This window comes from Netta rufina (genome assembly GCF_964035555.1).
Source record: "Netta rufina genome assembly, chromosome: 1".
Taxonomy (NCBI): Eukaryota; Metazoa; Chordata; class Aves; order Anseriformes; family Anatidae; genus Netta; species Netta rufina.
In genome coordinates this window covers 94,701,397-94,823,292 of record NC_140123.1, presented here as the reverse complement: position 1 = coordinate 94,823,292, position 121,896 = coordinate 94,701,397, and the positions used below count along the sequence as shown (strand labels likewise).

Below are 121,896 nucleotides of genomic sequence, written 5' to 3'. Positions count from 1 at the left end.
TGTATTTTTTGTTGCTTATTTTGAAATGATATTTTGAATGTATTTCAATGCTGGTAAGATGGTATTTATTGCTAAATATTAAGATGGAACTTGAAGTACTCTCTGAAGGTCAAATTCTCACCCAATATAAATTTCCATTGCCCTGTGAAAAGCAATATATTTGTATCTGTTATCACCACCTGAAAGATATGGTTTGGAAACGTGAGGGAAAAAAAAATAGTGTGTTGTAATAAAAAAACAAACTCAAAACCCTCTAAAACCAAACCAAAACAAAAGATAAATGCCAAAACCAGAAACAAAATAAAAAAAAAAAAAAAGAGAGAGAGTGAGAAAGAGCCAGAGTTGACAGTACAACACTATGCATGTGTTTGTATGAAGAATCTCTGCAGCATTTCTGTTCATTGAAGAAGGAACTGAGTGCCGCAGTAGATGACTGCAAACTCACATTTATCTCTGGAATTTCTTTTGCTTCTGGAAATCACAAGATAAGCTGAGAAAAAGACATCAAAATGTATTAATGAAATATATAGGTATGTAATGGATCTTGATTAATGATATATCTAATCAAATAAAACATTACATGATTCATGATTCTTAAATGTGATTTGCCAACAATATTTCATTTGGGCACTGTTTTCAAAGGATATTGTTAAGGTTTAGGAGATGAAGTTTTCAGGTTAAGTTGTTATAATGAAAACACCACTCAATATGTACGGCTTGAAAATCCATTGTTAATTAACAGCATTCAATTCTTAATTGTCTTTTTACCAGTTCAGTTGAAATCATTGACACAAAATACATTGTTAAACTGCTTAATCAATCATTGTAGAAAAATAGAGGTGTTTGATAGGGACATTCTAGTACAAAGTTTACGTGAAGCTTCCCCATTGAAAGCTTTGGAGGCTTCTATTTTTTTTAAGCTTATGTTACAAAAATGAGATTTCATAAACTTTACAGTCCATACTACATGAATACCAAAGACAATAAAATACAGGGGGAGAGAGAGAGAAAGAGACAAACACACACACCTTAAGCTTTAAGTGCCCTATTCACAAAAATATAGCTTACACATGCGCATGCCCCAGTGGCGTAAAGTCTATTTTTTTTGTGCTTGAGGACACAAAAAAAGGTTCTGTTAGGGCCCTGAGCTGCTGTTCTAATCAACATAAACTTTTCTTAAACTGCAGCAATGAATTATAGAGTGGCCCAGTAAATTCCAAGAGCAAAAAGCAGGTTTATCCTCAGAGGAATTGTTTGCCTTCAGATCATGCACCTTTTGCTAGGACTGCAGACTGACACAGGCTCTTCCCTACCCACGTGTTACCCCTGGGTCTTCTGCTGTAAGGCTTCTGTCTTCCAGCAGAGCTTTGGAGTGACCCTGCCTTAAAAGTTCTGGGTGCCCCTCGTGGGTGGCCTTACAGATGGGCTGTGATGTGTCAGTGGGAGTGCTGGGCTGGTTCTGGTACCAGGACAGAAGACCAAGCTTTAAGAGGTCTATAGCAAAAGGAGCTGTATCTCAGAAAACTTCAGCATAAATAACCTTTACCTGGTTGACAAAATCATCCATCCCAACTGGAGGGAACAAAAAACCAAAACCATATTCTGAACCATTACTTAAATCACGCTGCTCTGTGAAAGCCTTTCAGGAAAGATGCTCAGAGATGAAACAAAAGACTTCCCATCCAGCCTGACCTGCCCATCCCTGGTGGCAAACCTTTCTCCCACACCCTGCTCTTCCTGCCTTGGTATTAAGCACAGCTGGAGAACCTGCAAAACCCTGTGGATTAGCCACACTAGGTGAAAACTGGCGAGGGGCAGTTGTTTCAGCAAAAAACAGAGAATGTGTATGGACTTGGAGTGAAAGCTATATCACAGTGCAAAATTTCTACCTGCCCACTGAGATTCTCCTGAGTTGTTTTTTTTTTTTTTTTTTTCCTTCCCATTTTAATGTAAATGTTTCTGTACTAAAATGCTTCAGACTCCTTTCAATATATTTCTCCGTTCTGCAGTGGGCAGGTATTAAAAGAAAACAACACAAACAAACCAAAACCAAGCAAATTAAGGCTGCAGCTTCCTTTCCTTCATTGACAGGAATGTTGTTGTGGATGGGCCAGAGCGAAAACCCACCAAAAGCATCACAACCTGCATTGAAGAGGCAGCATTTAACACATGCTGGGCAGAGTCCTTGGTGCTGGGCACTGCTGTGCTGCGGGAGCAGCATCCATCACACAGTGTGTCCATGAGCAGAGGGCCGTTTGGATCAGCTCCCCTGCTGGTGCAGGTGTTGTGGCGTGAGCTATGCAACTGGTAATGTTAAAGTTGTTAAGCTAGGATGTACAGGATTTACAGTGGTTTACAGCAGCCAAGGAGCTAATCTAGGGACCCCTGCTTCTGAACACGGGTGGCAGAATCTATGCATTTTGCTGAGAAGCCCTATTGAAACCTGTTACCCAGGGATGGCACGTGTTTTGTGACTTGTTTTGGGACTGACAAAGCACCGATGCTGTTGGCAAGAGAATTTCTTCCATTATGGCTTCAGCTGAAATTCAGCTGTTTTCCAGCTAGGTGGTTATGATCTGCTCGCTACAGGACCACACTTGGTTTTCAGTGGCCTGTGCTGCTCGTGCAGCAACTTGCTCCATTTAAATCCCATGGTTTGGGTGGGGAGAAAGGAGTTGTTTCCCTGGATATTGCACATAAAGGCTAATACCTCTGCATGGAACATGCTTGCTAGACTAGGAGTACGCAGGAAATTCTTGTTTGCCACAGTCTAAATTTAGATTGAACTGCCAAGAAAATACCCAGGAATAGTTTGCCTTATTTGTAAACATTTTCACAGTATATCAGTAATTATGTTACAATTTTTCTACCCTGCCCTCTCCCAGACTTATGGCTTTTTAGAGTGAGAAAAATGACCTGTTTGGGAAACAGTGAGGTACTCTAAATAGCTGCCAGTCTGGTACACTGAAGATGTCATGCACTATAAGAGCCATAAATATAAGGGGAGAAATCAGTATGAGACTCCAAATGTTAGAAGAGAAGTGCTTATTTCATGGGTAGTTTGTTTTTGCATCCCGATATTTCTAGAACTCGTTTTCTAAACCTACATTAATTACACAACTATGTACATTATTTAGAAGACCTTTACTACAGTACTTTTGTACATGCGTTGTTTATTACTAAATGTAAAGAGAAATTAATTACATAAGGCATATGTACAGTATCGTGTTGGGTTGCAGAGCCCTCTGCTCACCTTCCTCTTAAAGCTGCAAGGCCCATTTCATAAAGGCTTGCTGACCAGTTTACAAAACTGTCCTGAAATATATATAAAAAAAATGGAGTCAAGGCCCATTGCTTTGATGAACATCAATTAGCCTTGCCTTTTTATATACCTTGATTATATTCCGGTGGCTTTTTTTGGTCAGTTTTAGTAAACCTGGAGGTCTGAAGTCGGTGAGGTGCAGAGGAAACTGTCGGTTGTTTGCAGGGTGGGGATGGAGATTCCACTGGAAGTAATGGGTATTGCAGCTTTAACCTATGCCTTTGCTTAGTCTGTGAATCTCTTGAGTTTAAATTGGGCAGGTAGATATTTCACATCTCAAATATTTATTTTCCCAGAATTAAGAATGACAGGGAAGAAAATAAAAGTGTGTGGAAGAAAGGAAAGGGGAACAAAAAGGGAGAAGATAAAGAAGGTCGTGTGGTTCTTACACCTCTGGTGGTTCTACAGTTTGGACTCGTTCTCTAGGTTTGCCACATCACCATTTCTTTCATTTTGGTCTTCTTGATTTTTCTCTTCCTCTTCAGTTTCCAGCTCAGCATGCTGGTCCAGCTTGCTGGAAACAGACCAAGTCAGGGGCAGTTCTGCTCGGCTGGCCATCTCTGCCAGCTCTTTGGCACTGTAAACTGGTGTGTTGGTCTCATATGTTTCATGAAAACTATTGTAGTCAACTTCATAAAATCCATCCTCCAGAGTGAGGACAGGGGTGAAACGATAACCCCACAGGATCTCACTCGTAATGTATGAACTTCGAGCTTGGCATGTCATTCCTGTAACAGAGAAAGAAGAAGTGTTTTAATAAGGACCCTCTGCTTTCCCAAATCCTTTTTTTTTTTTCTTTTTTTTTTTTCTTTTTTCTTTTTTTCTTTCAAATAGGCAGAGAAGAGTATGTAAAAAAACACATACCAGCAAGATAATAGGCTTGACCTCATATGAGGTTGAGTTTAGAAAGCAATGTTATGGTGTGTAACCTATTTGATGCCTTTTCCTTCTCAAGTACATATATAATAACATGCATTGAGTCTGTGAGCAAAGTCTTAACATTTCTTCATTAAATGCAGCTCTTCTTTCTGTATTTCATCAGTGAGTTACTTGCCTGCTGCTGAGTCTAAGATTGCTTGTTGCGAATGCGCGTGACTTGCTTTGTGACATCCTTTTGATCCCTGGCAGGTGATTTTTGTAACAAACCTACATCGCCACATTCAGCACTTGCCTAGGCTAACTGAGAAACTCTGGTAAAAGCTTTTTCTGTGTTGGAGCTAACTCCTGAGCCTGTAATCCACAGGCTGACTTGGCTCCCCCAAGGGCTGAAGATACCTTTTAGTCACGTTTGAGGTTTGGATTGGTGGCCAATGCACAAACATCAGCAAAGCTCCTGGGGAACACTGTCATGGTCTGTGGTGTTGAATTCAGATGACTGGGACTAACTGTGAGCTTTGTTACCTTCCTTTCACAGCTCTGCTGGACCTCACTCTCTGAGCTGCTGTAGAGAAATAAATCTGTAAGATAACATATCATGTTAAGAGATATGGAGATAGGCAACCATTCCAAGTTCAAAGTCTGATTCAGGGTGTCCTCTGGCTGAAGAAAATCCTGGTTGTGTTGCAGAGCTGTGACTTGGAGAACCCATCCCATCTCAGGCAGAAAATAAAATCTTATTGCTCAGCGGTGGAAGGGATAACTCAGCAGATCAGGAAAAATATCAGCAAAAAGGAATTTATAAGGCAAATGAATATTCCCAACAAATTGGGTTTACATAGAGAGGATGTGATGGTTTTCCTTTAATTATTTGCACATTATTAACTACATGTTACTAATCAAACCTCAGCTAAACGGTATACATCAAATAATAAATACCAATATATATCCTCTGAACAAGTCTGCCACACATCAGTTATTTAGAAGATAATCAAAAGCAATAAAAAAAAATCTTTCATTCTGGGGGCACAAATGGCAGTCCATAGAAATGCACATCATTTCTCTTCCCTGTGAAGTCACACAGAGAGTTTCAGGTAGAGCAAACATGGGTAGTTTAGTTTCTGATCTTTTTCAGGACTGCAATAACTACTCTAGATGATTCTGCTTTCATTCTATTAAATCTTCTCTTCAAACTCAGGTAATTCAGGGTGTTCTTGGTACTCTACCTTTTACATTTATAATGCTATGTTTAGAAAGCCACTTGCCAGCTGTTACCACACTGTGTTACCATGCTTCTCCAGTAGTAATTTCCAGTTATTGCCACACATCAGACACTGAGGAGTGGTGACTGTCAAGGGAAGCTTTAGCATGAAGACTGATGCACTTTTTCTACCTGTTAGAACCAGGCAGAAAAGTGAACATACTTCTACTGTGTTTACTAATCTTAATTTCTCTTTCTTTTTCCCTTACTGAACTACTAGGACCTTCATTTTTTATTTTATTTTAATTTTTATCATTATTATATTTTTTGGTATTGCAGTGCAGGTCATGTTTACATTTCACTTCTCACGTAATGCACAAACAGAACTGTAAAGATCTTACCATTTTAGTGTTCATTTCACAGGTGTGAAGGAAGAACACTGGAAATCAAATGACAAAATCATCCTTTTTGAGATTTCCTGTGCAATTTTTTTAGTCTAAAGAAGATCTTCCATGCCAAATGATGGAGGAACTCAGCAGCAATATACAAGAGACAAATGCAGAAGTGCAGCACCTTCCGAAAAGGCTATTTCTTTTGCAGAGCTCTGGCAGAGCCAGAAGAGCAGGTATAGTATTTCATAGAACCTCCCTGCCCCAGAGATGGTGGCATCACTGAACTGGAGGCAGAGAGGGCCAGAAGCAGCCAGGGGTGGTCTTGATGTCTTCCTTGTTATCTCAGACACCACTCTGGACTGGCTTCCTACCTGTTCTTTGCTGCTTCATGGTGGCTTGCTGAGACCAGTGACCCCTGGATGGGCTGTCCTGAAGGAGTGTGTCACTCCTAACACTCACATGTCTCTAATCTATTTGCTGGAGAAATTTAACTTTGAAGTGAGCAGGAAATCTAGAGTCTTCATTAAAAAGGTGATGAGATTAAATTAAAAAATATTGAAGTGCCTTTGAAACAGTGTTGCCTTCCTGTGCTCTGACCAAATACCCACTGTTCCTGCTGCAGTTAGGAAAAATTCATTTAACCATTCGAAAAGAGGAAGGTAATTTTCTGCAGAAGTCAAGAAGATTAATTGAATTAGGCTTGAGTTACAGCTCATTAAAAACTAACCCTAATCTGAAATTTTGACCCATCTCTGTTTTTAATTTAGTCTCCCATTCTACAATGATTTAATACCTGTTCATTTTCCATTGACAGACAAAATAATTTCAGACCTAGAATGAGAGTTAGGATTTTTGAAATAAGTACATTGAAATCAAGAAAAAGACTATATCTAGTGAGGGCTGTGTGTATGAGAAAGGCCTTATAATGCTTTCCAAATATTTGTGATAGCTGATACAGAAAAAGTCTGTAAGTGGATCACAAGGATTCCAGATTAAAATGTCCCATGCTTGCAGAGGCCCTTGAAGTGATTGCCAGTGATCCTCTATGGATCTGAAAGCAGAACAGAGAGATTTCTGCAAGTCTGCATTGCATGGGTTTACCTTGCTTGTTCCTTTTCTTCCTACTTTTTCTGCATTTACACCTTTATCATACACTATTGTCTAATTTGCACACATTTTATTATACACCGTGGTTTTAATTGTCTTTCATTACTTGCTGTAAGTTCTGAACATGTTCTTGGTTAATGGAATAAGCTGCATCTTGAGGGAGGGAGTTTTAGGCTTTAGGTTTACAAGTATTGCCTGATTTATTCAGTATACATGTTGTTTATATGTAGCTATAGATCTGTTGTACAATGGCTTTAAAAATAGCTGTGGTTTGACATTTTGACTAGTGTCTCACTTTAATTGGATCCCTTCAGGGCAGATGAGAGCTGGGGAGCCTGTTGAGCTTCTTAGTTCAGCACTAATTGGACTTCTTCAAAATAAACAGGAAAATTGTGAGACCAAAATAATTCATTTAAAATTAATTAAAGCTATAACTAGAGTGATCTATTTAAACAGGAACCTTACAGTCCAGTGAAGACCTTGAGGCTGGATGCTCAGGCCCTGCTAAGTTGCCATGGCTGATGGGTGTCCAGTGAAATCAGGGTGGCTGGTGGTGACTGAAGGACAATCCTGGCTGTGTGGGGCAGCTGCCAGCCCCTGTAAACCCTTGTGAGGCAGCTCCACAGCTTCCTGCTCCATCTGTCCCTGCTCCCTGGTGCAGGAGAAAGGCAGAGGGAGGATTAGGTTGCACTGCTGTGGGCTTTATCTGACACCTGTTCATCTCACTGCATGCTGGACTTTCAACACGCTGTGAGCTGGTGAGACCTCTGATGATTCCCCTTGGCTGCTGTCTCACTCCTCTAAACTCAAAGCATTTTGAATGAGTGGTAATCAGCCCCTATACATTGTAGCTTTCACTTAGGTCTTAACCTTAAATTAATAGCAGTTTTGGTCTGTTTGTTTTATGTTTGCACAGGCTAGGGAATCACGAGTGAGCACTGCCTAAGAAATTGATTGTTGGGCAAGTTACCTATGAAGTAAAATTAATAGCTGTATTACTTTCCTTCTTCTTCTTCTTCTTCTTCTTCTTCTTCTTCTTCTTCTTCTTCTTCTTCTTCTTCTTCTTCTTCTTCTTCTTCTTCTTCTTCTTCTTCTTCTTCTTTCCTTCTTTTTCTTTTTCTAATTATACTTAATGTGCAGTTACAGCTTGATAGGCTGTAGCCAGGGTCATAAAAGTCTTCCTGAATGGCACTGTTGTGGATACCATTCCTATTGCTTTCTTGTCCCCCTTCCAGGGTTGGCACTATGCAGAGAGAGTCACAAGCTGAATTTTGGTCCTTGTTACAACATAGGAAGCAAAATAAATTACAGGTTTTGGTGAAGGAGACTTTTTTTAAAAAAACAAAAAACAAAAAAACAAAAAAAAAAAACAGCTAAGGTAATATTGCAGCATTTTTATAGTTTTGCTTTTGAATGGGAACAAAAAGGTCCTGCTGACAGTGCTGGGATTAGTTCCATGTATCTGAAATCAGCCATTAGTTACTGTTTTGGATAATCCCATTACTATACAACCAATGTACCTAAAAATCTTATTTATTCTCTACATGGTTATTATTCCTGTTCAACAGGTAAGAATCAACAAGACCTGAGCAGCACTGTGAAGATTGGCTTGTGAACTGAAGTCAGCCTGTTAAATTTCTGTCTGCTTTAAAGTTGACATAGAGCTGGGCTCCTGCTGCAAGGTATCTGTGCTGGGGTGGGGATGCTATTTGCCCACAGGTTAGGCTGTAGAGGACTTGGTCACATCTGTGACACTATGTTCAGACTGCTTTGACAAGAAGTTGGGACCGTGCTCTGGCTCCTGATACGTGTGGGGTGTTTCTCTCCAGAGAGCCTAGGAGCATGAACTAAGGTGACTCCCTCCCACAGGGTCTGTGCACCCCATCAGCAATTTTTCTTGCTGCTAGAGTGAAAGGCTTTTGATGTGCTTAATATTTGCACAGTGCGGTCTATGAAAATGACAAAATAATCCCCTCCAGTCATTGCTGATATGAGGGTAAGGTTACAACCCCACCTTTGACTGATTAGAATTAATAACAAAGTTGATGACACCTCCACATTCATCACTTTTGAAAAGTAGCCCAGTACAGTTATTTTGAGGTTACAGATTGTTCACGCTGTCTACTACTATTTAGGCTTATGCTTACCACTGTCTGACAGTGGTATAAGGGCTTGGTGTGGTGACCCAGAATGACTTGATGCACTTCTTCACAGCACACTTAATTTAAGGTTTCTCTGTTAGCTTACACAATAATATGTTGTGTCACATACCCTTACCATGTATTATTTCACTTTCTGATGGTAGACTTCAAAAAGAAAACACTAAAAGAAAGTTAGGGGAAAAAAAATCATGGAGTCAAATATATATTTGGGCTGAAACACAGTGATTTGCAGCTCTGAGTCAGCCTATTGCAGGTTGTGTGTAAGGACAGACCCACTCAGCTTTTGTTTTACTTGGGGCAGTCTATGACAACAAGAGATTTTTATTTTAAAATTTCAATCCTATGAAAAAAAGGGATTAAAAGCTATGTGATAAATTGAAATGAGGGGGGCAAGTATTGCAGGCTATTCCTGACTGCATGATTTTGGCTGATGGCCATGATGTCAAGAGGATTTTGAGGTTCCATTTACTGTGGATATCCTCTGAGACAGACTTTCTGTTGAACAAGACTGAACCAGCTAGCCCATAAGAACCACCTGCTTTCAGTCTTCTCTTAGGAAGGTTGCTTCACTGTTCAGCTTGGAGTAAGATCTCAGCAGTGGAAGACAGGAGTGTACACAGAAAAATACAGTGCCCATATTTCTGGGGCAAGAGGAGTTTTGCACATCTACAGGACTATAAAATTTGGTGTGGGGTTTCCAGCTGAGAGCTGAGACATCCAGGTGCATGTGTAATATTCCTATTATACTACTTTCACCCTGTCTTTATTCATAATATACTCTTCTAAGGTATCACTGTAGAGATTTCAATCTTTGTCCAAAATTTCATTTGTACAATAAGAACCTTTTAAAACCAAAACCAAACATATGGAATTCTCTACCCCTACAGCCTCTATATCAGGGCTCATGATGCAACTATTTTGCTGTAGGAGTTATGAAAATAAGGTGGTGCTGACCTGTAGCATTAAAGCCAGATTTGCACCTTACTTGAGGCACAGGTGAAAAGACGGGGGAATTTAACTTAAACACTGTGATGATAGAACTAATACAGAGGTAATTAGATGAACATGCACTTTACCTCTTAAACTCCGGTATGGCACACACAAAAGCTACAGTGACTTTCTGGGTTTACATCTGAGCATTGCTCCTCTATTCATTAAGTACCACCAAGCAGTATGTACAGAGAGATGGTCTCTGCCTGGATGATCTTTCAGTCTCAAATGTATTTTGTGCAAGATTTGATTTGTGAGTCTGCTATTTTTAGACATTAAGGACAATGAAAGATCAATATGTGCTATTAAAAACAAGCAAAAGGCTAGGAGTCAAGAACATCAGATTTATATCTTGGTTCGCTTGCAGATGTACTGTGTGGGCTTTGGTAAATTACTTAGCTCTGCCAGGTCTGTTTTATTTGTCTGCCTCAAGGGATGTGCTGAGAAGATTTAAATGTAGTAGATGTGTTTGCGATATATTATCCTTCTCATCTAGACTACCACTGTCTAATTTGTACTAAAGAATTCTCCCTGGTGTGAAAATAATTGCCTGAAAAAAGGACATAGGTTTAAAATAAAATTTCCATAGTGCCACCAAGCTATTGTCAGAAATATTCTGTTAGTCAATTTGTTCTCTTTTATCAATCTAAAAAGAAAAAGAGCAAAAACTTGTCTTGTATCTTAAATTCATTACTTTTTCTAAAGCCTGAAACCATCACATGTCATTACCAGAAAATGTTGCAGATAGCATGCTCTTGTGCTCTGATAAGACATTTTCCCTTTCCTTTTTGTATGTGTTTACTTTGACAAGAAACTTTTTTTTTAATATAATTTTATTTGAGTTAAAAAAATATACATAGCCTTTCATTCAGAGCTAGCAATGGGAAATTCCCAGTGGGTCTGGTAACTTGACTCAAAACACACCTGGGAATTGGATACTTATCTAGTTCTGAACGATGCCTAATGCTCTTGAAAGTAATAAAAACCAGACAGGTGCCTGACAGTCTTTCAATGCATCTTTGCTTCAGCAGGTCTGGGAATTTGTGCATGACATCCTTGTGTTGTGGGTTAGGGATGGTGTGCTTGTCTTCTCCACCTCCCAGCTACATTGCAGCATGGCCACTGCTGGCTCACTGTGTGTGAGCATGTGTGTGAGTGGGAGAGGAAGGGAGGAAGAAGAGATTATTTTTCCCTACAGAAATATAAGGGATTAACTTTATTCTTTATTATTTATTTATTTTCTCCCCCTCATCCCATTTTTAATAAACTAGTGCTTATTTTTTTTTCTTCTGTAATTTATTTGAGTAATATGGTAGTTATATTTTCATATTTCTTATTTAATCAGACTCAGAGGCTGATCTTCCTATTTACATTTTTATACCTTTATCTAATTCTATATGTGAATAATGATCACAGATCTTTTTGGTAGCTTTTGTCTAAATCTCACAGATGGAGTTGAGACCATGGACAAACTCTACATCAGAAACTGCAAGTCTCCCTGGAACAAGCTGGTCTGACTGGTGAGGATGGCAGTCAAATCACATCCCCATGGGAGAAAGGATATGTTAGTAGGTCATGTTTGCAAAAGAGGTGAATATGTGTAGGAAATTAAGCAGATGACAAACCATAATTACAATTCAGTGGGACTTCCCGACATTCAAAGTCTATTTTTTTTTCCTAAACAAACTGAAACCAAAAAACAAGTATGAAAAATGGAGTTAATATTGAATTATATTCTACATAAAGTCCATCTTGGGTCAGTCAAAGCATTCTGTTTTCATTCTGGCTTTTTTGATGTATTAGTATAATCTGAACTAGAATAAGACAATCATATTTTAGTAAAAAAGCACATTGTTTTTATCCCCAGGGGAGATTTCAGTGTCAGTGAAATGATAATTTCCAATGGGAAAATGATGGGTTAGGAATGTTTAACTTATTCAGTTATTATTTCTCCTTTCAGGAATTATAGAATCATAGAATAACCTGATTTGGAAGGGACCCACAAGGATCACTGAGTACATGAAATGTCCTTCACTGGATATTTTGTGTCTAATTTCTTGCCTTGTGACTGCATGTAGGTTAGTCTGAGAAATGGTACACGCAGAAAGCAGAAAAGCTTATCTGATTCAATCTCCATATGTGCTGCCACTTTTAGCTACAGTGCCATATACATTCTCAATAAACAGCTTCTCATAGAGACAGTACAATTACTAGTCAGCCAATATTTAACCTTCATTTAGCCTTATATTCAGGCCATGCCCAGCAAATCAAGCTGCCTGATGCGTATGAATTTTAATCATTTTTTCAGCTGCGCCTCTTCAAATGGATGATGATTGCATTTTTCCGTCGACTAAATCTGTGAAATTCAATATATCAAACAATGCAGAGTCTGACCAGAGGGAGAAGCGCTTTGCAAAGTTGGCTCTCAGAGTCCTTGGGAACAGGAGACTTGGTTAGGTGGAGCTGGAACAAGAAGAATTGGGATTTTGTACTCTACTCTGTGTTTGAGTGTTGGGATACATTGATAGTTTCAATGGTGTTTCAGACATCATCTCATCAGCATGCTTTAGTTCTCCTAACAGATATCTGCAGGAGAAGGATATAAGAGAATCAAGTTTGTAAGAAGCTGCAGTGCATAGCTATATCTTCAGTGACTGCTTGCAAAATGTGAAGTGCTGATGAAACAGAAGATCTGTCCTGACCTTTTAAGAATGCATTACCATTGACCTGTGGGCTTCCTCTTGAATTCTGGCCTGCAGATGGGACTGTCTCTTCCACCACGGTGCGCGGGCAGCTTGCTTTGCAATTTCCTGACAAAACAGGAGGGAGCGGGCAGTGAAGGCAGCAGGCTCCAGCTGAGCCACCTGCTGCTGCTTCCATCCTGGCAAGGCTGTTTGTGAAGTGGTGCAATCTGACCCATCAGGGCAGAGGATCCTAGGTAGCAGGGAGTGTGGGGAAGACCCCTGGGGGTTCACTTAGGCTAATAACTCAACTCTGTTTATGGTTTCCAGCCTAGCCAGCTGCCCTTCTAGGTTGCTTCAATAACAGAGGCAGCAAGGCAGCAAGAATCATTGCCTTTGCATGAGTTCATAGAATCATAGAATCATAGAATCATAGAATATCCTGAGTTGGAAGGGACCCTTAAGGATCATCAAGTCCAACTCCTGACACCGCACAGGTCTACCCAAAAGTTCAGACCATGTGACTAAGTGCACAGTCCAATCTCTTCTTAAATTCAGACAGGCTCGGTGCAGTGACCACTTCCCTGGGGAGCCTGTTCCAGTGTGCAACCACCCTCTCTGTGAAGAACCCCCTCCTGATGTCAAGCCTAAATTTCCCCTGCCTCAGCTTAACCCCGTTCCCGTGGGTCCTGTCACTGGTGTTAATGGAGAAAAGGTCTCCTGCCTCTCGACACCCCCTTACGAGGAAGTTCCTCTTGCCTTCCTATTTCTTTTCCATAGGCTGAAGCAACATCTTTAATTCTCATACCAGAGAACCTCAGAAAATAAACAGTTCAGACAAATATTCCAGTTTGGTTACCTCGGTATTTGAAAGCACTTTGGGCTTGGTCTATTTTATGGTCAATCTAGTAACTATATTCAGAGCTGCTGGGGAAAAGCATCTCAGACAAGTGACAAGAGAGGAGCAGATGCAGTTGCCCAGCTGAGATGCTGTGCCACACCTGGCTTCCCATGACCTGACCTCAGGCTGGGAAAGGCTAAAGGGATTCACTCGTCCTCCAGGGTCTCTGAGTCCCCTGCCCTTTCTCTCACCTCATGATGGGCTGGAGAACCATAGGAAAAACCGGTTTTGGATGACAGAAGGGTGAAGAAGGAGCATTGCTCATCTTGGGGAAGAAAGCAGTAGAACAGCTCCTGTTATTCACAGCTCTGCATAGACCCCAAAATTGAATGAGATCAGCACCTCAGCAGCTTATTCCTTTCTCTCCATCCCTTGCTGGGGAGGCAGAAGATGGGAATGGAACAGATATGAATCCCGGGTAGCAAATGAAGGAAAGAAAAATGCACCCTCTAATACTTCAAAATTCATAGTTTGATTAAACCCCATGACTTGTTGAAAACTAGCTTTTCTGTGCAATTTGTCAGGATCTGTTTCTTATCCAACACGTTCAGGCTAACACTGCAAGATGCAATAGCTCAGACACACCTGTAGCAACTGTCCCTGGGGCAGTGCCTATGTGTGGCATAAGGCAGAGCTGAATGCTCTACAGGCTGCCTGCTTAAATGCTGAGAATATAAACTCTAAAAGTAATTGGCCTCATAAAAGGAGAAAAGCATTGATTATGTAAGAGCTATTCTAAGATGGCATCCTTTAAGACATATGCACAGAGTCCATCTATTACAGGGAAACATAGCTGGCAGCTATATTGGCTCTATGCTACATAATGCATAGCATACATATCTCCCTTGAGGAACATGCATTAAACACACAATAGTAACTGTGACTGCCAATAGACCAAGACGTGTCTGGGCATTGGTGAAATCCCACATCACCATGATGCCAAGGGATGTCTGGGAAAAAAACAACACAACACCTTTCGTCAGAATGACACTTGTAATAAAACCAACATTTTCTATAACAGCGCGTACCTGCTACACACTTGTGCTGCCATGACTGTGAGATAAACATTTCATTAAAATACATGTGTGATCTTTTTCACCTCTTGCTGTGTAGACATCTTAAATGCATAAATTGAGTCTGCACATTTGGATGGCTTTTGTTTCTCTTCTTAAAATGCTACTTAAAAAAAAAGAACGGAATATTTAAGGTTTGCTCTGCAGTAAGTTTACTGACATAGCTTTTTATAAAAAATGTCACATTTTACTGTGAAAATGTTTGTGAACCCAAGATTAAAGACAAAACAGTGTGAACATGTAGCTTAGTATGCTGTAAAATTTAGGAAATAAGAAAGATCACTAGCTTTTTGACAACAAAATCTGTGAATCACCCACAAAGTATTCTGGTGGCTGTTTGTGGTTAATGGCATTGCTAAAGCCTGGTTTAGCTGTTGTGAAATAGGAGGAGGAGATGAAAGAGAGTTTGGGGTAAAGCACTTGCTTCTGCCAGGCAGATGCTGGTGTGATGTGATGTTTGGAAAAGCGTCATTAAAAATAATAATAAAAAAGGCTGACGCTCTATCCAAAATCTCTTGGATTTTTTGGTAAGCAATACAATTTGTTGGTAGGGTTAGCTGGTGGTTTTATAACACTGCATCCTTTTAGGTGGGCTGGAAAACAAGCTAAACATGGGTAGGTGGTACTTGCTTTTAGGAGAGACAACTTGAAGAAATCAGTTTTCTAAAAATATCTTAGTTTCAGAGATGGTAATTTTGACTTATATTTCACTGGAAAGAGTCCCAAGAGGACTTGTGTAGATTCAGAGTTGCTCAGTGGTATTCAGAAGAAAGCTCTAAATCCTGACAGTATCGCTGATACTGTCATATCTGCTGTCTGAGAAGGCCAGCCATTATCACACATCAGCCTATGAAAAGGGGATGGAAAGGGGGGTATGTGAGAATTGGATTAGTCCAGCTCTGGCTAATAACAGCAAAACTGTATTTATTTATATATATTTTTTTAAACAAGCAACCAAGCAAGCCCCTCACTGGTCCCTGAACCTGTGCTTACTTCATTCAGCCAACACCTCCTCCTCTCTTCTCTCTGGTGGCTTTTGCATGGATCTGCCTCTAGCTCTATTATCCTGCCTGTGACCTGTAGGCAGTGAAGCCCCTGGTATGTGGAGAAATTTTGCTTAGAGACTTTGAAAAATAGTTTTACTTTCTTCACTGTAAGACCCAAATGGCCTCAAGGCTGAGGTCCTGTCTGAAGGCCCCCCACACTCTACATGGCCCAAAGCTAATGTATCTGCTCTGGGATGAGGAGGAGGAGAAGGGGGAAGAGTAAAAAGAGGAGGAAAAGGAGGAGGATGAATATTTGGGTTAATATTCTTAGAGTTTCTAATGATAGTTTTAGGTAGTAGAGTTAAGTACTTTCATTTTCTTTATAGGAGAGAGTTTAAGCAACCACACTTTTTGTTTGTGCTATTATTTAGAGAGTCTGGTTGAATCCTTTATGAAAATCCTTTAAAGGGAAACTGTTAAACACATTGAGCTTAAAAATTCATCTGCCATAATGACAATCTCTAATTAAAATTTAAATTAGGTTTATTGAATCATCTGTTGTTATCGTTATCGTAACAAAAGTATCAGCCAATCCCAAAGTTAATGTAGCCCAGATTTTTGATGAACTTTTGCAGGCCTTCTAGCTGTTATGCAAAGAAAATCATCTGCGCTGTTAAAATCCTCCCACTGAATAACAAGTGCATTTTGATTTTTTTTTTTTCCCAGTTCATAGGATGAGACTTAAGATAAGTTGATGCTTTCAGGTTAATAATATTGTCTATCTGTCAACTTTAGCAGCATATTTTGAAGTGCAGGCCCGAGCAAAAACTGCTTGCCTCAGGGAATGAGATGCAAAATCTTTCACTTCTGAAGCAGTGTTTAATATTCCAGTTATGTCAAAATCGGTATCCATATTTTAGCTGTGTGGCATCCTGTCTGATAATAGGTGCTATTAATGTACCTCCTAGTAGATCAATAACCATTTTAGAAAAAAAAAAAACACACTTGGTTTTAATTGATTTTGGTTTTATTTGAAATGGCAAAAATGAAGCTGATTTGGATCTTTAATTACTGCCTAGAATTTAGCAATGAGTCTAATAAAGGAGAATAGCAGCAGTAGAGCTGGGATTTTAGGAAATCTTTGGTACTACTCTCCTGATATTTCTATTCTGGGAAAAAAACAGGAACAACACACTTCAAACTCTAGGGTTTTCAATCTAGCACTTTCCTCAATGCCTGAATTCACTTAGAAGGAAAAAATAAAGAAGAAGCAAAAGCAGCAAAAGGGTATTTTGCTCCTTTCCTTGTTCATGTCTATTAAATATTTAAACTATCTGTTCCTGAGCAAGGGATAGACAAATCAATCTGTGACTATGTGCTGTCTGATTTTGGAACAAATATTTCAAACTGCTGACGGAGCATGAGAAATTCAGAGTTTCTTTGGATTGTATACCTCATTTATAGAAGCAACAAGGAGTTAATATGACTCCATAACACCCCAAAATTCCCTATAATTTAAACAATATTTATCTGAGCTGGTGAGAAAAGTTAGTTGCATTAGTACAGAAAAAGTAATCAACCTGAAGAGAGGTGGCTAGGCTTGGGGTGGGCTGTGTGAAGAAGCAAGGAGAAATGGGCACTCACCCCAAATTGCACAGTCCCCAGAGGAGAGGTACTTGAAATACTGCAGAGGGGCCTTCAATCAAAATGAATGGGCATTTGAAGCAAGAAGCTCCTTGTGTAACAGCCTGCATAATTTTGTCTAGCTTTACTGGGGAATTATTTTTTGTTTATCATTGAGGCTGGGCTTGGTGTTAACCAAAAAAGCTGAGTTTTTTCTCAGGGAACAATGATCACAAAGTACATTGGCAAAGAATTGTTTATCTCAGGGTGTTGTGATGCTAGATGAAAGCTGGTGGGTACACAGGGCATGTTCTGTTCCAGCCCTTCCTGGCCATGGGCGCTTGAGTGCTTTCAGCTTTACCTTTGTGGGTTGTTTCATTCCTCTCTAGCAGTCATGAGGTGGCACTCTTCTACCAGAAGAGATAGCTCACAAAGACTTTGAAGTGTGCATATATCTAAACTAAGAAAAAAAAAAAAGCAATGCCTTGAAAATATTATCAAGAGATTATTGTAGAAGTTCCTTTTGAAATATTTGGACAGGGACATAACATGCCACCAGGATGGTGCGTGTTTGTGACAGGAATATAGTATTGCAGGAGGAGGTATCTTGCTGGGTTCTGGTTGAACTAAAGGTTAGTAGCCTACTTGGTTTTCTTCTGACTCCCATATAGATTTGAAACATTTCTGTGCACCAGCTGCAGACTATATTCTTCTTCATGACAAGCACAATTACACAGTCTCTTTCTTGCAGCTTTTATTACTGCTGCCAGACCACTGCTAATTTGGAGCACTTCATTGATATATGCTTTGTATAATGAGCACTTGGCTAAAACTGGACATCCTTCACTCTGATGATGTCCTGCCTCTCAGAGAATAAACTAGAACAGGCTCTGAGTTTCAGAGGCAAAAGGGAGAAAGATTAAACCCAGGCACTGCTGACTAAAGAGCTCTGCCGCTAATGTTGTGTATGAGTGTTTAACAGGAGTGTTTAAAAAATGTATGCCACAGCAAATGGAAAACACAAATCCAGATTTTAGTCTAAGTTAACAGCAGTTCAAGTTAGGAACATCTTCCACCAGGACACAGATGTTCCGTACTATGAACCTGAGCCACATCTCCACAGGTATACACATCCATGAGATCCTCGCTAAGTCCCAAGCCAGACAGCAGATGCCTGTTTGTAAGCCAACAACCTCCAGCTCCTTCTGAGTTCCAAAGGCACACTTAACCTCGAGGATGGGAAAGAGAAATAGCATTTGGCATGCTCCCTTTGGAAGGTTACTGACTCCTCTCCTTCATGCTTCCAGTTAACAAGGCTTGGGTGACAAGGGAACACAGGGATGGCTTGAAAGCCAGTTGTGCTTCTTTCAAACCATGTAAATCACAAAGCCCAGGAGGAAAAATGCAAGAGTCTGGAGATGAGGCAGGCTAGCAAAGAAGACGTGTTTGGGAATTCAAGAAAGCATTGGAGGAATGCTGGGTCTAACCAGCCATGTGCCATGCAGTCAGCCTGTCTTTCTTCTCCCTCCATGATAAAAGTTTTCCCTGGATGCCAAATGAAGCACACCACCAGTGTTTTCACTTCATACTCACTCCAGGCAGAGTTTTTATTTATTTATTTGTTCATTTATTTTTAACAGAGAGATAACAGAAAGAAAATCTCTGCACGAGGCACTTTATTATCTAGCTCAGCCTGGGACAGGTGGCAGGTGCCACCTTGGCTTCTTCCCCTTGCCTCTTTGAGTACTGCTGAAGATCTGGGCCCTGATGTGAGTGGGTGCTCCTCATCTCCTGAGGCTGAACCCCAGTCTGGTAAATCTGAGATCGACATCTTTTTGGGCAGAACCCCCTGAACCCAAACCCTGATGTTACACACTGCCTTAAGAAGTGACTACAGAACTGCCACATGCTATGTGCCTATGAGTATAGAACATTATCTTCTATTTGTTTGGTACAAACAAGATTATTAGCTTCCTGTGTTTCCTATCAATTTTTAAATTACATTTTACTCTTATTTTACTGGAAATGGAGGTCAATGCAAATACAATAATACACGAAAAGAATGTATTATACCAATCAGTTTACTTCAGAATCCAGAGGCCCAGCAGGGAATGAATTACTGAGGCTCAGAAATGATAATAGTAGTAACGTTTGGCTCTTATTTCTCATGGCTTTTTATCTGAAAGTCTCAAAGGCAGGGAAAGATTACTGCTTTTTTTTTTTTTTTTTTTTTTTTTTTAATAAACAATGGGGAAACTGAGGCAGAGAACAGTGGTGACTTGCCACAAGGCCTCATAGAAGGTGTGTAGCAAAGAAATACTACACACATTTTGACTGCCATCTGGGTGCATGAAGGCTATCTCTTGTCCTTTTGATGTGAGCCAGGAGGATTCTTTTGGCCTGAAGTACTGATGCAGTTTTTATGGAGAGTTAATGTTTTGAAACAGCTTTTTTTTATTTTTATTTTTTTTAAATCCTGTTATTTCAAGACAAAGCAAACTTCTGCTCATTTCCAGAGTCTCATCAGAACTCAAAATCTTTCCTAAGACCATTTCTTCCTTTTGCTTTAAACAGAGAAGGTTATAGATGACAAACCTGGGGAGCCTGTTCTGGGAACACAAGGCTAATGGGATGGGTCAAGGCAGAGAACATGAATTCTGGACTCATGATTTTGCTTCCTTGGCCTTTTTCTTTTGTATGTGCAGTGGAATCCTCCATTTCTTTTAATCATGATGTAAAAACTGTGACTATCAGAATAATGGAGAATTTGCCTGTGGGTGCTGTGATAACATGAGGCTGTGACACTCATGCACACACATACAGATGTACAGAGATGCAAGGCGCCACCAGGTTCAGTAGTTTTGGAGTTCCTGCATACCCAAAATAACAAATCCTTGATGTGTGAAATCAAGGAAATCCTTGGAAATCCTCAGTCCCTTCAAATGCTTAATGAGATAGGTTGATTGTCATCAAATGAAAATTACTCCTGTCATATGAGGGGAGGAGAATTTGACTGTCAGCAGTGAGAAGACAATTAACAGACTCCAGAGAGGCACTGGGATGGTTAAAACATAGTTACAAGAAAATAACCGGGAAATGATGGATAGATCTGGCTATTATAAGCATATGGTGAAAATGAAAAACAAATCACCACAAAAATACTGGTGTGTTATGATGGGTTTAAATCAGCCAACACAGTGAGCAAAACTGTTATGCCATCATGGCACAGAAATGTTTGGGTTTTACATATTTTGAGAAGTTTAATGGTATTTCCTCCCTCTCCCCACACTTGTTCCCCGCACACAAAAACATTTGTAGTGCAGAAAGCTTCACTTGATTTCTAATTTAGGAAAATGCTGTAGCACAACTCATAATTCTTTTTCTGCACAGTTTACCAGGGTTGTATTACACATTTTGGCTGCAAGAATGCACTGTAATAAATGATAGCTCTTTCAGCCTGTTGGCAGTACATGGTCCAACCATCAGTCTTGTAAATGTTCCCATAACCATTGAAAAGTTGAAATAATTTGGAACCTTGGCTTAACACATTATTAATCACAGAGCAAAAGGGTTGCTCTGATTTCACCAGGCATACTAATGTTAAAAAAAATATCTATGATAATCTCAGATGCCAGTACAGAGATAAAAGCACAGCTAATTGTATGCTGCTCCCGTGACTGAATACAGGTTTCAAGCCCAATATTTCAGGGAGCATTCCTCAAAGTTTGGTTAAGTAAGTATGAAGGTTTTCATTTAACAAATCCCTTTGTGAAATTGGCCAGATTGTTTGTGTGTCTATGTGCGTCCCTGAGGGAAGGAGAGGCCAATTAATATCTCATTCACATTCCTAACTGATAATGAGAAAGAGAAATATGATACAGTCCTCTCTAGCTGTAATATGCCTTTTGGGCTAATCAGAAGTCCCATTTCTAGAGGCTTTCAACCACAAACTGATGTGTCCAAAGCCAACAAAAATATGAAGGTCCAATCCAAGCTTCACAAAAATCAAAAGTAACTTCTTGCTATATTTCTTGGCTTTTAGAATGGAGTGGATTAAGGTCTGCATGGCAATGGACATTAAAGGTCTCTGTAGGAATGGCATTGCGATTCAGGAACCTTGGTCTTGGGGAATTTCTCAATTTTTTCATGTGACTGCTGAATCACATGAATGCTTCTGAATCCAAGTGTGGTAATACATTTGAAGGGACAACAAAAGAACTCTTTCAAAGGAAATCAGCCCAAGGTAATAAGGATGTAATAATTTGGATTATTCATGTCACAGAATGGTAGAATCATCTAGGTTTGGAAAAGACCTTCAAGATCCAACCACCAACCTCGCCCACCAAGTCCCATCACTAAACCATGTCCCAAAGCACCACTGAAAGGCATAATTCCACTTTGTGAGCTCTTGCGATACCTAGCAAAAATATCACAACAACTTTCTACTATCTACAGTGCCACAGATCAGGCTGGCCTGCTGCTGTTTGGGTTATTGTTGTACCTTGAACTAAATTGCTGTGAGCAAACATCTCAAAAGAGGGTGCAGAGCCCTGACTCTGCACAACTCCTGAATAATGCTGTAGCTTGCAGCTCTGTTGCTAACAGGAGAAAGATGGAGATTAAGATGGCAGCTGCAAAGAGAAATTCACTTTGCAGCCTTTCCAAATTATCATACTTAAGAGATAAAGCTACAGATATAACTGCTGAGATATGATGCTTTCTTTACAGGAGGACGGTTTGTATTTGCAAGGAGCTTTAAATGTCTTGTTTTCTCACAACTGTTTCCATCTCCCTTGGTAAGCTAATTTTGAAAGTTAATGGACTAGATCCTTCAACGTGTTAATGCTGCATTGTACTGCTTCAGTGGTGCGAAAGGGCACTATAACAGTCTTCTTCTGCTACTGGAGGTTCTCTGGGAACTGCTGAGTGATATGGGTCAGTCAGAAAGGATCTTCCTTGGGCCCTGGTACATCAAGAACAAACACTTCTGGGGAAGAAGTGGAATAAGAGAGGTAACTGACCTTGAGTGACTACTGCCTTGGGGCTGTAGGCTGACTGCAAAAAATGATTTTAGAGGCTACTGATAGAGCATAGTCCCAAGATTGGAAGCCATGATGCTGCTCCTCCAACCGAACAGTAGACATGTGTCCATGCCACTTTTGACTGCTTATTTGGAAGAAAATAGGAAAAACATCAAGGAATAAATGATTTATTATTATTATTTTTTTTCAATTCTAATTCTTTCTCTTAGTTGTGCTGACAAAACATATACACACACACACACACACACACACACACATATATATGTATATATTTTTATGAGGTACACCTACAGGCACATGGCTGTTTGGTGCACACTGTACTGAGTTAGGCACCAGCTGCTCTGAGAGGTGATGCTGACTGGGGTGGGGTGTGTGTGTGCACCAACACATCCACCGCGCAGTCACAGGGGAGTCTAAAGGATAGTGCTGTGGGTTGCACCACCTACCCAGATCCTGCAATGCACCTACTTACTAACTCTGTGCTTACATGATTCAAGCCAGGGTTTTTGGAAGGTTTTTGTAAAGACCCTTGAAAACCACAGGGTGCAGCAGTGATGGTGTCCATTAAAACAGCCCCAACTGTGATAATGTTTGTCAGAAAGAAGAGGAGGCTGGCAGGGAGCAGTAATAACTCTATCTGGCCAGTTTTAATCTGCTCTCTTAAGTCAGTCTGACTCCAAGCCAGGAATAGACACAGAAACAAAGACTGACTCCATGGAGAGAGCTGCTGTCTGCCTCAGTCTTCTGATGAGAATACAAGCCCGTGGTAAACCAACATGAACACAGCATCTACAAAAGGAAACAGCACTGTACAGGCAACATAACGGGTCACTGTTACAACTTGGTGTCATCATATAGCCACAGTTTAAACTTCCTGCAACTTAATTCTGACTGCATACAGGAGACTAGACAAGCACTTGTCTGTGTGCTTCCCACACATAAGAAAGTTGCTGTTTCAGATTTTTCATGAATAGAATAGAATAGAATAGAATAGAATAGAACAGAACAGAACAGAACAGAATAGAATAGAATAGTTCAGTTGGAAGACACCTACAAAGATCCAGCTTGGATGATCTCATTGAAATTAGTCCAGTGCTAGAGATGTGAACAGGTCTAAAGCATGACTGTTCTCCTCCACTTCAGGTAAATGCAGCAGAGACTAAGGCAGGCATTATGAAGCCTAATATCCTCGCCTGTCCTCATACATATTTCTGAGGCAATCAACAGCCTGAAGCTTATGATGAACAGGAATAGCATTTTCTCCTCTAAAATGACCATGAGCCCTCCAATGGTTCTCTTTGTCCTACAAATGCTGTCTGCATGTCATCTGATACATCTGCCTGGGCCTTGCACATTGTGTACTTACTGAACATAACTGTGTGGACACCAGATGAGTCTTTCATGTTGTGTTTGTCCTGCAGACAGCAGAATATGCCACAAAGAAATCAATTTGTGCACTGTCCCTTCCTGTTAAACATCATGCTGTTGGTTCTGCACCACCCTCCAGACTTGACTTTAGGCCTGTATAGCCCTTCTTCATCTCCTGCCTGAGCAATTCAAGGCTATCTAGCAAGGCATAAAAGCATGGGGTCCGATGCATGCAGAATGCTGATCTTAACTGTCATTTGGTCTGTACAGCAAGAATAAAAATTAGATTTTATGTTCATGATGCTCTTTACCACAGACCAGAATAACTGTGGACTGTTTCCAAGGTGAGTTAGGGTGGTCAAAGTAGAACTTTTCTGTTTTAACAGAAGCAAATGACTAGGGAATAAACTGCAACAACAACTAAATACATTTCTAAAACTCAGTAGTTTTTATCTGAAATGCGAGACTAACATTTTGGACTTTATCTTTTTAATACAAATTCAGAATAGCAGCCATCACATCTGACATACTTCTTTTGATGCAGGGATGGGAATGACCAGTTCTGATACATTTCAGTAGTGCTGTACAACATCTGCAGCATAGACATCACAGCAACAGGGATCTGTCTGAGAATGGGACAAAAATGAGCTCCCTGGGTAGAGAGTAATGAGATCGTCAGGGAACACTTCTTCCTGGGAAAAGCATCACTTACAAAAGGGCTGTTGTTTCTCAGGGTAGTCAGGAAAGGACTGTGGGAAAGGAGACAACACTGGGATATCTGAAGGAGAGAATAACAACTTAAGTGGTCAAGAACATTTTTTTTTCAAGGTACATGCATTGCTGGGGACAGAATGAAAAGGCAGGTCTGAATTTGCCTTTTCTCTTCCTATTTTAACACATGTGAAGAAGCAGAGTGTCAATCAGTTGGGCCACCTGTGAACAAAGTGGGTGGATCAGTGGGACAGGCCCTCAGGGGTTATGACCATCTAAGCAGGTGAGGTTGTGGGCTGATCCTTTTTTTTTTTTTTTTCATAAGGCTTTGGTGCTCTGGAAGGGACTAAATCTCTAGGCTAACACAAGGAATGCTGCTATGCTGCACTTTTCTGAAGGACTGCCATGCAGAAGCACTGTAGAATGCATTCAGACTGAACAAAAAATGCTGTGCGATGGAAAACTGAAGCTGTATAGAAGTGCCAGGCATGGGAGCAGGCATGTCCCTTTCTACCTTGTGGATAAGTACAGCTTCTCAATATACCATGGAGAACTTGAGAAAGTAGATTTGATTCCAGAACATGTAAGTCTAAAACTCATTGCTTTTGGCAGCATGGAGAGATGTGATTTTCAGGATGTATCTTTAGGCTGTCAGCACCAGAACACAACTTAAAATGTGCATAACAGTAGCTGGAGAAGGTTTGAACTGTTCACATCAGTGTGAGCAGAGCACTTTTGACATGTTCCGGCAAGATGCTTATGCATTATCTGTGTCCTAAGCCATTGTGGTCCTGGTGTTGGTAACTTTCCTGCTACCAATTGTATGATTCAGCATTCTGAGCTGATCAGCTCAGGTAATCCTGAGGTGAATGTGTATCTGTGCTTTGTGAGGTGAATCTGCCCTAAGGGAGGACAGTGGGGGAGAAAAGAAAACTTACTTTATTTTTTTCTGTTGTCTATTCTTTTCTTTTTGTCTCCTTGTTAGAGAATGACAGATGCCTGCCTGTCAAACTGGCACATTGTCATGTGTAATCTTGAGATAAATGAAAGCTGTAATTTGACTAAGGGTCTCTGACAGGTTTTGAAACAAAGAAGTTTTAATAGCAAACCTGGAAGATTTCATTCATTAATTGTATAGGTGCTGCATAATCCAGTTTTCATAAACCTTTCTTATTGTAGGAGCTGGAATGTCCCTCGGTCTTCTCATCTTGCTGAATTCAGAGGGACTGAGCAGAGGTGAAAGATCTGGTGGAACAGGCAGCTAATGAAGTGAAACTTCAGGAAGGTCGGATTCAGCAAATGAAGATCTTGGGTGATTTGATGGCTGCTGAAAGAGCTGTGTGGAAAAGAAGCCGAAACTCTTGCAAAACACATAATTGGTCTGAGATTAATTTCCCAGCTCTCAGTTCAGATCAGTGTCACAAAATTAATAAATTGGTGTCTTTTGATGAAGTCTGTACTTACACACGGGGGCGGGTATAAAACTAGTTATGATTCAGTAAAGTGGATTGAAGTCCACGATGCTGTCAGCACAGATACAAAGCCTGAGGTGAAAAGCTGTAGGTCAGAACTGAAGAGATTTTTCACTTGTGCTTCCTCAGACCTTTATTCTAAAATAAATTTCCTGTGCCCCATATGAATAACATAGTAGCTGGGTGGGAATCAAGCATGTGGGTCAGACCTAATTGCTCTTAGCTTTGACAGATTAGGCTCACTTGGACTCTGGTTTGCATACAGGCAGAAGGGATAGTCTTATGGAGCCTCCAGAAGAAAGCTGGGCTTGTGCTTTGCCCAACATCTTCAATGTTTAGGCTGGAAGAATTCGGAGGTAAGTAAGCTGGTTAAAACAATGCATTATTTTTCTGTTCTTCATCCTCAGAGGAAAAGGCTTCTGTTTCTTTCTGCTGTAACCAGGACTAGGTCACTGGGCTGACAATGGGATGCAGATTTCTCTTCTTTGGAGACAGCCAAAACATCATAATAAAAGACAGCTTCTTTTCTCCTAGCAAGACTCAACCCTCTGTTAGAAAGGAGGGAATCTCTTTTTCTTTGCTAAAAGTCTACTTTAGTAGCACCCACACATTGATCCTTGTATTGGAAACTTAATAACTTCACTTGAAAATCATGCCTTTTTGATGGCAGTGGAAATAACATGACTTTTAAATAAGTAGAGGAGACTGTCATTGAAGTGGAGCCAGTTATGTGGGAGTCAGATGATTAAGGTAGATAGGACGTAGGAGGGAAGAAATACTATCATTTGGAAAAAAATACTGTATTTTGTACAGGTTTAATGTTCTCTTCCAGGAAAGTGGGGCTGTTATTATTAAGTGCATTATCAACATTTAGATGCAGGGCTTGGTTCTTTGTTGATGTGCCTTCTCTGTAATTGTTCACAGCCATGCAAATAGCTTAGAAAATGAGTCTAAGTTGTTAGAGTTGCACAGTTGTAGTCTAGGGGAATTGTGTGCTCAGTTTTTCAGATGTAGAGACAAAGAGACAGAGGGTGAGGTGAGAGGGGGTTACTCTCTCATCCAGGTCTTGCCAGCGTCTGCCTGTCTGTCTGTAATGCAGCAGCCAGGGATCTATTCTCCAATCTGTTCATAAGTTCTGTTTCATTCTTGTTTCTTCTTTTTAACGTTGATGTCTGGCCTGACCTGAGTCCTAGCTTAAGGCTGCCTGACACTATTGCTTTTTTTTTTTTTTTTTTTTCCTTTTTTTTCTTTCAATGCTACTCCAGCATGGAGAGCTTGCCCCTTCCAGGATTCCCAGTTTATGTGTGCAAACAGTCCCTTAATTCATGCCTTAGCTTAAAGCATGAGCTTATCACCTTGACATGCAGCAGTGCCCAAGGCTGGCACCACTGCAAGCAGCCCAGTGCAGTGACAGCAGCTTGGGGAACAGAGACAGTACTGTGGAGTGAGCATGGTCCTGGATGTCAGCCCCAGCAGCTGGGCACTGGCTGATGCTGAAAAGTCTATGCTTGTCTCACTCTGGGAGTTTTGTGTCTGTCTTTGCCTGACATCTTTGTCTTTACCAGACATCTCTGAAGATGTCTGGTTTTTGCAGCTTGGCTTCTTCACTGGGTCTGTTCCTGCTTTCTCTCTGTGAGACCCACCCAAAGCCAAATGAGGCAAAAAGACTTGGATCTGAGCATTTTTTTTTTTTTTTTTTTTTTTTTTAATCTCTTATTCCAGCATGGAAGCAAAGAGCATTGTGCCCAATTTGGGAGTTCAAATTTAAAGATAGGGGTTGAAGCATTGCTCACCTGGTACTTTTGTTCCCCTTGGACTTGCATTCAGTTACTCTAAGATGGAGAAGAGGGAGGGAGAGAGAGAAAGGGATGCAGAAAATCTACATTGAAAACCTAATAAATCTGAGATGGATTTAGTGTACTGTCTTGTGGTCTGGATGCAAAAAAATCTCAGTGTAGCGATTATGCAAATGTAATAAGTCCTTGTGATGATACAATTAGACTTCACTCAAAGCCACAGGAAACTTTCTGTTCATTTTGGTGGACTTATGGTGTTCTCACACTCACTGGTTAGTTACTTCATCCTGGGGTCTCATCATTTTAATATAAACATATAACCCTGGGTAGCAGTTCATAGTAATGCCTTTCTGTACCATGTTTGTGCTGTAAAACAAAACTTCTCCAAAAAAAAAAAAAATCCTTTTTTTCTACTTGATAAACTTGGGCAACTTTCAAGCTGATAGAAAAATAAGGTAAAATGTTATCTCTGCTCTAGATGCTTTATGCCAGATTTTAGAGTGCAGCTATGTTCTTTCTTAGCACAATTTCTGCTCTCTGAGTTTGCAGAGGAGGAGCTCATTGACCCTGAACTCTAACCAGAATGACACCTACTGCTGTATAACTTAGCCTCTGAGCCTGCAAGATGTTCTGCTTTAGCAAGTATGCTTTGATTTGCATTAATTCCTCCACTTTTCTCTAGCTTTCCTTCCCACGTATGTAAACACCATATCCACAAATGAGTTAGAAAACAGAAAAGTAAAAACCCTGTTACTCACTTGTTACTTTGCTTGGGATTTGAGTGACCATGTATATTTGAGTGGCCTCCTCCCAAACACCTTCACTCCTATGTATTGTAATGTAAAGCTCAGTGCTTTTTGCAATTTGTGGTTAAAAATCATTGAGAATATTATTATTATTATTTTTCTTGTCATATTACAACAGTTTTCAGGGTCCCTTTAGCACCAGGCCTTCAGACTCATAGTAATGAAGTTCAAGCTCATAAAGTTTGGAGTACAGAAAGCCAGTATTCCAGCACAAATTTTACTTTTACAAGATTCTCTAGCATAAACTTACTGCAATTACATGAAGTATATGGAAAATACAGTTGCTGTATATTATCACCACCTACGTGGAGTATCCTCCTTTAATCAGCACGGTTCATCATTCAGTTGTGTGATACTATGGGGTTTCATGATAGATATTATATTACATGATAATGTATTGAATTGTATTATAAATGCTGGTATGTATTTATGTGCTAACCTGCAATTTTTGATTTCACAGCATCAGTTATACACTGAATACTAATCTTCTGTCAATAAACCAGTTGGTGCTCAGTACTTCCCCAAGTGTTTATACAACATACAGGTGCGTTATGTATTTTGCCCATTTAAGTAACTTATGTTCATCTTCAAATTAAATATTAAATTGCTTTAAAATTGATTTTTTTTTCTTCTTATCTTCTCAAGTTCTGCCTAGCAGGAATAGTGGAGATAAGGCATTCTGTACAATGAATTGCTGTTTTTACCTGGAAGGTATCTGTCTGAAGTGGCCAGTGGTAGCTCAGAGCAGGCTTTTCAGGGGGAAAATGAAGCTGTTCCTTGTTCAATAGTTTAAATAGAAGCAACCTGAGGATTACACACTGTGGCACTCAGAGATACCCCAAGGAATTGATCCAGGTCATGCCTTAGTGGATGGTGGCACTCTGACCAGACTCCCTTCCCCATAATCCTTTCCTTGCTGTCTCTGGAGTGGGATAGATGAGAAACTTTATCTTGTCCTGTCTCTGTCCTGACATCACCAGAGTCCCTATGGAAGTAGCCCTAGTGAGCTGCAAAAAACCTTGGGCCTACTTGAACTTCCATGGGGTCCCAGATGTGTGATGCCTCCTGCATCCCTGTGGGACAAACATTTCTTGTCATCCTCACTAATGCCTGGGGAGACATGCAGTGTGCTACCATGGATCTGGGCTGAGAGGAGGGAGTGAAGTTCTGAACAGAGAAGGTATCCATAAATGTTTGTTAGTCTTGCTCTCAGTATCTGTTAAATATTTGTTAGTCTCGCTCTCAGTATCTGTTAAATACACTGCCGAGAGGCAAACCAGAACTAGAAACCTTGACAAGCTGAGCCTTTATTCTCACACTGGTACTGCTGCATTCTGCCTTGCTCAGCTCCCCAGGCTCCCTCCCCTCAGGTCCCAAGACTTCGACCTTTGTGTAAGCATGGCATGGCAAGGAATCCCTCTTAACTGTGTATTTTCTGACACTAATGCACTGAACAATATCTCTCATGCATCAATCACAGCTCAAAGTGGTGGTTTGTATTTGGCCCAAAGAAGACTGGATATTTATTTGTTTGGTTTTTAGACATGAATTTTTGATTTTGTCTTCATTTTTCCAAAGTTCAGGGGCTTGGCATAAATAGATACTGAGATGGCAGAAGAAACAACACATAGCAGAAGCCAGTTTAGCTGAGCTTTAGCTGATTTAGCTCTGGACAGACCTTACAAAATAAGCTAAGTATTTTGTTTATACTTTCATCCAGCTGTTTTATATGTAATACTTTACCCATACTAGTGGATAAGATGTGGCTTTGCCATATTAAGTTAAAGATGTCAGTTCTAATTGGTGCTTAAGTGCCTGTCAAGTGCCAAGAGCAATTCCTTCAGTTTGTTATAATTCCTCACCAACCTCACGCCTGTCTTCCTCAGTCACACAAATCCCCTTTCAGCTTAGTATGACTCAGCCAATACTTGTTCACATCTATCCTAGCTGTTGATATTGCATCACTGGATGTTTTTGTTATTATTTTGGGCCCTGGAAGATGTGTGATTATTCTGTGTAACCTCCATTTGGGTTTCTATGTCACAGTGATGCACTACATAAAGCCAGAAGTCAGAACTAGCTGAAGAACATGGGAATAGGAGACCACACCACTAGCCTATCATCCTCCTGCCATTCTGCAGTCTTTGGATGGAAGGCCCTGTATAAGTTGCTCTTATAGAAATGGCTATGATTATTTGTTGTTTTCTGTGTATATATTTTTTTTTTGGTTGCTTTGCAGTCATCAGGAAAACTTGTCTACTGTTTTTTCAGCATCACAGATTGTGCTGTTGAGCTCCAAGGATCACATTATCTAGAAGAATACTTGGATATGCAGAGATTATTTGGCTTATTGGGTCCTCAAAAAAAGATACATAAGATATGTCAAGATATAAAAAAAGAGGAGGAGTATGTCAATACAAGAACACTGACGTCTAAGACCTCATGTCATCAACAGGTTTTCATGATCAAAAATGTCCTTGTTGCTGAAGTGAGAGGGGCTTAATTTGAAAAAAAAAAAAAAAAAAAAAATCCAGGAGAACTCATGGATGATTTTTTTTTACTGTCATTGTTATTCCGACCTGCTTGATTCACCTAGTGTAATGAAAAGAGTTTCAAAAGGGATCTGTTCTCTGTCTTGGCTGCCATAAGGAGGATCAGCCTTGAGATCTGTGTATGTTTACAAGAATATCTAGCTCTTTATTCTAGTTCTGTTATGATTTAAATGAAGTAATTAGCACATATTTGTAATGGACCTGCAATACCTGGTGAGGATTTGGCTCTTGGTTCCTTTCTGTGTAGCAGATGATGTACTAAACTGCATATGGCAGATGGAAAGGTTGGTAGGAGGTAGTGAATTGGATACGTAAGAAAGGGAGATATGCTGAGGTGTATTTTCCTGGACCAAGCATTGGTCCGAGTAGTGTTTGTATTTACCCTGAAGAGTTTGTATGATAAAATATTCAATATTTGTTTGGGCTGTCTGTAGAACAACTTACTTCATACATATACAGAAAGGAAAGTTACTGTGGAGAACAGAGTGACTGAAGGACTGCTGCAGTACAGCATGCACAGGGGAAAGATCCCGCCTGATAGCACCATTCATCCCATAGGTATGGAGTCTTTGCAAATGTCATGAAGTCCCCTTTTAATAGGCAAAAGTTCCCATATGGGTACTTCATCTAGATTATAAACATTTATCTGCTTCTAATCTTCCATTTGTCTTTTAATTAGAGTCTTAATTGCTTCTTCTTTGAGGCCATTAGAGAACTGACAGGCATTGCACAGCTCAATTTATTCCTTTGGGGTCCTCATTCAAAGGCCACCAGAGACTGAGACCTACTCTATGGATTTGGGAGAGCTTTGGATCAGGCTCAAAATTTTATAATAAGCATTTGTACACATTAGTAGGGGATGTTTCTGGACTGAATTTCTGTCACTGATGGCTTTTGAATACTCTGAGAGCATTTTATAGGGTAAGAGAAGGTAAATGTGGCAAGGTTAAGGTTCATGTTGTGTGTTGTTCCAGATCTTGAGTAATTTAACAGGGTTTTAAAACCCTGTTGTAGCTGTGTTCCAGCCCTGAGGGGAGAATCTGAAAGTGAAGTTTAAGCGCTGTGGTAGAATAAGCTGTCCCAGAGCACAGACAGGCAACTTCCATTCAGCTGTTTCTAATTCATCTGCAAGTTGAAAATGACTCCTGGATCTATTTTGGAATATTTGTCTTTTGAAATAAGTTAGATCTTTGCCTCATCATTCCTTGCTATGGAAAAATAAATAAATAATAATAATAAAAAAAATCATTGCAAAATTTGGATGGGGAAACAGAACAATTATTGTTCTCCAGGGGAAAAGCTGGAGGAGGCCAACTGTGAATGGTGGGCTTGTGCTCGTCCAGCTCTAACAGCTCCGATGCCTCCCCTAGAGAAGTCAACCCCCTAGTCAACCTCTCTGTCTTGGTTCTGGCTCACCTTCCTGCCCTGTCCCACTCTGCAAATCATGGTAGAAGTGCTGCAAATGACTATTTTGCTGTGGTCTTGACACACAACTTAATGCTACTTACAGCCTTCATCTCTAAAAGGCTCTGCAGAAAGGTCTGGAAACGCTTGAGTTGCTGCAATACAGCTGCACACCATGGGCCAGATCCATGGCTGCCACCTGAAAAGCACTGAACTTGATTAGTCTTGTGCTGGCGAACTGCATGGCTGTTGTGATGTACAGGCAGCTGCTGGCCTCTTTCTTCCCAAGAGAGCCTGCTTTTGATTTGTAGTAGGAGAAATACATGTACATCTTCCTCAGACTGCAAAGCTGAACCCTTTCCACTTCACAGCCATGTAGATCACAGAATCACACACAGAATCATAGAATGTTAGGGATTGGAAAGGACCTTGAAGAATCATCTAGTACAATCCCATACACAAGTTTGTTAGATTATGTTTGTTAGATATGGCTACTGACCTCAAAGCAGATTTTTGGCTGGACAAGAATTCTTGACTGACTCAAAACCTTTGGCTTTGGATTCATCTACTTTTTTTCACAGCATCTGTTATAACCCTACTGATAGTTAGAAACTCTCATTGCTGTACTTATTGTCTAAAACCAAAACAAAAGCCAAAAGCTCCCACTGTAATAAAGGACTAATGGAAAAAGAAGCTGAAAATTACAAAAAGGGGAGGACTTTTCCCATCTTGGTGATCTAAGTGTAGTAAGCTAATATTTTTTTATGCAGGAGTGAAAAATCTGAACCTAATGTCTAGTTAAAAAAGTGCCAGCACAGTTTAATTGGTCTGGCCGAGTCTTTTTTTGTTTGGTTGTTTGTTTTGTTATGGTGGTGCCTGGCAGCTCAGCCATAGTCAGACTGATTTTTCTCCTTTAGTGCTAAGTCCCTGTCTCTTCAATTCATATTAGTCTGTGTTAGTCAGAAAGGTGGAATAAAAGTTTTCAGCCCTGATGTACCTTAGGGTTCCCACCAAGGACAAATCTTAAACTTGACACTGTTGCTGGATACAAGGCTGTCTGCTGTGATGATGATAATGTTAATAATAATAACTAAGCAATTGCTTCTAGTTTGTTTTGTAGTTAGATGGAGAGAGAAGCAGGAAAATGCAGCAATCTCCAATGCCCATCCCAACCTCTCTCAATGTCTAGAAGGACAGAAAGGTGAAAAAGGGTGACTACAGCCAGGGGAATGGAACAAAATCCAGGATAAGCAGGGAACACTGTGACTTAGTGCAATCTTTGGATCACTTTTCAAAGTTCAGTTTTCTGGTGAAGCAGTGCCTTACAAGTTTAAGATATTCTCTTGTAGCAGACCTCCTGGAGGAGCTTGGTTGCACTGCCTGCCTGCCTGCCTGCTTGCCTACAGCAATGAACTCATACTCCTTACCCAGCTCTGCCTCTCATCTCTGAGGCACAACTGTCTCCAGTGGTTCAGTGGTTGCCACAGAGCAGCCTTCAGGTATATAAAACACAATGTCTTAAATAGTGACATGGGAGAACAATGTGAGCTGTTAGCTGGGCTATTCGTTTTTCAGAGTCATTCAGTTCTTGACAGCTATAACATACTACAAGAAGCTGGTTTAGATTTTTATAATCGCAGAATAATTTAGGCTGGAAGGGATCTATGCAGTCATCTGGTTTTATGCACTGCACAATGCACAGCTAAATAACTCAAGTTACTCAGGGCTTATCCATTGTGTGGGCACCTCAAATGATGGCAGTTCTCTTCTCATCCTGGACCCCTGTTTCAGGGTCTGATCAGCCATATGGTAAGAAAGTTTTTCCTAGTGTCTTATCATGTACTTGTTGCCTCTTGTCCCATCACCCTGGACCTTTGAGACATGTCTGCCTGTCCTTTCTTTAACATCTCATTAGGCCAGTCCAGACAGCAATAACATTCCCCTTAATCTTAAGTCTCTTGTCCAGACTGAACAGCCCCTGTTTCCTCTGCCTTTCCTCACACTTGTGTCCTGTGCTCCATCCCCCAGATATCTTGGTGTCCCTGGGATGGGCTTGTTCTAGTAAGTCCATGTCTTTCTTGTCCTGGGGCATCTTAAACTGGACACAGCACACTAGGGGTGGTCTCTCAAGTGGTAAATAGAGAGGAGCAGTCACTTTCCTCAAGATGCTTTGTATACTTTCACTAACACAGCTCAGGAGGCAGTGGGCATGGTTTGTCAAAATAACTTATTTGGGTGTGTACTATTCACTCTATTAACAGCCTGTGATAAGATCTGTAGTTTAATGAATTGCTTGGGACTGTATCTGCAGAGACTTTTACTCATTTTCGTCCAATGAGTTTAGTGTGGGCTGCAACATTCATTGTATGTGTGAACCTGAGCCCATTCACCTCTTTGGAAAGCCTGAACCTCAGGGTTGAGGTAGGCACTGGTGCTTGTCAGCTTCCTTCCTCATAGTGTCTTGTTTCTCTTTTATTCTCACCATCACGTTTGTGACATCAGGGACATGCAGGCTTCTTCCAGCTCCTTTTACTAACAGGTATAAATTCAATGACAAATCCCTGGGGCTTTTGCTCCCTTATCAATGTGCCAATCATGGCACAGTGAGCAGTCCTGAAACAGATAAAATGTTTGCACTGTCCCCTTCCCTTGCTGTGACAATGGCCTGCTTTCACACTGTCATAACAGCATGTCATTTCCCTCCTCTAGTGCTCAGGGTGTGAGATAAAGTGCTGACCAGTACTGTTTGGGAAGTTATTTGTACAGTTCCTGCCTTTGTAATATTAAACTGCTGAGAGGAGTCTGGGAAGCTACAGCCTGGCATCCTTTGCATGACAGGAAGTCCCCTGGAGTGTGCATTACCCTTCCCACTATTTATTTCTGAGAAGTTGGCAGAGCTGATCCAAACTTTCCCTCTGAATATTGCCTCTAACTACAATTTTGGCATTTCTCAGAAATCTCAAAAAGGTTTCTGATAACCACTGAAAACTTGTTAACGATCACTTTCATTTTTGCTTTCTTTTCATGTTTTGAATACTTCTTTAATTCAAGTTTCTTTATTTGGATTAGTTGTAAGAATTTAATAATCTTATTTTTATTTAAACCCTATATTTTTAAACAAAAGTCTTGTTCCATTCCACAGAAATCCCAAGAAATGAAAATTGTCAAAATGAGGAAGAACAGAAATCTTTATATACATATATATATATATAAGTCTTTATATATATATATATTTTTTTTTTTTTTTCTCTCTAATTCTCTTGGGAGTGGTTGGAAAGAGGGTGAGAGTGAGCAAGCAAGAGCACAAACCTGATTACATAAGCTCTTTCTGCCTTTCACATTCATTGTCACGGTGGCTGCCATCATTCCCAGAAGATGTTCTCTCTCTTTCCATCCTTTTGTCAATACAGTATTTCTGGAGAAGGGAGGAGTGGAGTATGACCAGAATTGGTGGGTTGCTTAGCAGCCATATACATTGTCAAAGGACAATATTTTTTTTCTTTTAATGTCAAAATCAACCCAATTGTACTAAATCATAGATGTTCATCATCACTTCTGGGACTTCGGCATCTAACATTAAATGACTTGTTAAAGTAATCTGCTGCAAGCTGATAGCATGCTGCATTGGGATATGACTATTTGGTAACAAGTCCTTGGGTTGAAGCTGTGAACTATCCTTCTCGATCAGTGAAAAAAGCAAGCTAGGTGTGCAGCAGAGATGGATTGTTCTGCTATGAATGGCAGGCATGAATCCTGGAAATGTGTGGCTGCTCAGTGTAAACAGTCTATTTCTATACTCTGAAATCAGTGTCTACACTGCTGTTTGGACCAGCTGCTTTGGTTTGAGACTCACTAGCATGGTGCTAGTTTGTGTATTGGATTTGTGTGGCAAGGTTTTGGTAGCAGGGGACTGCAGAGGTGGCCTCTCTGAGAAGAATTCAGAAGCTGCCCCATGTTAGATAAAAGCCAGTTTCAGCCAGCTCCAAAGGGAACAGCTGTTGGCCAGAGCCAAGCCAATAAGTGATGTCGTTTGTGCCTCTGTGAGAAAAGATTTAAGAAAGTGAAAAAAACTGCTGTGCAGCTGGGAGACTGAGGAGTGAGAACAAGCTCTGCAGCCCCCAAGGTCAGTGCGGCAGGAGGGCAGGAGGTGCCCCAGGTGCTGGAGCAGCAGTTCCCCTGCAGCCTGTGGAGAGGTCCCTGGTGGAGCAGGCTGTCCCCCTGCAGCCCATGGGTCTCACATGGAGCAGACCTTCACGCTGCAGCCCGTGGAGAGGAGCCCACGCAGGAGCAGAGGGTCTGGGGGGAGCTGCCACCCACCCGTGGGGGACCCGTGCTGGAGCAGTTTGCTCCTGGGGGATGGATGGACCCCAAGGTACGGAACTGTGTGGGAGCAGTGCTTGAAGAGCTGCTGCCTGTGGGCAGTCCCCGCAGGCTCAGCTGGGGAAGGATGCCATCCCAAGGGAGGGACCCCACGGGGAGCAGGGGCAGAGAGTGACCATGAAGGAGTGGCAGAGACAAAGTGTCAGGGACTGACTGCAGCCCTCATTTCCTGTTCCTCTGTGCCACTTCGGGAGGAGGAGGCGGGAGAGTGTGGATGGGGGGAAGGTGTTTTAGCTTGTTTTCTTTGTTTCTCACTTCTCTAGCTTGTTAGTAATACATAATAAATTTCTCTAAACTCTGTACGCCCATGACAATAATTGGTGAGTGATCTCCCTGTTCTTATCTCAATCTTTGATCCCTTTTAATCATATTTTCTCCCCCTTTCCCTTTGAGGAAGGGAAGTGAGAGAGTGGTTGTGGTGGAGCTCACCTTCCCAGCTGGGTAAAATCACCATAGTTTTCTCCTCTTCTGTGACACAGACAGGCAGATCTCTGACCCCATTTTGGATGTGTGCTTAAACTGGAGCTTGTCTGCTTTGTAGTGAAAGTGTAGTGGTGAAAAACAGCCAGAGCACTTCAGTGCATCCACACATGTGCTTAATTCTTCTTGAAATGCCATAGTTGAGACCTCTGAGATCACCTGAGATTCTGCATGATTTGTTTTCCTCCCTTGTGGACTTTTATATTGTGGCCTCAGGATATGCAGAAACTATGCCATAAATGGAGTTTTTAGTCATGGCAACAGCTTTCTAGGGTATAAAGCATATATTCATAAGTCTTCCGTGACTTTTTTTGTGCACTTTATGTAGCCATTGGGGTTAACTGCAATCCATAGACTTGTTCTTTTTAATGTCAAATATCGATTGGGAATTTTGGAAAAAAAGCCTTCCTTGCTCACTCTTCAATCTTTTAGGTCACTTTTGACTTTATAGTTACTGCTCTGTTCAATTTTGTGAAAACTTTCTGTTGAAGGTGAATAACCTATCTGCTCACATTCATCAGAAATTGATATAAATATATGTAAATTTCAAAAGTCTTACTGCTATCAAGAAGTGTAATGTAGCATGTTTATCCTTTGTTACAATTCATTGAGATAGAACAGGAGGAAACAATATTATACGTGTAGAAGTAAATAGGCACCGAAGAGAAATGTGAAAAGATCTTTTAGAGACATGGGCAAGAACAGATTTTGCCAAAAATATTTCTCAAGGTTTTGAACTGCAGACTGCTTAAGTATGCTTCATATCTGGAGATCAAACACAAGAGAACAAGGTAATCAACATGAAAGAATGAATTCATTCCAGCAAAAGTTCCAGGGGTGAGATGCTGCACTGACTCAAATCAGTGTGTGCCTGGGAATTCATCATGGTGCTCAGCAGCCTTCCTCTCCAGGTTGATAACTGCCTGAGATGATCAAAAATAAAACTCCCAAATTATAGAAATGGTTGTTTCACTTTTTCTTTCCAAATCAGCTGCTTTGTGATGACCCTTCATTTACACCGTTCCAAGACCAAGTAGAGACTATGAACCAGCACAGATTAATAGCCTCTATATTTAAATGCACTCAGAAATGCAAAAGGCTCTTCATTGTCCTGAAGCACTTCCCAGGAGTGCTCAGAAATCATGTCTCCACTTTAGAAACAAGGAAAAAATGCTCAGTGAACTAATTCAGCCTTGGGAGTCCTCTAACCTGGATAAATGGCCACTGTGCCTTTTGTCTAGCATCATCCTTTTTGGTTTGCAAATTGGATATCTTTGTGGTGGAGATTGTGTGGACTCAGGGGACAACCAACCACCTTGAAGTGCAGTACGTCTTCTTCTTTTTTGGTCCCTCAGGTAATACACAATCATTTCTTGGTACCTGAGTTGGGTCTGGAGACCCAAAGACATCTACAGCACCTTCTTTGCAGGTGCCTTGCTTCTCAAATAAACAGTTGGAAAACACTGTGGCTTGAAGCTTTGCTGGAAGCTGCAGTGTGAAGTGCCCTACTGCTAGGGATGCAATAACAGACAAGTGTTACACCACAGCTTTGTGTTCCGGCATCTATCTCTGCTTGACACTGTGCTAGGAAAGGTGCAATGCTGATTGTGGAGGTCTATGTGAGCATGCACAGAACTTGGAAGTGCCATTTCTGTGTCCAGATTGACCTAACACAGTTTGTAAGGGCACAATGTGCAAAACAAAACTCTTTGGCTGAAAGTTTGATTTGCATTCAAAACAGATTTTTTTTTTTTTTTTTTAAATATCCAATTGGCTACAAGGAATTATCATCATCATCATCATCAAGAATGGTCTCAGACTCATCTTTTAGGGATCTTATTTGTCAGCAGATAATTTACTGCTTGAATCTGAATACTATATCTAAAGGTTTAGGGGTGATGAAGTAACTGCTGTTGTGAAGAGCTGAGCAACTAATTGTTGAGAAAGGAATGAAGGATGGATAATAGGCTATTATCAAACACTGTGTAAAATGTTTGTGTGGTGCAACATTATTCAGAGGATAAAGCTGTTAAACAAAATGTATAATTCCTTTTCTCTGCCTTCCTTGAAAGTGGTATAGACACTCCAAAATTGTAGCTGAAATGCTCATAATTAGCACATCTCTTTTCTCATGAACTTAACTCCCCAACTTCTTACCACGTTGCATTTTTTGTTTTTTTTACTAGTACTGTGCAATTGTAACTGCTCCATTTAGGTTTTGTGGTCTCCTTCAACAAAGAGTTTATTTTTTTCCATCTTTAGAGGAAGCTTCCTGAAAAAAAACACACTTCACAATGAAATTGGAATGGTTTTCTTTGCAGACATTTGGAATTCCAACTAATGACAATTTATGCTAACAACCTCATTTTCTGTGTTAAAATTAATTACAATGAACTGTTGTTAGAATAAAAAAGTAAAAATTAAACAAACAAACAAAAAAGCAGAGGAGAGCAAAGACTGTAAGAGAAAAAGATTGCTGGCAAATACTAAGGAAATGGGATATAAGATGAGCTGAACCTAGATGTCTAAGCCTAGCACCTAGCACCAAGAAATGTAAAGATAGGAGGAAAAAAACCCTAAGAACTGGAGAGCTATTGTATTCTGACCATTCCTGAGATGGTGATGATCCAGCTTAGAACAGAAGTCATTTATTCCTAACCCTGTTTAAATTACATTTCAGTCAATGTACATTTGTCACATCTGGAGCACAATGATCTAATCTACTTTCACCAGTTGCCTTGCAGAAACACTTGGATGTGAGAAATACTGGTTCCTTTTCTACTTTCATCTACATACCCTTAAGAAATAATTTTAGAGTGTAAACATCTCTTCTTTGAAGAGAAATAAAAAATTCTGGTGAAAAACTGTATCCCGAGCAAGGCGTATTTGGAGAGAGCAAAGTCTGCTGAGATGTTTTGAAAGGCTGGAACTGCTAACATACTGCTAACAAAGGGAGGTATTTGTTAAGATTGGGCAAGGATAAGGGATAAATATGGCAATTCATTAAGGTGAAAGCAAAAAGACAATAAATCAGTCAGTCAAAGGGACTGTAATGAAGAGCAGGAACAGCTTTATACAATGTTTTTCTAGTAGATAGTATCATTTACTATATAAATAACCATCTATTGCTTTCCACACACATTTTCCACAGCTGGCAAGTGTGTTTGTTTACGTATCTATAAGCCATTCTGCAGATACTGCTCTCAAGCTGCCTATGTGTCAGAATTATAAATGCACCATATTGTAAGTTTATTTGTAGAATTATCCATAAAAACCTAAAGTTATATGCCCAGTTTTGTAGCTTATTTTTTTTGACAGTTATAAATATGTTGATTTTTTTTCTTTCTCAGGTACTGTTTCATTTTTCATGTTTTTATTTTTAGTCAGAGAGAATCCCCGGAGTGTCATCTAGTGCACCCTACTGGCCAGACAAAACTTCACCAAGTTTGAGGATCTTGCTGGTTAGAGTAGCTTGTTACTTTCCTGGTGTTACTTTTCTGAGTTGAAAAAGGTTCTTTTCTGTAAATTAGTGCAGCTTTAGAGAAGAGATTTGGACCATGTTGTTTACAATTCAGGAACTGCATTACCAGCAAGGGTACTGACTTTGAGATTCTCTCTCCTCTCTCTCTCTCTCTTTTTTTTTTTTTAAATGTTCATAAGACCTCCCTCAAAAATAGATTTCAGCTGTTAAAACATGTTAAAACATAACATCATAAAACATGTTATTTGTAGATTTCTTTTTAAAATTTGAGACAAATAAATAAATTCTTCAAATCCAAGCTTTTGTGCATGCTGCTTAGGGGTGACAGGTTTCAGTATCTTTGAGCCTTTTTTTTTTTTTTTTTTTTTTTTTTTTTGTGGATCTGACAAGAAAAATAATTTACTCAAATACCTTTACAATAAACCTACATAGTCTAACAAATCTGTTACTTTATCTCTAGAAAATAACATGAAAGCAGTAGTGATACTTACATATAAACCAAATATTTTGAATGGTAAATTTCCAGTGCTGCTGTACTGAGATTGGTGTTTCAGTCATATTGTTTCCTGTTAGTATATTTGTATTTTGTGTTGCAGCTCTGCAATAAGAAGGGTAGGGATGCCAGAATCTTGTTTCAGTGCCACAGCTGTATTCTGACACTAAAAGAAGCAAAATTGCCTCAGAAACCACTTCCCTATTAAAGCTAGATCTTATTTTAGTTCTTGCAGAGTTAGTATTGATTCTTGCATCTCACTTGCACTATACCTGCTGTTAGCATAGTAGGAAATGGAACAGGGGCTGTAAAAGATGGAAATAACAGATATGTCCTTTAGATATGGTGACATTTGGTTGTAACTTTGTCCCCAAGTCCTGAAAGCTTGTCATTTTCTTCACAGCTATCTGATGTACTTCACAATGCTGGGCTGTGCAGAGCTGAAGAGCTGACCTCATCTCATAAAGTAGCATGGCCCTCCAAAATGAGAAGTGTGAGGTGCTGCATCTTCAGCTGAGCCACCAATACTCAGTGGTGCGGGCTGCAATAACGTGTTAGCTGTGAGAACTACAGAACAAGACCAGAAACACTCACCCATTGTTGTATTTTTTTTTTTTTTTTTGTGCATTTGAGAGATGCGTGCCAGTATCAGAAAAGCCACAGGAGTAAATATTTGCAACAGCATTATCCTCTGAACCCAGAGGGATGTTTTTGAAAGTTGTAAACAAATAAGGAAAACTGCATATTGAAAGGACCCATAATATGTTTTTAAAAGCAGTGTTATTTTGAGTTCTTGTAGATATGGTATGAAGGAGTCAGACTGACATCATGTCTTGCTGGAAGTACCTTGGTGAAGCTTCTGCCCTCAAAGGAATCTTCATGGTACATCGAATGTCAATAGCGAAGGTGTATTTTCCCTGGGCTTATATTTTGATATCTGCCTTGGTAGAGACATATCTACTCCATTTCTCAGAACATCTCAGAAAGTGTGGTGATGCTTCCAAGGGAAATTAAGGAGTCCTTGATTTGATCTTTCTTCTAAATTTCGGTTTGGTTAATTATTTCAATTTCCTTTCATAAGATGCATTATTCTTCATTTCCTGTCATAACACGTAGTGGAGAGTTTACATGACACTACATGAGCACTTTTGTTTTATACTAGATGTAGCTGTGCTTTTGGATCCCTTAAGGTGAAAACTATTGTATAAGGATAAAATGATATCAATTGTTCAGTAAAACTTTAAACATAATAATAACAATAATTAATAAAAATAACAGCAAATATTTATACTTATCATTTTGCACTATGTTACTTCATTACTCATTAAAGAGATAATTGTTGCCAGAGTGGGGAAACTCTGAAAACTGAGAAAGGGTTATTTTCACTTGATCAGAATTGGTCACTGACCAAATGAAAAAAAAAGAAAAGTGACTTTTCTGATGAATAGTGTAAGATAATGATATCCAGCTGTGTTTGTCCCATGTAAAACAATATTGAATGATATTGCTATAGCTAATGTTGCAGATTCTTAGCTTTAGCTTTAATGTTTCTATATCCTATGGCTTTGATCAGTATTGGAAGGTGTGATGCGTAGTATGTTGCTTGCTCTACAGGGTTGGAGATTGCTGCAATAAGCAACATCTCTTGCTGCTCTTTCTCTACATTTGGTGTAAGAAGGAAAAGTGAATATATGATGGCCAAAGTTTGCTTTCACTATTTGCATATGTAAATGGAAAATATTTGTAAAGTTAAAAAATGGAAGTCTTTAGTTTTGGTAGAATGTTGACCTGGTTGCACCTTCAGCAAAAGTAACACAATGCATGTGGAAAAACACAAGTAACTACCACACAAACATGTTTTAGAAAATGTACTAGTAATTATGACATTAGTCTTCATGATGCCACAGTTAAGGGGCATTATACAGCACCCTTCCCTCATATTTCGTGTTATATGCATGCTAGAGAGATGACCCAAACAGAACAAAATGCGGCAGCTGAAAATGGGAAATGTAGCTGCCTATCCAGCTGCAGAGTAACACTTTTACCCTGGTGTTTCTGAAACCTGTTTTCAACAGGTTTTCAAACCATTGTGTCCAGTCTCTTTGTTGCTATGGACTTCCAGACTTCTTCTAGAATTTTCTCATAGCTTTGCCAGCTCAAGCGATCTGAGAGGTAACCTTTTTCAGTGAAAACTGATAATGACTGAGTGGAAGATTGGCGTCAGTATCAGAGCATCAAAGGAGGGCATAGAGGTCTGTGTGATTATGCAGGGGTCAATAGGAGGTAGGGGTGGGAGGGTGAAATAGCGAAAAACTCCAAGGCTTAAGAGAGTATGGCTACATTGGATTCACTGCAGAAGTATACTGTCTTTTTATCTTACATGTATTTTCAGTGAGATGCCTTTTATACTTCTACTACTTGACAATCATTTTGCTGGAAAACATTGTTCAGTAAACCTGGAAATATCTACCATTCTTTGGGATGTCAAGTTTGTTTGACTGTAGTACAGAAATTTCAGAATATTTCAGCTAAAAACCAGCAATTTTCTCATCTTCTCATCCAAAGGTGATGCAGATGTTTGAAACCTTTGTGCCTACTGCATGTATCAGTAACAGTAAACATTTCATCTCTTTGATTTCTCTTCAGTGCCACCTATTTCCTGGAAAATGTGGAAGCTTTACATTTACTGCTTCAGATTCTCTGCCAAGTTCCTTTCATTTTTATTTTTTTTCTCCATTTTTGTCTCACACGTTTATTATATGGTGACAAATGCAGTTTTCTTCTGACACCACATAATAGATGTGTGAAACACACACACATGTTCTGGTAAGAGACTGCTCTTTATTTCCTGTCTCCAGTTGCAAAACATGAGTCAGGGTTAGGAAGGTCATACTTCTGTCAGAGAAGTGTAATCTGCATCCTTAAACTTTCCTAGCTTTTGTTACAGTAGTGGAGGAAAATGGCAAATCTAGATCTTCTATTTCTCTACTCAGTATTTCCTCCCCAAGCACATTATTTCTTCATTTCCTAATCACCATTCCCTTGTATTGTTTATGTTTACTCAATTCAGAGATTGATGCTGTCATTAACAGGAAAAACATCTCTGCAGCTCCTAAACTAAGTATATCAGTACTCTGACTGCAGTAGGTACAGCAGTTTGAGAGAAAGCATCCGCCTACTATTCTGGCTTTAATGCAAAGAAGAAACATTGCTAGTCCATTACTGTGAATTCCAAGCATTATTTTCTCTGCATAGACTGACACCTGATGTTCTGCTGTATAATTGTAGTTAATGACCAAACAGCCTCTCTACAAGACTTTGGTGACATAATATGCCTTATTTATGTGTACCAGCTTTAAGTGTTCTGTACACTTCTGCAGTGTGTAGGGGGCCTCAGTGAAATACAAAATCAGACAGATCTTTTGTGAACTAAAGTGAAACAAGCCCCAAGTTACAAGTTAAAACAAAAACAAGCAAACAAACAAGCAAAAAGAGAAAGCTGAACACATTATCACTTCTGACTGGATCCAAATAAACTAGGAATTTCATGTGGCAGGCAGTTATTCTGCAGTTACCCATGGGTGATTGGAAGCAGCAGGAACTATGGTACTTCCATGTTAATCATAAACAGAGCTTTGTAATGATTTTTTTTTTTTTTTCTAAAGCATTTTATCCCACACGGTCCTAGTGGTTGAGTTGCTCCTGCAATCAAATGACAAATAACTGGGTGACATGCTGTGAAAAATTTAGAAAATGAGAAATGTTATCCCATTTTCCAAACAGAGCAGAAACAACACTAATTTCATTAGGCAAGATGGAACAGACAATTAAACTGGGCATGCTTTTAATTTTGAAGCTAACCAGATAACTGATGCCTTTTGCAAGTGTAATGACTGTAGGAGTGATTCTGTTAAAGAGAAGTAAAACCACTGGTTTTCCTTTCTAAAATTAAAGCATTTACCTTACACAAAGTATAAGAAATGTTACCTGTTGCCTCCACCATTCCTTCTAGGATTACAACAATTTCTAGCTCCTCTTTGGGCAACTGGGCTTTGGAAATCTCCCAGAAAGGACTCTGCTGGTTAATTTCATGGCTGATGATCAGTGGTGAAACCAAAAAGAGACGATCATCCCCTGTGTAATAACCTACGTTGATATCTGTCTGGTTGAGTGGTATAAATTCCCCCTCCTTTGTCTGTTTGGATTTGATCAACTTGGCTCGTATTGATGCCTCTACAATGTGTGAATTCCTAAGGTCTCCTACTCGGAACATCAGACACAGCTTTCCATCCCGCATGGAAATAACTGCATTTGTAGAAAAAACCAAGGTTTCTGCCCTCTTCTTGGGTTGGGATATTTTCACAAACATGCAGCCAACCATGAAAGCGTTGACGATAGAACCTAAAACGGACTGAACTAAAAGCAGAATAATTCCCTCGGGACACTTGTCCGTGATGACCCGGTAACCATACCCAATGGTGGTTTCTGTCTCGATTGAGAATAAAAAGGCTGAGACAAACCCATTGAGGTTGCTGACACAGGGGGTCCACGTGCTGTCCCCTATATGATCCATATCTCCTCGCATGTAGGCAATTAGCCACCAGATCATTCCAAAGAAGAGCCAAGTCACTGTGTAAACCATGACAAAAATCAATAGGTTGAACCTCCACTTCAGATCGACTAAAGTAGTGAAGATGTCAGTCAAGTAACGGTAAGTCTCTCTGACATTCCCATGGTGGACGTTGCATTTCCCATCTTTCCTAACATACCTCTGGATTTTTCTCTTGGCACATTCTTTGTTTAGATTTTTTGGCAGATCCTCTCTAGCTTGTTTGGGTAACTTTGGCTGATGAATAGTGACAGGGCTCTCTATGTCCTGCTCCATTGAGTCTTCTTCCAGTACGTTAGCTGCCATTAAAAACAAACAAACAAGAAAAAGGCAGACATTATTTTTCTTATTATTTCTCTAAGTTAACAAACAACTTATTTCTGTATTACCAACACGATATCACTATGAATAAATAAAATTATCATCCTAGTTCTTTGCTCACCTATTAGATGCAAAATGCGTAAGTCAAATGATGTCAAGCATCCTCAATTTATTGCTAAATAGAAATACTCTGAAGGAATGTGCTCTTCTGTCCTGTCTATCAGGTCCTACAACCTACAGTGTGTATATCTACACACATATTTAAATTATGCAAGATGTGTTCTAATAAATCTTTCTTCCCTTTATCCCCCTTATAGAGTAATAAATGAGCTTTTTTATGCACCAAGAAATATCTGGGAGACAGTAGATATAAATGAGGAAATGGATTTGCTTGAGGGTTTCAGTCAAGATGAGCAGAGCAAATGAGCAACTGTTGAGGTATTTTTTCTATCAATTGCATTGCTGTGGGGAAAGTATTAAATAAGTTTAAATAAAACAAAAAATCAAACAGACAACAACAACAACAACAAAACAACAACCAAACAAACCAACCAACCAAAAAAAAAAAAACCAAAAAACAGCAACCACAAACATTTTTGTTCAGCAAGAGCTAGTGCTATTCCTGTTGAAGGAAAGATGGGCTTTAGTGTAATATATACCAAGACCAATTCAAGCACATTTCTACAGAAAATCAATGTCTCACTGATACTGAGACAGAGAACTGTGTGTCCTTCTGCCAGTAATGTAAAACGTTCAGTACTTCAGAACATGATTTTATTTGAATTCAGTATGCCTGTGGCCTTTAATTCAAGTGTACCTTTTTCTCTAATGACATGGGTCTACAGAGTGCTCCCCAGTATGTCTTACAAGAATATAAAACACAGAAACAACAGTAACTGCCTTTTTTCTTTTTGCTTCCCAGTATTTTGAGATAAATGTCTTCATTAATATATGAAGTTATGTTTATGTACAAGAAAGAAGAGTTTACTGAGAAGGAAAGTGGTCTAATCAAATGCATTTTGCTTGAAGACGAGGACCTGGTGAGGTCTTGGGTAATTGTTGTCCTTTCACTATAAAGCCTTCTGCACTCTGGGGCTTGTTTCAGTGGGAATTTCTGCTCTTGTACTCTTAATTTTCTCCCTTCTGGATAGCTATTGTTCTATTGTCAGGCTGGGAAGGGAAAAGGCTCCTCCTTACTCTGCCTGGATGCCTAGCTCTGAACAAAATGACATTGATGTGATAACGTACCACTGGTTTACAGAGATGCCCTTGCTCAACAATCAGGGTGTTGACATGCATGTTGTCAGTGCACCCTGCAATAGCCACCGTTTACAGTTATATCCTCTGCTAACTTCTGAGCAGGCTCTGCAGTGGGCTGCCCAGTCCTGCTACAGGTAGTGACCCTCAAGCAGAGAGCCAGGCACAAACATCTTGGGTTTGAGAAGTGCCTCATCTCCCTGAGCTCCTGTTGGCTCTGACCACCTTTGGCCCTTCTGGGAAATCAGTGCATAAATCCATCAAAGCTCCGTCCTGACTCTGTGGTCATGCTCCTGGCACCCCATGGGCTTGGGTGTTCCCAGTTTGCACTGTCCCGGGCAGTAGACCCAAACTCTTTCATGTGAAGGAGCTACTGGGGAAGGCCTGGACTCTTATCTAAAGAGGGGATTTGCATGTGGGGGTGCTCTTGGTGAGTCAGTGTGACTCGAATATTGTTTTGTTCTCTCACTCTTCACCGCAAGTATTATGTAGCAGGCTGTGGAGTCTCATAGTACCTGTAGCTTTTTCAAAATGTGCAGATTCATCCGTATGGAGATAGATCACAGGCTCTTGTAAAGTTTTAGGGGTGACTGAAGCACACAGGTTAAAAAAAAAAAAAAAAAAAAAAAAAGCTGTAGACTGGTTGTATTTTCTCCTGGCCTGCACCAGTGACAGCCAAGCCTCTGTTCAGCCCCATAGCTTGTGTTAAAAGAGAGGCATAGAGGCTGAGAGTAGCATGGAACCTGGTAGCAATTTTGTGTTTTAGGACTGTATACTCCATCCTGTGCCACTTGTGCAGTTTGCCACTGTGTCTTAAGATAGCATTATTTTGTCTGACTGTAGTGGCAGCACTTGAAATCATGTCCCAAACCAGTCAGTTATGGATGAACTTATCCCAGTTGGTGACAGTGTGCCTGCTTGGATTATCACTAATGCTGTATAATGTATGACGAAATAAACACAATGAAAAGGCATTAAAGGAACCTTGTGAGGCAGACTTAAGCCAAAGCCAGAAAATTTGAAGTTAGGGCTTCACACTTTATACTTAACTCTATTGTGCCTAAGGAAATTTCAGTCCACAGGAGCTATCACATCGCTGCAGTAACAGACTCCTGAAATACTCATGAACAGCCTACAAAGGCTCTGGCTTTTGAAGCTTTAATGCTATGTATGTTAGATGAGTAAAGCTGGTTTAATGTGTTCCATTATGGTTCAGGCATTGTGAATATTTTGCTTTCCCCTCCCTGTTAGAGGCTGGCATGGGCAGAGACAAGGTGCAGGTGTCACCCGTTGTCTTTGAGACTACTTGCTACTAAAGGCAAATATACACTAGACCTAAGTGTATTAAAAACCTTAACAGGCGTGGGAGGTGAAACAGGTGCTTTTTATCAGTGGCATCAGGAGAAATCTGAAGGGATGTACCCATCCCAGGGATGCCTTCCAGTCATATGCTGCACCCATCTAACCTACTTTGCATAACGTGTTTATTTCTTACAGAAGTACTTCCTAGCAAAGAAGCATGTTTTATTCACACAACAAAATTTTTCTCATGCTTTCAAAATGCTCTGTGCTTATGAAACCCTTGTGCATCACAACCAGCATTACCTGCCTTTTATGGTGCATGAGATGAGTGACAAACAGAGCTAAGAGCCATGTTTTCTCAAGCAGCCATAGGTTTTGTAGCTGAAGCATGGAGCTGCTGTGCTCATAGCACACGTTGGTGGGCTGCCACTGTCACTATAAGGGGGTCTCATAAAATGTGAGAATTTTCCTTAAACTTGAGAAGTAGCACCAGAGCCGGATCCTGCCTGCATACATAAAAGGACAGCTTCTAACAACCAAACCCACTGACTTCATTTAACCTAAGTCTCTCTCAGTATATCATCTACCTAACAGTCTTGCAGTCATTATAATCTCCCTGGAGGCATTTGGCCATTTTGTAAATTCTTAAGGCTCTTTCCAGTGCTGCCATTTCTCAACTCACAGGCTGCCTCTGAGAGGAAAAATTAAGACCAATTTTTTAATTCCTTTTTTTTCTTTTTTCTTTTTCCTTATGCCTTTTTACTCTTTCACTTGACCAAATGTCTCTGCAATGAGACCCCAAAAACACCTGTATGGGGAGATTTCTAGGGCAGAACTACAGCCCATCATGGGGTGATCAGAGTTCTCATTCCAGAGTGAACCACGGGAGCAGCAGTTCCTGAAGTAAGTGATCCAAGGACTGTGCATCTCTATGTTTCCATGGAAATGCTTGATGAATAAGTTTTAATCACATGGCACGATCCCTGTTCACCAGTGAGGCTGAGGAACTGCCACATATTGAGGGAGACTTTGCCACAAAATGCTTTGACTAATTATATTTTTACTTGATATAAACCCAATTAGCTTATGCTGTTTATTTCGTTTAATTTTCTTTTTGGTTATATAATGGCTGTCACGGTTCCAGGAACAGGGGAGTGAATAGCAGCTATCTCACTTGAGAGCTATTTTTACTCTCTCCATTTTTCTTCTTGACAAAAATATATACACATTATTAATCTGCACAGAAAAAAAAAGGGTACTTTTGAACACTTCCCCCTCTGACAGTAAACGTTATGTTTGTTTGAACACCACAATGGCCAGGTGTCAATGCCATGCTAATTTAGAGTAGACTCTGTTCAAAATATTTGTTCCAGTGAGACTCTCAGGCAAATACATAAAACACGTATGAGATTTCAGCGATTTGTTTCATTTTCCAGCAAATAACAAGAAGGACTTCTCTGAATATGTCCCTGAATAGTTCACTTGTGTTTCATCATAGCAGTACATACTGGCTGTGTCTATATCACTTAATTAAATGTGCCCAGGCTTATTCTTTAACATGAAGGTTAAGTGGGGTAGTACAGCCCAAGTTTGTAATATTTCTCTCCCATTGTTTTCAGTGTAGGGTAGGCTTATTTAGTCTGCTCATTGTGAATGGTCCATGTCCCATGCTAATACCTGAAATGCAGCAAGGAACTGTGTGTACTCAGTACACAAAAACACAGCAGGGGTTTTCCTAGGAATTTTACCATACAAGCAGTGCTCAGGAGTGTTTTATTTTCTAGTAAAAATGCAACCAGTGATAGTGTTCCAGCCTTGTCTATTCTATGACAGCCTTGGAAAGGCACAATCCAATGTTTCTAAGCACATATTTTTATTTAGAGTCCGTGGAAGGACATGAATCTGGTGTCAACAAAAAACTTTGAGCTGTACTTATGCTTTCATAACCTTCATGGCTGTGAACACAACATATTACTATAATTGTTAAGTGATTGTTTTATAATCAGCAATGTAACTTTTTGTATTTTGGTAGTCCTTCAGAGATCTTGTCATGATGTTGTATAAGCGCAAACCAAAAGGAGTCATGCAAAGGGCATACTTGTCTAAATTTAATGCTCATAGCTTATTTTGACTGTAGGATGTCCTACAAAATAATTAGATGTTTCAACAGAGAACATTACAAATTGTAACTGACCATTTTGCAATAGAAGCTGATATAGGCAGTTCAGTGACAGTTTCACTGCAATTGAGTAGACTAATTTTATTTCTTCTAGCATAGTTGTAAACTGTGTGCAAATTTATTAAAAAATCTCTAATGAAAAAAAAAAATAAAACATTTACAACCTACAAACTACTCCCATGGACTTTATCACACAGATACAAATGTTGTGCAGATGTAGTTTTCACTGTGATTTCTTTCTGCAAGTCATTCCTCACTTTTCTGATTGGACAAGTGCAAATTTTAAATTAAGCAGATGTTTGCATTGATAGGGTCCAAGCTTGCCTTTTGTGAATAGTAATCAGTATTCACCTCTCATTTGCTGTGACCACAAGATTTCCTGATGCTGAGCTCACCTATGGAATATTTGACAGTACCAGGTGGATATTACTGTTCCCTACTGTCTCTGGAAGACCATTAGTCTTTGGTATCAAGAGAAGTCATACATAGTATTGTACACTACAAGAGATTTTCCACTATGTTCAATACTCTGGTCTAAGCCTAGGTCTTTTTGTTTCTTTTCTTGCACGTAATGTAAGGAGAAGTCAGACAGAGGAAGCAGACAGGGAGCTTTTGAAATATTTTGCCTGATCCCTCATTTGTTTTAGTCACCATTTAAGAGCTTTGTAGAATCTCAGTCTGATGAGCATCGAGGGCACAAGAACAGGTATTCTTGGAATAGAGGGGGATTTGCTTGTTTGATGAACTCAGCCTGTAAACCTCTCAGTGAAAGCAGATAATCTGTACTGTGTGACGTTGTATCACCATGTGGTATGAGGACAGAAAACCTTATTTACAGAAAAAAAAAAGAAAAAAAAAAAAGGAGCCTTTTGTAATCAGCTAACAATTGTAAGCAGTCATTATCAAAAATGCAGATTTTCCTCTGAAAAAGAAAGAAAGAAATTAGGATCTGGTCCTGTGCTGTAGAAATCAATGAAAGATTGCCTATTCACTCAACTGGGAACATTGTCTATTTCTCATTTTAAAATGTTGAACTATTCAATAAACACTGACTTGTCAAATTTCTTCAAGTGCCAAATTACTTATTTGCACCCATAGAATCATAAATATAAATTCAGAGAGAGCATGAGTATGATTTAAATTTATTTCAGCTGCATTTTTCACTAGAAAATAAATGCAAATTGAAGTATATTTATGATTAGAAAAGTGGCTGTAAAGATGACACCTTGTTTTTTCATGCTACCTGCTTCATTATTGCCTTCTAATCCAACTCAATAGAAATAAATTTCTACTATTTTCATTTCTTTTAAGCCTGCAGAGTTGCAAAAAAAAAAAAAAAAAAAAAAATCAGTCTGAGTAACACTGTGCCTCTCCATGGTATGAACATTTTCACGAATTTCTAATTCTTGACCTTTTTATTATGGAGGATGAAAAATGATGCTGATAGGTGAATTTATAAAACATGATTCCATTTTTGGTAATCATTTGACCTTATAGTTTTTATATTGGTTTCTAACCAATTTTGACACAAAATTTACCACTAAAGGCTCCAGAATGCTGTTTTTACATCTGCTTTGCTACATGTAGCTTCATTTAAAGCACAGGCAAGCCAGACATCCTGGGCTGCGTTATGTGTGTGGTTAAGTATAAAAAGGCTGTAAATTCTGAACCTGCAAAGATGTTTGGAGACAGTAAATTTTCAACATCATTTGCCTTTCTTTAAGCTAGGAACCTCAAACTGGATTACAAAACTTGTTTACTACCTGAATTCTGAGTGCTTGGAGTCAATGTTAATTCAGACTTGTCTCTTGTGCAAATGCCTGGCATTAAAAATAGATTTCTAGTATAAGGAGAGTTTGCTGCTCCTTATTCTTCTAGAAGAAAATCCTGTTCGTCTTTGCTCTTGTCTGATTAGTCTGGTTAAACATAATTTTTATAAGACTTTTGACTTCCAGAAAATCTCAAGCTGGAGTTCTGGACTATGTGATGTTTTCCCTAAAACTGTGTGTGGATTTACACGTTACCTACTGTTTTTGACTTCAGCATATAGGCTAGTCATTGACCCACTTACACATGTAGTGACTGGAGCCAATCCAGGGTGTTTCCTGGGGGCCCAGTTCAGTGCAGTCTATGTGCCATTATTTTGAGCAGACTCAGCATATCTATGGGTTACTGATGATATCACACATGCAGTATGGCTTATGCTATGTTCTTTTTTTATGAAATTCCCCTGGACAGTGCAAGTCATCTTTGTCACTAACTATATGTTCAACTTAAAACTCCTTCTACTCCTGTGTAGCAGATGGTCTATCATCTTTATCTCATGCTCACTTCCTTTGGCTACCCTTCCACTTGTGTACCAATGGTAAAGTAGACACTGGAAACCTACAAGGAAGGCAAAATCAAGATAGCTGCTCATGGTAAGTGTGCAAGGCTGGCATTAAAATCAGAGACTCTGGCATGCCACATATTCACAGCAACATACAAAGAAGCCAGAGGACTACACTTTTGAAAAAAATCAGACCTCAGTCTTTCTTGCTATAGTGTTCTTGTCCTAGCCAATGAAGACAATGGGAAACATAGAAAGAAAGGATCTGTGCACTTGGAAAATGCATATGATCACCACATCTGCTGCAAGCAGTGGAGCAAGGTCAGTGGCAGAGAGAATGCAGGTGTCCCTAAATCATGCCACTGGGCAACAGGAGAGCTTGTCTCATTTCTACTGTTTGCATGTGGTAAAGCTACTGACAGCTGTTGTAGTAGAGATAATAGGGATAATTAATGATTCACAGTGCTGACAGGCCTTAATAGCTGCAAAAGCTGGCCACTTGTTTCCCTTCTGATGCCTCTGCTTCAGATGTATATCTCCCAGAATTTCAGTAAAGTGTTATTGTCTGTTGTGCCCCTGGAAGAGTTTCTTTTTACTAAAGAAAAGCTATACAGCTAGTTACTACACAGCTAGTGTGTAGTAACACACTATACAGCTATATACAGCTATATCAGCTAGTTACTATCACGTATGCCAATGCCAAAATTTTTACTTGTAAGTTGCAGTAGTTCTTCAGACATTTACTGAGAACTCACAATTTCATTTCTGTGATTTGTATGAAGAAAAGGAGAAAGAATGAAGGAAGTACATTGACCTGAATGTTAGTTTAAAACTTTGTGTTTACATGGTCTAACTGCTGGAAATTGAATAACAAAATTAAAAAAAAAAAAAAAAAGTCTTAAAATCATAGAACATTTTGGGTCAGAATGCACCTCTAAATGTTTCTTGGCCAACCCCATGCTCTAGACTGGACATCTTCAAAGTTGGATGATGGTATTCAGGGTCAAGGATAGGAGTTTCCAAAGCCTTTCTGGCCCCTGTTCCAGTGCTGTATCCTTCACACTGGAAACATTTTTTTGTATCCTTTTGTAGTTCCCCTTGCTGTAACCTGTGCAAATTGATCCTTGTTTTTCCTGATGCACTTCTGAAAAGTCTGGCTTCATCTTGTCTATAGCATCTTACCTATCTCATCTTATCTATTCATCTTATCTATAGCATCTCTTTTGCATCTTAGCTGTTGATTATTTTTTTTAGCTTCCAAGGAATTTCTGTGAGGTCTGCATATATTTTCCTTACTGAGTTCATTGAAAAAGAAAGTTCTCAAGTTTTTGATTAGAGATTGGGAAGATTAGTCCCTTCTCATGATTTTTTTTCCATATTTTTTTTTCACAACTTAAAATTCTAGAAACAAAAATTAACTGATCAGCTGGATATTTTGTATAGATAATTGACACATCTAATTCTGCAACTGTAATGTCACTGACATCTGTGGAGTTCTCCTGGTTATTTCTGGAAGCTGAAGTGTGAATAGGAGCTTGGCTGGCCTGTCCAGTGCTGATTATGCATATTGCTAAATATTAGCCTGCTGCCCATATTGGCTTCAGGCCATGCCAATAGTACTCTGAGACAATACATGGGAGTGGTTTGGGATTTGATAGTATGTGCCAGGTACCGTTCCCATTAGATAGCACAGATGAGAATGCATCACATTTGGCTTCTTTCACTCTCATTGTCTCATTGAACTCTATCCAAGCAGGCTTTGCTGCCTCAAGCATCTCCACAGACCCTCATGCCATCATCTGCCTCAAGCAACATATAACCTTGGTGTGCAACACAGACTTCAGGACCAAGTGCCCTGCAGCATGATATGGGTGGTCCATACCCCTCCCTTGCTTGCAAGGCTGCAGAACGATTCCTGACCTTCTTTTGTTTAGCATAGTAGATGAGGGATCTGGAGTCTATTCTAGTATGTTAAATGCTTAGAAATGAGGGCAGGCAGCTGTTGTACTAGTCAAAGTTTATTTGCTCAGTTAAGTCACTATGGTGGAGATAAATAGACCCTTGCAGAAGGAATTGCAACCAACAGTTTTTGCACTTTCCTGTTGATAGGAGAAGCCAGAAGTTTTCTCTCCCAACACAGTAGTTTTTTTTTTTTTTTTTTTTTTTTTTTTTTTACTTGAATCCTCATCCTTGGGACAGCGATATACATTTTTTTTTTCTTTTTTTTTTTTTTTCTTCTGCATTGCTGAAAGACCTTGAGACAGCTCTGTTCCTGAATATGCATACAGCTTCTTCAGCAGGTGTTGGAACAATATTGACTGCTGCACAGACATACCCTGACAGCTCTCTTTTCTTTGATCAATGAACTATCATAAGTATAAGGCATAGGAAGAATGGAGAAGAGTATTTTTGTCAGAAAGGAAGAAGCATATTCCATCAGTATGCTGCACTAGTCCACTGAAGTCAGTAACTTATGCAATGAAGTAAGCTTGCAGACCAAATGCAGGAATTTATAGTACTTTCCTCAGAAAGGAGCAGAAGATACTATATTATTGATCCAGATCTTGGATTTGATCAGCTTAGGTTTAGAGGATCAGAAACGAAATTGAGTGTTTAACTTTCCTCTGCAAAACATCACCTACAGTGAGTAAACTTTCCCTAGGTCAAGACAACCTTCTGCTGGGGAGACAACATGGTGTTGGTGCTGTGAGTAGTGTGTGTGTGTGCTGTGATACAAAGTAGATTGATTGCTATTTTACAGCTGATTTTGCCTACCAGCAGCTTTCCAGAGAAGCAAGGCTTTGGGAGAACAGTGAGAAAGCCATTAGTGAAGATGAGATGTTTGTGTTAGAAAGAACTGTCACTTGCTATGTCTGCTTTTCCAAGAAATACAGACTGCAGAGAACAGAGTGACTTTGAAGTACAGATAACCAATCCCCTCCCCTGGTCCCCCAATTCTCAAAATAAGAAAGAAAAAATGTTACAAACGCCCCTTTTAAAATTACGTTCTCTTTTTCCCCTCAGTTTACATCCAGCTATACCCCAAACAGGCTGCCCCAAGGTCACAGACATTGCCTAAGTGTATTGGTTTTCCTTCTGCTATTACTGTCAGATGAAGTTACAGAAAGTATTGGAAAGACTGGGAAAAGTGAAACAGTCAAGAACTTATTTTGCTTTTTATCTGGTAATGGAGATTTCTTTCATTATAACTTCTTTGCAAGTCAAGGGAAGATTTCAGTGGCTTCTGCTTCTAGGCAACGTGCTTCAGAGGAGCAAAATATTCCTCCCTTACAAAAGTCAGACAAGATTTTAATTTAACTTTATAGCACACTTGAAAAAAAATACTAAGATTATTCTCATAGGAAGTAGGGAAACAAGGTTTTTGTGACTGCTGCTGTCTCTCATGGTGGTTACTTGGTTTATGTATGAAGCTTGTCTGTTGGTTAAGATGACATTGTTCGGTATAACAGTATAACTTATAACCACAAACTCTTCCATACAAACACTGCTGCACAAAAACTATCATGGGGGCCTGCCATTTATCCCTCTTACAATCACTCAATCTGTCTTAACAGATGCCATGTTCTTTCCATTTTATTTGTTGTGGTTTATACCAGGGCTCTGGCTGTTTTCTGTAAGCTAAATAATGCAACCATCGGTGGCTTCATCCACTTTCTCTGCCAAAAGGAGTTGCAGTGAAATACAAATACCAAGTTTCTTGCTACTGACTTCCCATTTCTACTTTGTGCAGTTTATAGACTGCAGAGAAAAAAAAAATGAAAAGAGAGAAATAAAGATGGAAGTGACATTTAAAAAGACTTTTAGGAAAAGAAATTAAAGAAAAAATATCATAATTTGAGCTGGATCAATGTTTTGTTTCAGGTTGCGGCATTTTGATAACCTGGAAACAGTATGTGCAGAATAGTACATTAACTATATTTCCTAAGGAAATGATCCTTATCAATCACCTCTATTTGGCCTCCTCCCAGTCACTTTTGAAATTTTAGCTAATATTTAAGTTTTTAGATCTCCTATAGATCTTCAGTTAGATTCTGAAAGGTAAGTATAGCAAAATTTGAAAGTAAGTGGAGGTCTCAAAAATATTAAATTCCTAACAGTGTCATGAAAACAGACTGAGTTAACTACACTACCAGATGCCAAAGTATCTGTATAAGAGGGAGGTACAATAAATGGTGCTCCTAAAACTACCCTTTTACAGTCATATATATTTTTCACAGATAGCTATTTACCACAATCTCCCTATGAAGCATCTTCAAAAACATTGCTCCCACTCTGCGTGGAGCCAGAAGGGATGTATGCTTTTGTTTTCAGACAATGTAGGCATAGCCTGGATCTGACTGATGCCCATTTTTGATAGAAGGACTTTCCAAGTTCAGTGACAGATTTGTTTAGATCAGAGTCCATGGCTTTGTCTCCAAAGAAAATTGTAGTGCAAGAAAATAAACCTGACTCAGCTCATGCTTTTTTTTTTTTTTAAACTATTATTATTATTATTATTATTTAAGTCATTTAGTTGAAGCAGAACAAAAGATTGAATGAACATATATTTAGTTTCAGTCGAGACTTTTTCTTACCTTTGTTTATTTTGAAAGAAATCCACATACACTAGCTGCAATGTGTGCAATGTGAAACAGCTGTACAGGATATTTTACTCTCATCTACATATGAATTTGTTAAAAACATATTCAGGCAACTACAATCTCAGGTCCAACATGACTGAAAATATAAACCAAAAACACAGAAAAATGTTTCCATGTCAACAAATGGCAACTCTTTATGTTGAAATAAACAATTCAGTGGTGTCTAAACTACCATTTACTATGTTATTTCATTTAAGCTACATAATAAAGTACAAAGGTCTATAAACTTGTTTGAAAAGAACAAATCAAAGGAGTTGCTTTAAAATTGCTATAACTGCTGTATTTTTTTATTATAGTGAAGTAGGTAACAAAAAGGAACTGTAAGCACCAAAATATTTTATAAGATTAATTCAATTTAACCAACAGGAATTTCCAAAATATTTTGTGAAGGAAAAAACATCTAATTTCAGAATTTCAAAAATGTGATATTTTGTTTGTGAAATTAATACTTAAGTCTAAGAGCATTTTAGCAACAGTTTTAGGATTCAGATTTTCACTTCTTTTTCACAGTAACTTTTTACCTAGCTTTAGGCAACAAATAAGGTTGTTAAGAAGGATTAAATAAATAAACTCTAAATGGAGGGATTATATGGAAGATTTTGTAATGCCTGTTTTGGTCTGGGTAAAGGTTTTCTTTTTGTTTTTGTTTCTTTTTTCCCCTTTCCATTTTGTTAAAAAATATTTAAAAGCCTTTTTGTTATGTTCTTATTTTTTCATATTTATTTATTTATTTATTTATTTTCCAGTCTGACTGAAATCTATTAATCATTCACCAAGGTTGCTTCCATGTTATGACTCTCTAAAAGTAATGTACTTTGAGGGTAACTTGAACCTTACTGAACAAAAAGAAAGATTTGACAGTGCTGGGTTCTCCTGTTATCCCAGCTGGCTTGAGCACAACATGCAGTTTTTGCAAATCCGTTAAGGAGTCTTAATGGCATTTGATTCTGGATGGCTGAATTTATAGTTTAATACAAAAATAAAATCCTTGTGTGGATTTAAATTTTCTTTCCACAGAATGTATGGGTCTTTCCAGAATAGACTGAACTGGTATTATATTTTTTAAATAATGGACATTTTGGATGGTACATTAGCCTTCAGCTAGCAAAGCCCATCTATCTTTATTGAAGCTAGTGAAGCTCAGCATGAGCACAAATAATTCAAAGCTTTAATAGCTTTGAGATGTCTTGAGAGAAAAGAGTTGTTCTGCTTTTCATATATCCCCCAATTTGTATAGGGAAAAAATTTGCCTATGAAATGTATGAGCTTTCTTTCAGGGATTTGCTCATAGACATCAGAAATACAGGTTGCTCTTGTTAGAACTACTACATGAAGCTATATGCTGGGATAAAATGTGAATTCTGTGTCTTTTCTAGTCAGGTACATGTAGTCAGACTCACTTAAAGAAATAGTTGTTAAAGAAGCTGACCTTTTTAAAAGAAAAGAGCTTCTGTGCAGTAAATAAAAGTATTGAGCCCATGGAAGAGAGCTTTTGATTAATGAATAGGCTGGTAACAAGAACACACTTCTTGTGCGTCCAAAAACAAAATAAAATGGAAAACCGATGGTAAAAATAGAGCTTGGCTGCTTCAGATCTGCTTTCTGTGCATGAAATGACTGGCACATTTGCAAACAAATTAGCTTGTGTGTTGGATAGGTTTCTGTTTTGCTTCTGTTTAAAACTAACTCAAAGCCCATTTGTGAGCCTGAGGCCAGCCACAGAAGGGTAATGCTTTGCCAGGAATGATGCAGAGGTTCAGCTGCCCACTGTGGTGCCTGAGTCCCCCAGCAGCTCAAGTCCAATGGGAGCTCACCTGGCTGATCTAAAGGGTGTGACTGATGGCTTTGTAGGTGGCTAGGCTTTCTCAACAGGGAGAGCAGCTATAAGAGAGGACTTATAGTCAGGAAACATAAAAGTGCACATGGATTCATTTTTAATGAAAAAATAATAATAAAAAAACCTTTAAAGACCTTCCCCAGAGGTCTGATTTTGCTTTCCCAGTATGTGTGCTGATGTGGGAACATCAGTGAACATGAGTGTATTGGAAAGGAACGAGGATCCTGGGATGTCAGAGATGTGGGGGGAAAGTTGACAGGCAGAATGAAATGTCTGGGCACTGTCATGGGTATGTAAGGGATGTTGTCTCTGAGAGCACTAACAGAGGGGTTAGGGTTGCAGTGGGAGTTTTTGGGGAATGGACCACTAGGCTTATGTGTTCTTTCTATCCTGGCGTGGTAGGGCACTTCTATTCTTCCAACTCTGTAATGTATATGTTTCTCTTTCTGAAGTCATTGACAAAGCTCTGAGGTTAATGAGTGGTTCATAAGATGTGGACATATGCTAAGAAAGATATTTTGTTTCTATTCTGATCGGACGATTTTCCTGCTCATGTAAATACCATGATGAGTTGACATTAGAGGTGATTGGACCTTACTTCATTGCTATAAAATGATTTCTGAGTTCAAATACAGAGACTTATTTTTTTCCTAGCCTTGCTAGTTTCCAAGGAGATCTCACCATGTAGATTGTCTACAAAGGTGGTAATTAGCCAGCAGCGAGCAAGATGGACACAGAGAACTTCTTGGCAAAAATCAAAATTTCAAAGCAATTCTTTCTTTCAATGGGTAGTATGCAGAAGCAATCTGATCAGTTCTTTTCAGACTTTGAAAATATATCCTCATTTGCCTTCACAGTATGATTTTTGTACACAACTGTCTTTCAGATTGGTGACTGCACTGGAAAAAGGAAACTACACAGATTGATTTGGATAGGATATTTTTTGCAATATTTGGAAATACAAAATAGGATCTGATGAATTAGTCTGCCTCCCTATAAATAAAAATACTTTGGATTTATAACTGAATGCTCTGAAAAGTCATAGGGCAGGGAGGAGTAAAGGCAGGTGCCATTCATAAAACATTTCTCTTTTTTATTTTATTTTTTTAATGTTAAACATGCATGGCCATTATATGGGGTGAGATTTGGATTTGCCTTTGAGTGAAGCAGAGACAGAATTTGAACTTGGGCTGTTTGCTTTTTTTTTTTTTGACTGGTTCTTACAACAGGTGTTGGGAGTGAGGAAGGGTGAAGGAGGGCTAAGAAAGGTATTAGCTTTTCCTAACTCTCTTGGGAATGCCACCCACATTTCCTTATTAATCTAACCTACAAGTATAGTACAGGTTCTATACATGATGGCCATGCTTTCCACCTTGGGAAAAAACATTAAAAAAATATGTAGTTGAAAAATATTTAGCGAGTTTGACCCATACAAACAGATTTTAAGCTAGAATGCTTAAAACATAATTTGTCCTGTAAATAAGCTATTTGCCATAAAAATATCTTATAGCATATGTCTTGATGTGATTTTCAGGCACATCTAAGGTGATGCTTAAAGAAAGGCTTTAGAAGAAAAGTTCTTTGAAATATTAATTATGGAAAGGTCAGTCTGGCTGAGAGTTAGCATTAGCCAGACATAATGTGTGGGTAGAAGAGTGAAAAATCTACCAGTTTACTCTGACCATTTTATCATTATTAGTATAATTTTTTAAGGATTGGATTAAGATTTTGAGCTTGTCTCTGACTTTCACACCTCCCATATATCCTGATATGGACCTTATTTGTGTTAGCAAATGTATATTTATTTCCATCTACACAGAATATGTGGGAGTCGTGTGAAATGAATAATGAGGACCTGAGATACGTAGAATACAAAGCAATGAATATGTATTCAGGAAGAGTGGGGGAGACACATAGGAACCTCTTCCTTATCTATATACAAACATTTATTATTTTTTTTTTTATCAGATACTGAGCTCTGAAATGGTGAGTAAACCCTTTATTTTGGGGCTGTTACTCCTTGCGCAGTTTATACAGTTGGTACTTGGTTCTGAAAGGCCAGTGCATGAAGCTGCATTGGAAACATTGTTTTTATTTTTTTTTTCTGATGCTTCTCCAAGCAGGCAACAGGGAGCAGCAGCAGAGCAAACATTTCCTTCTGCCTGATGTTTGTGGCTGTCAGCAGACTTGAGACAGTCCCCACTTTACTGCTTTCCTCTGAAAGCCAAGAGAGCAGTGAGTTTGTAAACCAGCACTCCCAGAGACTCTGGAATGATCAGAAGCTCTAAAGGAAGATGGAAAAAGCACTCCTTTCCCCAGCCACAGCTGGCCTCTCTTGGTGGACAGGATCTGAGGGAGCAGGTAGGGTTTACCTGCTAACAAAAACTGGGCAGGAGGCCTAGATAAGAGTGTTATAATAACGCAATACAACAGAGACAACCTCATTCACAGACCTTCAGAAAGAGCAAGGAGATGCGTAATGATGCACACTGGGTGTGACTTGTGCAGGTACCAAGGAAGATGCAGCCCCTTTTCCCTGTTAATCTCTAGGTTGAGCTCTGAGCTGCAGAAGGAGCCAATGCCCTGAACTGCTGCAGGACTGTCCCTAGCATGCAACATGACAAGCACTACACCTTCACCATGATAAAGTATTTATTACCGCTGTCTTCTATAGAGCAAGCTCTACTAGCAACATCTGGCAAGCCATTAATAACAGTTGACTGTGATAAATGTCTGTTAGTTACAACTGATTTCAGCATTTCATGGCTGACCTGAGTGTAGGCAATAAAAGTGTAATACTGTTCACATGCAAATTAACTGCAAGTTCCTACTGCAGGGATGCTGTGGCTAAATGGGCAACATTTTGGTTTTCATCTGTGATCTGTTTTAACAAACCAATTGACTTGCTTGCTTTCACCTCCCCTCTCTTGCAATTACCTTTATTATTTGTTTTTATACTTAACATTATTGTATGGCTTGTCTCTTTAAAGCCACCCTATCAAATTGATAAAGAACATTGATTCCTCTCTCATCCTGTCTGTCCTCTTAGTACTGTTTAACATAACGTACTGATGTTATGGGGATAGGCAAAATTAATAAGAGTTAAAAAAATGCAGATTAACACATGGGTAAGTATGTTTGTTGGAGGCAACAATGTATAATGTTATCTCCATGTCAGTGGGGAAAATGCAATGCTCGGTGCTGTTCACAAAATGCTCCCTTTCTTTGGGAGGCTGAACATGTTTAATTATCTGTGGTGTTATCCTAGGATCATTAACACAAAGAAAGGCAGCCTGGGATTCCCCTTAAGAGAAGTTATATTTTATTATATACATATATACATATATATGTATGCTATTTATTATGTATATTTCTCAATCAGCGATTTCAGTGTGGAATTCCAGGGGACAAACTGTGCTGGGCATCAGATTCAGTGGCTTTAAAGGACCTTTTTGACCTTTTAATCAAAAGGACTTCTGGATTTTTTTTTTTTTTTTTTTTTCCTCCACCACCTCCTCATAAAGCCACCACTACTTTCAGTCCTGTTTGATCCTCTTCCTACTTAAACATGAAATGAAACTGATGGCCTCTGGTTAAGAAATATTGAGCTGGAAAATTAGCTGATATTCATAGGAAGGCAGGTTTGTGCTCTGTTTTCATATGTAAAACCAGGGCTAGTAACAATTATGCAGTGTGGGATCTGTGACCCGGCAAGACATTTGGGGCTGGACCCAATATTGGCCTCAAGTCCTGTGCTATGGGATTAAGTGCGCAAAGTGTTTCCAGATTTAAAGGACAGAATGAACCTCCCCCTGCCACACTCTGTTCCTGTGGCACCTTCACACTTCTGTCCAAGTGGTTCTTGCTGAATTGGGCCTGGTGCTTTCACAGAAGACACACTACTGATGTGCTGGCATTTGGCACTGACAGCTGGGAGTCAGCAATTGTCAGAAAGGGGGAGCCAAGCTCCTAGCTGTAGCACTCCTGTTTTGGGAGACTGTTTTTTACTTTTACAAAGCACAAGTGCAGAGGAGAAAGGATGTAAAAGCTGTCTCTGTAACGTGGTAAATGTTGTGAAGATTATTTCCCATGATTGAGGCTCTGCCAAACTCCATGCTGTGGGCTATCCAGGTGCTGGTAGGTGCTTCTGGACTCACTGTGCCTTCTAATTTCAAGCAGTGGATGCATGGGGCAGGGAGGCTTGCAGGGGAGGAGGAATGGGAAGCTTCTTGCCCACAGGAGTAATGTGTATTTACACAGTGGGTGTACTTGACAAGTGGCTTTTTTCCACTTGTATCTGGGTGCTGAAAAGGAAGCTCTACCCATAATGCTCAAGAAAAGAGCAACAGGCAGGAAAAAGTAACTGTCCTGGTGAAAGGACCTTGGCTTTATCTGGTCATCTCTATGGGTCTGCTCAGTGCCATATGTGCAGATGGGAGAACAGGGGAAAGGCAGCTTACACAGCTCTTCCCACTGACTTTGTCACCCAGCCTACTTACAGGGTGGTGATTCTTAATTTTTTAGTGCTTCCCCAAAGGAGTGTTTTTTTTGACAACCCAAAAGCCAGGTTGTATTCAATAAACAAAAACAAACAAAGAAACAAAAAGAAAAGGAACTATATGCAGATGTCTTGTTAAAATAGCGAGAATGACTTTTCTATACCATTTGGCTTGCTCACAAATACAGTCAATAGAGAAGGAAGGGAATGAAGATGTGTTTTCTGGTGTCTTTTAGGATAGTTGGCAAAAGAAACCTCTCTGACATTTCTATGTGACTTTAACATGAGGAGATATATGCAAGTTTCTGCTTTGGATTTACACTGGCTAATATAATTTGCAAGATTACTGGAAAACCTAGCTTCACTCTGAAGGGTTTGCTGATTTCTGAAAGCCTGACGTATTCCAATGCTTCTAGAGCTGTTGGGCTCTTACGGATGTGTTTGAACAATGCAGTTCAGAGGTAGGTTTGGCATTCCCTGTTTTAGCATTATGTTAATAGGAAGTTGTGTGTAAGTTAAGAAACTGGTGCACTGGACTGAGGATTGGCTGCAAAATTTCTTGCACATGGATGCAGAAGGCTGTACTCTTAAACACTCCTTGCATACATGTCCTCACAGAGCACTTCAGTGCTTTCATACAGACTCAGAAGCATCTATATCTCTAATTTCTATTCATTGTCTCACTTCAAAAGCTATAAAGGATCTTTCATGGTACAAAACCAAAGAGAAATGCAACTAAGGAAGGATAACATACTGTCAATGTAAGTATTTCAATGTTGCAAGGAGAGCAAGAATTTACAACATCCTGTTCCAAATACAGAGACAAGTAAAAAGATCCTCTTAGGATCTTTCTGCTGGTGGTTTATAGAGTCCTGAATATTTTGATAAAATTGTGTAAAAATAACAAATGATTCACTCATTTTAATGGCTATGTTAATATTTATTTTTAATAGATCCACTTTGATGAAGACAATAAGACTTTCTGCTAGTTGCAAATTCTAAGGAAACTTCTTATATGGAAAGAAATATATGAAGTATTAGATTCTTTGAAAACATTCTGTTTTTCTGTTGAGCCTTGCAACCACCAATATGAGACAAGTGTGCTGCTCAGTCTGTTGATTAGGGTTATTACTAGCATTTACTTACAATCTATGGTTTCTTCTATTTACGTATTGATGGATGTATGGTAGCCCTTTGGAGTGGAAAAGTGAGATGCTCTGAAAATGGAGGGAGTGTTATAAATGAAGGGTTTCAAAAAGGTAAAAACAATGAGTAGAGTTTAATAGATGTGAGACATAATAATATGTTAGTTGCAATGGAATAAATCAGCAAAGAATTCTCAGGTTGAGTGCTGGGATTTGTTTCTTATGTCTTTTCACTAGGCTTTTCATCTTCAATAACTTTTCTGTCTAAAATAAAAGAGGAATATAATTGATTTCCAAGTTGCACTGGGATGCCTCTGAATGTAAAGGCAATCTGGATGTTCTGTTTTTCTTTTCTCTTGTCATATTTCTTTGTATTTTTATAGCTCCTTCTATTTTTAGAGCTATGTAGCACAGGTTTTAGTTACAGAAATTTTGGAAATCGATTCCATCTTAGTATGTTATATTTTCATGGTGTTTTCTGAACTGTGCACTATTTCCAAAAGAGTTGTCAAGGTACCAGTCATGCTAATGTAATTTATCAGTAAAAGCACCTTGAACATTTTAAGTTATCAGATGGTAAACCGTCCTCACCAAATATGCTAAATACTCTAGCTTTGTACTTTTTTCAGCTTTGTACTTTTGGGCAAAAGTAGAGTTCTGAAAGACTCTTAAATCTCTGGGCTATAGGTGGTATAAATCACAGAGGATAAATTAGTTACAGCCAATGAGAAATCAGAGAAGTCAAAGCTGAGATATTGGTCTGCCTTTTCAAATACAGTTTACTACCTAGATGTTGTCTAAACAAAGTCTTTTATCAGTCAGTACCTGGTATTAATGTAATTATTCATGCCAAGGTAGCTGTTAACACTATCAATATTACATCTTCTTTCTATTGTGCAATCTGTCAGCCTGCCATAGCATTTCAGATGAGGCAGTTTGCAGATTTATATTGAGTACTAACCTAGTGCATACACTATAAATCCAGTCACCTCCTCTCAGGCGTACTCTTCTAGGTAATCCTTTTTCAGTAAAAAAATTCTCCTTTCCCTTCTACAAGCTCTATCTTCTAAATTTACCTTAAATTATTTATTAGCTTAAATAATATCTTTTAAACTAAGTCCTCCCCCCAAAAGCTCCAACACTAGTGACACCCTTTAGATTGAAGTTAAACAGAACCATGTGCTAAGAAAGGAAACAAGTGGCCTATGCCATATAGAAGGTAAGAGTTCAGTTACTTGACCTGTCGACAGAGAATATATTAAAAACGGCACTTGGCCATGTAGTTGCTACTGGGACATTGTCAAGCAAAAGTGGCAGTTGTCAAGAGCAACATTTCTGGGGTCAAAGGACAAAGTGTTACGGTCTGAAAATATAGCCCTAAAACTGAAGATTCCTTTTAGTATTACTGATTTTCCCTTTCCACATCTCATGTTTCTTCCATCTCCTTCTCATTGTTAAGCTTTGTCTCAAACCTTAGAGAAGCTAAATCTTTCCTTTTGTGGAATTACAAAGTTAAGCATTTTGGCATCACTGCAATTTTATTTACTGTGACTGTTTTTACTTTAATTTCAAGTTGTTATTTTTTCCAGAATCTTTCCTTAAAATTTTGTGTTTTCAAGCACACCCAGTGTTGATCTTCTGCTACAATTTCTAGCACTACCAGACCTAGTTAGCTGTGTTAATCTATAAACATTCACTGAAGAACATAGAATGTAGGCTGCAATTTTCACAGTAAATTGTAAGATTATTCCTGGGAATAAAAGTATATTTAGGTGTTAAACCAAAACTTCATCCTATAACTTTGTATTGATTTTGTTTATTTCTTGAATTGGAGGGAAGTACCTGGGAGAAGGAAGCAGTACAATTACAGTTTCTATTGTCTGAGGAAAATGCAGAGCTTCTTCCACCTAGAAAATTGAGTGTTAGTGTGAATTTAATTATCACACTCTGCTCCCAGGAGCATTCTGTCTGCAGAACAGTCAGGCAGGCCCTTTTCTTTTCTTTAATTTTTTATTTTTAAAATTTTTGAGACTAGAGTTTTTATGCTTTCCTGGCTTGCACATTTGAAAGTTAAAATTTTATCACTGAGAGCCGGTACTTACTTTTAAGGCAGAAAATTTCTATGTTGGGTCTGTGTTTTCCATTTTGCCCTTCCAAGAGGTATTAGATAAACAATTTCATTAGAGTTGATTACATACAGGACATACTGCCTTCAGCTCGCTTGTTCACGTACTGCTCTGGCTGTCTTCTGTCCCCTCTAGTGGCTGGACAGTGGAAAAAAACTGTGATACATGTTTTTAATACTTCTTTTCTAGTGTTTGGAGCAAACATCTTGTGTCAGATCTTTGCTGGGACCTTTTCAATTTGTGGAGCATACAGCTGATAAGGAAAGACCAAAATGGAAAATAGATATGGAGCTGAGTAAGAGATATGACATACAAGGTGCTTTTAATTCAACAAAAAACTAGTGTTCCTCCAAAACTATATCAGAGAGAGCACAGAAGATAATTTCTAGAGAAGAACTTGATGATTTTTATTCATTTATTTTCTATTATCTCATGACACCATAACCTTCATAATATGAATCTTGACTTCTTGAAACATACTGGAAAACATTTTTTTTTTTTTTTTTTCAGAGATTTTCCTTTCAATTCTACTTTTCCATGATGAAACAATCCTGGAGAGTTTGCTACAAATATTCAATATGTTGTATTTGAAATCGGGGTTCTGTTCTCCAGCTGGGACTAGTCATTTAAATCTCATGACACTATTGCTGTTCCTGGGGTGGAGGGATAGAAGAATGCAAGAAAGCTCTGAATTTGTCACTAGAGTGGGGAGCCACTGGAGTGTGTCTGGGAAATCCAAGCTAGTGCACTTTTGCAGTGCAGAGCAGTGCTCTGTTGCATGGGCACACCAGCCCAGCTCCAGAACCAGCTGTTAGCATACTAGTGCAGTCCATTGCCTGAACCTCTAACCAGAGGAAGCTGCCTCTTGCTCATGGTGGTCTTGTGTGATTTTTGTTGAAAAGCTTTGGCTTTGAACACTGGCACTGTTCTGAGAGAAACCAGGTTATTGCAAGATGCTCATGTTACTGCAGAGTTAGCCTTAATCTTGTTATGTTTCTGATTTTGTAATGAAAGATGAAGTCTCATCCTTTAGGAAGTGCTTTGCTCATTCACAGCTGTGGTGAGCCATATTCAGCTTTCTTGGCATGGATGTTCAACTCATTTGACACAAAACGAAAACTTTTCTGACAAGTGTCTGCAGTCTTTTTATTTAAAAAATTATCCCATTTGCTTTTAGCATGCTTTAGCCTCAGGATGCTGTTTAGGAAAAGAAAAAAACCACAACTCTCTAAATTGATATCAGAAGTTAATGTTTACAGGCTATTAAAAGGAAAAATAAACTTGCCATTAATTGGGTAGTAAATGGTGATTAAGAAAAGCACGCACAACTCAGTTTTAAATGGATTGTTCAGTGTTCATACCTTGCTGCATTTCTCTTCTTCCTATTCCTGGGAAGATAAAATATGTTAAATAAATTACATCAAAGATTTCTGTCCAGCTGTTCTGAGTTCTACAGGACCAAATCTAGACTGCTGTGCATTAGTTTCATGGATAGTGGCACCTGACTATTAGTAGACTTGCATTCACCTCTGCACTGGTTGAGGACCATGTTATCTACCTCCCAAACTATAGGCTGAAGATTTCAAGTGAAATCTAGCAAGTTAATGCAAAGTTTAATTTAAACAATATTAACTTTCATTAGTAGAACTTTATCAAAGCATCTTGACAGTGGATTTTCTTTTTCCTAGTGTATAAAGATGCAGAAACACAGAAGGAGATAAATTAGATGTCCAGCAGCCAAATCTATTAACAGATTTGCTCCATTAATCCAGTTTTCCAAAAAAAGTTTTTTTTTTTCTTTTTCTTTTTTTTTTCTTTTTTTTTTTTTTCTGTTAATGGTTTAGCAAATAATGAGATTGAGTCTCTTCTCAGTACTGAGCAAACACCAACATAATCAATTTCCACTTTGATTAAGTCTAAAGAAAACCTATTAGATTTTTGTTGTTGTTGTTTTTGCTCCCCAGTACGGTAAAAATAACTTCTCAGGAGTACTTTGACTGCTTTTGTTGCTTGCAAAAAGAGACAGACTCCTTATTTGGGCTGAGTCACAGAAACCTGAACATATTCCTACCTGATAACCCCATCTAGACTGATTTTCATTCATTCTATAATATCCATTAGATAGATTATTGCAAAATCTAGTAGAAATGCTTTGTAAAGGTTTGTTATCAAGCATGCTTGGATTGCATCTGAAATAAGTGCTTATTAGGTAATCAGTCACCTCCAAGGTGCATCCTTAAATTTTAACAAGAGCTCAAAGTAAAAACATAGTAACAAGATTTTGAAATTGTTAATCTACAAAAGTGAGATTAATGCTTTTAATCATGTCTTTAGTTTTGCTACCCAGTTGTCTTAAAAAATCAAGAAAATTTCATTGTAGTATGTTTTATCATGCATTGGATCTTGGCAGGCAGGTGTAATTCACTTGGGACTGCTATCAACACACACATTTAAAATAAACTGGTTGCTATCAAAGCTGTAAATTAACAGGCTTAACAAAACTAGATACCACAGATTCCATGGAAACCAAAGTACCTGACTGAGTCAACAGAGATGTAAAGTCAAATGCATATTTCTTCTTTTTGATTGTCCCTTCCAAGTAATTGCCAGAGCAATTAAGGTTATACCTGCAGTCTTTGGAGGCCTTTCAGTTAGGTACAATTTGCAAGGTTTAAAAAAGTATGGAAGAAAAAAAAAAAACAACACAAAAAAAACAACCAATCTACCAACCAACCAAAAAACCACAAACCCCTAAGAGTGTAAGAGCTTTAAAAAATATTGCAACATTGAAAATGTTTGAAGCTTTTTTTTTCAATTCTTTGTCTGTACTCCTAGCATAGAAATGATTTCCTGATCATTAGTAGGGCTTTGTCTGCTGCCTGCTAGCACTTGAATAACAAAACACATTGTTCTTCCTGACCACAGGGGCACAGTCCTGCAATCCAGCCCTGCACATGGAATGCACTACAGCTGCAGTAGGAGTTAGATGCCTTGCTCTGATTTACTATGGGCTAAACACTCTTCCATGGTGGGTCAGAAGGGCTCTGGAAATCATCTAAGTTTCCCAGAATGTGCTTTCATTTCCTAAGAGAAGTAATCTAAATCTGGATGCAATAGATGTGTGGTATGAAATTGCAATGTGCAAGACACTTGTGGTATTTGTGCTCCTTTGCAAATATAAACTTGAACATAAGACTGTTTAAAGACTTGAGGTCAAGCTGGCCAGGGAGCAATTGCTATTTTGTGATAGCTTCTGCAATTTTTGTGACTACTTCCAAGGTTCTGAAGTTTTCCTTCTGCACTGAAGGAGAATCAAACCCTTAAGAATGTGCTTTATAAAATTAATCGGTGAAGGACCTCCATTTTTGTCTAGGAAGGATCAGATTTTTCAGCTTTACTTACTTTCTGCAGTCCCTCTGAACTGATAGCCCAGTTTGCAGTCTTAGAAGCTCCACTCCAGTGCAAATTTCCCTGAAATTGGAAACCAATGTACTAGGCATTTTTACTCTTAAGAAAAAAGCTTTTTCAAGAAGTTTCTTTGTCAGAACCACTCCAACAACTTCTTTGTGTGCCTAGCCCCTGCTCCCCTATCAAGCTATGCATAGAATTTTTGGAAGAACCTGATGGATTTTTGGACTTTCCTCTGGCTCTCCTCATGCCACTTTACATAGAGCACAAAGCCACCAGAGACAATATAATGCGCCATAAATATTTTGTTCAAATTGTATAGAAGCTGCTGAAGTTTTGCAAAGCTGTTGAGCCAACCTGGACTCTGGGAGCCAAAGAAGTCAGGAGGGTGAGGAAGAGCAAGACATATACTTCACTGAGAGAAGTGCAAAATGTTTCCACAGCTTTACTGTTCCTATGTTGTTTTCTATCCTATATTTAATCAAGCTGCTACTAACGTCAAGCTGTTTTGTCTTTTCACATGAGAAGTGGCATACTGTAGCACAGTTCTGAAAAATAGCCAAAGTCTATATGAGATGAAGCTGTGTCTAGAACAGCTTCTTCTATCCAGGAACTGCCAGATGTTGTGCCCTACATCACAACTAAACTAACTGCTGGGGATCAGGGAGTAAAGAATGTTTTTTTCTGGGATGAGCAGGCTAATCAGTCAGGGTGTTGAGGTTTTCTGGGTTACTTCTGATATAAGAATGCACTAATGTGACTATTAAGCACGGAGCCGTCTTTGATCTGTGAATCAATCATTCAGTATTCTTGGCCCAGTGAGGGCACATCTGTTCCTCTTTGATCCATGGAGCAGACTGATCTGATAATCTGCTTTCCCCAGGGCATGTGGCTGGTCACAGTCCGCTAGGTGGACACAAGATAGTTGCCTTAGCAAAGACTAAGAGCTTTTTAAAATCCAGGAAGTTTATTGGTCAACAGATAAGTTTGTCAATCTCATTTGCTGCTGAGACTACCTAGACAGCTATGGTATGTGCCATACATTAGGCATGATCTAAAATTTCAAGTTCAATGTTTTTGGGTGACATGGAAAGTACGGATCAGTCTCTTTTCTCTCATAGCTGGTGTATGGTGTTATAAAATGCAGCACTACTACTTCACCTTGGTCACATCTGCTCTTTCAATGCATTCACTCCAGGACCTGCTGGCACCTGTCACTCTACCCCTGATGACAACATTCGGATGGATTGACCTGTTCTCTTTGACTGTTACCCAAACAGGCACGATCCCATTGCGCTGTGCTATCTTGTCCATCTCTCCTCATGCTTTTCACCTTTCTCCATCCAAAAATAGTCCCTTTTGTTTGCTTCTAGGGAAAAAATAGCAGTTGTGCTAAATAAAGCCTCTCCATATTTGTTCTGCTTGGTCCTAACCTTCAGTGAAGAGGGGATGATTTAAGGGTTGTTTGTAGCCTAAAATAAAACAGTAGTAGTTGCTGATTTTTATTGCTTGTACTGCAATGATTCAATGTATTAGGATGAAATACTATTTAGAGTAATGAAAGGAAAGGATACTTCAGTGACAGCATTGATTTTCATCTAACACAGAATAATATCTAATGTCGGCACAATGCAAATCACAGCCAAATGAGATTTTCACTCACTGCAACAGAAAATTATTAAAATGCAGTATTCAGTAAATGCATTAACATATGGTGATACAACTGTGATTCTGTCTGCACTCCACAGGGCTCATGGAGAACATGCTAAACTCTTCCCTCCCCCAGCTCTTTAACCAGAAATTTCCTAGTTAAGAGAAGAACAAGTAAGTACATGTAAAGTGTGCTTCTGTTTCAAACTCATGTTAATTCTGATTATTCCAATTCTGACTGTGACTCCAGTTGCCTAGGGTAAAAACTGGATCTATCTTTCACATTTATTTTAATTTCCTTTGGATGCTTCTTTGCAATGTTCCATGGCAAAACTTCACCAGCCATCCAGGGAGATGGTGGAGTCACTGTCCCTGGGGGTGTTTAAGGAAAGGTTGGACGTGGTATTAGAGACATGGTTTAGTGGTGCTATTGGTGGTAGGAGTGTGGTTAGACCAGATGATCTTGAAGGCCTTTTCCAACCATAATGATTCTATGACTCTATGGTAAACACTGTTTGAAAAACTAAATAAAGACCCTCCACGACTTCACAGTAAAGACTGACCTAAAGGTTATTTCAGTTCATTCAGTGGCAATTTATAGAAGGAATTAAAAAGATGTAATATTAATCAGGACAACAGTAACCATACAACCAGAATAGTCCTGACGCTTGTCTTCCAGTCTCATACTTCAGGTACAAATAAGACTCCTAAATGAGATTCCTCTTCTGATTAAGACAAAGCATAGAAATTCTGCAGCTGGTGAAAGAGATTCTCAATTTTTGGCTTCTCTACTGAGAAGTACATGTAGGTACAATTTTGCACATAAGTGTTTTCTGGAACCTGGAAAAATGTATGTGTTTTTGTATTCTAGAGAACTGTGAAGAAAGGTGGAGGGGTTCAATGTAGTTTTGGTAATTCACCAAAGCCTCAGAAACATCTTCAAATTTCTGGTAGACTCAAGCTCTGATCAAATCTGTACAATCCCTGTAATCATGAGTAACAGTCATTTAGACTCTTAGTAACAGGCTTACAGGAACACACAAGAAAAAAATGCCCAGAAAGAAAGCAGGACAACAAAAAGAAACTATTCTGAGAGTCATAAGAGCAGAAAAATTAAGAAAAGGTTTTATTGCTACCTGAAGTTCCAATCTTAGGGCTTTCTAAAAGGAATACAAATAAAAGAACATATCTTCTTCCTTTCTAGCAAAACCAGTCTGCATCCTAATCTGTCAGGGTTTCCAACAGATGCCTCAGCAAAGCCTTTTGAAAACCAAAAATTAACTTTTATCATGCCACATTGCAAGACAGATATTTTAAAGTTTTAGGTCTTCTAGCCATAGAATGCTTTTTAGGGGAAATCTCTCTTGTGCACACTGGTAGTTCATAGCACAGCTGGAGCGCTTTTGGCAAATGAAAGGGCTATAATGACATTGCTGGAGTTTTGTGTTGCCTACCTCTCTGTAACCACTGGCACAAAGCAGCTCTGAGAGCTCTCCTGCTGCAAGAGGATTTGCAGACTGCTGGGGGAACAGGGAGCTCCAGAAAGATAGCTGAGAGGGAGGAAATTGATCCAAGAGAAGGCACTGAACCACTGCAAGTGGATGTCCCCCTAGGAGAAGTGAGGGCAGGGACACGGTAAGAATATAATTACAGGACATTTGCTTCCACACTTGGATACCACTGAGAGCAAACTCATGGCTGTCCTTATCACTGAAAGTGCAGATAAGGTAGTACAGGTACCACCACCTGATGGAGTGTTAGAGGTGCCCTGCCCTGCTGCTGGGGCCAAGAGGGCCACAGCTGTGATACCTATGTGGCTGAGGATATTTTCCATACTTGGAAATACCAACCACGTCAGCTACCATTGTGTGGGTTCCCCTAGAGCAGGTTTAGCTTTTGTGCTGCATTAGATGCCTTCTCGTCACAATACTTAGAGTGTGGTGCAATGAACAAAAACCCCTGTATCACTGTGAAATTGCGACTGTACCACACTGACCTTTAAATCATTGGGCCTAAGTTAATGATGTAAGTAACTCACTGTCAGTGTTAGAATGTGTGTTAAGCTGAGGTAAGTACGGGTTAAAATCTGTTGTTCTCAAGAGGTCTGAGAAAAAAATAGCATAAGGAATGAATCTCTGGCTGGTAGATACTGTCTTCACTAGAGCATTGTTGATGTATAATAGCTGGAGATCTGATGCAAGGCATGCTGCTAGAAGTACTGTGGGAAGACAAAAATAAGATTTCAAGTGAGGAGAACGCTCCATGCTTGTAATTTAAATAATAACTACATATGCTTTTGCTAAAGCCGCTTTTTTTTTCTTTTCTTTTTTTTTTCTTTTTTTTTTTCTTGATTGTTAAAGTTGTCTAGATCAAAATTCCTTGTGGGCCATCAGCATAATTGCATCAAATAATAAAGCTGGAGAAAAAGTCTATAGTCATAATAGAATGTCAAAGAGTAAAATGATAACAGAGCCATTAAAGCCCATGCCAGACAATCAGAAGCTATTTCCATTGAATTTTAACTCACACTGGGACCAGAATTTTGCTGAAACACCCGCTTTTTCCCACTAAAGTGAGTGTAAGTTCCTGCACTGTCAGATTTGCTGCCTTTGTTGTGCAGTAGGTTGCTGTGCTGAAAGTGCTTTTTTAGCACAATTTAAAAAAATAGACATCCAATAGGAAATCTGTCTCTCTTTTTAGGTACTAGCTGGTATACACCTTAATTTTCTGCATAAGCCTTTTGATATTTTTGTTTATGATAAAGATTTTTTCCATGTTTTCATTGTTTATATGGAGAGTATATGGAAGACTATTTACATAGTAAGGATTTCTGTAGGATTTGCCTTCAAAATCTACCAGTACTAGTTTTAAATAAAAATTTGCCTGTAAGAGGGATACTTTGAGTATCCCAAGGGAAACATGATAAGGACACCACCTTGTCTTCAAATAAGCTGAAGAAACAATTCAATTCATTGCATAAACAAGGTTTCTAGCAAAAACGAGGTAGTCATTTTTAATTCTGCATCTGCCTGATGCTATCATGAAATATGTACTTTGTTTTATTGAGAAGGGATATTACATTGTTTGAAAAAGTAGCTTGATTCTGTTGGACTCCAGTCTGTATTTGGGAAATGGATGAGAAGAATTTGCCTTTTATCACAGATGACCAGATCCTTATGTACCTCACCTCAGCAGAAGACATAACATCTGTATACCAGAAGAACCTCCCATGAAAAACTTTTCACAAATTGCTCAGATTTCTACTGCTGAGCAGTGCCAAGACTACAAAGAGAATTAAAGTAAAACTTCACATCTTCCATGATGACAGCCTCCAGGTATTAGCCACTCAAAAACACAATAGACTGAAAGCATCTTGAATGCTCTGTCTTTAATTTCAGTAAGGACAGTTGTGAAGAGCAAGTCTCCAGAGCTGAATGTTGGACATTGCTTGCTAGGTATCTCTTTGGGGTGTAGTCTAAACGTTTCTTGCTTATTCATATGAGGGGAGTTTTGGGTTGTGATAAAAATTAACTCTCTTTCACCAGCTGCTCTGAGTCTCCTTGGCTAAGGTGTCAACTCAGTCTCTTGATGATGCCTGCATTTTTTTCAACACTGGTATCCTGATTACTATAAAATGCTGTATTACTATAAAGATCCCTCTCTTTGCTTTGGCCTGGGCTGCAATACACAGTTTCCACAATGGGAGTCACATGTCACAGATTACATGCATCCATGCACACAGTTAATGTAAACTGGCTACACTTAACTTGTTTTCCCCTGAATACCACCTCCTTCTCCAGCTATACAAGCCTGCAGGTAACAGATAGCTACCAGAAAAACATTTTCCTATCAGGAAGCAGGTCAACAGCTGCAAACCAAGACATTTGCTCAGCAGATCTTTCTAGTGCAGATGCAGTTCTCATGGCTTTTAGCTTGATTTACACATTCTGGGAGAGGGCTGGGGCTCTGCTCCAGCAAGATTTGGGCTCTGTGGTTGGCAGGGCCAGGACACCACTTGTTGAGTCAGAGATGGAGGGTTGCTCTGCCCCAGCAAGATTGCAGTATATAGGACCGGCATGCTGTACAGTACGGTATGATGGTGAGGAGTGAAAACCCCTTCCAAAAGCTTGTGCTGACTACCTTTTAAGGGTTTTGTTGTTCTTGTTTTCCTCCATGTGCCAACTGTATGACCTAACACACAGATTTCCCTTTGACGTGGAGAACTGTTTGCTGAATAACACAACTCAATCTTTCACTTCCTGGCTGTCTGCTCACCTTCCCCCACCTCTTTTCTAACAAAACATACGTTCTTCTCTTCTTTTGTGTTCAGATCTGCATACGTATTCTTTGATTGCTAATTTTTTCCTACATTAAATGGTTTGATCAGTTCCCAGATATTTATTTGCATCTATATGTACATCCCAGCAGTCCTCCCCCCACTTTTGTAAAAACATATAAATATTTGAAACAGAAACACATGAATCTAATTTGCCCACTTTTGGTATTTTTAAGAAGTACTTCAAATATTGCAATGTGGTGGGAAAACAAAAAACAGCAGAACTCACTCTAAGATGTAGCACTATTACTTGTGCGTTAACAGAAAAGAACTGCACTGTTTCTAACTTCAAATGGAGTTTAGTGTTATGCTCCTTCAGCATATGGAGGGGTTGTTTGATGCAGACTTGATTAGGATTCTCTTGGGATCTATTCCACATCTATTCCACATCCTGCCCATTTGTTTCCTTAGACAGATATTGCACACAATCCCCCTCCCTTCCCTCTGGAGATGGCTCATTGCCCTCTGTCTGAACTGCTTTACAAGGACAGTGGTAGGGAGCGTGTGGTGATGATGACGAAGACTGCATGCCAAGCAATGAATGGTTCCTATAGGGGAAAATGCAGTCTGCAGACACCCTGCCTCCGAGTCTGACATTAGAGGCAGCTTTTCTCCTTATCTCTCAGCACTTACAAATATGCTGTTAGGCATATCTTTTGCGTGAAGTGCTGGGTTTGAAAGCTGAGACAGGTGCAAGGAAGGATGAGATGCATGGGCAATTTAGGAGCTACAGTATACGTGGGTACAAAAAGAAACAGTTCAGCAAAAAAGCTGGCTTTCTATTCTGGGGTTTTGTTGCTTTTTTGTGTCTCCTTCATTCTGAGATAGTACTCAGATGTATTTCTTCTTTGTTCTTAATAGTGGCAACTTTCTTCTGGGCTTGCATAGAAATCAGAATCAGGAAACAGGAAGAAATTACGGGACTGGCAAGCCTGTGAGCCATAAAAGAAATCTGAACAAGAAAGAAGTTACTTTTTTTTTTTTTTTTTTTTTTTAACAGGGTGGGAAATTGTTCCTTAGGTTACTCCCACACGGGATGTAAGGTGACTCCACATTGCCTGCAGAAGGAAATTATATCCTAATAGATCAACTCATATAATTGGGGACAAAAACAAACAAACAAATATGCATTTAGGCAGAAGAGTTATTTTTTATTTGGGAAATGGAGTGTAGGAGGAATACATTAGCAAATTAATAACCTCTCTAAAAGGGTAACTGGATGAAATTTTCTTACAGGTGTTATATAGAGCTTTTGGTCTCTTCTGGCCTTAAAAACAGTAGAGGAAGTTGGAAAAAAATCACCTTCCAGCAGAAAAGAGCTTATATTCCTTGTTGACATAAAGGTATGGGCTTACTGAAGACGGTAAGAACAGCAGAGCTGTTCAGCACATGTGTTTTCAAGATGGCCTTGTTGTACAGCAAGATCCCCACCTTGCCGCCTTGGCACCACTGAATTGCCCCAGCCCCTACCAGTGCCTGAATGATACAGATCTGTACAACTACACAATTTTTTTTTTTTTTTTTTTTTTCTGTGGCAACTCTTTGTTTGTTTTGCCTTTTCCAGGTTTGTTGGAGAGTTTCCTTTAATGTCAAGATGTGGGTGTCTCTGATTTTTTTTTTTTTTTTAAATTTTACTCATGTGGTGAATCACATGAAGCCTCTTCACTCTGTTCTTTTCTTTGCTGTCTTTGTTACCAGTCCTCAGCCTAAAAATGCTACAGTGGAAGCAAGACCCTGGATGGGTTTGTAAGATACAAGAAACCAGTCTGTGAGAATTATCTTAAGGTGAGATAGGGTGACTTCTGCATGCTCTTCATGTGCTTTGACTCTTGCTTTTAGCAGGAGAGCTGCAGTTATTCAAGCTTTAGTCTAGTCTTATTCCTCCACCATTCCTTCACCAGGCTTGATCAAAGAGGAAATATCTACATTTTGTTGTGGTTTTGGTATGTAATTTTCCTCATATATTGGTATCTGATGGCATATGGCATCCTGATGTTTTACGTGATATACTTTTAATATGAAGATAATGCAAGCTAGCTGAAGGATCGGGATATGCAGAGTACAGCCATGGCCAAGCACACTCTGACTTGGTTTGGAACATGATTTCATACTGTTATCATTTACAGTGCAGAAGTGCTTGTCAGAATATGTATATCTAGTTACAGAGTGAAGGATTCAGTATATATCCTCAGTATTTTCTAGACTACTGCTTGCCTGGATCTTGCCTAAATATGGATACCACAGCTAAAACACTTAATTTTAGATTTTACTGTTCACAGGCCCCTTGTATGGTCAAAGGAGAGAGTTCAGTACCATCCAGGGATGATATGGCCTATATGACTGGATAATCTTTTATTGTATTGTCTCCTTTCCTTTCTCTGCAGAAGATGACCATGTTTCTTCTAATGCAGCCTCCTCAGGTAGGTGTCTAAAGCTATGTATGACTAACAGCTTTAGACACTAAAGAGCTTTGATTTTATAATGTACCCTGCCTAGGTAGCATGATCTCCTTGCCTTGCACTCTCTCATGACTTGGTGAATTCAGGTTGACATGGATGCAGGGGCCAACATGAACAAAAAGGGTTGCAGGATAATTGCCCAACTTATTCTTGACATAGGGAGAAAAAATATATTTAGTGAGAGAAGGAAAGAGGATACAAAAAATACATGGTTTTAGTGTAACGTAACCAATTATTTTAGAATATAATTGAGCCATTAATTGGGCCTGGGTGTTAACCAAGAAAGAGATATATTCTTTAATAATATAAAGCAATTATCTACTGCCATTTCTCTTTTTTTCTGCCATGCTTTCAAGCCTGGCTCAATTATCCATTATTCCACACAGTCTATTACTAAGGTCAGCCTCTGCAACATAGTGCAAATTTCTGTCAGTTTTCTTTTGTCTTACTGTGGCATTATAGCAAAACCCATGAGAAAGTCAGTAATTCTGTTTGCTGAGCTGTGGGTTTGCAAGAGACAGCGTAAAGCCACATTAACAACAAGGGTAAAACAAAATACTGAATATCTTCCAGTCAAGTGAACATTATACATATCTGTGCACTGAACTAGACAGGACCCATAGAAAGAAGAAATAGTATTGTTGAGTAATTAAATGTTCTTCCATAATGTATATACTCAAGGAGTGGGAATATGAAGTTTTTCTGAATAAGCACATTTCCTAATTTCTCTTCTTTCCTCCCTGCCACATCCAGTAAAATGTTTTGTCTGAAGTCCACAACTCTCTGTATTTGCCTGGCTGCTACATTAAAGTTTAGGACAGGAACCCCCAATATTTACTTGCCCCTGGGCAAATAGCTATGTCACATTTTCTCACTCCTTAATGCTAGTAACTATTATCTTTTCTGATAGCTTCATAGATTTTACAACTCAGCTGTTTCAAATTATGAATAAATCACCAAGTTAGAGTGGAAAATCCAATTTCCATGTCTTTACTGCACTCCTAAATTAACTGATCTCAACGTTTCCTTCATGATCCTTTGAACTGCCTTCTGATAGGGAGTAGCTGAGAGTGGATTCCCGTAACCAGGCCTTCCGGAAATGCAATGAGGTCTTCTTCAGAGAGGAAGGGTACTGTCAGTGCAGCTGACTTTCTTAACAACACTTGCGGGGGTGTTTTATTATTCAGTTTATTCAGAGCAGGATTAACATTCTAAAAATTGTTCTAAACAATAATGAGTTCAATCTAGACAATGTGCAAAAGCCAGAATCCAAATTTTCAAAGATATACCCACAAAGAATATTTAAATGAGTAGTCACACTGCATTTATCCTCAAGATACCTAACAAAAACAAAGATACCAGATTAACAGGTAAGTTTGCCATTAGCTTTGCATTTCATTCTTTTTACTTATGCATTAATTGCTTTTGTCTGATAGGAATTATTCTGAAGGAAGAAAATGATTTTTTGACGTGTAAGGTGTGTTAATATGTAAATATGGCAAATATGCAGGGACCATGTGAAGAAGGATGAAGTGAAAAATTTCATGCGATGGGACATTGAGTTAGAATACAAATTGCCATAAGAAGTGAGTTTTCTTTTCTCTTACAGAAATGGGAGAGATGATGATAATAAGCTATTGTTACATGTGCTGAATGCATTTAATACTTTTAATTAGGATGAATAGACAGATGCTAGAATTTTCCTAATGGGTCTGCATATTGCTCCTTGTCATTTTCCTATAAAAATAACTGTTTTCTGTGCAAGAATCACTGCAGATTTATTTGCCATGCTGACTCTCTTCACTCCTTTGGGCTTTCCTGATTTTTTCCCCTGTCATTTTCAGACATTAAACAGTATTTAATCAATGTAAGAAAATGCCCAAGGCTTCATAAATGTGGCTTTGCTCTTCTAATGGTTGCCCTTTTTAATGAAGCAGATTCAATTATAGCACCTTTTCAAAATGTTTAAGGGATTTAGGCTGCTCTTGCACTTTCAGGCTTCCCACAGTGCTGTCACTCAGGGAGCATGGTCTCGTGATGGCATGCTAGTGAGAGCTTTGCATTCTCCTCATTTGCTTTTGTGGTTGCCAACAGGCTAAATTAAAAAATGTGTGGCAGAAAATGAAAATGAAATTGTAGTAATCTAGAATGCCAAGATGTATAGTGATTTGCTTTTCTTGGGAAAAGTATCTATTCCCTATTTTACAAAGGAAACAAACAAACAAAAAAGAGGCTGCATCCTCTTTTTCCAGGGAAGCTACAACTTAAAACATCACGGGTTTTTTCATGAACAGGTTGTTTAAGGTCACTTACATTACTGAATATGGAGTGGGGTGTAGCTTTTTCTCTCCCTTTTCTTTCACTTAACTCAAATAATGCATAGCACAAATATTACTTACCACACATAGAGCAAAGTGTACTGCAGAGTGCCCTGCAGGGACCTTTCCCTTCTGGAACTACCCTGCGGTAAAATAGGAGAAGGGGGAAGGCAAGACCTAGGCAGCTTCATGTTGGCAGAAGTCTGTAGTAGTGCAAGAGGAAATAAAACTGAATTGATTATCTCATTGGTTGCCTGCAGGTTTTTATGGTACCCAGATGGAAGACTGTCCAAGGAATTGGGAAAGATGAAGGAGGTGGTGGTCAGAAGATTCAGACTGAAAAATACACTGCTAGTGAGGAAATGGGGTTTTGATACTTTCAACTTCTGATAAAACAGTATTTGGTAATTTTCTAGTTTTGAAGTACATTCACCATTGTAGCAGAAGGTAACTTGCCATTACATGTTAACAGAAGATACAAGCACCATTTGAAGGAAGAGAACATATCTTTCATACTATCAGATGTAATTTGAAGGTTTGTGCAGAATTGTCCTGCAATACGAGTTTAATTACAGGCTTAGTCCATATGGGTATGGGACGGACGCTGTTGGTTTCTGTTCCTTTAGAGGACTTCATAGGGACCCAGTTTTGTGGAAAGAACTATGTTAAGGAAGACTGTGCCGGGTAAGAGTGAAGTATCACTATGGGTCTCACACTTTCTGTATGTCAAATATCATTTGATTTCCTTAGAAAGTTTTCTGACGCCTCTTCTGCCATATTGTGCCTGGCAGGAATATTGCTCTGTTCGCTTGATGATTCTGTTGCCAATGAGAAGTTGTCACTGATAGCTCCTATTTCTTTAATAAGATTTTGTTTTTTGTTATTTTGACAGTTCATCATCTTCTTGGTGGATCACATAGGAATTTACATATTAGTTTTACTTTTTTCTGAGGACAGAAATATTTTTGCAAGAATTTTGTTCTGTAGTTGGCTTGAGAATTTTTTATCTTGACGGAACTTATCAGTTTCTCATCCACAATGACAACTGTTGAAATATATATTTTGGTTAACAATCGAAAGAACCATGTCCGTAAGGAATAATGAGAACAAAAATTTTATGTGTGTACTAGTAGCACAAGAGAGAGACTCTGTTGTACCATATTTTCCTGTGAAGTTTATTGCTTGCATGTACTCCTAGGGCACATTTGACTTCCTCTGACTGTCAAATGAAAGGAGCTGAAGATGTGATGTGCAGCAAGGCTGGCCTGCTCTGGTTGAACTTATTGGCTGGTCAAGAGGGATGGATACATAGAGCAGAAGGGAGAAATTTACCAGGCCTAGGGGACTAGCTGCAGATTTAGAAAAAGCTCTCTTTGCTCTTTTTAATACTTTCGTGACTATCATTGTCAAAAATGTGTTTTGTTGCACCTAATGATCTATTTCTCTGGGGCAGCTTAGATCACATTGTAACAGTCATTTCTAAGTTGCTCAGATGTATGGGATTATGACTGATACCTGCAGAACATAAGAAAATTTGCTTGATACTCCATGACACAAACTGCAGCAGAGCTTTTCATCATTTGGAGAAAAATGAGGAAGGAGAAAGAAGGGAGCAAGTGCAGAATGTGAAAAATTTAAGCTATTTGACTGACGCTTTCTTGTAGTTCCAGACTGCTAAATCTGATATAGCTGTTTAATTTCAAAGGCAACTGCACTAAGTTTCCTGTTTATAGGGCAGAGCTTGGAACCAACAAGACAACAGCATGCAAGAGCTAGATGATTGATTTTCTCCCAGGTCAGCACTTAGCACTCTCAGAGTTAAACATTTTTATTTTTTTTTTTGGTAAGTTATTTTCTGTAAGTTATAATTTTAAGTCGTTTACTGTCTCAATGAACTAGTAATCCTGAAACAGACGAAACGGAAGCCCTTTCATTGTATCAAACACTTTAGACTCTTTTCCCTCAGGGAAAAGAAAGGTTTCTTTCTTCAAGAAGACAAAATCTGCATAAGAGAGTATTGCATAGGTGATGACAGAGCACATTCCAGTTTGGATTGATTTCACATGCACGCTCACAGCCTGGGGTCAGACCTTACTTCCTCTCCAGTAATGGGTCTAAGGATTGCAAAAGAGGGAATAGTTCTTTAAGAGATCTTCTGTCCGTTCCCTGGAGCCCAGAGCCCGGGGCTATAACTCTTGGTCTTAATTGTTCCTTTCTGCTCTTCAGTGGTCCCCTTACTTGGGACAGAGAAATTATAGGATGGATATGAATGGATACATGTGAGTAAATGTAAAAGAAAAAAAAAAAAGCCTTGGAAACAGATGTCAGTCTTCCCTCTGCATCTCTCACAGCTGTAACATTTAATTTGAAATGGGGAAGCATCTGTCCAAAAGAACTGCTCTGAGATGGTCAAGCACATCTTTGGTTCTAGAGACTGTAAATTCCCACAGCTTTCTCTCAGACACCAGAGCAGGAATTTGCATGACCAGGATATTCTTGCAGAATTCTGGTAGGCCAAATAAGTGTCTGGCATCACACATTGGACAATCGCTTTTACATTTTCACTTGTCTGGCAAAAACAATTACATTCTCCTAGCTTTATATCTTGGTTTTCTTCATTGTTTTCTGAGTGATGTTTGAGACTCTGAGCAAGCTGCCATACTTTGGCCCCAAAGGATGGGCCACTCATCTTCTCCAAGCTAAAGAATCCTCTTCTAGATACTATTAAACTTGGAGAATCTGAAAGAGGGTGCTTACCTTCTCATAATAAATATTGTGAAGCTGTAGGGGATGGTCTCAGCTTCAATCCTTCATTAGAGATCATTGTAGGGAAGCAAAGGTCTATCAGAATCAAGGTAGCTCCTGCCTGAGAGCATGGCTAATGGCACAGGATCAGGGCCATTGCATTTCCTACTGGTGATGTTAGATATGCCTTGAACAAAATATCAGTTCCCAAACAGCTGAAGTAGCTTATAAATCAACACCTTAATCTTTTGCCTGGCCCTTTTGTTTGCCTCATTGAGTAAGCCTTCCTTCAGGCTTGGACACTAAAGGAAATAGTTTGCTGCAACTAATGTTCTGTCTGTCTACTTACCAGATATCATATGGACTCCAGACTAAGCTCATGTGCACAGAAATCAGGTACTTAACTTTTCACTTTTTAAATATGCATCATATGTGCAAGCAACGTACTTAGTATAAAGTGGCTGGGTGACAAACACAGAGGAAGGGACTCTTTTCTGAAATCCCAATGTAACAGGAATACGGTGATAGTCACAAAATACTCTTCCTTATTAAGAGGGAAGATAATTTAAGGAACTGATGTTGTGTCAGTTTTATGTCTTCTCCCTTAACACTGAGAATTCTGCATCAAGCTGTAATGCAAACTGTATTATTAAAAATGACTCCATAGCTATACACAGCAAGACAGTTATGTCCTGATGCAATGTATGTCACCCAAAGAATGTCACACTTTGTTCTCCTCCCTGAAGTAGTTAGAGCTATAAAGAAGTTCTGAAGTGTTTTCACATGAAAGAATCCGATTCTAATGAATAATGACGGGTTCAGCCAGCAGGCTGCAAAACTCCTAAAAGCCTTTTTAAAGGTCTCTTCAGAAAAAGACTACAAGGAAAGTGAAACACATGGATGTTTCATGGTGTTGGAGTCTTAACAATTGGTACATCTCCCTCTGCATTATTAAGGTGAGTTCTCACCACCAAGCTTTCTTCATAAGACTTTTCTGTTATGTGGAGGGTGATGTTATATATTAACAGGAATAGAAATACTTCTTATCTCACTTTGGTACATATGTGATGCACTGCAAAACTTTAAAACATTATAAGTAACCAAGAGACTTTTAACAGAGGTATTTTTTCAGAGTTTTTTTAAAGGTTGTTTTTCTATTATAATCCATATTCGGCACCACTAGAATATGACACGTTGTGAAGATCTTGTCAGCTGAGTTCACTACACAATCCACAGGCTCTTTTAGTTCCACTACTATATTTCTTTCTCTATAAGCTTCCTACAACAGGTGGGACTTCCCTCACAGGCTTTCCCTTCACAGTCTACAGTCAACCGCAAGGATGGTAGAAGTCAGTGATTCTGCTAACTAGTTGCTGATGTGTCTGCAAGTCCTTCATCGACCCTTTTCTCGTTGCTGATCAAAATCTTTTGATCACATTCATAAAGACAAAAAGCCTAATATAGAATCAAGAAGGAAGCTGCCTTCTAAGTCAGGAGAGCAATGCATGGAAGTCCATTGGTGGAGGAGGAGAACAGCAATATGCCAGGGTATTCTCTGCTTAGATACAAACTCCAAGCAGGAAGACTTACTGAGCTGGGCCACTATCTTTAAAATATTGCAATTCCTAGAATAACATAATCTTATTTCCTTATGATCATTAGTTGAACAAACAGATGCTCAGAGACAGTTTATTGAAGGTAAGGTATACATATAGTTCAAAGGGTCATGAGGCTTGCTAGACAAGCTGTGGGTCCCATGGCATGACAGACCCTCTCTGTTAGGCATGTTTCAATGTTTACTTAGTGTTCCTCATTTTTAGTGTTTCTAACAATGAGAAAATCCCGACAAATGGAGCTCACATGTGCTGTTATTCTATCAAAACAAACTATATTTTGAAAACTTATTAAGGCCCTTAGAAGCCAACTCTTTTTTTTTTTTTTTTTTTTTTTTTTAATTTTATTTTTAAATAATTGGTAAAGGAGCTTAGTTGCATTAGATGTAACTACTTGACTTCTTTCTTTTGTTGTCTTCCTACTTGTAGCTCCTTTTTCTGTCACAATAAATGACAATAAAAATAAATGACTTGACAATGAAAGCATGTATACATGCCTCTAAATGTCCCACCTAGTAAAGAGTAAACTATAGGTACTATTTTTACTTGTCCACATTTTTCAGAATTCACTGGTTTTTGATTTGGAAGGTGAAGGTGGGTTTTAAAAACTTTTATTTTTACTTGTAAGGTTGACAGAAGCAAACCCAAGCCTACAACTAACCCGTACTGTGCATGAGGACACAAGCATACTCTCAAACCCCCCAGGTTGCTTGCTTGTGTGGGTGACCTGCTTGGGACATTATCTGAAACATTGCTGTCTCTTGCACTTTTACTACAGGTTTTCAATGAGAAAGAATTTCTGACAGATATTACAGGAATGAAATGAATTCTCTTTACTTTTGTAAATCCATTTATTCCTTCACAAATAGTCAATCTGAAGCATGTTTTTGTTTTGTTTGTTCCTTTTTTTTTTTTTTTTTTTTTTTAATAATTATGCTTACAGAGGCTATATTAGAGGATACCAATCTTAGAGGATACCAATCTCCCCATCTTCTTTCTGGAGGAAGCTGGGGACATAGGATCTCCTCCAAGGCTGCCTAGTTCAGTGAATTTAAATTGGACACCTAAACTAACTTATGCAGAAGCCCCAGAAGAAAAGCTTCCTGACAGCATTGGGAGCTAGATGGTGTCACTGATTATTCTGATGTTTCCTAAAATGTTTCCTGGACTATTTCAGGTAGAAGGAAACAGCTTACATTACTGCAAGAAAAAGATTAAATTAAATTGCTTAATAAGAAAAATGTGTACCTTTTCCAACATTTCCAGTGCTTGATGGTGCTACAATAAATTTTTCTGTTTGTCCATATTTTATGGAGACAGGAACGTGAGTAGAATTGATTCTAGTAAAGGAATGATAGACCTAAGAGACTAGAGATTCAATTCTCATTTGTTGGCTCTTGTATCATGTTGAGTAAGAGTTAGCTCATTTCATGAAGCAATTCCTTCATCTGGGCTCCAGTGCTGCCACTGTAGAATTTGGTAGAGAGTCTGAGAAGCTTTCAGACCAAGCTATTGCCACAAGACCATAAAGAATACAAGCGTAAGGAAGAATGAATACATGTGCATGTATGCTTTAACTAAAAAATGCAAATTAATAGAAGTGCCTTCTTGATGACACAATCCAAATGACATTTAATGAAAGATGGTGTATTTTGATGTGGCAGGCTTAGAAAGGATTTCAGTGATAGTTATGAAAACAAGACACTAAAAACCCCTGTGAGTGAGTTACTGATCTGCATATGAGTATCATATGACACTCAAATAGATGAGGATAATCTACCTCCCCAGAAGAGTAATTGTGTTTTGGAAGGTGGACAAAGGAAGAAAGAACACTCTTGATCAGATGGCACAGCGTTTTTTAATTTCTCTGAAACAGCAGGCAAAGTACTGAGAAGTGTCACAAAGACTATGAAGAAAAAACAAAACATGATAGTTGCATTTTGTTTCTAAGGACTTTTTTCTGACTGGCTGAATCATTCTCAGTGCTTCAGGAATAACAATTAGATAAGTCTCCCAGGGATCTGAAGTTTTCTTAACATCTCTTGCATAAGGAATTTGGGAGTGCAGGGCTCTCCCTGGATATTCTTTTGGAGGGAGCAAGTTACAGTCATTTGGTTTCTGTTTCTAGCTCTATGCTAAGTAACTGGGGGTGGGGGTAAGGTGGAGAGGCGTTCATGCATATCTATCCATGTATATCTATACCTGCATCTATTTATTCGTATGCATACATGTATTACATTTCCTGGTAACAACAGGTACACGATGCATTTAATTCAACAGTTCAGAGTACAGAAATAAAATAAAATAGCATATATTGATACTATTACCAGTAAAAAGCAAGAGCATATGCTGTATTTTATGTCCACTTTAGAGAAATCATCAAGTTCTTTGGTATATCTGGGACTGCATTTTAGAGTTCAAATATATTTGCATTTCATGGCCACCCTTTCCACTGCTGGAGCTGCTCTGCCAAACATCATAAGGTGCTTCAGGGCAAAGTCTGATATGGATCTCTTCTTGTCTATGCCTTAGTGCTACTGTGGTACTTCAAGAGACTGATAACTCTCCTTGTATGAGTGACACATTTCACCCAGCTGCTAAGCACACAGTTCCATCTAGCAAAAAAAACTTGATTTCCTTCAGAAGTATTTTTTACTATGAGCTGACAGTAACAGACAAACGTGGGCTCTTAAAATACTGCATTGTTCTTCTAGCACTGTAGAGTAAAGGTGGTTAGGCTTTATGTGCGCATGCCTGAGGGAGCACGAGAAAAGCTCCAGATTCTCCCGACATGCCATCTACTTGTCAAAATGACAGCCAGCTGACATGGATCTGTATTGTCTGCATCCTGAGAATTCTCAGTGCTATTTCTGAGTTGTCCTCAAAATAGTTACTCTGTGCAAAGGAGTTCACAGCACACTGAAAAATCCTCCTTGTACCTAAGCAGTCTTTGGGAATTCAATGAAAGATTCACTCTGGGGCATTTCCTACTGAAGTAAGATAAACTACTCTGTATTTGCTGCTCACTGATTAGTTAATGACAGTTTGGCACATTGATGAGGGCCTTTTCTAGCACAAATAATACAGAATTCTGCATCCCTGGTCCAAGGGGATCTGCAAGGCATGTGAGGAGCCTTGGACTCTCTCTGTCAGGAAGCCAGTTAATATATTTCATACTAGGGAACTGTGATTCCCCTTTGCCTTTACCCTTCTGTCTGAGATCTACCTCTGCTGCAAATATGCATAGAAATGTACCCACTTGGAATATGCACTGCAACTGAGCACAGACGCAAACAAGAGAACAGTTGGTGTGCATGCACCTGTCATGAAAAGTAAAATTATGCTTCTGAACTAAGTGTGTACTGGAAATTTTCATTCCCAGCTTAGAGGTCAAACAGACACCAGGCTGCTGTTCAGTGGAGAGCTCATCATACCCAGATGCCAAACAGTAAGTCATCTCTAGCACATGAGCAAACAGACTTTGTAAAAGAAAAGCAGTTTTGCCTGTAAAGCTGCAAAAATTTACCTGACACTGGGTAGTATATATGGAGAAGGCACCATCTTCATAGGCAGAAATCCATTCTACCAGCTTCTTATTTCCAAATTAGATGAAAGGTAAAGCTGCTGAAGGCAAAACATAGCAGCCCATTCCTTACTTGTGAGCTGAATAACAGGATTATGCTGAAGTGATTAATACTGTATTGGTTTCCTGTGCAAAGTGTGTAAATGAGACTAGATTTCCTCTCAGGCTAACTGGCATATTTACGCTATTTGAGGAGCTAGTAATGAGCTCTAAGGGTGACTTGGTGTATTTCTGTTAACTTTAGTTAGATTTATACTACAATGTGTCTGAGAAGAACACTGAATTTGTGCCCAAGGTACAGAACCTAGGAAATCTGTTCCTAGTATTTTCATAGACATCCCTTGGGATCTCTAGCAAGTCTTATAATCATATTATTATTATTATTATTATTATTGATAATAATTTCTGCCACATGTCCATTGACACCGGGGGATTTGGATTTTGTAGTTCCCTTTGAACAGCCACATTTCTGCTGCAATGCATCACAGCTCAGCTCAGACTTTTTGAAAATATAGGCCTGTGCTTTCACCTCAGGGAACAACACCGCCCCATGTTGCAGTCCTATGGGAAGGTAAAATTAATGTTTCAGAGGAGCTCAAATATAATGTGGCAATGCCTTTAAATAACAAAAATCAAATCAATTGAATTCTCATTGCCCAAACATTCCTAGCAAATTGGCTATTTTCTTTTTGCCCCCAAACAACTGAAGATGTATTATTAAACCTAAGCAAATACAAACGCTAAGTAGTATGAAGAGCTTGACTCATACCAAGAGTTAAAGCTGGAAAAAATTCTGTCCTTAATCCACCCTGTATTGCCCTGTGGTAACATCACTCCTCATACCAGAGGTCTAGTAGACTGCTTACATTCCCAGTAGATAGCAGAACAAACTGGCCAAGGCACATTTATAATATAATATATATATATATATATATATACATTTATAATATATAATATATATCACGTCTGTAGTAAAGTTATTTAAAGACAAATCAGCATTGTCACACCTTTTATATATGTGGAAATGAAATCACTGGAGTCACTGAGGAGGCACTGGTGATGAGATTACTGAAAAGTGGGAGAATAAAATATATAAAACTCAAAATCCCTGTAAAATTTTATGATGTTTTTTCAGCATTGATAATGTGGATGAAAACAATGTGTATGCCCTGAGACTGCTGCAGTGCATAATTAATTGATGTCTCCAAGGCTGGATAGCAGGTAGTATTTCAAATGTGACTATTGTCGGTCAATGCCTGGGAGAGTTTTATACAGTCACTGCTGACAATAGTCATACTAATCATCCCTTCATTTTACACTACTAATTGGGAAACTGGCTTACAACCAGTTAGAGGATGTCTTCATGTGTCTTCCTTTCTTCATGCATTAAGTTGGGTTTGCCCACCAGTGCCTTCTGTTCTGTTCTGCTGTGTTGGGATTATTCATCTGCCTGAAGCTTGAATTCATTCTCTCTATTCTTCCGTTGTGTCCTCACATCTGGACAATAAAAGACCCAGAAGCTATATACATGTATATCTTTGCTCTCTTCTTTTTTGAGGGACCTTTCAGATCCTCATGAAATGATTAAGTGTGACTTCATCCTCCAATATTGATTCACGTCAAAGTGGCCAGCTTACACATTTTGTTTCAAGACCAGCTTTACAGAAACTCTTGTTATGTCTTAAAAGAAATATATCTTTATAAGACAGATAACCACTACTTTAGGTATTTATGGGGAAAGTTAATCCAAATACACAGAGTTGCATAAGGCTGGGCATATTTTTCCCCATTTCAATTTGTTTTTGAGGCTTTAATGGAACTAAGTAGGTTAACTGCTTTTGACTCATTCTTGAAGCAGATATGAATTTCTCCCAGGTTAGCTGACTGTCTTCAGTTTACTGTAGTACTGCATTTGATTTTTCAGTTGATAGGAATGAAATAGTTACACTGTGTATGTAACTTCAGTGTAAAATAGGCAGAAAATCTGGTATGTCTGCAAGAAATGAGTTAATAACCAATGAATAGCATAAGAAATGAAGCTCTGGTACTTCACTGCTAAATTATCTCTTGCTCTGAGTTGCTTAAGTGCTTTTTTCACTGATCCTGTGCCCTAGGGCAGGGACATATATATATATATATGTATTATTTTATCTTATTTATTTATTTTTTTTCAGGTTATATGCTCCTTATCAGACAGCTTTTCAAGCAAGTTATATTGCTGCTTATGATTATGTCAAAGCTGTGAGAGTGCGAACTTTCCAGAGCATTGAGTTTACTTAAACCACTGCACAGAGAGAAAGAGAGAGAGAGATGACCTTGCAAAACTTCTAGTGCAGTTATGAGGTTACCTCTAATCCTGATCTGCTACAGCATTAAGTAAGGCAGATGGTTCAAGGGAAAGGACCTGAAGGATCTGGAATGGCTGGTTGAGGTACCAGTGGGTCAGTGAAGAGACTCTTGTAGCTTCATAGGATGATCCACAAAATCCCATGGGTTGACCTGCGTTAACTGCAACTGAAAGGGAAAGCAGCTGACAGTGCTCAGTCTAGACTAACCAGCTGAATAAATATTCAGTTCTTTAATTGATGACTAGGTATGACTGAGCCTGAAATGTCACGGAGACTGCTGCTTTTTTTGCCTTAAGAAGGCACACTGTGAGTTGCAGTGACTGGAGAGCTGCCTGCTAGGCAGCTCAGATCTCTGGGCAGAGTCTCTCTGGCCAACCTCTACAGAAACATTTGGGAGCATCCTCACTTTTCCAAAAACAAGCTATTGTTACCCTGTGCCAGAGCTGTAACTTTACTAGACAGATTTTGCTCAGTGTGAACTTCCAATCTGATGCTCTTTTACTGCTAGGCAGGTCCACACCAGCTGGTTTAAAACTAGCGTTGAATGCTTGCACAAGCTCTCGTCACAGTGGGGACTGCACTGCAGATATATCCTGAGGCTCCAGTTCAGCAACAAAGTACAATGGTCCACCCATGTCATTTAAGCTTGTTGCATGATCAGGACCTGAGCATTGGACATGAGTCTGTCCTGGAATACTGGAATCAGTAAAATGCCTATAATGGCTTATCAGATAAAAATTGTATTGATGCTTTCTTGGTTAATTTCTGATAAATAGAGCTGTGATTTTACATGACCTTCATTTCTCCAGATGGCAGGTTTTTCTATCAAAGAGGACTACATTGCAGACGAATGTAATATAATTATATAACAAGTTACACATAGATAAAAGGGTAAAAAAGGGTAAGCATTAGTAGACACCCTTAATAAGAGGGTGCGTTCCTTCACACTGACAACATCTGCTTTACTTCCCTACACCCACTTCTACAACAACTGATGATTTATTTTAGTTCTAATGCAAAAGTCAGATTTCAGATTTTATCTTTTAGTTCTGCATTTGTATTCAATAATCCAGTGCGACAAGATGTCCAAAAGTCTATTGCAGCAGGTATGTGGACATTTGTCTGTTTGGCTAGGAAGGCTATTCATTCTAAACCTCTGTATTAAACTATTTTATCAGGACTGTAGCAATTAGTTTAAACTAGGTAACTACTGACACAGTTTAAAGCAACAACAATATTATGACTGTTGAAATACCATTAAGAGTCTCATAAACAGGTGAATTTATGCTATGGACTTTTCCCAAGGCTTTATTAGAACTTGCACATGAAAACTGCCATACCAAAATCCAGCCTGCAGTTGGTTATTTTAGCCTAGGGGAAAATGCAAATGCATTTTTTAAAGCAAAAATTCAGGCAACTCAGAGTCATTACGATTGTAATGTGAAGTGTTACAGTACTCAATGCATGTATGTTGTTCATTTGCACAAACATTGTGTGATGTTTTGCTTTGTTTACTCCTCCATATACAATGGATTGTTAAAAACACTCCCTTTTCTTTTTTCTTAAATAGCTTTCTATTCACTGTTTGTAGTATGTACAAGTACTGTTCAACTAGAAGACTTGCCTTGAACTAGCTTAGTTTGTAGGCTAGATAGAAGTGGTCTCTGAGCAGGGTCAAAAGACAAAGATGTCTGTGTGCATCAGCCTCTTTGCACCCAGGAATCATCACTGCTGCAAATGGTTTAAGAGTATTGTAGAAGGTAGCAGAGTCGGATGCACAGTGTTTTTTCCTTGCAGGGGAATTTTGGCCTTCTGGATCTGGGAACTGTATGTTATATATCCAGGGGAACCCTTAAAATGATAATTTTCTGTGATTAGTTATTATTTTTTAATTTATACATACTTTTATTTTCTGCCTTTTGCTCACAGATTAAAGTTCTGACCTTGGAATATGAAGTATCACAGATTCTGACATGCTGTTTCACTGGCTTCAGCATCAGTAACTGCCACTACGGAAACCAAAAATCTGCTCATGCCTTCATAGCACTGAGCTCCAAAACCAAAATGTCCTTGGGAAGAATGGGAGCAAAGAGGCTTTTGCTAGACTTTTAGCTCCTTATTTATAAGCTTCACAAAAGATACTGAAGAACCTTTGATTCAAGAAACACCTTTTATCTGATCTGTGACTTTAGCTGAAGTGAATGCTCATTTTTCAACTTTTTCTGGGGTTTATTTTCAGGTAGATTATTTTGGAAGAACTCTAGGTTTTTACTCACTACTGACGTCAATAATGCTGTCACCAGAATCCCAGAATCTTCTGCTTTTTTATTTTTTATTTTTTATTTTTTAACATGTTATACTTTTGATAGCGGCATAGGGAGATAGAGTATTCTCCTGGCCTTTTCACTCCCCCTCTTGTGTGTGGTATGGTTGGGAATTCTCAGTAAGTGGAGCAAGGACAAGACACAGGGGACAGAGTGGCTGTCCTCAGAGGGTGAGACATTCATACCAAGTTCTACATAGTGGTAGGAGATATGACCACCTCTTGTCTAGAAAACACTAAAATCGGAAAATGGTGATGATTCAATTTGTATGTTCTCAGACAAGTGCAAAATGCCTCATAAGCCAAATGTAATCCCTGCGCTTGTCCTTATTAAATAGTGTGGGCATGTAATAAAACTCTGTGGGCTTCCTTGGTGCAGAAGCCTGTTAGGGAACACAGACAGATGGAAAGCTATCAGAGAAGACCTGTTTTTCCTCAGGCACCTCAGTTGTTAGAGCATTGGTGCCATGCTTCCAAGCTACCCTATGATATGAGTAATGATAACTTGTTCTGCTAGTGGGAGCAGAACAAGACAAGGAGGCATGGTGGGAAAGAAGGCACTTTTTCACTTTGTCTTCACAAAGTATTGTGATGGGCTTATTAGGCTGAACAAAGAATCTGTGCACACAACTTCCTATAACTTCTCATGCTGAGATGAGATGACCTCCTTGGTGGTTCTCACAATTACATCTTTGGTCTCTGAGAATCACAAGCTGCCTGCTGCTGTCCAGCTTACATTCTGTTAGGTTGTGCTACTGGGAAATAATAACAGATCAGAAATGCTGAAACAACCTGCAAAGTCACAGTAATTGATTGCTCTTTGTTGCGTGTTTGTGAGAGAACCAGGATCTGCATGACTGTTAGGAATACAGGACCACAATAATTAGATGCACTGGCAGTTTTGTCAGTGAAAACTTAAAGGTGTCTCTCTGAGCTGCTCCTGGCTTTATCCATTGCATTTGTATTTGCACAACCATTTTGTCATGACAGAAGCTTAAAATCTCTCAGACAACATTGATTTGAAATATTGCCTATACAATTTTACTAAAATACACATGAAGTGAATTTCAGTTAATACATTATTAATTTTGTTAATGTCAGATCCCTAGCAACCTCAGATATATGAAGTAATGCATGTGAATGTTTAGAAAATTTGTCAAATCTGTCTACCTTAATGTGTGCACACCTATGTGTGTGTCACGCAAATGTGACCCTAGGTTTCTGTAAACACTCCTTAAGATTGATTCTTGGTACACTTTGAAGATAAGAGATTTATATAGCTTTTTCCGTTTAACTGTTTATTTCCTTTTTCATGACCTTTTGTTTCTAATTCATTAAGGGAGCTGAAATGAATGCTTTTGCTAGCTATTTCTAGGAAAAGGCTCTAATAATATTAATAATATTAATTTAATAATACTTAAGATGGATTTTTCAAGGAACATTTTATTTATATTATGAAGATGGAATAAATAATTGCATAAGGTACAGAGAAGCAATTCCTGCTTGTCATGTTTTTATAGTCTTCATAATATTTATCACCTTTAAAAACTCAGGTCATAACTTTTGTGTACTGCCTTCCATCAAAGCTAGTTAGAATATATCTTAAAATGAAAATTCATTAAGGTGTTGTCAATGTAGCTGCAGAGCTTTCTATCATTTTCTAAACTGTATTGCTTATATAATGAAACTAGTAGCAAATAACCTTCGGTGACATAACTCTCTGCTATTGCGATGTATTTGGAGGGGAGAATGTAAAATAATGTGAAGTAATGATTACAGGAAGAGAGAACGAGGATTTACCCATCAGTTTTCTATGCTGCTATAGAAGAAATGACTACTGCAGAAAAATAAACTGTATGATCTTTGTCACTTTATTCTCAAGATGGTGCTAAAGGATAGCAATCCATTTTAATACTTTCAATTATTTTGGGAAAAATAAAACAAAATGCATATTTTGCTTTGTAGGAATAGATGTTATAGATGAACTAATTGATTTCTTTTAATTTCTATTTCAAAACCTGTATATGTATGTGCACTTGGAGTGACTCCAGATCTATCATTTTTTGTTAAATAGGAAAAAAACATTGAAACTCAGCTTCCTGAAAGACTGTTTTCTTAGTCCATTGTGTGACCATATTTCAAGATCATTTTTAGATGAAATTCTTATTGCTCTCTCCATAGTACATAAAGACTGCTCCATTAATTCAAATCCAAAATAAAAATACATTAGTATGTTGGATTTTTAGAGGGAAACAGGGTACAGGTCATAATTTTTGAATAGTTGGATTTTACCATGAACATTGTGAGAACCTTGTATTCTAAAGACAAGTGCTTTCTGCCATATCCCTCCTCAGGAGAAGTCATGAAGAGAGCAGATCCTCATGTCTTTCTGAAACTGGTTTAACTGATTTGGGGGAATTTATGTATGTTCATTTCAATTAAATAGTAAACTGGTTTACTTTTTTTTTTTTTTTTTTTTTTTTTTTTTTGAGTGAATGTGAAATGCTTGGTAAATCAAGTAGCTCTTTTATGCTTGAATTTTTTGGTGTTTTGCTAATGCTTATTTTCATATGTGGTAGTGAATGCTGTTGCCCACCTTGCTGTGAGGAATAAGTGATCTACTACATGTCTTACAGGCAGTTAGAGATGAAAAATTAAAATATCTCTCCACTGTATCTGTGAGAACATATTCCCAGTGATTCTCTTAGATGACTTTCACATGATGTGCAAAGCCAAATATACTGCCAGCTCACTTTTTTTTGATGTTAAATCCCAAAGAGGCATTTTAACCACAACCAACTGCCATACAGATTTCTCTCAGTTTATGAGGACCAGTTTCTTCAGCTTTCTAAGACCCATGGGTGGAAGTAGCCCAGAAGTTTTACCAAAAAAAAAAAAAAAAAGGAAGAAGAGAATCTGAATCTTCTTTGTATGTGATTCTAGTGCAATGAACACCTGCCACCACAACAAGTGCAGAGAGCTCTGACAGCCTCCTTCATCTCTACAATGAGGTGCAGATATCTGTCATGCTGAGGTGGCTTGATGCTTTCCTTCCTTCCTTCCTTCCTTCCTTCCTTCCTTCCTTCCTTCCTTCCTTCCTTCCTTCCTTCCTTCCTTCCTTCCTTCCTTCCTTCCTTCCTTCCTTCCTTCCTTCCTTCCTTCCTTCCTTCCTTCCTTCCTTCCTTCCTCTCTTCCTCTCTTCCTCTCTTCCTCTCTTCCTCTCTTCCTCTCTTCCTCTCTTCCTCTCTTCCTCTCTTCCTCTCTTCCTCTCTTCCTCTCTTTCTGAAAGTTAGGCTTATTCATTCACGGGATGGGTCAGAGCTAGCAGCAGAATCAGATTGCAGCTTCAGCAACGTCTTTGCCCATCAAACCCATCGGCACCGAGTTTCAGAGCAAACTGTGCCTCTTTCCACTTGACTAACCTGATCATGTAGCAAAGCCACTAGTACATGTTTAACACAGACATTGCTATTTTAGTAGATTTTGTTTCTCTAGTGCTTGGTTTAAGCAAGATGAGAGCTGCCTTCTGCCATTCAAGCAGTTATTTCTGTGCCATACAAGGGAATCTGCTGCACTAGTATGGGATCTGTATTTTAGCTTGCTGCTCCTGGGGTGTACACATGCATCCCATGTATATCCTGTCATGGTACAATGGTAGACAGTTTCCTCTCCCTTCTAAAAAGAAGAGCTGGTATTCAAAAGCAACTGTATTAAAAGATCTTTTTAAAGCCAAAAAGTTAGGAAAGTTAGGACATATGTAATCAATAATATAGTCTCTAAATGTTTGTTTATTTATTTATTTTTATTTTCCCTGGAGAAATCTCCATCTGCAGAAGGAATAGAATTTAGTGGGTATGTAAGGCCTATCCAATGAAAAAGTTGGCTTGTTGTAGATCTAATTTCTCTTTCACTCATAAAATCCACGTGTGTAAAAAGGATGACACTGTAATGAGAAGACTATTTAGTTCTCGGTCCCCAACTCTCATCTAATTCTCCTATTTGAAAGGTTACAGAAATACTTAATTAAAATTCTGGTTGGCTGTCATTAAAACCACACACTCTTCATTTCCTGGGTGCTCAGTTGAGACCTGGAGATTTTGTTTTTAATCTTGGTTACCAAGCTTTTGCACCTGACACTGCTAAAGTTTAGCTTCTTTGGCAGAAGGCCAACTGGGAAGCCAGGACTGGGACCTGGGACATCATTAGTGGTAGCCCTTCTCTCTGATTTCTCTAGAGGTCTTTGGCAGGTAATTCTGAGCTCCAGTCTCAATTTCTGCCTGCAAGGTGAAGACAGCAATAACTTCCTTTATTTTCTGCAAAGTACTTTGACGCAGTGTTGAAAGCCCCACAGGACAACCCAGGAGGAAATGCATGAGCAGGTGTTGTGAGCTGAAGGTTTTCCGGGCATGATAAGTCTGGCTATTCCTAGCTTGAAAGCACTCTGAAACCACAGCTGCTTCAAGTCTTTCACTGCAGACTGATGGGTATAGAATATGTATAGACCAAATTGCTTTTTACCTGCTATTCTCATACTTCACTGTCATTTACAGATCCAACTGTAAACAGTTTCTCTTTTATGTTACTGGCAATGTAAGGTTTTAAATCAAAACAAATTCCCACCCAAGCAGTCATTCCATCACCATCTCCTCTGAACTAAACTATCTAATCAAAATTTGTGTAAGACACTTATACATTCATACGAACACAAATCTGTGCATATATGTGTGTATATATCTATTAAGGTATTTAAGAAATATTTTGTGCACATAAAAATAACATTATTTTAAATGAAAAAACCCTCAGGTCTCTAATCCCTAGTTCATCAAATATTACCTCTGATTATGTGGAAAGAGGGTTGAAGAGGACATTAAAACCTGAAATTACTGAGCTGCTCATAGAAGTAGTTAGTGAATGTAGGCAATAATCTGTTGTTTAAAAAGCAAAATCCCCAAGGATTTTGAGTCCATGTGTTCACTGTGCATGCATGGCATGTATATCTAATAGATCAATATTTCACAGACAAAGAACAATTTGCATGACAGACTGTAAATTGTAATGGCTCCAAAACCAGCCAGTATAAATGGATTCTAAGCAGTGTGAATCAATAACAGACGATTCTCTAATAGCTTCCCCACTGCTGGTGGGAGACAAACACTAAAGCACCACATCTGTTCTGTTGCCACCTTGGGAATGCCTGATGCTGCGTATCCTATCCAGATCTTTGTTCTGGTCATTTTATTTTATTTTATTTTATTTTATTTTATTTTATTTTATTTTATTTTATTTTATTTTATTTTATTTTATTTTATTTTATTTTATTTTATTTTATTTTATTTTATTTTATTTTATTTTCTATTGAAAATCTTGGCAGGGTAACCTGCAGCCTTGTAGCCATGCACTCGAGATCCTCACTGTTCATGCCTAAGATTTCAGCAACATAATGAGGATTAGGCAGTTAAAATGATGTTATTTACTATGGTTAGTTAATGATATGATGCTAATTAATGATGGTAGTTAATACTTCTGGCATTCTAAGTGTTAATCATAGAGAGGCTGACTGACAAAAGATTTCTAGATAGACACAGCTCACCTCTGACAACCCTAACTTTCTGTCTTTTTCTACCACATCTATAAAGCATTCATTTGTGCAACTTTTCTGAAACTGCTCATGTTCAGGTTGCTAATAGTCTCTTTCATTTGTTTGTTCCAGCAACAGAGTTCATCAATCCCTTCTATGTTTCTGTAGATCTGTAATGAATTTTCTGTAGTCTTCTCTTTCTGAATCTCAGGTCTCTTGTTCTTTCTCTTTGGATCACTGACATCATTGAGTTTTAATTTTCTCTCCCCCCTTATTTATTTATTTATTTATTTATTTATTTATTTTTAAGCTGTCACTTATTCACTTTTGTTGATTCTACTATGTTTTATTCTTTAACATACTGCGTATTAGCATTTATAGTGCAGGGATTATTTTTAAAGAAACATCATTCCACATAGGAAAAGACAAAAAAAAGCCAAAACACCAAATGAAACCAACAACTACAACAACAACAACAACAACAATTTAACTCCTTCCCACAGCAACCTCTGATAACTCTGTGGGTTAAATATATTTGCTGGTGATAGGAACTTGCCTCTATCTGTCCTGTTCCCCATTGCTCACTCAGCCCCAATCCCACTAACATGTTCCATCTGTCCCAATAGTCTCTCTACTTCTGATACTTATTCATCATCCTCTACCTCTCTGTGTGGTTGTTTTGAATGGTGAGTTATGTGAGGACATGTCTTCTAGTATCTGTACTCTCAAAGAATGTGGGAATTGTGTGAAGTTATACAGGTGAACATAAGACATTAAGATTTTCTCTGTTTTTACTGAACTATAATGAATTCTCTGATTTCTATTTTGTTTCTGCTAAGGTCTGACGGCTGAACCTTAGCATGTCTAAGAAAGGATTTTGTGCTCTGCTCCTCCCTTTCAAAAGCCCTTTTTTGCCTTCATTTCCAGTTCTAGTCTTTGGTGTGAACAGAGGGCTCTGTTCCTTTTGTTTCCATAGCATTTCATCATTTTAGTACCACCTTTAACTCCCCCTGTTTTTCCTCACTATGTGTTAAGTGTTTCTATCATGATCCTGTACATCTTTTCTATCTAATCGTATTACTAAAGCTGCAGTAATATACATTCTGTATAATATACATAGACTGATACACACTGTAAATCTGCTGCTCAGATTTCCCCTTCCTCCCCTCTGCAAACATATACTCTCACATCCCCCTCCATTGTTCACTGTTGCAAGCATGTTCCCAGTTTTTTCTGTCTCTGCTAGCACTTTTCCTTTCTATTATTAAATTAAAGCTTCTTATGCTTTTCAGAATGCACAAGAAATCAGAGCCCTGTTATAGGTCTGCTCTTCTCTCTGTCACCTGGCACCCCTTAAAAGTGGGTTTGCTCAGGATGAACCATAGTCATGAAACTACCCATCAGTATTGGTCACTGAAATACATGTACACATTCGTCATTTTGGTCTTCTTTCTAGTACATGTGAACTCTCCAGGGCAAGGACTGTATTAATGATCTGCCATAGATCATCTTTTCTACAGGTCACTATATGCATCTGATACTCTAAAAATTAAAAACTGTAATGGATGTCTGCCGTGAAAGGGAAGAAGAAACAGTGGATAGGGGCACTGCAAGTGAATTAGCAATAAAGACAGTTAGAGCTGCCTGATCAGTCTTATTGGAATAGTGTTTTTTTTTTTTTCTAAGCCTCAAGGCAAATACTGTAGCTTGCTTGGTGCACTTCTGTGTATAAAAGGGATAAGAGTGGAAAAGAGGCCTTCTTTTCTTCCTTTTTTTTTTTTTTTTTTTTTTTTTTTTTATTCTTTCTCCTTTTCTGCAGTAATCTGTAGATACTTGGCTGAGATGGGCTAATATTAAAATGAAACCACATTGTCACACTCTTCCTACACCTCTAAGCAACAGACAGAACCATATATAAGAGACAGTACTCCCTAACATCTGACTGAAGCACATTTGCTTTCACTGTGCCAAGTGGAGGGTGGAAATTGTATCAACACCTTGCTTTAAAAATGCTGTGAGCAAAGATTAAAAAAAAAAAAAAAAAAGGAACAGAAAGAAGAAGGAGGCTTATATATGGAGCTCAAATTGTGATTTATACTGACAATTTCAGTGGTAAGCAATTCCATTGTTTCTTTGCCCATTTGAGAGTTTTTTTTTTTTTTACCTTTTAGCTCTCCCTGAAGCTATAAACCATCTCAAGCATAGTAAAACAGCAGTTGTAGCTTCCTCTTAGGCAACAGTACCTATTCTCCTTTTCTGGCTTCCTGGCCCCTAAAAGCAAGATATATTATGAATATATAAGCATTTTCCCCTCCTTCTCTCCTTTTCTCCTTCCCTCTCTCCCCTGTCTTTTCCTTCCCTCTTTCCTTCTTTCAGCAACCTCCCTCACTCCTCAAAGATATATGGTCTATTGTGATTCCTTAAACTTATAAATGTCAGTCCTTCCCCCAGCCTGCCCCCACCAGATTCTGCTGTTTCAGTTCTCCAACATCTCTTGCTATATATAGCCAATTTGTCTAACTGAGTAGGAAAAAAATCCTTTACTTTCTGTAGGGAATACCAGCAAAGCAGCAAATATTGCCATGGCAACAAGCCTCTCAATCCATCAGACTCCCGCAGTATCTAATACATAATCTGTGAGGCGGAGACAAGTGTTGAAAAATGAACATGACATATGTCACTTCAGGATTTAATGTCCTTTCCCCATGACCTTAATTAGCTCACCTTATTTTGGGTAGTTATTCATTTTCTGTTAGAAACTTCTTTTTCATTTTGCTATATTGAGGAAGCTTATGTGTGATCCACATTCATTAAGATGCAATTTTTGACTTTTTTTTTTTTTTCCCATAAACATGTCACAAAATGGGAGTTTCTATAGTAACACACAATGCAGACTTAATTTGAAATTATAATCTCTTGATAAAGATGAGATTCCCCCCAGCCCCCATTTCAGAGTATTTTATTTTTTTTTTTAAAGAAAAACATTGCTTTTGTCACAGTGGTATACCTCTCTTCTGTTCCAAAGAATGTTTGAAAAGAGTTTCTTAAAATTAAGACTCATCACCTAATGGCACTACTGAACTTAAAAATACATATTCTCAGCACTTACTTTCTGTGTACAATATTTTCTCTGTACAATATAAATTTTGTATAATTCTCTTGGTTTATGGCCTTATCTTATTCTTAAATTATTAAATTCTTCCACTATGATTGTTTGTTTAATGCCATGGAAAAAAAGATAACTTCATTAATCAACAACAATTGCAAGGACTACTGGAAAGGCTTTTCTCAAGTTTAATATACCTTGGATTTTTAAACTAGTTTTCTAAGACATATGCTGTTATTGATTTTGTTTATTCCTCAATGTTATGACTTTAAAATATTTAAACTATTGACCAATTTCAACTGCATTTAAGAAGTATTTCCAGACCTTCTGCTATTGAGTGGGAAGAAATAGATCTGCAAGTTCTTCTGTCAAGGGTTTGGAAGCAGAAGTGGAAGTGGGGAGGAGGAAGGAAAGGAAGGAGAAGAGAAGGGTTTTCTTACAGTTGTAACATCCAAAACACAGAAGGAATCAAACGTTCCATGGGGAACTGAACTCTCCTAGTGAGGCAGAAAGAGTCAACAAACCAGTTCTAAGCAGTGGGGTGTCTGAGGAAGGAACTAATACCTATCGCAAATGGCCCATATGTAAATGCTCGACACACCATCTTTTATGAAATCACTTGCACAAAATGAAACCTAATGCCCATGGTTACCTGCCCTGCACTCCCAACAATGTTTCTTCAGGGCTTTATATCAAACTCTTGGACAAAAGATTCATCCTTTGTAGTTAAACATTCAGGTTGTGAAATTGGCTATGGAGTCCACCGCCTCCTATTCCTCATGTTTCTGGATCTCAGAGGACTAGACTCAGCTATTGAACACTGATTGTTCTTCATAGCCATCTGCTCAAAGGTCAACAGGTGTCTCTGAACAGCAAACAGAAGTGTGCCAACAGCCTGACTCAGGCTCTGCTACCAGTCTACCTGTCCAACATTTTTTTACATGGTTGTTTCAGATCTACAACAGAAGAAAGGCAAACTGTTCTGAATTGAAGAAATTTACTTTAAAATTACACCATTTTAAGCTACTTTGAAATTTGGTTGTTTATAATGTTTTCCTTATACCTGCAAGCTTTTGTTGTTGTTGTTGTCAGCAGCCTTGGGAAGTTCTGTGAATGTCAATCAAGTGCACGACAAAATCCAAAAGATCATTTGCAAGGGCACTGAATGAACCAAGATAACACTGGGTTTTCAAAACTGATCACAGGCTCATGACTTTGACATTGTCAGTCTTTCCATTGTGTGGACTGCTCTCCATGGTTGGTGGTTGTGGGGGGTCGTACCTTAATGCAGAGTTCTACTTGGTCGTAGTTGCTCGTGTAAAGAAATCATTTAAATGAGTTCATAAGTCTCTTTCCTTCCTTTTCATGTTAATTTCATGAGCACCTTATAAAATTAGGGATGTAGGAGAAACAGTAGGAGTTTTTTTTCTTCACTTTAATGGGTTTTGTGTCATGCTTTTCATGAATTCATTTTTAAACATTACAGCACATGTGATTGAATGGGTACTAAAAATATGCAACATTCACCCACAAATTAGTACAACAGCATGAGCTACTTGCGCCTTAAATAGTAGTACTCCCCTAAATAAAAATGTTATCACCAAAAAGACACTCAAATACATGCGAGAGCAATATACCATAGGAAACAAACTGACTTAGCAGGAGGTCTGTAGATCTTTTCTGCCTTATTAAAAAAAAAAAAAAGGAAGAAAATGTACTCCAATATGGTATTCTATGTTTCAGTAGGTTTTGGAGGATATTATTCTTTGCCTATCATTAAAATAACTGTTCAAACAATATGAGAAAATGGAGCAGAACAAGATATTTAAACTGCCTCCCAAACCTGTCAAGTGAAAGTATAGGTTTTCTAAACTCAACAAAATGTACCACTTTTAAGGACAAGTAATTGTGCTATTTGTTGTCTTTTTGATTTACAGCTAGATAAGTGAACCCTTCATGACGTGTGACGTGACTCCATTGCATAAGTTCCTAGGAGCAACAGAAGAAACCTGCAATATACAGATAGTAGACTCAGCTTGACAAAGATAAATTTGTCAGATGATGACAATCATTCTGTTTCTTGTGAATGAACTAAAGCAGTAATTTAAAGTATCATGATTTGGGAGCATAATCATCTCTGTATGCCATTCACAATCAATTGTAGTAGAACAGAGCCTTATATTGTTCTGTGCATAGATTGTGAGCTGCGTGAAAATTTATAGACATAGATTTGGAGTTGGACAGAACCATAAAATCTGACCTCTGAGATAAAATAACCAATTAAATTTCATCAAATGTCTGAACTCAGTCACTTACATACAATTAAAACATTAGTGACTTGATGGATGTCAGGACAAAAGACTGTGTTTTGCAAGCCAACAGTATTGTGAAGTTTGTCTCTAGTCTCTTTGGCTATACTGCTCTCAGCTCCCATGTTAACAAGGTGAGGAAGGACCCAGATAGGGAAGGACAGGTCTCAGTGAAAACTGTTGTGATGGTGGCCAGCAACTCTTACAGCTTCAGACATGTCATTGTTTTTTGTCTCCTTACAAGCTGCTACCTTGGCCCTCTTTGGTTATTTGGTAGGATCTCTAAGGTATTGGGAAAAAAATGAAATAATTTTGTAGCTGTACTTAAAGCTCTTGCAACTGCTTAGGTAGCCCCAGGTGGCCCATACTGATGATGGATTAAAAGGGTACTTGGCCTTAAAGTTACAAGAAGATGGGGAAAGTTATCTTATAATTACTTAATGATACTCCTTTTGTAGGGCCAGTAATAGTTATGGTAATAAGTGGTGAAGAGGGAGATATAAAGCAGTTTATCAAGCAGACGGATAAACCGTTCACAGAATAACTTTTACCTAGTTTTCATAGGTTAGTGTATCACTTCCTTCTGTATGTGGATTATCACCTTCTAACTCCTTATATTTTAATATATGAATTAATACACTGAATGTTTGTACTCCATGCCAGCCAGAATTCCTTTAAACTCTTTGCCTACTCTATAGTACTTTGTGACAAACTCTTTCATAAACTACATGCTCTGTGAAAGTATTTCCTCAGATGTGTTGCTAAATGTGATGGCATTAAGATTTTCTGAAACTTATCTTTCACCAGCTCCCCTTTCCACAAGCTGGTGCTGTCAAGTAGGGTAAATAGTAGTGTGCTTATCTATGGTACTATTCTATCTGTTGAGCCGTGTCTGTCCTGAGGAAACATGGAGTTTTATTTTGTATAAATACTGATTCTGAAAATTTCACTTAGTCCAACATTTATTTAATTATTTATTTCAAAAGAAGTTGTAAGATATTAAGGCAAACTAACATCAGAAAGTCATATTTGGGTTCTGACTCCAACATCCAGCAGATGACTTCCAGATGAAATGGGATATACAAATGCAAGAGCTACACTTCTCAAGGTAACTTTGTTGCTGCTACTCCTGTTTTAAGAGTTAAAGAAACTCCATATTTCTTAAGCATTTATTTTTAATTGCCAATTAGGTGAGTAAGAACTGCATGTCTTCTGCAGCTGCTACCAGTAATATTTTTCTTTTCAGCAAGCCTTACTGCTTTTCATCATTTTGCTTATAGGTATATGGATTAAGAAGTGTGCTTACAATAATGACAAAGTGGAAGGTGCTTAGCAAAGATTGACAAAGACTCGAGACACTGAATGTTGAATTGTGATTATAAAATCTAACCCTACAGTTTAAATAAAGGGGGTTAGAGTATGTTTTTTGTAAGACGGCAAATATTTGAAGAGGGAAAGTAGGGGAATTATTTACAGAAAGGATGATAGTAGGAAAAAGGAGCAATCTCTAATTATACATCAGTTTCATGCAGTTCATATTTCTAACAGAGAGGTGCACAAAACTGTGCCCTCCTTTCTGTCAGAGAGATATGTCTGTACAATGTATCTGACTGGGATGGCAAAGGGGGAAACACTGGATTCTGTAGTAGACAGATGTTGGACTGTGGAAGAGCCACTTTGCACAATCACTGCAGTCCAGTTTGTGCATCTGAAAGGAAACAGTGCGGCACATTTTTATTTATTTATTTTTTTTAACAGCTCATTTATTGCTGGGAATGACTCTCACTGGAGTCTTTTTGGTTTTCTCCTGCATGTAGTTCAAGATATTTTATGGCAAAAGAAATAGTGGTAAATAAAGTTGGCAGAGCCTGAGGTATGAGTACAGGCACTGGCTCAGAAATAATGATTTGATGTGTGCTGTACACAAGAGAGAACTTAACTTGTAGGTATTGTTTTGTCTGTAATATTGTTAATACGGTCCCTGATATACCCTCTCAAATGTTTGAAGAGCAATGGAGGCAGGTGAAAAATGCAGGGACAATATAGTCTAGTTTTAGGGGTTAGCTTAATATCTGATTGTAGACTTTTAAAAGAAATCTGTCAAAAATACCATGATAAGACCTTTCACTTATTGTTTATATTGAATAATGCAACTGCTCTCTTTTTGCAATACAGTGGGATATTTTTCTTTCACATCAAATAGTTTATCATACCATGTCCTATGAGGTTTCCAGACATTGATTCTGGAGACCTTTGCAACTCATGTTCAAAGTCTAAGAGTTTAAGAATCCAATATGTTTGTGGTGCTACCTTATAAACAGCTGTTCTTGTATATCTCAGATACCATCTTTCTCCCCCACTCCCCCCCCCTTTTTTTCCTGGATTGTTTTTCTGTTAACAGTTGACCTGTTCTTTGCTATTGTTCTTTGTTGAACAGTTCTTTGCTATTGATCATGTTATGTTTATTTCCTAGAACTAAAATCCATTATGGTCTCTTATCTGCTTGATAGCTCAATAAGTCACATCTAAGTTAAATAGTTTTCTACAGCTTTCAGAAACATTGATCCTGCTTTTCACCATTTCATTCATCTCGACTGCTCACCGTGAAGACAATTGATTGGTGTCTCAGACATTTTTAATGTCTTCTTTATCCTATGTGAATATGAACTTCCTACTTTTTTACATGTACAGTGAGGGCTTTTCTTTCAGTGCTACATAATGCTCACTTCTCCAAACAAAATCTGTTAATGAATAGCACCTTTGGAAGATTTAAGCACATGTTAAATAAATACAGAAAAGTTCTGTATTAGGAGAGCATTCAAATTGTGAAACCAAGCACAAAACCGCTAGAGATACAGAACTGTCAGTGCTTGCGCAATGCTGACTGGTCTGTATGTGACATAGCTTATTATAAGGGTATATGAATGAGGTAATGTCGCCTCAACATGGACTTTAGCCACCTAATTTTTGCCAGCATAGTCCCAAAAAGAGGTCCTTAAAAACTGGTACTTAAAATCTGAAGTAACTTTTGCATTTGATATTAAATTTCCACACAAGCTTAAAGTCCAGTCATGTCCAACAACATCTGTGTCTTCTTTGAAGAGTCTCTTCTCCCTAATTCTCCCTCCTACCTAATCTCATCCAGATTCACTGTGCTGTTCAGATGTTGTAGTGATATGACTGTTTGAGTTCTGTAGAGAGTGGTGTTGTGGGAAGATTTTTTTTTTTTTTTTTTTTCCCAAATGTCTTTGTGCCTAGACCACTTAGTTTTAGTGTAGAAGGTGAATGTTTACTTTAGGAAGCATATGACTGTAATAACCTAGCTCCACTGTGATATGAACCATAACAATGCAAAGCAAAGGCACTGAAAATTCTTAGATATTGTCAGACAAACTATAGCTTCTGTCTTAGAAATGATTAAGCCTGAGTGAATAAAAACTAATGGTAGGACTGAAACACACACCTCTCATGCAAAAAGCAGCCTGAATAGATTTTTTTTGTTGTTGTTAAAGTTGTAGGTAACAGGAAATACTGTACTTCAATAATATGCACTTCAATAACATAGCCTATCTACACTCACAGCTTCTTTCTGGAAAAAGAAATTCAAAAACAATCAGAAATTATTACTTCATTTATAATTCAGCTCTTGGTTTTCTCATTCCTGATAATTTGAGTTTAATTTTCACAGAAATTTTAGCTTAATAAAGTAGTACTAAGCTTCTGGAATCATAGGAATATATGAGAGTCTTCATTTTCATTTAGAAAAAAAAAAAGTAATTTTTCTTTCCCTCATACTTGCAGAGAGAAATTAAAGGAAAGACACGTGGAACCTAAGAGAATGAAGAGCAAAAACTCTTCACATTATTTTATAATCAGTACTAGAAATACTGTCAATCATCTTCCTGATTAAGACAAGTTTCTATTGTATCTTGGGCAGTTATTATTTCATAGTTCTCCTAAACCCCTTCTAAAGCAGCACTGAAACAAAAGGACTTTCTGCTGTCTTGCATAATGAAGTTCTGTTTCAGAATCTCATTCTACTGTCCAAACGTGACCTTTACTATATGGAATAAACTGTATTTTTGTTTAATTATAATAGCACAGTTCTCTCTGTTCATTTCATTATATACGTTAGTTAACTGCTGATGAAATAATAACAATAATAACAAAATACACATTCTGGTTATTTGTAGTTTAAATTTGACCAAAGTCTTAAGTAATCAATTTTGAAAGAAACTATGTCAATCTATGTATACCTTCAAGTCAACAGTAATTAGTTCTTCTATTTAATTAAACAAGTAGCTCTATGACTTAATATTTTCTATGAAACTGTTTTTACAGAAATATCTATCATAGCAGAGCTCTTCTGTTACTGAAAATGTAAGAGATGATGAAAATGCATATTTTGGAAAAAAAAAAACAAACTTACTATTCTACTATTGGCATGCTCTTATAAAAAGGTTAACCCTGAAATGATAACTGAGTATCTTGAAAATAAATGTCTGTAACTTTCTCACACATGTAAGTCACTTTATGTATGAGTTTTCTGAACCCTCTGGAGTTTTTGCACTTGAATTTTGCCAAGTAAAAATCTGCTCTTTCTAATTAATCACATGTAACATCAGTGGAAAATGTTGGACTGGATATTTGTACTTTAAATTCTTTTCTGAGGCGAAAGAATCAGTCTTCTAGATCTTCTAGAAATCTTCTAGATTTCTCTTCAAGACAGAAATGCAGCTTTTAGGATCATTTCTTCAAATTCCTAATACTCTGTGTGTACAGCTGGTGTTGTGTTCACACCAGATAGCATTTACACATGTACCACCAGCTTGTGATGTGATGGTAAAGAGGGTCATGTTTCTTAACAAAACCACAAAGAAAATGAGGGCAGTATAGTGGGAAAAAAAAATAAAGTAGAAAGTTCACAATATTCTATACCAATATATAGTATATTGGATATGTGTTTACTGTAATGTACCATACTCTTTTCTGTTTTAAAACTCAAAATAATTAGAATTGCTAAAAAAAAATAATAATATTCAGAAACTACCCTAGTACATGTAAATCTGAAAATGCTGTCACTTTAAAGTAATTCAAAGCAGAAATATTTTTTCTCTTCATAAAGCCTCTCTACAAGTGTGAGAGCACTAGGGACACTTCAGATTTAGATGTTGGAGATAAAAAGAGAACTTTAGTGAAAAGCACTCTATCACAAAACAGACCTCTCCTAGCGTTTGTGTGCTCCTGAAAAGTCTTTAAAATTAACTTGAAACATTTTTTTTTTTTTCTTTCCGAGTAAAATTAATGGCAAACATAATTTAGAAGGTTCTATTCAGAGTAATCTAAGGTCTCGGTCTTCATTGTTTCACTAACATTGAAAGTATAATTACAGACGTTTGGGATATACATGTATGTATTTTTAACAAATGAAGAAACATCCTTGTTTTGACCAACTCTTCTGCTTCTGACTGGTCTAACACAGGAGCTTAACTGTGGCTTAACTGAGAACCAGAACAAGTATGACTCTTTTCTGACATACCTTCACTGCCTGAGGGCATCTTAATTGGATGTCACTTCTCTGTTTAACTGGTTCAAGGTAACCAGCTATGCCCATTTCTGATTGTAACCTGTAGCAAGTTCACACTGCTCATGTCACACATTGATTATGCTGCAGTCATCATATGGCACCCTATATCCATGCTTCTGCATAATTCATAGTTGAGACCTTGGACCTCCATGTTACCTTAGGGAGAAAAGTTTTTCCAAACTTGTCTGTAAACCAATAAGCCTCAAAGATAGGTCTGGATGAAAGACAAGGGACAAGTGCACTTGTTCCTCAAGAAAGAACACAGCCCTGGCAGGGTTTTTGGAGATAACAGGAGCTTGAGGAGGGCTTTGCAGCTGCTATCCAAGCCCAAGAGCCATCATGTTGCAAAAGGAGAATCCAGGTAGCCCATGACATAAGACAGACATCTCATAGTTGCTTATTAGGGGCTATGATGTAGACAGGTTTCTTTCACCTGAGGCAGCTCAGGAACATGATGCACACTGTGACTAAATGAATAGCAGGAGGAGAAACTGGTGAGGAGATTTTTTCCAGCATTTTAATACTGGGACCTAAAAGGAATTTTCTAAGCTACTGCCAAGGTATCACTGTATTTGGCTGCTCACTAAGGGTCTTATAAAAATTCTTATTCAAAATGGTGATCACTTCTGAGGACTGAATAGTTCAGTACAGGATGTTTCTCTGAAGTATCTAATATTTCATATTGGACAAATTAATGTTGGCTGTTTAACTTTGTTGGTGACACAGACAGTAGGGTCAAGTGCATCCTCAGCAAGTTTGCTGATGACACCAAGTTGTATGTTGCAGTTGACATGCTGGAGGGAAGGGATGCCATCCAGAGGAACCTTGACAGACTTGAGAGGTGGGCCTGCGTGAACCTCACAGAGGCCAAATACAAGGTCCTGCATTTGGGTTGGGGCAATCCCAAACACAAATATGGGCTAGGTGGAGGATGGATTGAGAACAGCCCTGAGGGTGTTGATGAGAAGCTCAACATGAGCTGGCAGTAAATGCTTGCAATGCAGATGAGCTGGCAAGGGCATGCTTGCAATCCAGAAAGCCAACTGTACCCTTGGCTGCATTAAAAGCAGTGTTGCAAGCAGGTCAAGGGAGGGGATTCTCCTTCTCTACTCTGCTCTTGTGAGACCCCACCTGGAGCACTGTGTTCAGCTCTGGGGCCTCCAGCACAAGAAGGACATAGACCTATTGCAGTGATTCCAGGGGAGGGCCATGAGGATGTTCAGAAGGCTGGAACATCTGTCCTATGAAGACAGGCTGAGGGAGTTGGGGTTGTTCAGCCTGGAAAACATAAGGCTGTGGGAAAACTTTATAGTGGTCTTCTAGTACTGATAGGAAGCCTACAAGAAAGCTGGAAAGGAACTCTACCAGGGAGTGTATGATAAAACTAGTGGTAATGGCTTTAAACTGAAGAGGGTAGATTTACATTAGATATAAGGAAGAAATTCTTTACACAGACGGTGGTGAGGCACTGGCACAGGCTGCCAAGAGAAGCTGTGGATGTCCCATCCTTGGAGGTGTTCAAGACCAGGCTGGATGGAGCTTTGGGCAACGTGGTCTGGTGGGAGGTGTCCCTGCCCATGGCAGGGGGGCAGGAATTAGGTGGTCTTTCCCTTCCAACCCAAACCATTTTGTGATTCTGTAATTCTAAATACAGCAGACCAAACTTCTGCTACCTCCCTGTGCTGCTTAATATTTACTCTACTACGTTGCTTGTTGAGCTTTAGGTATTCCCAACAAAGATAGTACCATCATTTGGTTTAAAAATGACCAAGAGTGCATGGGAAGCAGGAGAAAAACAGAAGAAAAAGAAAAGCATTAGGAAAACACTCTGGTTCCTGGTTTCATTTGTACTTCAGCTTTCAAATATTCTAAGATTATATGAGGTAAATTGCCCAGCTCAAGCTATAAAGAAATTTCAGAATGCATATGGATTTTAAGGCATTATAAAGGAATTCTTGGACATTTCCTTGGGGCTCAATGCAATTATGGTGGCTTTGTATTAATTTTGTACAAGTGTTGTAAAATAATAACTTGGGGCAAAGAGTGCTCTTGTGTGCTACACATTTCTGCTTATATATCAGCTCTTAGTGACTATCCTAAATAAATTTAGCACAGCATTTTTTTCTAGTTTGCACTTTAACTGTTATATCAGAATGATTTCTCTCTCTCTCTCTCTCTCTCTCTTTTTTTTTTTTATTTTCTTACTTTAACCCCCAAGGCAGACTGCTTCCTCAACACACACAAGTGCAGGGCTCTGTCATGATACCTCATATCTTTCCATCATCATATAGGTCCTTGGTAACTTGCTTGGTAACTTCATCATAGCATTTTGGTAGAGAGAACAAAATAGAGAAGTGGAGGGAAGGTGATATATTAATTTTGGAATTGTGCAAAAAGGTGAAGAGGAAAGAGAGAAGAAGTAGAGCTTTTGGGTGAAGGGCAAATAATCATTTTGCCATACTAGTGCCATGAACAAACTATTTCTGGAGTCCTTTATTTATTTTCTCAGTTGCAAGAAAAAGGCTCTGCAATCCAAACCAGAGGTCTAAGCACCCTTTGTTTTTTTTAAGAACTATTTGACCTGTTTTGCCCATATGGCAGTTTGCTGCTTTACCGTTCCATTTTTTTTTCTTTTAATCTGCATTAGCTTTATCATGAGCACTGTGGTATATTCAGTGAGGTTTTTCCTTCCAGCATGTGACTTACACTAAAAATATTTTAAAATTTTATGAATCCATTGGAAAATTTCATAAAATATTTGCATGAAGTATGAACAAATACTCATATGAAGCAGCAGTAAATATTTAAAAGAAGCAAAATAAAAATCATTCACAAGGAAAACAGGAATCCTAAGGGAGCTGCATAGTGTATTTTTGAACACCTCCTGATCAATTATGGACTTTTATGGATGACAGTCCTTTTGCTCTTCAAGACATTCAGAAAGTCGCTTGCATTCACCTAAATCTTTTTGGTGAGGTTCTCACATTGTCTTTGAAAGGCTGTCCAAAGCCCATCCGATACTTAAAGCACAGGAAAGATACTACTTATCTCCTTCCACTTCTGATAACATTTTCCTCCATCATCCCATCTATCTCCATTCCACCCATTAGGGCATCATTCTACAGCTACCCAGTATCCATTAAAGCCAGAGAAATGATGGAGTCCCAGGATGATACTAAGAATGACATTGTACATCCATAGAAATTAGTGGAGCATATTATTCTTTATGCCAGAGAAGAGGACAAAGTTTCTAGAGGGTCTGTTTTTTTTTTTTTTTTTTTTGTCCTTTTGGACCTTGCTAAACTGTATTGTTGATCTTTCCTCTGTTACCTCATAGATTTTGTTGCACCACTGAGAAATAATTCTTTCTACTTACTAATAATTGACAAGGCATAGGGATGTGGATCTTGTTGTTCCGAAAAACTGAAAATATCATCTATGAGCCTCCCTTAGAAACCTGAATTTTGCCTGGTCTTACTAGAAGCAGAGTGGGGGACAAGAAATAGACACAGCAGCATTCAGATATCAGTGCACAGATCAATGGAAAGAACTCCAGCCAGTGCTTTACTAGAGTTTAAATACCCATCAGTAGATTGCCATGTATCTTATACTGTTCCCTGCAGTTTGCTACTGCTTAGTAAGACTCACAGTTTGGAGGGGAGCTCTTAGACTGAATTCTGAGTTCTGTACGTGTGCACAAAACTTTAGGAATATGGTCTCCAGTACATGGATGCTTTGATGCCTCTATTGTTTCTCCCAGGTCTGCAGAATTTTTTTGTGGGATAGATCACTTCTGATACTGAAATAATATATACATTTTTATAGCTAACATTGGTTATTCTACCTTGCAATAACATATGTAAAGAAATACAGTCAATGTTTTCAAAAGGAAGCAGAGCAAACATGATAGCAAAAAGGCATGGGAGTGCTGCCCTAACAACAGTTCTTTTCAGAACAAACAACAACAATAACAACAACAGGAAATAACTTTCTAATGTAAATGAGTCTTATGTATGTCTGTGTTTCCGTCTTTCTATGGGTTCTGGTTAAACAGAGTAAAAGATTTCTCTCTTTCCGGACAATTTACTTAAGCTTCCGTAGGCTATGGAGTTAGATTTGTTTTGGGAAAGAGATGGTTGTTTGCCAGGATTTCTTCCTAAATTTTCTCCAAATCTTATTCTGGAATAGATTATCCTGTCTGAGTCTCTCAGCTAAGTGTTTATAAGCATTAATCCATTATCTGGATCTGGTATTAAAGAGGAAGCACAAATGACTTCCGGGTTGCATATTCAAGACAATATATGTGTCTTAGAAACCAGTGAAATCAATGGAAAGTTTTTCTCAAATATCTCTGGGCATAATTCCTGTTGGATAAATCTTGCATAGGTAACAATCCTGAATAATTGCACTGGATTTAGTGGGTCGTTTTGTAAGCTAATGAAGAAATTTACACTCTAACCTGAATATAATAAATTAGGCACTCATTACATACACAAGTAGATACATTCTCTTGAAGTGAAATTCCGGCTCATGAAGTTAAACAAGAAGTAGGAGTTCTGCTGGATTTATATCCAAACACAGCTGATTTAAACAGTGAACGAAGAAAATAGAAGTCCTTCCTGTAGGGGTTCTTTTTCTTTGGAAGGAGTGGAATGATTTATGATGAAATTAGGAGTGAAGACAGGGTTGGAATGAGATCCCTGAATGCAAGCACTATTTTCTGTTTTTGTGGTGTTATGTGAGGCAGTGGAACAGATGGAAAAAGAAAGTAGTTGAACTTCCTATTTGTTGTACTCACTCATTGACTCTGTCAATTTGGCCATCTCTGTTTCTCTTTTGGGCTTCTCCTGGGGGAACAGACAAAATAAAAAACAAATATATATATATATATATATAAAAAATACACTTGAGCGCAAGTGGCAATGTGAGGGAAGGACATTACTCCTTCACATATTTCTATTGTATTTAGGGATATATATTTGCTTCTAAATAGCCAGTGCCCTTGTTATTATTTTTTGTTTCCTGTAGTCTCTGGACTGTATTAACTTTGAAGAATGAAACATATTTATTTATCTGTGTATGCATTTGTATTTGGTTGGAGTAATGGAACTTATTCATCCACAGTGATAATGGAGAAAGAAATTCTCCCATTTTATGCTCTGTACTATAATTTGCGTATGTGTTCAGGTTTTCTGACAAAATGTGTGGAAATGGCCATCACACAGAAAAAATATACTGGAAAAAAAAAAAAAAAAGAAAAAAAGCTTATTTAGAGAGAGATGAATTTCTAATGGAAGCTTGAATGAATGACTTGATATTGGACCTGACAACTAAATGAATTGAATGAAATACTGTTTGTTTGTTTGTTTGTTTTTTCCCTTTGGTGTGTGAGGGACTCCCACTCAAACCTGCTTGTCTTTGTCACTCGTTTTTGAACTCAAATTTTTAGTCTGCTTTGTTTTCTTGTGTCATACACTTGTATTTGCAGTAACTAAGCCTGCTTTGGCAGATGGCTTGGTCAGTCTTGGTCAAACCCTCAGATTTGCTGGAGTTCCCCTTAACAGGGACTGATGCCCAAGAGGGTATGACCTCTTGGAATCTGCATCTCACCTACTGAATTTAGTGCAAGAGTTTGGGTTAAATTAAAAATGTCAATCCTTCACAAACCTTTAAAACCCTGTTAGCTGTTTCTGAGAAGTTGTTATGGCTACTCTGACCCTTATGATCCCAGAAACTATACAAGCCTCTTTAGTGACTCATTCTCAGCCCTGTGGGTAAGCACAGCTACCAGTTACCTGTCTATTACACCACAGCTGTCTTTAAAATGCAAACATTTTAGATGCTCACAGCTGACAATTCCAGATGAAGGGAAAAGTACTGGGTATCAACTTCTATTAAAAATATGTGTGGGAGCTGTGCCTAAGCCCCTGTTGAGGTCAGGAGACAGTGACTTATAGGACATGAGTATGCAAATGCTGACTTTCTACACAAGCAGCTTTTTCTCCCCCAGATATAAACAGAGCAAATTACCTCCAAGATATAACTTTAATGGACAGTAACCTCAAATAGGTGTTCCTTGCTCCCTGTCTCAGCTCTGGGGCAAGGTGCTGGCTTCTGTGTGAGGTGGCCTGCAGTAGTTGCTGAGATGGCTGGGGACAGGATTCAGTGTGGCACCATATTTCTTTGGCTGAGTCTGTATGAACAGCACTGGGGTAAGCAATGAGCTGAGAATGGTGTGAGAGTAGTCCGTACCAGATGTTATTTGACAGTATAGACATAGTTTTACAATGCTATTTGACTATGATATGACAAGAGAGGGGGTTGTTCATTTTTGTTTTATCCCAGTACTGGCTTATATTTGGTATAAAAATCTAGAAGAATTTTTCTATACCAAACCTACTACTACTTGCACTTCAGAAAGCCAGAGTTTTGCAAACAAAAGCTCACATTTCATAGCAATAGGAAACATTGGAACTCATGACAGGAACAGATAATGCTTCGCAACTGTATACATACCATTTAGTGTATTTAGTATTAAGACAAGGGTTTAAGGTTATATTCTGCAACAGTGTCAAGGTTAATGGTATAAGCCATGTTGATAACATATCATTCAGCATCAGATTCATGCATTATTGTGGAAAAGAAACAAAACAAATCAAAACAAAACCACAAAACAAGAGGAAGAAAGAAAACTGGCGTTAGAAATAGCACAAGAGTGCCAGAAAAAAAAAAAAAAAGTTAATGGTAATGTATAGCAATTTCTTGTATAGCATTAATCATCAAAGTAAAGCACAGCACTGTGAAAATCATCAATAATTTGTGTCCATGTAGCTGTATAATGTGGCTGTAAAACACCCCCTCCCACTAGAGAACTCACAGTTTATCAGGAATGAACAGTTGGGGAAGATCAATGTTGAGTCCTGAAGATGGAAGGTTGGATTTATTAGACTAATAACAAGTAGTGATTTTAAATATTAATACTTTTCTCTTGCATATTATTACGTACTTTTCACTAATAATGAAGTCTATCATAAGGACATAGGAGACTAGTATACCATTTCCCTTTTAAATGAAAGTGTTAAATAAAATATATAAGAAAAGGTTATACATTTTTGAACCTTAGAGTTCTGCTAATGATCAAATATTGTTTGTTTTGAATAAGCTGGTACAAACAAACACTAGCAGAATGTACTTTTTCCTACTTCTTCCTTCTGTAGTGTTTTGAGACCACTGACAGGTAAGTGCATGAAACAGAAATATTTATTTTTAGATATTACAGATTTTCTCTACATCAGATAGGGTATATCATGTACGGGAAGAAGCTAAGGTTTTCAGGTTTATGAAACTGTCACCCATGTGAATTTCCATATTTGAGAGCCAACATGAAATGGCTAACAAGATTGAGCTAATTGCTGCACTTGAAAATATAGGAAGGGTTTGGTTGCCTTTTCTGGAAGGAAATGACCAGGACTACCAAAATTGATCCTCCTTCTTCAGAAGACAGAGGTAGTCTTGTAGGAGTGTGGTTTCTCAATAGGAGAGGTTCCAAAAATGACCTCTCTTTTTCCAGATATTTTCTTGAAAACAAAACAAAACAAAACAAAACAAAACCACACTTTTTTTACCATTATCACTGATGTTTAGAATCTGTATGAAACTCTTCTAAGGTTTTGAATTTTTTCTTCTTCTCTAATGAACATTAGTTTGTGAAAACATACACACAACAAAGTCCTTCTGGAAACTCAAAGCATTTTTTTCCACTCATCTGTTTTGTCAAAATGGCAAATTTTAAGGAAATTAAAACAACTTTAAGAAATTTGATTTTGATGGCTAATAAGTAAGAAATTCCATCCTTTCCAACAGAATGAGTTCTGACAGACTAGCATGGGGGTAAAAAGCCATTAAAACATTTTTTTCATTCTATCTTTAGCAGGTGTGGTTTCACTTCAGGTCAGAACTCCTCTTTAAGAGCAGACGCCGGTAGTATTCTTCTTCAAGATTACAAGGAAAACAAGAACTGCAACTTTAGAAAGTACACCAAACAATTCAGTCCTTACTTTTCATCTCAGCTAGTGCTCGTATCTTTCGTAGGCTCATATCTTTTTGTAGCTATTTAGTCAACATTTAGTGATTTCTGGAGGGAGTTGAGTCCATGGATTCTTGTTAACCTGTTCTAGGGCCAAGAATGCAAGCATTCAACAGCATTAGGGGAACAACAAAGATATATTCTGCTACTGTAAGAGACCGGTCTGTGTGCAGCTATGTGCTACCCTTGCATACCTGTGTGAGATAGCTATTATCTTCCTGGATGAATAAAAAGCAATAAATCCCACTCTTCGTATTTGAAATCACATGCATGTATATAGTACAATTATGTGTGAAATGTACAAATATGTGATATGCGTGATATGTAAATTAGTGTGTGAAGCATGATAACTTAAACTAGTAAAGATGGATATTTAAAACTCTTTATACTTTTTGCACTCAGTGAGAACTGAGGTCCTTATTCAGCTGAGGGTGTGTGAGAAAGAAGTGGCAAATGCCCTTTTTCTAGGGGAGTTTTTTTCCTTTTTTTTTTTTAATGTTTTGTTTGACACTGCTATGAAATTTAATTATTATCATTCTATGATAATAATTTTTATTATTATAATGAAGAGTCTTTTCCCACTGTAGTCAGAAAAAATATAGAGATATTTCCTTTCTATAAGCTTGCTTAAGGCAAATGAACTGTTGCTCCATACTGCAATATTTTGAGATTGTGCAGTCCTTAATCTTAAATTGAATTAAATCTCAAATTTTTATCATGTCATTACATGCACAGAAAGCGTGGACTTTAAATTACTCTTTGGCTTCTCAGCCAAAGAAAATGAGGCACCTTTGTATAAAGCTCTCATTGCCTGACTTCACTCGCTGTATATTCTGCCATAGATACTGTCACAGCATGCATGAGAAGATGTTAATAGTGCTAACAATACCTTGCAGACTTAATAAGTTCCGTGTCACGCATTAGCAAAGAATGAGGATTGCAACAAATTCCAGATGGGAATCAAAATACAGAGTGTTGTAAGGAAATACACTTGTGTTGTAAGGAAAAATTGCTGAGAAAGAGAGTGCATGATCTTCCTGTAATTTTTCTAGTCGAAGGACATACTGAAGCTTTCTGGTCAATGGCTGTTTACTTCAGCTAAGACAAATTGGTGAGAGCATTATCTTTGTTTTGTTTGTTTACTGAACAGCTGAAAATACTGTTGTGCTTTTGCCAGTTCACAAATGCAGAGTTGCACCACCATGCTAAGAATCTGTTGAAGCAATCTAGAACTTTGGCTAAAATTTCTAATAGTACTTCATAAGTCCTGTACTGACTGAACTATGGATCAGAACTGAGACACATTATATCCATTATACTTTTTTTTTTTTTTTTTTCTTCTGAAGGTTTGTTACTTTCAAAAGTAATTCAGTGGCAAATCCCTAGTAATTTCATTGATATATCCTTTCAGGCAATAGCTATTCAATTGCTAAATGCAAATTCAATGAGCAAGAAGAACTTTTTCTGAAATTTTAGCTCAGAGTAATCTATCTTGGGATATCTTAAATTACTTTTCAAACTACATGGAAATGGTGTTATGTTTGAAATACTATTAAATGAGAATAATAGAATTTCATTTTATGTAGTGTCTTTCATACTCATGACATCCTAAAATGCTTTACAGTAATGAATTAGATACTGGTTGTTAAGTGATGATGTGTAGGCAAATGCAGCACTCATTATGTGTTATTCATTTTAGCAATAGCCTACACTTAGCTCTCGAAAGCATAGCTTATTTTAGATGGAGAGGGATTGTCAGAAGGAGGTGGAGCTCTTTGAAAAATACCATAGAAACTTTCATTTTTATCTGGACACATATACACCAAAGAAAAGTAATAGCTTAATAGCTCATCTTTAGGACCTTTGTCAATAAAAGAGCTGTGTTACTGCATTCTTCTACTATTACTAAAATACCTGCCGTAAGTAAGACCTGCCCAAATTTATTGAGTCTCCTTTCATCTCTCTCCACACCAAAACTAAAGTATGGCATGTGTCTTCTTTATTTTTATTATTTCATCTTGCCCTTCCCAAGTAGGATGGTTGTTTCTATCTGCTTATCTGCTTTTTTTTTTTTTTTTTTTTTTTTTTTAACATCTGGGATAGGTCCTGTAAGGACTGTATTTGTGCCATACCCAGAACAATGTGTTCTCAGGCAAGTTGGCCTCACCCTCAGCTTCAAAGGTGAGAGGTGAGAACGTGAGCAAGTAATCCATATTCCCTTGCAGTGATACCAGCGTTTGAATGGCTAAGAATATATTACAGCGGAATATACTGTGCTTGCCACAAGAGGTGATTTCAATTTGCATTAGTTGGAATGAACTTAAAATACAGTATTTGAATATATGAAGTAAGCAGAGTTCCTGAGGATGTACCTTCCCTGGATTCACTATACTTATTGAACAGTAGATGTGAGTATGGCTCATTAAAGTGTTCAGATTTTGTGAAGCACACTCAGTAACTCTCATATCAGAAGACTTACATGGAGGAAGTTGGCATTAACAACGGGAGAAACTGAGTTTATTTCTCTGAACTGGAATATAGTTTTTACATTTCTCATAGTTTTAGTTAACTTACTCATCTTTCATGCTTGGACTGTGAAATACGTATAGAAAAAATATATACATCTATATACAAATATATATATACACATATTTAGGCAGAAAATCCAGCAGCAGTTCTATAGAAGCTTTTCAATTTGCCTTGAACTCGAGATACATAGCTCACAGAGTCTTGCATTAAACCCACTGCAAATACTTTGTCATTCTCTAACAAGAAGATACAAACACTCCTATATTATATAGTGGGAATGGCATATGGTAGTTCCAAAGGTAGAAAACTTTTCTGGGAACAGGAGGAGCATAAATAGTTTTTGCTGACTGCTACT

At 38.5% G+C, this 121,896-nt stretch overlaps 1 protein-coding gene across 1 annotated transcript; it reads right to left on the bottom strand.

The window, feature by feature from the left end:
* Positions 1-3,724: 3,724 nt before the first annotated feature.
* Positions 3,725-115,749, bottom strand: KCNJ6 (potassium inwardly rectifying channel subfamily J member 6; the record flags this gene model as incomplete). Its single annotated transcript, XM_084291060.1, has 3 exons — positions 3,725-4,050; positions 45,287-46,207; positions 115,725-115,749. The coding sequence occupies 3 exons, from the start codon at positions 115,747-115,749 to the stop codon at positions 3,725-3,727; spliced, it is 1,272 nt and encodes a 423-aa protein (XP_084147186.1).
* Between the last annotated feature and the right edge of the window lie 6,147 nt (positions 115,750-121,896).